At 48.1% G+C, this 144179-nt stretch overlaps 1 protein-coding gene across 1 annotated transcript; it reads left to right on the top strand.

Annotated features, from left to right (window-relative positions):
• The first annotated feature begins 36306 nt into the window (after positions 1-36306).
• On the top strand, positions 36307-115981 carry LOC144753633 (uncharacterized). Its single transcript, XM_078641261.1, has 2 exons — positions 36307-36354; positions 112818-115981. Exon 2 carries the CDS (start codon positions 113685-113687, stop codon positions 115119-115121), a length of 1437 nt encoding a protein of 478 aa, XP_078497387.1. The 5' UTR covers positions 36307-36354; positions 112818-113684; the 3' UTR covers positions 115122-115981.
• The last annotated feature ends 28198 nt before the right edge of the window (positions 115982-144179 follow it).

Genomic DNA, 144179 nt, shown 5'->3' with positions numbered 1-144179 from the left:
GATATAGGTCTGGAGTCCTTTGATGTCCGGACCCTCTCGCCTGGGGGTCAGAGGGGCCGGGATGATGGTGTCCAGACACCCAGCAGGGGGTGGGGCCAGCGTTCAGGGAGGCCGGAGGCCGGAGGCCGGAGGCCGATCGAAACCAGGCATCCGGGGACGGTTGGAGAGCCATCGAAACTCCCCTCTCCTTGTCTCTGGTTGAGTGGCCACTCTACCACCCGGAGGGTTCTTGGTGCCTCGATGGCGGGCTCGCTGGGGCCGTGGCCGCGGCTGGTCCGGGACCACGTGTCTGTGATGTGATGGGCCCAAGATGGCGTCGGGCCTGGAATGAGGGTCCGGGGTGGGCACCGGACCGGTAATGCTGGGGCAGCCCGAGTGTGCCGTGTCAGTGGTTGTGGGCCGCCGGGTGGCGGATCTGGTGGTTTGGAGGGCGTGCAGAGGTGTGCCTGAGGCCGACCCGGGCTGGATGGAGGGCCGATGTCGTCCGGGGCCCGCCATGCGGGAGGGGTAGGACCACGCCACCAGGCCGGGTCCAACACACGTCCCCTCCAGCTGAAGGCAGGGGAGAGTCACCCATCTTCTTGGGGATTCTCCTCGCCAAGGCGGAAGAATCTGGAGAGGCCGTCAGCGTTGGCGTGGTCGTTGCCAGGGCGATGCTCCACGGTGAAGTTCATCCCTTGGAGGGAGATGGACCAACGTAGCAACTTCGGGTTCTCGCCCCGCATCTGCATCAACCACCGCAGGGGCCGGTGGTCGGTCTGTACTCGGAAGTGGGTGCCGAAGAGGTAGGGCCGGAGCTTCTTTAGGGCCCATACGACGGCGAATGCTTCCCTCTCGATGGTGCTCCATCGTTGTTCTCGGGCCAGCAGGCGACGGCTGATGAAGGCCACAGGAAGGTCAACTCCGTCAGAGTTCATTTGGGACAGCACGGCCCCAATGCCGTGTTCCGAGGCGTCAGTTTGGACGATGAACTCTCGGCTGTAGTCGGGGGCTAGGAGCACCGGAGCGGTGCACATGGCAGTCTTTAGTGTCTCAAAGGCTACTTGGCACTCGGGGGTCCAGTGCACCTTCGGGGGTAGTCTCTTGGAGGTTAGTTCTGTGAGGGGCCCCACAATGCTCCCATAGTCCTTTATGAACCGCCGATAGTATCCAGTGAGCCCCAGGAAGGCTCGGACGGCGGTCTGGGTGACGGGGGGGCTCCCAGGCCTGGATGGCGTCGATCTTGGGTTGAAGGGGAGCCACTTGGCCGCTCCCCACTTGGTGTCCCAGATAGGTCACGGACACTTGACCGATCTGGCACTTGCTGGCTTTTATTGTTAGTCCGGCCCGTTGGAGGGCCGTCAGGACCTTCCAGAGGTGGGTCAGGTGCTCGTCCCAACAGAGGCTGTACACCGCAATATCGTCCAGATAGGCGGCACTGAACTCTTCCAGCCCTGCCAGCACCCGATTCACTAGTCTCTGGAAGGTGGCCGGAGCATTCTTCATGCCGAAGGGCATCACTTTGAAGTGGAAGTGGCCATCGGGGGTCGAGAAAGCGGATCGTTCTTGTGCCCCTGGCGTGAGGCCGATTTGCCAGTATCCGGCCGTGAGGTCGAAGGTGCTGAGGTACCTGGCGGCTCCCAGGCGATCGATCAGTTCATCCGCTCGGGGAATCGGATGGGCGTCGGTCCTGGTGACGGCATTCAGTCCCCGGTAGTCGACACAGAACCGCAGCTCCGGGGGCACCCCGGGGGCGGCGGCCTTAGGGACCAGGACGACGGGACTGGCCCATGGACTGTCTGAGGGCTCGACTACCCCTAGGGCTAGCATCTTGGAAACTTCGGCTTGGATGCAGGCCCGGACTCGGTCGGGGACTCGGTAGGCTCGGTGCCGCACGGGCGGACTGTCCCCGGTGTCGACGTCGTGAACACACCACTGGGTGACTCCGGGGGTGAGGGAAAATAAGTTCGCAAATTGACCCAGCAGTTTCTGGCAGTCCTGGCGCTGTTTGGGTGTCAGCGCGGGAGAGAGGGAGACTCCCTCGACGGAGCCATCTTTCTCGGAGGTGCTCAGGAGGTCTGGTAGAGGCTCGGAGTCGTCCTCTGCTCCATCATCGGTAGCCAACAACAGGCTCAGTTCGGTGCGGACAAAGTGGGGCTTGAGCCGGTTGGCGTGTAGGACCCGGAGGGGGTTCCGGGGGGACTCCATGTCCACTAGGTAGGTGACGGGGCTCTTGCGCTCCACCACGTTGAAGGGCCCCGTCCATTTGTCCTGGAGGGCACCGGGGTCGACCGGGGACATGACCCAGACCTGCTGGCCCGGCTCGAATTCAATGGACGAGGCATTTTCATCATACCAGCGCTTCATCTCCTCTTGACTGGCCTTCAGGTTGGTTTCGGCCAGTTCCCGGAACTTCCGAGTCTGGTTGCGGAGAGTCAAGAGGTATCGGAAAACATCGGGCGGAGTATCGGAGGCGGCCAGCTCCCAGCCTTCCTTGACCAGGCTGAGGGGGCCTCGCACCGGGTGTCCATATAATAGTTCAAAGGGGCTGAACCCCAGATACTTCTGGGGTACCTCCCGGTAGGCGAACAGGAGGCATGGCAGCAGAACGTCCCATTTGCGCCGGAGGGGCTCTTCTAGGCCCTTGATCATTCCTTTCAGGGTCGCTCCACTAGTCCATTCCCTTGAGGGTGATACGGGGTGGTGAACTTATACGCGACCCCGCACTGTTGCCACAGGGACCGCATATATTTCGATATAAAGTTTGTGCCCCGATCACTGACGACCTCTCGGGGGAAGCTGACTCTGGAGAAGATCCCTATTAGCGCCCGACCCACTACGGGGGCTGTGATAGTCCGGAGGGGGATAGCTTCTGGGTAGCGGGTGGCATGGTCCACCAGGACGAGGATGAAGCGGTGCCCCTGAGAGGTTGGAGGATCCAGGGGCCCCACGATGTCGATCACTACTCGCTCAAAGGGAGTGGTCACCACGGGAAACGGTTGGAGTGGGGCCTTGATTTTCCCCCCACTCTTTCCGCTGGCTTAGCAGGTCGGACAGGTTCGGCAGTGGTTGTACACATCGCGGCGCATCTTCGGCCAATAAAAGTGGGTCACCAGGCGGCTGTAGGTTTTGTCCTGCCCCAGGTGCCCGGCGAGGGGCACATCATGTGCCAGGTTTAAGAGAAAGTCTCTGAAGTGGAGGGGGACGACTAGCACTCGGCTGGCCCCCAGCTCGGCGATCTTTTGTTCACTGTACAGGAGGTCCTGGTCCCAATAGATCCAGTGGGACCCCGAGGAGTCTCCTGTGGCTTGCGTGGCGGCTTGTTGTCGGAGTCCCTCAAGGGAAGGACATGTCTTTTGTTCCCGACGGAACTGCTCGCGGGAGGGGCCCCCTTCTTGGCGCCACTGGGCTAGTTCGGGAAGGGGCCCGAGCTCGGGAAGTTCTTCATGGCTGGGGCCCTGCGGCCCCAGTTCGGGTTCGGCCGTGGCAGTGGCGGGTGGCGGAGGTGCCGGCCATTCAGGTTCTTCGGGCAGATTGTCTTCGGTTGGGACGGCGTCCCGGGTGGACATGGATCGGGTCGTTACGCAAACCCATTCAGGAAGGCCTAGCATCCCCAGATGCTCTCTTCGCTCGATCTGTGCCCAAGGGGAACTTTCCAGGTCGTTCCCTAGGAGGCAGTCCACCGGGGCATCGTCTCGGACGGTGACTTTCAGCATGCCGGACACTCCTCCCCACTCGAAGGGGATGCGAGCCATCTGGCACAGGCTCTCGGAATTGTCCGCTGACCGGACAGGGCACAGAACGTGGGGCAAGATTTGTTCTGGGGTCACCAGATGGCAGCGGACGGCGGTTATGCTGGCCCCTGTGTCACGGAGAGCCTCGGCCCGGCGTCCGTTGATGGTGACCCACTGGCGGTACTTCTGGGTGTTGATCGGAATCTGGTCTCGGGGGATCATGTCTTTGTCGCCCAGGGAGGCGAGGCACATGGCCGCGGACTCCCATTCTTCTGGTTCCATAGGGATCTCTTCTTCTTCATCCTTTTCTTCGCTCAGAGCAGCTGCAGTGATTTGTCGACCGGGGGGCCCGGTGGTGCCGGGCCGCTGGTTCATGGGGCAGAGAGGATCATTGGCATAGTGACCCAGCCGCTGGCATCTGTGGCACGTAACGTTGGGGCGTGGCCCCGGTCGGGCTGGATGGGCCCCCCTCGGGCTGGAGGCTGGTGTAGAGGAGGCGGGCGAAGACCCCGGCGGGAGGTCTCGGCCTCGGCTGATGCCAGACCCGCCGCCTCGCGGCCGGTGGTTCCCCGGGGACCCTCGTCCGTATTCTCCTGTGGTGTTCCGGTGGACGCGATTGCTCGCCCACCGATCTTCTTCGACCGCTAGCTTTCGCGGCTCGGTCAACTTGCTGTCGAGGAGGTGCTGTCGTAGTTCAATGAAGCAGTTGTTGGAGAGGTGCTCCCATAACATAAGGTCGACCAACTGCTGGTAGGTAGTGACCTGACTGCCTTTGACCCACCCCTCGAAGGCTCTGCTAAAAAAGTTCACATATTCTACCCAAGTGGTACCGGGGATTTTTTTACAGTCTCGGAACCTCTGCCGGTACATTTCGGGGGTGAGACCGTAGCGCGTGAGTAGGGCCGTTTTCATGTGTTCATAGGAGGTCATTTCGGTGTCAGGGAGTTCCAGCAGGGGCGTCCCTTCCTTCGTTGACGAACTTTCCCCACAGGCCGGCGCCCCAATCCTTCAGGGGCACCCGATGGGCGGTCATGGCCACCTCGTAGGCTTTGAACCATTGCTGGATATCATCGTTCTTGTAGTATTCTTTGACTACATCTTTCGGTAGGTGAACCTTGGTGTCCACGGGAGGGGCCGAGATCTTGGCCCCGGCCGCGCTATCTTCGTTGATCTTGGCCTTGATTTCTAGTTCTCTCAGGCCTCGTTCGTGTTCATATGCTAGTCGTTTTTCTTCAAGGTCACGTTGTCTCCGTTTCTCTTCTAGATCCCCCTCCAGCCGTAGTTGCTCGAGGGCTATCTTTTTCTCCGCTAGCTGGAGTTCTCCGTCTAGCCGGAGTCGTGCAAGCTCCAATTCGTGTAGCCGGTTGCGCTCTCGTTCTCGAGCGTCTTCATAGATGAGGTCCGCGTTTAGTGTTGCGGTTCTTTCCCCCGTCGGGGGTGCGCTGGTTTCCTGTTGCCCGTTCGGGCCATTCTCCTCTTGGGGTGGTCTGTCTCGGGTTTCCACCCAGGCTTGTAGGGCCGATTTGAAGTCCTCTTTTGTGCTCAGGCCAGTGGTAGCGATACCCATGTCTTTACAGAATTGTTTTAGTTCTTTGTGGCTGTATTCTTCTATCTTCTCTTTCTGGAATTCGGCAGGTAGGTTGGTTCCTTGGGTCGTCATGGTCTCTGTGTGTTTTTCCGTCATAGCGGGTAGATCACTCTCTGTACGATTTTGCGTTGGCTCGGATCGCAGCGCCTGCCACCAATGTTAGAAAGGCGAACCCGGGGGAGGCAGAAGGTGTCTGACTGACCACCCCTAGGTCTACCCCTCCTTCAGAGAAGGGACCGAGCGATGTCGAGAGGCCTCCGACGGGAGGGCCCTCTCCTAGAATCGTACAGCAGAGTAACCACACCACTACAAACATACACCACACGTAGATAGAGTTTTCAATCTTTATCTGGCAATAAGTATTGTTTCAATATATACAGCAGATCCCGAGATCTGGAAAGTCTCGTGGCAAGGGGCAAGGTAGCGGGACAGTCTTATAGATGGTCGGTTGCAAGGAGACTCTACGCACAGCTCTCAATCCTCGAGCTGGGGGGTTCCGGAAGGTTGGGCCGCGGCAGCGCCAGCAGGCTCCAAGATGGTTCAGCGAGTGTGGACCGCGGCAGCGCCGGCAGGTTCCAAGATGGTTCAGCGAGTGTGGACCGCGGCAGCGCCAGCAGGTTCCAAGATGATTCAGCGAGTGTGGACCGCGGCAGCGCCAGCAGGTTCCAAGATGGTTCAGCGAGTGTGGACCGCGGCAGCGCCAGCAGGTTCCGAGATGGTTCAGCGAGTGTGGACCGCGGCGGCGGCAGCAGGTTCCGAGATGGTTCAGCGAGTGTGGAGCGCCGCAGCGCCAGCAGGCCCCAAGGTGGTTACAGCGAAGATGGACCGCGGCAGCGCCAGCAGGTCCCAAGGTAGTTACAGCGAAGATGGACCGCGGCAGCGCCAGCAGGTTCCAGGTAGAGCAGCAAGGGGAGTTCGTCTCAGGGTCAGCCGCGACAGCGTCAGCAGGGCTTCTCGACTCCGGGATACAACTGCCGTCCTACTCCGGGGCTGGCCCAGATATAGGTCTGGAGTCCTTTGATGTCCGGACCCTCTCGCCTGGGGGTCAGAGGGGCCGGGATGATGGTGTCCAGACACCCAGCAGGGGGTGGGGCCAGCGTTCAGGGAGGCCGGAGGCCGTTCGAAACCAGGCATCCGGGGACGGTTGGAGAGCCATCGAAACTCCCCTCTCCTTGTCTCTGGTTGAGTGGCCACTCTACCACCCGGAGGGTTCTTGGTGCCTCGATGGAGGGCTCGCTGGGGCCGTGGCCGCGGATGGTCCGGGACCACGTGTCTGTGACGTGATGGGCCCAAGATGGCGTCGGGCCTGGAATGAGGGTCCGGGGTGGGCACCGGACTGGTAATGCTGGGGCGGCCCGAGTGTGCCGTGTCAGTGGTTGTGGGCCGACGGGTGGTGGATCTGGTGGTTTGGAGGGCATGCAGAGGTGTGCCCGAGGCCGACCCGGGCTGGATGGAGGGCCGATGTCGTCCGGGGCCCGCCATGCGGGAGGGGTAGGACCACGCCACGAGGCCGGGTCCAACACTACCTGTTTGCTGAGAAGATACATACACGCCCTGATGGATTCTGTTAAACAATTAGCACCCAAGCTGCCTGAGGAGGAGCATGATTGTTTTATGGAGGTTCTGTTGGATGCACATGCTGTAGCTCGCCAGGTTATACAGTCTGGTCTTCATACAGGTGGCCAGGGTTATGAGCTCCTCCATCATTACCAGGAGATAGGCTTGGCTTAGATCCTCCGGGTTTTCTCCAGATTTGCAGGCTACCCTTCTAGATCTGCCGTTTTATGGATCGAAGCTTTTCGGGGAGAAGGCTGATTCTGCACTTCAGAGATTCAAGTATAGCAAGGCCACAGCAATGTCCTCAGGGTTGCAAACTCAGTCAAGGAAGTCTGGATATAGGAGGTATCGAGGATTTGGAAGGTCTTCCTTTCATAGTCTTCGACAGCTTCAGCAACAGCAGCAGCAAAACCCACTTTACAAATCCTACAGAGGGAGAAAGAGGGATTGCCAATGTGGATCGGCCAGTCAACTCTCCTCCTCCTCCTCCTCCTCCTCCCACTCCTCCTCTACCTCCCCTACTCCCCCTGGTAATGAAGGAAAGCAGCCCTAGATCCCCCATCCTGGAACATGTGGGTCCTGTGGGTGGTCAGCTGTCCCACTTTCTACAGGATTAGAAATCGGTCACTTCGGACTTTGGGTTTTGAATCTTGTAGAGAATGGGTACGCCCTTCTCTTTTTGGAATTCCCTCCTCCTTGCCAAGGTTTCTGTTCGGAAGAGCATTTGCTTCTTCTCCAGAAGGAGGTTATTGCCTTATTGCAAAAAGGTGCAATAGAGGTGGTCACGGAGCAGGAAAGGGGTCAGGGATGCTACTCCCGGTATTTCCTGACTCCCAAAAGGGATGGCAGGTTACATCCGATTCTGGACCTCAGGGTCTTTCATTTTTACCTCAAACAGGAGGAATTCAAGATGCTGACCCTTGCACAGGTTCTTCTTGTGCTGCAGCAAGAGGACTGGATGGTGTCGATCGATTTGCATGATGCGTATTTTCACATCCCTATCCTCAAGTCTCACAGGAAGTATATCCATTTCACGGTAGGGTCCCAGCACTACCAGTTTACGGTCCTCCCGTTTGGACTTACATCCGCACCTTGAGTCTTCACAAAGGTGATGGCAGTGGTAGCAGCTCATCTCAGGAGGTCGGGGATTCTAGTTTTCCCCTATCTGCATGACTGGCTGCTCAAAGTGGAGTCGCCGGAGATGGTGCTTCATCATCTGCGAGTAAAAGCTCTGCTGTTGTTCAACTTGGGCTTTACAATAAATGTGCCCAAATCTCACCTGGTGCCCTCTCAGCGCAACCTGTTCATAGGGGCGGTACTGGATACTACTGTGTGTCTGCTTTTCCACCTCCACAAAGAATTCTTGACATTCAGGAGATGATTCCTTTGTTTCACGATGGAGCATTTTTTCCGGTCCTCAAGGTCGTGCGCCTGCTTGGTCTGTTCGTTTCCTGCATACTGTTTGCCAGTCATGCACACTGGCACATGAGGGCACTCCAGTGGTGCCTCCGCAGGCAGTGGTATCAACACAACAGAGATCTCAGGGAGTTAGTTAGAATCTTCAGAGATGTTACAGCGGATCTGACTTGGTGGAGTGTCTAGGGCAACCTGTCTCAAGGAAAGCCCTTCTAGCCGCCTCCACCGGTGGCCACTGTGATCACGGATGCCTCCACTCTAGGGTGGGGTGCTCATCTGGGGGATCTGGAGGTCAAAGGTCTTTGGTCTCCAGAGGAAAGGTTGCTTCACATCAACCTTCTGGAATTGCGGGTGATACATTTTGCATTTTCGGTTTTCCTTCCTTCCCTTCGTGGTCAGTCGGTTCAGGTCCTGACGGACAACACTACCGCGATGTGGTATATCAACAAACAGGGAGGTGTAGGGTCGTACTGTCTCTGTCGAGAGGCTCTGCGACATCTGGTCCTGGGCTCAGAACCATTTGATTTGTGTGTTTGCAAATCATCTAGCCGGTGTGCTGAATGTTCGTGCGGACAGTCTGTCGGCATTACTCGGCCGATCACAAGTGGAGGCTTCATCTGGAGGTGGTCCATCACATCTTCGAGATGTGGGGATCCCCTCAGTTGGACCTGTTTGCCACACACGAGAACGCGCACTGCCAGTTGTTCTGCAGTCTCCAGTTTCCGATGCTGGGGGCATTTGGGGACACGTTTCAGCTGGTTTGGAGTTCACAGCTCCTTTACGCATTTCCTCCCATACCCTTGATTCTTCGGGTTCTGAGGAAGATTTACAAAGACCGAGCCCACGTTATATTGATCGCTCCAGATTGGCCAAGAAGGGTGTGGTACACAGATCTACTTCACCTCTCATCGTACCCTCCACTCCGTCTCCCTCTCAGGGCAGACCTCCTCTTGCAGTCGCTTGGGCAGGTTCTACACCCCCACCTCCAGAGCTTGCACCTTCATGCCTGGAGATTGAATGGGGAAACCTGAGGTCCTTCTCTCTCCCGCCAGGTGTGGTGGATGTTATTTTATCGTCCAGGTGACACTCCACCAAGTCTATTTACTCCTCCACATGATCTAGAATTTGTCAAACGGTGTGGAGAGAGGTCCATTGATCCTTTAAAGGCCCACTTCTCAGATGTTCTTTAGTTTTCTGTTTTCTTGGTTCAGCAGGGTTGTGCTGTGGCCACTATGAAGGGCTATTTGTTGGCTTTATCAGAGTTTCTTGGTTTGCCTGATCAGCCGTCTTTGTTTAAATCTCCCATTGTTTTGAGATTTATTAAGGGCCTTACCAATAGATTTTCGCCTTCCCCCTTTGTTATGCCTCAATGGGATTTAAAGCTTGTTTTAACTTTCTTAATAGGTTCCCCGTTTGAACCCTTACATAGCTATTACCTCAGCCAGGAGGGCAAGTGAGCTTAAGGCTCTCAGTTTTTGACCATTCATGCTGAAAGTATGGTCCTCAGGACCAGGGCTGCTTTTCTGCCTAATGTGGTTACTCCCTTCCATCTAGGGCAGCCCATTACTCTTCCTGTGCTCTATCTTCCCCCTCAGCCTTCCAAGGAGGAGGAGAGACTTCATTGTCTGGATCCTAAAAGAGGTTTAGCTTTTATTTGGATAGGACTAAAGACTTGCGATTGGACGATCAGCTCTTTGTGGGCTACGTTGGACGCATGAAGGGCAAGGCTGTGCACAAGCGCACTCTTTCCAGATGGATCATCTTGTGCATCAAGATCTGGTATGCCCTGGCTGGTAAGGAACTGCCTGAAGGTATTAGAGCTCATTTCACCAGAGCCAAGTCATCCATCTCTGCTTTGACTAGAGGTGTGCATGTATCAATAAGGACTAGCTAGTTTAGAAGGATATAGGAGACTCAGGTAGGTACGTCAAAAGGCAACAAGGAATAAGGACAAACACTGTTTTCCTCATAAAGCCCTCACCCACCGACCTAGTCGGTGGCATGCTTCATCAAGACGTACATGGTAGAGTCATTTCAGTATGGTATATTGTTGTACCACAAAATGCCGGCTTATAAGGTGGTGTGCGACCTATAATCGACTATGGTGAGCTCATGGCATGTGCATGAAGCTGGTGAGGGTTTTAGCGAAACCGATAGTATTTGGTGGTGAGCTAAAGAGCGTATTTACAAGGTGAGGTACAGGTAAGTGTAATACTGGGTCCTCACTCTGTTTTATCTTGTAAACAAGCTTCAAGGGTCGCCTGGCAGAGAAAGAGACCCTGTTGGGATAAAAAGTTGTTCAACATATGTCCAACCTGTAGGGAAAAGGTGGTTGCTTACCCTGTCTGTAGCTGTAGTGGTTCTAATTTACTCACGAGTATTTCGGTCTGGTTCCTCCTTGGACCTATTCGTCCTTCCGCGGCGCCCGTTATGAGGGAAATGGGGCGTCCGGTCTCTTATTTGTACTTCCTATTTGGTTGATTTCACCTGTGTGTGGTAAAAAGAGAGGGAGGGGTGCGCGCTGATTGCCATGTCATTGTTGGTCTGAGCGCCCATGCGCTATGGAGTAGTGCGCGGTATTGCGCATGCGCGGGTGGTCAGCGCATGCGTATTGGTGCTAGTTCAGGGACTGATTGAGTGAGCATGCGCGGGTGTGTCGCGCATGCGCAGTGATGTCGACTGAAGTCTAAGTATTGGCTGGAGTGAGGGCGGGCCACTCGAAATTTGCGTGGTGCCAATCAATTGTTGTGAGGTGATGATGGATTATCAGCATGACGTGGCCTAAAACTGTGATAGTGATAGCCAAGAGAAGTGATTTGCTTACGGTGGTAACTACTCATAAGTGCACCGAAGTGCATGGGGGACGCAATAGGGGATGCACCCAGAAAGGTGCTCCCATAAGGGGAGAGAGAGGAGCAAGGACAGCGGCGCTCATGCAGAGATACCCTGGCACAGATATCGCTTTATTGAGGGATGTTATACACAGCTTGTGGGGGTTACACAGTTAAAGAATTCCATGGTATGGCATCGTTGAGGCCATAGGTATGTGTGGATAAGCGATATATCCACCGTTGTTCCTTTTGAAGGAGAAGTTTTTCATTTGTGGTGTTGTCAAATTTTTCGATGACAGTCCAGGAGAAGTCATTGGGGGTGTGGTTGTGAGTTAGAAAGTGATCTGTGAGCTTGCTAATGTTTTTGCCACATCTTATCGTGCTCCTGTGTTCCGTCATTCTTGTCCGGACTTTCCGGGTGGTCATGCCAATGTATCTTAGGCCGCATCGGCAGGTTATCAAATACACCAAGTTTGTGGAGTTGCAGTTTGTGAACTGCCGTTGTGTCCAGACCTTGCCAGGTTCTAGGTTCAAGGTTTTGGAAGGTGATGTCAGGTGGCACACGCTACAGTTATTGCAGGGTTGGTGGCCAGTGACTCTAGGCAGGCCCCATGCGTTTACTATGGTGTTGTCACTGCTACTTTTGTTTGGCCGAGGTCTGGTTTTTACTAGTTGGTCTCTGAGGTTGGTAGCTCTTTTGTAGGCAAAACGTGGTTTATCCCACTTCCTAGTGCCAGAGTTGCTAATCTTCCAGTTTCGTTGTATGATGTTGGCTACCTGGTTGGACGCCGTGTTGTAGGTAGTCACACAGGTCAGGGTGGGTTCTTCCTGTTGTTTCTCAAAGGTTTCCAAGAGTGCCTCTCTGTTCTGATTCCTTGCTCTTTTGCAAGTTTTGTTTATTATCCTTGACGGATAGCCACGTTCCTTGAGTTTGTTAGGTCATTGGCTTGCAACTTGTAATCCTGGATGTTGCTGCAATTACGTCTAATGCGTAAGAATTGCCCGTAAGGTAAATTCTCCCTTAGGTGTCTGGGAAGGAAGCTGTCAAACCTTAGTAGGGAGTTCCTTGCTGTGGGTTTGTAGAAGGTCGTCGTGATGAGACCTCCATTCTGCGATTTGATGTTCAAGTCAAGGAAGGCTAGTTCAGTGGAACTGCTGGTGCTTGTAAAGCGTAAGAAGGAGTCTTGATGGTTGATCCAGAGCATGAAGTTATCCAGTTGTTCTTGGTTGCCTTCCCATATCAGGAGGATGTCATCAATGTAGCGACGCCACATTTTTATGTTGGCTGAGAACGGATTGGTGGGTTGTTGTATGTAGGTGTGCTCAAAGTTTGCCACGTACAGCCCTGCCACGCTGGGGGCAAAAACGCTGCCCATGGAAGTTCCATTGGTCTGCAGGTAGTAGGTTCCTTCGTATTCGAAGTAGTTCTCTTTGAGGGCCAAGGTTGCGCAGTCCAAAATAAAACTGCGGGGGGTGTTGTATTCCCAGGAGCTTGCCATGAGGACATCATGCAGTACCTTGAGTGTAGCGTCCTGTGGCAGGCTGGTGTAAAGGCTCTCTATGTCTAATCCTACTAGTAATTCAGAGGTAGGGTTAAAGTTGATGTCTTGGATTACACTTAGGAGGTGTTTGGTGTCCTTGATATAGGAAGGAGTTTTTTTAACCAAAGGGTTGAGAAAGAAGTCACAAAAACGTGACAGGGGTTCAAGTAGTGACTTAATTCCAGACACGATGGGTCTACCAGGTGGTGGGGTGATGCCCTTGTGTACTTTGGGGACTATATAGAAATACGGGGTTTTTGTATCTCTGGGGCATAGGTAGTCCGCCTCTTGTTTGGAGATCTTTTCGTTGTCTTTGGCATTTTTGACCAGTAGGTTGATGGTGTTTTGTAGTTGTTCAGTTGGGTCCCTGTTGAGGCGTTTGTAATTCCTGGTGTCACCAAGGAGTCTCTTGCATTCCTGGTCATAGTCAGTTTTATTCATGAGGACTATGCCCCCTCCTTTGTCCGCAGGTTTGATGACAAGGGTTGGGTCATTTTGCAGACGTTGAATGGTGCTCCTGTCTTTGTTGGAAAGGTTTTTGAATGTCTCTTTGTGTTGGAGTTGTTCCACTTCTGTGTATATTGCCTGTTCGAATGTCAGGATTTCTACCGGAATACTTCCCGGTGGAGGGGCAAAGGTGGATTTTAGTCTAAGGCCTGATTCATTAGGGGCATCTTCCCTATCGTTGTTGGTATTGTCTTTTTTCTCAAAAAATGCTTTTAATTTGAGTTTCCTAAAAAACTCAGCGAGTTAAACAAGTAGTTTGAAGGTGTCCAGTCTGGTAGTGGGGACAAATGAGAGGTCTTTGTTAAGCACTTCTGTTTCCTCCGTGGTTAGTTGTGTATGAGACAGGTTGAATACAAGTGGGCATGGAGATCTTATTTGCTTGTTCCCGGTTGTTCCCTTGTTTTGTTTCTGGTGTTGGACCTCATTGGTTCCTCTTCCGGTGCCCATTGGACATGCCCCGGGTTCCGCCTCTTCCCCCGTCCTCTTCTGCCCTGGGATAAAAAAGGGTATCGTTGATTCTGATTTCCCTGAAAGAAGGGCATGTTTCCTGGGGGGTACATTTGGGGGTAACCAAAGAATGGGGGTGGTGGGTGGCCGAAGTGGGGCGGTGGTGGACCAAAGTTATAATTTTGGGGACCTTGCCATGGTTGTTGCCATTGTTGTCCTCGTCGGCCTCTGCCTCTGGATTGATTCGATCCTGAGCTGGAGTTGCTTGAGGTGCTGGAAATGGAGCTATTGTCATGGTTCTCTGAGGATTTGTTGGGAGGGGTGTAGTCATCATCAGAGTACGGATAGGTCTTGGAGTAGCTGAACCTTTTCAGATCCTTTTCAAATTTTTTGATTTTTGTCTGGGATAAGTAGTCTTTGTATTCTGCTATTTCGCGATTCTGATCTTCAAGTTTTTTCTTAAAGCCTGTCAAAGTGGTTTTGAAATGTGTCTCTGTCGCTTGGATCTCTATCATGATGGCATCTGATAGGCGTTTGGCTGTTTTTATGATGAGAACTAACCAGTCCCTGGTGCAGTGCCAGGCGATCTGGGTCCAGTCTTTACGAAAGGCTGCGTCATCTAGGAAAATTCTGGGGGCGTTTGTGACCAAAAGGCCAGTGGGGGCTGTGTTGGTGCGTAGATATTGTGCCAGTATAACACCATGCAGAACAGTCCGAATCCTGTTCCTCTTCTTCTCCGTCAGTGAGTCCCAGTCGGTTGATTGAGCTACAGTGGTGGAGATGTTGAAGTCTGCCATGAGTGAGGGGTCAGATAGTATTTCGCTGACCTCCTCTGCAGTGAAGGTGAGGCCAAAATTTTCGGCCATGTTTGAGGGTAGGTAGGGCTCTCGCAGCTGCGCGCTGCTCAGTGATGCTTAGATCAATAAGAGAGAGAGGACTAGATAGGCTAGGCCGTATCCCCTGGATTATATATGCATGTATCAATAAGGACTAGCTAGTTTAGAAGGATATAGGAGACTCAGGTAGGTACGTCAAAAGGCAACAAGGAATAAGGAAAAACACTGTTTTCCTCATAAAGCCCTCACCCACCGACCTAGTCGGTGGCATGCTTCATCATCGGGCCCACCACAGTGGCACCGAATGTGCCCCGGTTGTGCTTCAACGCCAGGAGACTGCGGAGCTGGTATGTTGCTGAGTGTGCGGTGAAAAGAGTGAGAGAGGTGAGGTTTTTAAAAGCTATGCAGGAGGTCCCAGCACCCGAGGGTTGCTTATCTTTAATGAACTGGGCCTCTGCTAGCGGATAAAAAGGCAAGAAGACGTATTGGAGTGCTTGTTATGACCTCCAGCGTCTAGTGCGCTCTACATGTTTCAGCCAGTGCCTTGTTAATTTAAGCTGGCTTTCCTCAGGACCATTTGATATGTGAAAAAGTGCAAAATAAACTTAATTTTAAGTGGTTGTTTGGTCTTTTGGCTATGTGTGGCACTCGCTAAGGCGCTACAGCTGTTAGAGGGGATTCCCTCAAGCTTGACTACATATAACACATAGGACAAAGACAAGACGTACATGGTAGAGTCATTTCAGTATGGTATATTGTTGTACCACAAAATGCCGGCTTATAAGGTGGTGTGCGACCTATAATCGGCTATGGTGAGCTCATGGCACGTGCATGAAGCTGGTGAGGGTTTTAGCGAAACCGATAGTGTTTGGTGGTGAGCTAAAGAGCGTATTTACAAGGTGAGGTACAGGTAAGTGTAATACTGGGTCCTCACTCTGTTTTATCTTGTAAACAAGCTTCAAGGGTCGCCTGGCAGAGAAAGAGACCCTGTTGGGATAAAAAGTTGTTCAACATATGTCCAACCTGTAGGGAAAAAGGTGGTTGCTTACCCTGTCTGTAGCTGTAGTGGTTCTAATTTACTCACGAGTATTTCGGTCTGGTTCCTCCTTGGACCTATTCGTCCTTCCGCGGCGCCCGTTATGAGGGAAATGGGGCGTCCGATCTCTTATTTGTACTTCCTATTTGGTTGATTTCACCTGTGTGTGGTAAAAAGAGAGGGAGGGGTGCGCGCTGATCGCCATGTCATTGTTGGTCTGAGCGCCCATGCGCTATGGAGTAGTGCGCGGTATTGCGCATGCGCGGGTGGTCAGCGCATGCTTATTGGTGCTAGTTCAGGGACTGATTGAGTGAGCATGCGCGGGTGTGTCGCGCATGCGCAGTGATGTCGACTGAAGTCTAAGTATTGGCTGGAGTGAGGGCGGGCCACTCGAAATTTGCGTGGTGCCAATCAATTGTTGTGAGGTGATGATGGATTATCAGCATGACGTGGCCTAAAACTGTGATAGTGATAGCCATGAGAAATGATTTGCTTATGGTGGTAACTACTCATAAGTGCACCGAAGTGCATGGGGGACGCAATAGGGGATGCACCCAGAAAGGTGCTCCCATAAGGGGAGAGAGAGGAGCAAGGACAGCGGCGCTCATGCAGAGATACCCTGGCACAGATATCGCTTTATTGAGGGATGTTATACACAGCTTGTGGGGGTTACACAGTTAAAGAATTCCATGGTATGGCATCGTTGAGGCCATGGGTATGTGTGGATAAGCGATATATCCACCGTTGTTCCTTTTGAAGGAGAAGTTTTTCATTTGTGGTGTTGTCAAATTTTTCGATGACAGTCCAGAAGAAGTCATTGGGGGTGTGGTTGTGAGTTAGAAAGTGATCTGTGAGCTTGCTAATGTTTTTGCCACATCTTATCGTGCTCCTGTGTTCCGTCATTCTTGTCCGGACTTTCCGGGTGGTCATGCCAATGTATCTTAGGCCGCATCGGCATGTTATCAAATACACCAAGTTTGTGGAGTTGCAGTTTGTGAACTGCCGTTGTGTCCAGACCTTGCCAGGTTCTAGGTTCAAGGTTTTGGAAGGTGATGTCAGGTGGCACACGCTACAGTTATTGCAGGGTTGGTGGCCAGTGACTCTAGGCAGGCCCCATGCGTTTACTATGGTGTTGTCACTGCTACTTTTGTTTGGCAGAGGTCTGGTTTTTACTAGTTGGTCTCTGAGGTTGGTAGCTCTTTTGTAGGCAAAACGTGGTTTATCCCACTTCCTAGTGCCAGAGTTGCTAATCTTCCAGTTTCGTTGTATGATGTTGGCTACCTGGTTGGACGCCGTGTTGTAGGTAGTCACACAGGTCAGGGTGGGTTCTTCCTGTTGTTTCTCAAAGGTTTCCAAGAGTGCCTCTCTGTTCTGATTCCTTGCTCTTTTGCAAGTTTTGTTTATTATCCTTGACGGATAGCCACGTTCCTTGAGTTTTGTCTGTTAGGTCATTGGCTTGCAACTTGTAATCCTGGATGTTGCTGCAATTACGTCTAATGCGTAAGAATTGCCCGTAAGGTAAATTCTCCCTTAGGTGTCTGGGATGGAAGCTGTCAAACCTTAGTAGGGAGTTCCTTGCTGTGGGTTTGTAGAAGGTCGTCGTGATGAGACCTCCATTCTGCGATTTGATGTTCAAGTCAAGGAAGGCTAGTTCAGTGGAACTGCTGGTGCTTGTAAAGCGTAAGAAGGAGTCTTGATGGTTGATCCAGAGCATGAAGTTATCCAGTTGTTCTTGGTTGCCTTCCCATATAAGGAGGATGTCATCAATGTAGCGACGCCACATTTTTATGTTGGCTGAGAACGGATTGGTGGGTTGTTGTATGTAGGTGTGCTCAAAGTTTGCCACGTACAGCCCTGCCACGCTGGGGGCAAAAACGCTGCCCATGGAAGTTCCATTGGTCTGCAGGTAGTAGGTTCCTTCGTATTCGAAGTAGTTCTCTTTGAGGGCCAAGGTTGCGCAGTCCAAAATAAAACTGCGGGGGGTGTTGTATTCCCAGGAGCTTGCCATGAGGACATCATGCAGTACCTTGAGTGTAGCGTCCTGTGGCAGGCTGGTGTAAAGGCTCTCTATGTCTAATCCTACTAGTAATTCAGAGGTAGGGTTAAAGTTGATGTCTTGGATTACACTTAGGAGGTGTTTGGTGTCCTTGATATAGGAAGGAGTTTTTTTAACCAAAGGGTTGATAAAGAAGTCACAAAAAGGTGACAGGGGTTCAAGTAGTGACTTAATTCCAGACACAATGGGTCTACCAGGTGGTGGGGTGATGCCCTTGTGTACTTTGGGGACTATATAGAAATACGGGGTTTTTGTATCTCTGGGGCATAGGTAGTCCGCCTCTTGTTTGGAGATCTTTTCGTTGTCTTTGGCATTTTTGACCAGTAGGTTGATGGTGTTTTGTAGTTGTTCAGTTGGGTCCCTGTTGAGGCGTTTGTAATTCCTGGTGTCACCAAGGAGTCTCTTGCATTCCTGGTCATAGTCAGTTTTATTCATGAGGACTATGCCCCCTCCTTTGTCCGCAGGTTTGATGACAAGGGTTGGGTCATTTTGCAGACGTTGAATGGTGCTCCTGTCTTTGTTGGAAAGGTTGTTGAATGTCTCTTTGTGTTGGAGTTGTTCCACTTCTGTGTATATTGCCTGTTCGAATGTCAGGATTTCTACCGGAATACTTCCCGGTGGAGGGGCAAAGGTGGATTTTAGTCTAAGGCCTGATTCATTAGGGGCGTCTTCCCTATCGTTGTTGGTATTGTCTTTTTTCTCAAAAAATGCTTTTAATTTGAGTTTCCTAAAAAACTCAGCAAGTTCAACAAGTAGTTTGAAGGTGTCCAGTCTGGTAGTGGGGACAAATGAGAGGCCTTTGTTAAGCACTTCTGTTTCCTCCGTGGTTAGTTGTGTATGAGACAGGTTGAATACAAGTGGGCATGGAGATCTTATTTGCTTGTTCCCGGTTGTTCCCTTGTTTTGTTTCTGGTGTTGGAGCTCACTGGTTCCTCTTCCGGTGCCCATTGGACATGCCCCGGGTTCCGCCTCTTCCCCCGTCCTCTTCTGCCCTGGGATAAAAAAGGGTATTGTTGATTCTGATTTACCTGAAAGAAGGGCATGTTTCCTGGGGGGTACATTTGGGGGTAACCAAAGAATGGGGGTGGTGGGTGGCCGAAGTGGGGCGGTGGTGGACCAAAGTTATAATTTTGGGGACCTTGCCATGGTTGTTGCCATTGTTGTCCTCGTCGGCCTCTGCCTCTGGATTGATTCGATCCTGAGCTGGAGTTGCTTGAGGTGCTGGAAATGGAGCTATTGTCATGGTTCTCTGAGGATTTGTTGGGAGGGGTGTAGTCATCATCAGAGTACGGATAGGTCTTGGAGTAGCTGAACCTTTTCAGATCCTTTTCAAATTTTTTGATTTTTGTTTGGGATAAGTAGTCTTTGTATTCTGCTATTTCGCGATTCTGATCTTCAAGTTTTTTCTTAAAGCCTGTCAAAGTGGTTTTGAAATGTGTCTCTGTCGCTTGGATCTCTCTCATGATGGCATCTGATAGGCGTTTGGCTGTTTTTATGATGAGGACTAACCAGTCCCTGGTGCAGTGCCAGGCGATCTGGGCCCAGTCTTTACGAAATGCTGCGTCATCTAGGAAAATTCTGGGGGCGTTTGTGACCAAAAGGCCAGTGGGGGCTGTGTTGGTGCGTAGATATTGTGCCAGTATAACACCATGCAGAACAGTCCGAATCCTGTTCCTCTTCTTCTCCGTCAGTGAGTCCCAGTCGGTTGATTGAGCTACAGTGGTGGAGATGTTGAAGTCTGCCATGAGTGAGGGGTCAGATAGTATTTCGCTGACCTCCTCTGCAGTGAAGGTGAGGCCAAAATTTTCGGCCATGTTTGAGGGTAGGTAGGGCTCTCGCAGCTGCGCGCTGCTCAGTGATGCTTAGATCAATAAGAGAGAGAGGACTAGATAGGCTAGGCCGTATCCCCTGGATTATATATGCATGTATCAATAAGGACTAGCTAGTTTAGAAGGATATAGGAGACTCAGGTAGGTACGTCAAAAGGCAACAAGGAATAAGGAAAAACACTGTTTTCCTCATAAAGCCCTCACCCACCGACCTAGTCGGTGGCATGCTTCATCATCGGGCCCACCACAGTGGCACCGAATGTGCCCCGGTTGTGCTTCAACGCCAGGAGACTGCGGAGCTGGTATGTTGCTGAGTGTGCGGTGAAAAGAGTGAGAGAGGTGAGGTTTTTAAAAGCTATGCAGGAGGTCCCAGCACCCGAGGGTTGCTTATCTTTAATGAACTGGGCCTCTGCTAGCGGATAAAAAGGCAAGAAGACGTATTGGAGTGCTTGTTATGACCTCCAGCGTCTAGTGCGGTCTACATGTTTCAGCCAGTGCCTTGTTAATTTAAGCTGGCTTTCCTCAGGACCATTTGATATGTGAAAAAGTGCAAAATAAACTTAATTTTAAGTGGTTGTTTGGTCTTTTGGCTATGTGTGGCGCTCGCTAAGGCGCTATAGCTGTTAGAGGGGATTCCCTCAAGCTTGACTACATATAACACATAGGACAAAGACAAGACGTACATGGTAGAGTCATTTCAGTATGGTATATTGTTGTACCACAAAATGCCGGCTTATAAGGTGGTGTGCGACCTATAATCGGCTATGGTGAGCTCATGGCACGTGCATGAAGCTGGTGAGGGTTTTAGCGAAACCGATAGTGTTTGGTGGTGAGCTAAAGAGCGTATTTACAAGGTGAGGTACAGGTAAGTGTAATACTGGGTCCTCACTCTGTTTTATCTTGTAAACAAGCTTCAAGGGTCGCCTGGCAGAGAAAGAGACCCTGTTGGGATAAAAAGTTGTTCAACATATGTCCAACCTGTAGGGAAAAAAGGTGGTTGCTTACCCTGTCTGTAGCTGTAGTGGTTCTAATTTACTCACGAGTATTTCGGTCTGGTTCCTCCTTGGACCTATTCGTCCTTCCGCGGCGCCCGTTATGAGGGAAATGGGGCGTCCGATCTCTTATTTGTACTTCCTATTTGGTTGATTTCACCTGTGTGTGGTAAAAAGAGAGGGAGGGGTGCGCGCTGATCGCCATGTCATTGTTGGTCTGAGCGCCCATGCGCTATGGAGTAGTGCGCGGTATTGCGCATGCGCGGGTGGTCAGCGCATGCGTATTGGTGCTAGTTCAGGGACTGATTGAGTGAGCATGCGCGGGTGTGTCGCCCATGCGCAGTGATGTCGACTGAAGTCTAAGTATTGGCTGGAGTGAGGGCGGGCCACTCGAAATTTGTGTGGTGCCAATCAATTGTTGTGAGGTGATGATGGATTATCAGCATGACGTGGCCTAAAACTGTGATAGTGATAGCCATGAGAAGTGATTTGCTTACGGTGGTAACTACTCATAAGTGCACCGAAGTGCATGGGGGACGCAATAGGGGATGCACCCAGAAAGGTGCTCCCATAAGGGGAGAGAGAGGAGCAAGGACAGCGGCGCTCATGCAGAGATACCCTGGCACAGATTTCGCTTTATTGAGGGATTTTATACACAGCTTGTGGGGGTTACACAGTTAAGGAATTCCATGGTATGGCATCGTTGAGGCCATGGGTATGTGTGGATAAGCGATATATCCACCGTTGTTCCTTTTGAAGGAGAAGTTTTTCATTTGTGGTGTTGTCAAATTTTTCGATGACAGTCCAGGAGAAGTCATTGGGGGTGTGGTTGTGAGTTAGAAAGTGATCTGTGAGCTTGCTAATGTTTTTGCCACATCTTATCGTGCTCCTGTGTTCCGTCATTCTTGTCCGGACTTTCCGGGTGGTCATGCCACTAGTAAAAACCAGACCTCGGCCAAAGAAAAGTAGCAGTGACAACACCATAGTAAACGCATGGGGCCTGCCTAGAGTCACTGGCCACCAACCCTGCAATAACTGTAGCGTGTGCCACCTGACATCACCTTCCAAAACCTTGAACCTAGAACCTGGCAAGGTCTGGACACAACGGCAGTTCACAAACTGCAACTCCACAAACTTGGTGTATTTGATAACCTGCCGATGCGGCCTAAGATACATTGGCATGACCACCCTCATAACGGGCACCGCGGAAAGACGAATAGGTCCAAGGAGGAACCAGACCGAAATACTCCGAACCACTACAGCTACAGACAGGGTAAGCAACCACCTTTTTCCCTACAGGTTGGACATATGTTGAACAACTTTTTATCCCAACAGGGTCTCTTTCTCTGCCAGGCGACCCTTGAAGCTTGTTTACAAGATAAAACAGAGTGAGGACCCAGTATTACACTTACCTGTACCTCACCTTGTAAATATGCTCTTTAGCTCACCACCAAACACTATCGGTTTCGCTAAAACCCTCACCAGCTTCATGCACGTGCCATGAGCTCACCATAGCCGATTATAGGTCGCACACCACCTTATAAGCCGGCATTTTGTGGTACAACAATATACCATACTGAAATGACTCTACCATGTACGTCTTGTCTTTGTCCTATGTGTTATATGTAGTCAAGCTTGAGGGAATCCCCTCTAACAGCTATAGCGCCTTAGCGAGCGTCACACATAGCCAAAAGACCAAACAACCACTTAAAATTAAGTTTATTTTGCACTTTTTCACATATCAAATGGTCCTGAGGAAAGCCAGCTTAAATTAACAAGGCACTGGCTGAAACATGTAGACCGCACTAGATGCTGGAGGTCATAACAAGCACTCCAATACGTCTTCTTGCCTTTTTATCCGCTAGCAGAGGCCCAGTTCATTAAAGATAAGCAACCCTCGGGTGCTGGGACCTCCTGCATCGCTTTTAAAAACCTCACCTCTCTCACTATTTTCACCGCACACTCAGCAACATACCAGCTCCGCAGTCTCCTGGCGTTGAAGCACACCCGGGGCACATTCGGTGCCACTGTGGTGGGCCCGATGATAAAGCATGCCACCGACTAGGTCGGTGGGTGAGGGCTTTATGAGGAAAACAGTGTTTTTCCTTATTCCTTGTTGCCTTTTGACGTACCTACCTGAGTCTCCTATATCCTTCTAAACTAGCTAGTCCTTATTGATACATGCATATATAATCCAGGGGATTCGGCCTAGCTTATCTAGTCCTCTCTCTCTTATTGATCTAAGCTTGACTAGAGGTGTACCTGTAGTGGACATTTGTAAGGCTGCAACTTGGGCCTCCCTCCACACTTTCGCAAAGCATTATTGCATGGATTCCGAAATGAGGAGGGATGGCCATTTTGCGTGCTCTGTCCTGCAGGACTTTGTGGTATAGAAGGGTGGACACCGTCCTCCGGGAGTGGGACTGCTGTGGCATTCTTTTCAAAAGGTGAGGAATCCACAGGCAGATGTATCCATCAGAAGAACAAGTTACTTACCTTCGGTAACGCTTTTTCTGGTGGATACAGTATGTGCCTGTGGATTCCTCACTGACCCACCCTCCTCCCCGATGTCCACCCTTACATACTTTAAACGGGCACTGTTTAACATGTTTCTTGTGCATTGTCTCTTCTATCTGTCTTTGTGTGGTTTATAAGAAATGCTTTTATTCTTTGGCTTTCCATTTAATTTTACACTGTGTGTATTTGAATGGATGTTGTGTACTATGTATACTTTGAATCTGTTGTCGGTCCACCTGTTCAGCTCGGGTGGAACTGACGTCCTCACGCTGACCAGTCTCTCTTATGGCTCCGGAAATGTCATACGGAGTCGTGAGCGAAGCCATGGCATTGTGACCACCCCGTCGGCGTGGAGAGCTAGGAAAAAGTTACTGTGGAATGTTGGCACAGGGGATATTGAAAAGGTGAGGAATCCACAGGCAGATACTGTATCCACCAGAAAAAGCGTTACCGAAAGGAAGTAACTTGTTCTTTAAAATCCCAATCATCAGAATATGTACTTGGGTTGATGATATTTAAAGAAATTCTGAACACACTTGGTATTTTTTAAAGTTCAGTGAGACCAAATACAACCTATGAAACTCTATCCCAAACTATTCCATCAGGAAATGGAACTGTTGCAATGTTCACATAGGACTGGCCTCTTTGCTCACAATGAGATGACGTATGAGGCTTCAGTACCAAGTTTACTTTTGATACTGCGGAGCACTCTTGGAGATAGTGTTCATTCACGATAAAGGAAAAGACAATCGCTAAACCTATCCAGAAAAGTAGGAACTGTATACCAGTGAATATCCAGTGCTGTGCTCATGGTGAAACTAGATATATTTTTTCAGAAAAATGTAGAAATCACTATGTTATTTTTTGCGGGAAACTGGAGCTGGCTGTGTATCAGGTTCACTTGGATCCAGAGAAAATGTGTTGAAATCAATGAATTTGCCAGATGCAGTTTGATCTATCTTTGGTAGCTCAGCAGGTTTTGATGAACTGGCAGATGTCTCCTGGAGAGGCATATTGATGTAGATGTAGGTGGTAGGCCGAATTGAAATTTGTGTTTCACTTGAATTTTGTTGCTGTTTATTTTCAATGGGAACTAATTCCATTTCATTATTGGAAACTCCATTGCTTTGAATTGGAGTTTCTTTGAATGTAATAAGTCTTTCTGTCTGAAATTCCTGTATGATAGCGAGAGGAGAGCGGCGTATACCCAGGAGCCCACTTGGCCTGCGATTCAGGATCGGCCGCATAGTGTGGTTTGATCAGATCAATTCAGACAAATCTCTTTTCTTTTTTATATACACATCTCCCCGAGCACTCAAATATATATTCTAAATGTTTTATCTATAATCTCCAAGATTAAAAAAAGTCAATTGACACAGTCACAGAAATCAATAGTCCATATAATGATCCAATATCCCAGATCTTTGTCGTCACGGTTGATTTAATTTCTAATGCAGCCTTTATCTTCAAAAATTAGCATCCATATACAATAGCCATCCAAATACAGCATCCAACACGTGTTTCGTCGTGCCTAGTAGAGGACAGTGACTTCCTCAGGGCAGAAAAAATCGCCTGTTCACTATTCCCTAAAACCACTTCAATAGTTCAGCAATATTGTGTCTGTTCCAAAGATTTCACCTCACTATCCACCGCCGGGATCTCCCTCATTCAGAGTCAGTATGTATATCCAATATCACTTGCCATTCCCCATATTTTCAAATATCTTGAGCGAAAGTCTTCAATAATATACAGCTCAAGCAGCAACAATTATCTTAGGATACGATCCTGTTTATCACGGGTCTGGAATATCTACAGAGCCACTTGGTAGCCGGCGTCCTACCTCTTTTCTTTTTGCCGGCAAAGGGCAGAAGAAGTACTGTTTTTGTTCCTTCAACAGCCAGGACAGGTACAGGCTTTTCTGTACGATGGCACAAATTCTTTCTTGTCCACAGTTTTTTCTCTGACCAGAACCCGACTTTTGGGATCCAGGCAGGTCTTGCCTTTGCTGATTTCACTTTCCCAGTAGCGGTGCGTTTTACATGCACATTGCTTTGTAGTGCCCGGAATTCATTAGGATCCTGTAAAACAGCCAGACGTTAATGGATATCAAAAGGTATTTCATCCGCCACTGTACTTTCCTAATCGAGATCAGGTACGTACATTCTTGTTCCAAATGAGACTTCATAAGGGACGATACCTCCTAGGGAACTTCTTGGCATATTATTTAGTGCCCTCCGCACACCCATATAGGTGATTGACCCAGCTACCACCTGAACCTAATACCCTTGCTGGTAAAGATTGCTTTAAGTCCCGGTTTTTCCACTCCACAACCAAATTTACCTCGGTATGGTACGGAGAGGAGTACTGCAATGCAATACCCAAACTTCTCATAGCTTCCTTGTAAGCCCTAGAGCTAAACGCGGGACCACGGTCAGAATGTAACGTGCCAACTGCGTATGTCCCTATGAAGACTCGCAAATCTTTTATAATAGTTCAAGCATGCACTGAGGCCAAACCAACAGGAATCTAGAGCATGAATAAACTGCCACCAAGACATACTTATAAGCCCTATTGGATTGTAGGGGGCCACAGTGGTCCAAAAAGACACATGCAAGAGGTCTGTCTGATAGTAATGGTGTTTGTGGTGGGTGTGCTATGGTCGAACCCTTCAACTGCTGACAGATGTCGTACTTAAGTACAAACGCTTTTGTCCGTTTGGTCAGACCTGGCCACCGAAAGCGTTATTTCAGCAATGAAGATTCTCAGTAACCACTGCATGCGCAGAACCCAGACCCTAGTGTGCAGCTAGAATTATACCGAACCTCCGATCCATGTTTGGTATTACTCTATCCCCCACTCCTGGAATTTGAGCATACAGAATATTTTTCGCATCTAACTTGTAGGAGTACTTGAGTGGAAAACCTTTCGGTAAGGCTGTGCTGTTTTTGCGTGAAGCAATGACAGCTACCATTGTGCTTCCGTCTATTCACGTGTTAGAAAGAGTGATTTCAGCTACGGCAGCAGTTCGTACTGCCCCTTTTGCGGCTTCATCAGTCAATGATTTCCCTTCAACGTGAACAACATCACTTTGACTCAGCGTATGTATCGTGAGCTTTCTGCAAGACTTTTTTCAACTCTGCCACTTGTTCCTAAAGCATTTTGTGATTTATTGTGCAACCCTTTGAGTCTTTAAACCCATTCTGACCCAAGTGATGAAGATATTCATTGTAAGACTGGACACAGTCAAATGAATTGCTCACTATAAGTGTGGGGAAATCTCAATCAGTTTGTATTAGTGCCAGTAATAGTGCTTTTAATTCTGCCAGCTGTGCCATGCAATCTCTTAGAGACTGCATCTTCGTACTGCTAGGTGGATCTTGCTGTCCTGCATATGTCCTTTTAGAATCGCACAAGCTGCGCTGTATTGCTGTTTACTTTGTATGGCAGGCTGAGCAGTACCATCAGTGTAAATAACATATTCATACTGATCTAGAGGCATTATTTCATGTGGGAGAGGATATTCTTGTTCGTATTGTAGAAATTAATGATTGCATTTTTAGTGTAGTGTAGAATCATATTTATAGTCTACATCTGTTTCAGTGAGCGAATTAGCCCATTGTATCCATCATGGATGATAAGCTTTAGCATTTGGAATGCTTGCCTTTGTAACAGCCTCTAAGGCCGGTACTGGAGTTACGACAATTATTCGTTTCATCTGAGCCAGTGCTCTTTCTCTCACTACAGCAGTCTGTACTGCTGTCAGAATTTTCTCTGTTGAAGCAAAATGGATTTCAGCGTTTGTGTGATTTGTATGCTATGGGTACTGTTTTGCCTTCATTGAAGGTTAAGTAAGTGTACCGTGATTGACCCGCAATTACACAAATCACCAAATTTGTGGTATTTACACGTGTGTGTGTAGGTGTTTTGAAGCTATCATGTCAGCTTGTAAGGAACAAAGTATATCTGTGTGTTCCTGTGTCCAATGTCTAATTGAAAAATTAGGTCTGATTAAATCGTAGAATGGTTTTACTTTTTCTGCATAATCCAAAATGTATTTTCTGCCAAAATGTAGGAATCCCAATATAGATTGTACATTTTTCAGAATTTTTGGATGTTGGAGCAGCGCGCATTTTTCCAAAAAGTTAGCTGCTAGGCTTTTTCCCTTCTTGATAACTCCTATCCCAAAAATAGGACATTGAGGTGGGCTATTTTTGATTTTTTAAAGTTGAATATGTAGCCCTCAGAGGCGAACCCCTAAATTATGTTGCTCACCCTGATAAAATGATCATTTAAATCATCATCCGTCAGATAAATGTAATCTACATAGGACAATGCCTCCTCATCCAAACTTTGAAGTAACTCAGTTACCCTAGCTGAGAACAACCCAGGGCTATTCTTATACCCTTGAGGCAGTCTACAGAATTGACACTGAAAATTAAGCACTGAGAATGCTGTCAAATATTTGCTTTCAGGTGCTACATTTTGGCAGAAAAATCCATTTGAGATATCTAGTGTTTTGTATTTTTTCTGCACAATTTTATTCATTACTGCGGCACTGTGTGCGTTCTGTACTGAAAATGTCTTTGTGCATGTGTTCTGATGTCTGTAAAACTAGACGATATGAATGACTAGGTTTCATTACGGGAAACAAAGGATTACTTATTGGAGAGGTGCAATTTTCTATTACACCTTGGTATTCAAGTTGATCTAAGATCTCCCTGACTTGTTTTTTCACTTCTTGTTTAATAGGTTAATGTCTCTGTGGAGTTTGAGTAGTTTTTACTGGGATTTCATGGTGAGGTGACTCAATATCCCACCCTACATGGTTGCAATATAATGCAGGAGCAAGTGCCACCGCCCACTCCCGCGCATATGTATGTTTTACGTATATTGGAACGAGGTCGGAAAAAGCCAGTAAGAATAATATTTCTCCCTTTGGGCAATCTGTAACAATTTCAGGCGGCAAATCTTATTCAGCCAAAAGAATTTCATTGCCAAAAGTCAGGTTCTCCCAAAAGAAACCTTTAATTTTTTTGGGTTTGTCCTCCTCCATTTGGAATGTTATTTCCTATAATGGGTGTGCAGCACTTACCCTGGTATCAGGTGTCTCCACGTGATGTTCATTCAATGCTGCTGTCACCAGAAAATCCATCAGGTTCTGGTGAGCTATTGTTACTTCTGCTGCGCTTTCTAGCATTGGCAGAGCCCTTTCCCCATTCAGAAGTTGAGTCCTCAGAATTCTGGGCATGTCTAACTTTAAGACCTGCTACCTTCTTCTTTTTAAATTTAGGTTTTGATTTTTGTTTATCTTCTTTTTTGATATTATAGTCTGAAATACGCTGTGTCTCTATGGACTTTTTCTGTTCTTCTTGTCTGTATTCTGACCGTCCTTCCCTCTCAGTGTTTTTTGATGAATCCTGAAAGGAACGAGAGGAACATGTCTCAGTATCCTGATACCTATCAGGTTTTTTAGATTTATCATGATTCCTAAGGTTGTACCTCCTTTCGGAGGGATCCTGTTGAGGAGACCCACCCCTGGAATGTGATCTATTCCTCTATTCTTTGTTTTTTATTGTTCCAATTCCTTCTTGGAAGAATTAGGTGATTGCTTTGTGTTATCCTTCTCAGAACTACCAATTATTTGAGGTTTTGTTGCCCTAGCTCCCAAACTGTCTCTGCCTAAATTGGCATATGTGTTCTCCATAATTTTAGGTAATTCATACTCCTGTTGTAAAGAAGTGAAATCCCTCAGGCGTTGGCGTATTGCCACTGCTGCTGCCTCCCCTTTTATGTTTGCTAATATTATAGTTGATGTGAGAAGTTAGCCTGGCATATGTTGTCCACTATTCTAGTGGCCACCTTGCACCAGTCTAAACGACCCTTATGATGGTGGTTGTAAAGTCAACCTTATAGATCAGCTATCCTAGTGGTAGCATGGAGCAGCAGTCTTAGGCTAAAACTTCATGTTTTACCATATATAATCCCTTGAATACCAAATGAAAGGACACCACACAAGGTATATATCAAATATATATGTATTTATTACTAACACAACCCCTCTGCACTCTTTATGAGGTCAGAGTTCGAGATACGTTACAAGTTACTCATTAAGCACACTATAAGTTGCACAAATACAATTCTGCCCTAGAGGCCTCACGAACCATATACTAAGTAAGTGGTATAAGAACCACTTCAGGAATAGTGAATAGGTCTAGGGCCTAGGGAATCACTGGGGCTACACTACAGAACCAAAGGTTTGGAAGTAGGAGACCCACGGGAGACGCGTGCAGTGTGGGAACACAGACGCAAGTTACCATTGACTTACAATGGAGAACGAAGAAGTCACAAAGTTACTGATTAAGGACACTTACGGGTGGACTACAGTGAAACCCCTTTAAACTTAGGACACTTGGATAGTCAATACCCACGGGAGCACCGGAGTACTCAAGATACCTCACCCAGGGAAGCCGGGTGCATAGGTCTCTTTTCGTGTCGGGTTTTGTCGATGCTTTCAATGGAGACCTGCAAAAGAAGTGCTGCAGGCGGCCAAAGGAGGAGTTTCCGGGTGGATCCAAGGGTGGATCGAGGAACTGAAGAACCTGAAAGCAGAGTGGACAGAGTCTGGGTCACTAGCCAGTGACCAGGAAGGAACCAGGATGGAACCAGGTGATGTCGCGATGCAAACAGGTAAAGAGGTGAAGCTTGTGTCTGCAGCCACGAGGACCAGGAGGCATTGGCGACAACCAGGATCTGGATTCGAGCTGTCCCACAAAGGATCTGGTTGACTGCAGTGTCGGTATCCGGATTGGACCCAACAAGCCTTGGCAACCGCAACCCACGCAGGAAGTGAAGATTGGCTTCATGTCAGACCAGCAAGGTCTGATAGGCTTCTCCTTTGCAGAGAAGCTGGAACAAGCCTGGAGCAACCAGGAAAGCAAGTTGATTTCAAAGGTTCGCCTTCAGAGGGCTCACTAGCCAACGGGCTACCAACCGGGAAGACGTGTCAAGCTGAAATGCAGGAGCAGGCCCAACGCGGCACTCGTGGAGTGTGGAGGGCTGAGCTTCAGTGCAAATGGCGCTCGGGTTTGGGGCTTCTCGTACCCCAATGCACAACTGCGAGTTACCTCAGGAGTTGATGCAGTTAGCAATTTGCAGGATGTCCAGGGAGTCTGGTCCCATGTCTCTCGTGTCCGCCATGGGTCTCAGCTTTGCTGTGGTTGTGGGTCAGAGTCCAAGAAGTCTAGAAGTCCAGTCCTGAGTAGCTGAGTCTTCGGGTTCCATCAGGAGCATCGACAAAGCAAACTGGCAAGTTACTGGTGGTGCCTGTTTGAACAGGGTGGTCAGTCCTTGACCACAAAGGAGATATCTTCAGTCTTCTAGTTGGTATAGAACATCGAAGGTCCAAAGGTTTCATTTCAGAGTTTCAGTCCAGGATAATCTAATGTCTCTAGACACAGCTCCTATCTTGATACTAATCTAAGGGGCTGGATTACCTGCTAGGTCCCTCCTATCGGTGGACCTTGAGAAGGGGGTGGTTAAACCCCTTTCTTTTTGTCCAGTTTTGTGCCAGAGCAGGGCTGGAGTGCCCCAGCAACTGGTTTGAACTGGGCTATGCATGGAGCACCTTGTGTGCCCCAGGCAGTGTCTCGTTTTGCAGCCCTCCCTGCCCCAATACACTAAAAGCCTGTCTGAGGAGGCAGGAAACCTATTGTCCAGGCCTCCCCTGCTGGAGTTTCATCCAGCAGCAGGAGGTCAGACTCGTGTCTGGTGCAGCAGCATCCACTTTGTGATGCTGAGGCTCTGTTTAACTTTAACCGGGTACAGGAGTAACCAACATGTCTTCTCCCTCTAGAAGGGTGGAATGCTACCCCCGCTGCCAGAATTAGCGGGGGGGGTGGAGAGTAGTATTCCAAAGTGTTAGACACCTTACACGACATGTTTTGATAAAGCCAAACCAAAGTGTTAGCATTAACCGCGAGGATTATAATGCACTTAAGAGTATATGGTATGGCGATATCATAGAACAGCTATAAGGACATGGTTCCGAAAGCTGCAGAGGGGCTCAGCTCATGCTAGGGCACCCTCTCACATAAAACCAATCGCTGACGAAGTTCCCATGCAGCCTACCACCAACTCAGGTACAATATTACTGCTAGCTCCAGAGTATGTCTCAAGAGGCCCCCATGACATTTTAAATCATGGAAACATATTAAGACTCTTTAAATCAATCCTGGATCTGAGCGCCTTGCAGTCCAATGACATAACCACTATTTAATGTATTCCATCATTAGGAACCAAAGGGGGCGAAACAACTCAACTAACGCTTGAGTCCTCAGCAATTCGAGAACTGGTCCAGTCAAAAACTGATCAATTTAAAAACTGGGGCATAATAATGTCAACATTTAGCCCCCCCTGTTATCCATCAATTTTGGAAAATAATCAGACCCAGACTCTTAGTGCTAGTTTGTCTCCCTTCTCTGTATTAAAGTCTGCAAGAAGCCGCTCGCCTACTGTAACCCTGGAGCACATAACAAATCCGCAACACCCCAATAAGGCAGACTGGTCATGGCTCCCAGGGGCCCTAGTAAGAAGCTGGAAAGATTGAAACACCTCCAACTCTGGTATAACAATATGTTCTTGGAACATTATGGGCCTTGGACATATAAATTCAATCAGCAGCCACCCAAGGTTTTTTAAAGGAGCATGATCTTATTCTACAACAGGAAACCTGGGCAGTAACCAATATACCTATCTAAGGCTACCTTGAATTTGCGTCCTTTGCAATAAGACAGCTTAAATTTGGCAGGCCGAGTGGTGGCCTGGCGATTTACATGTCAACCAAACTATCCCAGCGTATTAAGCAGCTAAAATTTGAGGAAGATTGGCTCTCTGGAATAGTCTTGGGAAGTCAACAGATCGATAGCCAGCTGCTTCTTCTTAAAGTTTATATATCTCCATGCACCACTGAGAAAAAATCTAAACTGGATTATCTGACCAACATCGTTTGCAACCTGCTTAGTGAGTATGGTAGTATACAAAGTATAATCACAGGAGATTTTAACACCAACCTTTGCTCTTGACCCGCTTGCAGGCCAGGTCGCCTCCCCTGCCGCCACTCAGCTCCACCTGGTGACGCCTTGCCGCTGCCCTCCAGCCTATTGCCACGTGTTAAGTAGATTGCTTATTGTGCTTGCCTGGTGTTTTCCTGACTTTTGTGTTAACTTGCACAGCTCATACCCCCCTTTTTCCGCCGGTTCACCAACCCCCGCCGGCCTCACCCCCTTTTCTCTTCTGTATCCCTGGTTTGTCCCGCCGCTGCCTCCTGCGGCCACGCCCCCTTGCCGCCCCGCTCCGCTACCGCCTCCCAGCTGCTCCTCCCTCCCCACCATAAATGGCAACCGCCGCCCGGACGCGCGGCAGGCGCGCCAAAGGCAAGCCCATCTGCGCCCGTCCGCGCCCAGTGCCAGAATCCCTGGACCTCGCACACGCGACAACGCCAGACACCGATACGACGCCAACACCCTCCACGCTCTCAACACCGGCTGGGACCACCGCTGCTTCCAAGCTGCCCGGAAACACCCACGGACCCTCCTCCTTCCACACCTGCGACTTCACATGCGACAGAACCACCAAGCCTCCAAGGACCGAACACAACCACCTTCGATGCATACTCCTCAACACCCGCTCCGCAAGCAAACGTGCCGTCGAGCACTGGGACCTGTTCGACACCTCCACCCCAGACGTGGCCTTCCTCACCGAGACCTGGTGGAATGACTCCTCGGCACCAGACATCGCCATAGCCATCCCAGACGGCTACAAGATCTCTTGCAGAGACCGCACCGACGGAATCGGAGGAGGAATAGCCATCGTCCACAAGTCCACCCTCCAGGTCCACACCTGCGCAGAGGAGTCCCTCAACTCCGCCGAACACCTCCACTTCCGGATCCACACCGCTCCCAACTCCACCCTTAGAGGAACACTTGTCTACAGACCTACCTGACCCCGGACCCTGTTCAGAGACTCCATCGCCGACCTCGCCAGCACCCACGCACTCGACTCCATGGACTACATGCTCCTCGGGGACATGAACTTCCACCTCGAAAACAACAAAGATGCCAACTTCGCCACCCTGATCGCCAACCTCGGCCTCCGACAACTCGTCACCGAACCCAACCATGCCGCCGGCCACACAATCGACCCCGTCTTCTCCACAAGCACCCAAGTCGCCTTCAACAACACCACCGAACTCCACTGGACCGACCACTGCTGCATCCACTTCACCTTCAAGAAACCAACCACGCACCACCGCACCCAACAGCTGCCTCGCCGCTGCTGGAGCAAAGTCACAGAGGACCAGCTGACCTCCACCCTCACCCGAGACCCACTCACCGACCCAGATGCCGCCGCCCGTAACCTCAGACAGTGGATCGAAGACTGCGCCAACACTCTCGCCCCGCTAAAGAAACCCTCCATCAATCACCCCAGCAAGAAAGCCGCCTAGTTCACCAAAGAACTCCAGACCTCCAAACACACGTGCCGGAAACTCGAGAAGAAATGGCTCCACGACCGCACTCCAGATAGCCACGCAGCCCACAAGGACGCCATCCGCAGACATCACCACCTAATCAGAACAGCCAAGAGATCTTTCTTCAAAGCCCGCCTGGATAACAATGCACACGACAGCAAAGAGCTTTTCAGCATAGTGAAGGAACTCTCCAGCGCCAGTACCAATGACATCCCGCCCTCACAAGGTCTGTGTGACTCACTGGCCACCTTCTTCCATCGCAAGATCACCGACATCCACGACAGTTTCAACACCCCGTCTGCTCCAACCAGGACAGACCCCACCCGAACACCACCTGCACCAACCAGCTGACCTCCTGGGCCCACGTCAACGACGATGAGACACGCAAGGTAATGAACTCCATACGCTCAGGATCGCCGTCAGACCCCTGCCCGCACCATGTGTTCAACAAAGCACACTCTACCATCGCACCCCAACTACGGAAGGTCATCAGAATCTCCTTCCACACAGCGACATTCCCGGAAAGCTGGAAGCACGCTGAAACCAACGCCCTTCTCAAGAAGCCCAAGGCGGACCCCAAGGACTTCAAGAACTTCCGGCCCATCTCCCTGCTCTCCTTCCCGGCGAAGGTCATCGAGAAAATCGCCAACATACAGCAGACCCGCCACCTCAAGGACAACAACATCCTAGACCCATCGCAGTCCGGTTTCAGGCGAAACCACAGCACCGAGACAGCCCTCATCGCCGCCACAGACGACATCCGGCGTCAACTAGACAACGGCGAAACCTCAGCCCTCATCCTCCTGGACCTGTCAGCGGCCTTCAACACGGTCTGCCACCGCACACTACGAACACGCCTACAAGAAGCCGGAATCCAGGAGAAGGCCCTGGACTGGCCCACGTCCTTCCTCTCCGGCAGAACCAAGAGAGTCCGCCTCCCACCCTTCCGATCCGAAGCCACTGACCTCATCTGCGGCGTACACCAGGGCTCATCCCTCAGCCCGACCCTGTTCAACGTCTACATGGCCCCCCTCGCACAATTGGCCCGCCAGCAGTGGCGGTGCGTCCATTGAGGGCGTTGGGGCGTTGCCCCACTAATGCCAAATGCTATACATGCCAAAGCTTCTTCCTGCATTACACACACTTCACCAGTCCACTCGGAATCGGGCTGGCCAGACGCCTGAGTCAGATTCGCTGAAGGGGGTGGGGCAGCACTGCAGGGTAACTGTGACTGACAGTACAATGGTAGTGCTAGTAGCGCAACAGGCCCGGCCCAGCAGCAATAGTGCGTATGCTTGAGTTTGGGCGGATCAATTTTCCGATCTGCCCGAACATGCGCAGTCCTGTCAAGTATCACGCATCCAGTGTGACACTTACGCATTTCAGTGCGGTGTTCCGCATCACCGCACTGAAATGCATTGTCACGCATTTTGCCGACTGTCCAGCTCGAGCCTCCGCCGGCGCTTGTGAAGGGCTCTGCTGCTCCGAGAGACTTGCTGCCAGTGCCAGCAGCTGCTGGGTTCTAGTTCGTAAATAGTTAATCACCATGCTCTGTTGGCTGAGTGAGAGCGCTATGCTACAACGTAACAATCGTAACAATCGTGCCTGGCTCCAGGCTGCTAATATTCCTGCAGCGCAGCTTAGTTTGACACACACTGCTGCCAATAATTAGGGGGGGGCGGGCCGCCCTCTCAACAGCCGATCCTACTGGCTCACAGCCACATACTCCTCGGGGGTGCCCAGGTGATAGCTATAATCCGGATGTGACCGACCGGAAGTTAGTGAGCACTGATGCAGAAGCGGCGGGGGACTCAAATCTGAGTCAGGGAGTCCTCGCTGTGGCATGCTGCACTGCTCTGTCTTCGTGCGCAGCGTCGCAAATTTCCTGCGTTGCCAGCCAGGCGGGTACTTGCCAAGAGTCAGTGACACCATGATGACCCCGAGTATAAATTTCACCAGCGGCGGTGCGGCAACACAACTGTGGTGCCAGGACACACAGGCACTGAAGTATTGACTCATGGCCGCACGCCCGCAGAGCCAGAAAAGAGGCATTGGTGATCGCGGGCGGCGGCGCAAGCTAAACTGCGGCAAAGCTGGGGGACGAAGAGTGTGGCAGTGCGGAGTGTAGTGCTATAACACACAGGCCGGGCCACTGCAGACAGCTCAGTATGGGGAGGCCGATCGGGAAAGTGCATTGTAGAGTGTGGTAGGAGAGATGACCTCTCTGACCGTCGTGACCGACCGTTTTGCAGCAGCTGTCAGGAGAGGACTCGGACAGGCTGCCTGAATTCTCCGGGCACCGGCAGCAAACCGAAAATGATTGCCTGGGAGGGGGGCGGAAGGCACGAGGCAGCCATGCTCCAGAGTCAATCGCCGAGGCCAGACACACTGTGCTGCGACTTCCTGGATGAAGATCGGATCACCAAGGACCGAGTTAAGTAATTAAAGTAGTTAACACTTGCCACCCCCACTCGAGTCTCTGACAGAGTACTAGATTTTAATGCCCTTCAATTTCTTGTCCCTTGCAGTACGCTTAAGATCTTCCTAGAGTTTCTCCATGCTGAAATTAGTGTATTTTTTGGTGTTTATGTGCTTCCCTCATCTTTATGTTGCTTGCGAGAAAGTGTCACTCATAGTCCCTGAAATGTCACTCATATTTTCACTGAAATTATGCAACTGTCACTCATAGCAATCTCAAACCTTGGCAGCTATGCATGCGCAATAGTAGCCTGCCTGCTGTGCCCTGCTGCACATTAGGAGAGCGAGCACGGGTTTCTACCGGCTGGTGGCCGCAGCCCCCGGTCTCCTATGGGCAGGGACAGTCCCTGCTCATGCCAATACTGGCGCTGCCAGAGCAGCGTCTGGATTGGCTGAGAGGGGTTGCCAGCCACTCCGCAGACGAAGACGTTGAGAAGGCGCCAACAAGGGAGTCGGGGCCCAGGAGTAGAGGCAGCGCGGACCCGGTGAGTTTTCGTGTAATACTATATTTTTACCCCACCCCCGTGTTAACCCCCCGTGACATTCACCCCCCCACACCCCGCGAGTCGCGGCTGCTAACACCCCGAGCTTCGGCGCCTTAACATTAAATGTTTTGTAACAGCTGAGACTGGCATTTTGAAACCACTGCTAATGCGAATGTGCATTTTTTGTAGCTCTTTGTTGAATGAAGTTTGGTGATGCATTTCCTGTATGATGATGGACAGACGTGAAATAAATCACAGCTGAGTCGTCAGTTACCTGGAAATTCATGACCTGTAGTTCAGACTTTGGCATTCCATTCAGCTGTCATATTATGTTACTGCGTCAGTGCGCATTTTTAAAAACATGTTTGCACTGCACGTTCCCTAACGTTCCATCTCACTATGAACCTTTCTTTTTCCAGTTGCCAGCTCTGTTCTGACATGGTTTACTATTATATGCATCACGCAGGCATAAGTTTGGGAACAGTGTGGCTCGCTAAACTCCCGAGGTTTCATTTTATATGACTGCAAAGGTCGTTTGGAAATTTTCAAAAGTATTAAAGATTGCCATTGGCTAAAGGTCAAAATATGGCAAAGCTCCCCGAGGATATTTATGTTGGCTATCCCGATTTATTTTTTATGGATTGGTTATTGTAGCATGTTTATGCAGATTGTGGGGATGCCTAGAAAAAAATATATATCAAAGTTTCAGGCAGCTGCGAGGAGATATCTTTTGATAATTGTGCTTATCGCTTGCCGTACTTTCAAATTTCGTTGGCTGGATCCCTTTGGCGGGAACGCTCTCCTTCTAAACTTGGGGCGTTTCTGTTTTGCATAATTTGCACGTCACTCAGTGCTTTTGAGTGTTCGATTCACTTGAGTGAAAATACCGGATTGTGTCAGAATTTTTTATGATAACTCATGGGAGGTCAGACTCAGCAAACCTGCAGGCAGCAGCGGTGCGTCCATTGGGGCGTAGGGGCGTAGCCCCACTAAGCCTGGTAGATGCACCTGCTGACAACGAGCTCCATTTATTTGACTCCGAGTCCGTCCTAAATATCAAGAATATAAAAGCTTTCAGCGGGGGTTCCGGCCGGGACACACCCGCTGAAATAGGGAGTGCGTAGGGGGTGGGGCCGGGTTGGCTGGCTGGCTGGCATTTAAACTCAGGGCTGTAGTGTTTAAAGAAACGGGAGTTGCGCAGTACGGGCAGAAACTTACCCGAGCATGCGCGTCAGCGTCATGTAGACGCTGAGACAGACAGAAGGGGCCAGGGGGGGGCGCGTTTAGCCAGCCCCGTCGTTTGGAAGGCGAGAGGGCGAGTGCTGTGTGTGCCCCCCTAGCCAATCCTGGCGCTGTATAAGCGCCAGGATTGGCTGGTGAACAGCGCCAAGGACAGGCAATCCATCATTGGATGCCGCGTGGGTGGCTCAGGCAGGCCGCTCAGCATTGACTGTATGCTGGCCAATCACTGTGACTTCGCATATGAAGCCATTCAGTGATTGGCCATGCGCACCGTTAGAAGTTCAAGTTGTTCTGGAATCATCCCTCTCTCTGCTCTGTGACTGTCTGTGAGACGAGAATCACACTCATCCGCCGTCTGAAGAAGAAGGAAGAGATCGTCGATTTTAGTAGGTACTGCCAGGCAGCAACGCCGGTGAATTTGTGCATTTAATTTAAATTAAAGACGCTACACGCTACAGTCTGTTCAAGTCATTTTACTCATTTACTGTAAATGTCACTTGAGTTTTATTTGAACAGAAGACTTAGAGCTGTTGTCATGTCACGTGGTGCCGCCGGGACTCGGGAGGGCTCTCATGCGGTGTTGTGAGAGAGTGCCTGACTACATCGGGAGAGATAAGTTAGTAGTCTGACTGAGTATTGAATTGGTTGAATTAATGTTTGTTTAAATATGGATGGGTCAAAGTGAGATGCAAGCTTCCAAATGTGAATAATGGCAGTACAAGGTCTTTTGAACTTTAGGTGTTGGAAGAGGAGACTGCAAAATGCTTTTCTTTTAACCAGTGCTTTAAATGGGAAAAAAGAAGTGCAGGTACTCATCAAATTGAGCTGGGGGCGTGGCAAGAAGGCGGGGCTAGGAGGCGGGACAATGGGCGGGGCTAATGACACTTTAAAGGGCGCAAGAATTTTTGGGGGAGTGAATAATGACAAATTGCTTCAATTTGTAGTATATTTTTGATACCCTTGCATGTAATAAAGCTACTTTTAACATTCTCTTTCAAATGTTGAATATGAAATTGCCGGTGCACAAATGGCACACGAATCACATTTATTATGCAGAGATTCATCGACAATCACCATTGAGTATCCAACTTAAAAGGAGAGGCGGTGGGCAAAGGTATTAATTTAAAGGGCATACAGATGAAACCGGGGTGGGGTGGGGTGGGGCGTGGAGAAATGGTTGAAGATGCCAATCCCAAGCCAAGAAACCCCATTCCTTGCACTATAGTAAATGGATCCTTACGTAGTAGCAAAGCAAATGGAGGAGGTCTGAGTTAAAGAAAGGGGTTATCCCTCGAGGTATTTTGGTGCTTTCTGAAAGATGTATATTAACCAAGTCAATATTACTAATTTTATCGACCTCAGAAGGATGAAAAGCTGAGTGAACCTCCTATGATTTAAAGCTGAGACCAAGAGGTCAAACACACATTTTTTAAGTGGATGCATTAGGCCACTGAGTAACCACAACACCAACCCCCACCATACTTCTTGAACATCTACCAAGTACCAGCTAAACCTGGGACAGTCCTGCTTTCATTGCTCTGACTTGCTTCTAACAGTGCTGCTCTATTAGCCACAGTTGCCCATTCGGGTGGTGGGGGCGGGTAGTAGAGGAGAATCAGTGTAGCTATGAAGCACATTTAACCTAACTGGTTTGACCCTGACTATCTCTTCCTGCATCAGTGTCTTTCCTGAGTCCCGACACGAGAAACCCCATTGTGAAAAGAGTCAGCTACCTGCACAGCTCAAACAGTGTGAGGAGAGGCAAGAACCTACGGTACATGACTGCCCCACAAAAGAGTTTGCTGTAGGCTAAACATTCCATGTTTAGGGCCACCTGTATCACCATCTTTAGTATGCTTTATCTTTCTGGTTGTGGGCTAACAGAATGGTATACAGCACTGACATTGACGTGCGGCACCAGATCAACAGCAGCACGAGGCTGCACCCTACTCGACTAAGAACTGACATCAAAAAAATGTTAAATAATCATGCAAGCATTTATTTAAAGGTTAAGTGAAGTTAAAGAAAAAGTAACTAGGGTGTCTTGCACATCTTAACTTTACCAACACTCGTTTTTAAACACATCTTGCAGCAAGAGTGTAAACAATATATAAAGTCTCTCCCCAATTGAAAAAGTGTTATTTTATCAAGATGCAGAACTGATTATCCTTATTACATCAGATTATACCAGTGCATCGATAAGCATTTTTTTTGTTTAAAGTCATAGTTTTCAAACGTGAATTTAAAAACATTAATTCTTCCCTCCACCCGGACAACAATGCCAATATTGAACTTATGTTTATCCTCTTGAGCAGCCTGGGTTCCTATTATACATGATCACTATAATTTATCAATCAAACACAGGGGAGGATTTTGTAAAGCGTGTATCCTGAAGTAATATTGCGAGGTTCTCCTATATGTGATAATGAAGTAAAAGAAGGGAAAGAATAAACAATTGCGTAGGATCACACAATTTGTTAAAGTGGGAAAGCCAGGATTAAGCCCAGATTTTCTGATTTCTCGTCAACTGCACAATTTGACACCAGAAAACCTGGGATTAATCCTGGCTTCCCCACTTTACCAAATTGTGTGATCCTAGGCAAACAAAAATGTTGGTGAGAACCCATGATATTCACTAAACCACTTGTTAGGTACAAATCTAAACACCACTTCTGGTGTAAATCTGAGAGTTGTATAAAGGACAACAGCCATAAAAACGGCAATATACTGAAGACCAAAACAGTGTATAGCACTCCAGGGGCCATCAAAAAGGAAAACTCTATGTCTGTGATTTTCTAAAGGCCTGCTAGCCCAGATACCAGTTGCTGCTGCCTGCTAGCCCAGATACCAGTTGCTGCTGCCTGCTAGCCCAGATACTAGCCCAGATACCAGTTTCTGCTGCCCATACATTTTAATTGTACCAACGAACTGGCATAAATAAATGCCAAATACAAAGTATAATTGGGTTGGGGGTCACCCCAAACAAACTCACCTGAATATCCCTCCTTGGAGAGAGGAGCCGGGCCAGCAGCGAGGACCGGAGCGAAACACAGCAGCAGAGGCAGAAACAGCAGGGAAGGAATGTATTAGATTCCTTTGTTTTGTTCCTGCCTCTGCTGGAACGCAGGATTTGATGGGCCCCTTGGAGAGATGTAATGCAGGGCTCCAGTGTTAATCGCTGCAGTTTCCCCTGCATTACACAAGCATGATGTAGTGCTTGTGTTCTGTGTGTCTTTTGCCACGTTCTTACTTGCTCTAAGTTTACGTTTTGCATTTGTTTGTGTCTAGTCCTCTCACACCAGCAGCGATTGGACGAATAAATAAATAAATAGAACATTTTATCACCTAACTATTAAATTGAACAGTGTAATCAGTCCGCTCTAATCTGAAATAAACAATTTTCTGGTAGAAGAGGTGCCCTTTCCCCTCCCTATCAGCATTACTGAATCTGTCAATAGCTGCATGCACTAGGAGATGACCCTTTAAGATCACACCCCAGACGTGATGTCTTGAGTTAAATCCGAGAGCAGGATGTTTAGACCCACCCGACCATCATCCTCCAGCCGAGGCAAGAGTGGGCAGGTGAGAGCGCCATTATCAGCATGTGCAGTGTCAAGTCAAAAACAAAGATTTACGCCCTCTGCCCCCTTTCCGGTGGTGGGTCTGAGAGCAGCCATTCACTCCTCACAATGCTCACACACAATACCCCACAGGCCGACACACGGCCATCCTCAAATAACTTTTAGAAGAAGCAGGTTGGGATGTGTGCCCCCCGTGGCTGACCCCTGCCGCCCCAGCTGGGACCTTTTCAAAATCACATCCAAAGCTGCAGGGCCGCCACCTGCCGAGTAGCAGAACACAGCCCGGCACACAGGGCGCAGCCGAGCCAGCCTGACAATGGGCAGATCTGTGCAGCACAATCGGGCCATCCGATGGGCTTTCCAGCTCTCAGGAGAGGGGGAGCTCTTACTTTAATGTGCTTTGTAATGCAGGGTGTGAAACCGGTGTGAAATGGCCATCGTGTGAGAAAAGGTGACGCATGCTCACTAGACCTAAAACGCCGACCTGCGTGAATGAGTACCGGTACTCTCCTTTTGTAGGGAAAAAGTGCCGGTACTCTTGGAGGGAAAAAAAAGAAGTGCCGGTACTCAGTACCGGTGAGTACCGGCCCATTTAAAGCACTGCTTTTAACCTTTTCAATAATGTTGTGGAAGGAAAACGTTTGCTTTTTGCTAATGAGGACGTTTTCAGTGCGCAGTGGTGATGGGCTTTTGACAGGCCTGTCACCTGCTTGCCAATGAAGTGAAAGGTATGCTTTTATAATTTATCGCTACCGTCGGACACTTTAAGAGAAGCAGGAAAATATTTCCTTTAAAAATAAGTGTTGTCCAGAGTATTCAGCCCATATAGGAAAACGATGGAAAATAAACAAAGGGGTGCTGGCTGAGGGTCTGTACACAAATACCAAGAACCGCTAATGCCTATCCGGCAGTGATGATAGACAATGGGATTTTCTGAAAAATGTTTACATTTTTGGATACCTCGCACAATGAAGTTGATTGCATTGTTAAAATTATATAGTGCCTTAAACACTTGACCACCAGGCCTAATTTGTAACAGGTTCCTGCGTACCCTTTTCATGTCTTTTAAGGCCTGCACCTGTGATGAATTATGCAGCCCCCATAAAACAGTTTGTCCCTTGCTGTGAAATATTCTCCCCACTGCAAAGGCATCCATTGAATGGATTACTACAATGGTGAGACTTCCTTGCCAGAATGAAAACGCAATATACAAGTCACAAAAACATTTGCAGGAGGGGCTCAACCTACTGAGTTACCTGATCAGTACTATAATGCTTTTTGGTCTGTCTGTTAAGTTTCGGTTGGCACCAAATGTGTTGGCATTATCACAGCGTTTCCACTAGACCAAAATTAATCAGATTCATTCGTATATCAGGGGATCTAATTTTAATCATTTGTATCAGAGGGCACTGCCATGGATATTTCATAATATCCATAGAGTGCTAGGCCTTCAACCCATCACTGTTTATCCTTAAACCTCTCATCCATAAAGCATTCAACCTAAAACCCTTTACTCCTTACTTCTGAACTCTTCACCATAACCCCTTCACCCCTCAGCCATAAAACCTTCATTATTCACCCCCTAAAGCCTTCATGAATAAATGCTTCAGACTTCATCCTTAAACTCTTCATCCTCAAACCATTCATTTCTGCACTTGACCCATCCCGGCGTTAACCCATCCTGTTAACCCTGCACTTGACCCATCCCGTTAACCCTTGAATTGTCACCCCTTATTGTTCCCTTATAGAATCACTTACGTTGGATTGAGCACGTTAAAGAAGGCTTCGCTGCCCAGCGCATCTTATTTGGCCCCACCAGGTTTTTACACATTGCATTTTGGGACTTTTAGTTTTACTTTTTCAATTCGTTTTTTTGCTGTTGTTGAAATGTTCCAAAATGCAAAATATGGTTGTCAAATAATCTATAATTCTGTACCCAGAAATAGACAAAGGTGTCAAAAATGGCATATGAATGTTGAAGCTAGGCTATCATTCTGCATTTTTAAAGAGGTGAGCTGAACACTATAGATTGAGACTTTAGTCTGGAATGTTGGATGAGTGGCAGCTCAGCTCTGATGTGCTGACCACTTGGAGATTATAATGAGACTGCTAGCTGTCCGGTCCGCTGGTATACTGGTGCATAGGCTTGGGCGCTTGGAGAGCTTCAAGGCACGTGGAAGAGCGACAACATTTCTGTTCCCCCAGCGTCTCCGCAGAGGAGCCTGTGAGCAGTTTCAGAGCACCTACGTGCAGAGTAATAAAAGAACCAAAGACTTTTATAAATATATATTTTTTAATGAACAGTTAATTACAAAGAGATGATACTTTTCCCCTGCACGTTTTCTCTCTGTGCTGGCTCTACAGAGCTGAGCTGCCTGTCCTGACAACCACAACACTCTCACTTCTTTTACCAGAGATAGGATAGAAAATCGCCTTGACCGTGAAACTAGCGGCTAAAGACCAACAGAGATAGAGGAGGAAAGTTATTTAGACCTCAAACATAGCTGGCAAGTTTTCATTTTGCTTATGCGTGACTTTTCGATGTTTTCAGAACGTGTGACGTTTCAATGCGCCGGTTATGTAGGACACTTTGAGTGGCACTTTATATTGAGGAAAATAGCGTGGTTAAGTTTATATGTAATGATATAAATATCAGAAATTACATTTTCTACCAGTTTTTCTAAGGCAGTTTCTAGGCCACTATAATGGTCTAGATCTAGGAACTCCCTCAGAAAATCTGCTACTCTCCTGATGCGCCTACCTCAGGTAACTAACTATTATGCACCTTTAGTGGCTCGCTGTCTCTGTGTCATGAGTGTCTTGAGCTCCACAGACTTTCAAAGGCGATCCGTGGAAATCAATGGCATTTTGCTTTACCCCTAATATGCGCTGGCCATAGGTCGGATTTAGAGCTGGACCTCAATAGAAATAAAACTCCCACTCCTGGATGAAGTACAGTCTTCTCTTAGCTTCCTTGCCTTCCATACTATGAAGGTGAAAGAAATTAACCACCTACCCCTCCATTCTCCCAGACTGAGCACCTTTCATAGAAACTGGAGGATTCCCCAACACAGCTGAGCTTCAAACCAGGCCCCAGATGTCTTGGCTGAAACCTAGGCATCGTTCTGCAGGGACCAGAGTGGTGCTCATGGCTAAATAAAGCTCTGTAAAAATATATTGACAGCATTGTGTGTGTGAGGACCTATCCACCCCTCTCTTGTTGTTACAGACTATGAAACGTCTGTCTGAAATCTTTGCATCCTTCCTGATCTCCTTCTTTTAAGCCCTCCTTCCAACTGTTGTTTCCCACCTCCCTGTACTCTAGTTCTCCCTTTCTCTCACCCCCTTCTCCTCACTCAATCCATGTTTCCATTCACAAGCCTTTCCACTCTTGTTTTTTTCCTCATTTTCTCACTTTTCCTTCCTTCCTTCCTTTCTACATCTCTCAACTTCTTATGATCTCTTCTCTCTCCTCTGTTTCTCATCTCTTCCCTCTCCTCCCTCTATTCCTCTCTTAGATTATCTTTTTGCCTCTCTCCATCTTTTGTCTTTCACTTATCACATTATACTAATCTCGGCCATCACTAATAAACCCTTCACCCTTAAAACAGCCGACGCCACTTCACCCCCGTCTTCCCTGTGTAGCCACAACCTCCCAACACTGCTTGAAAATACTCACTCTTTTAGTCGTGTTGCAGCTCAAAGAGACAAAGAAACCGTCACTCCCTCACAGTGGGTTCAGTTACAAGACAATCGCTGCATATTCATCAGAGGCTCACTCTCAAGCCCTGCGCACTCGGCACTCCTCCCATGTTGGCTCTTCCTTCGTGTGTTGCTCACCTCCATAACGCTCATCATCCTCGCCCTGGATGATGCTCGCCCCCTCCGCTACCTTTATAGTTCTCCCTTAGGTCTGACCTTCGCCACCCATCCTCCCCCCCCTTTCCTCTCTCTGTGTGAGACTGACCCTTATGGATCTCTGTTCACTTTCCAGCCTGTGGAGCTCACCCTAGCCTCTGGTCTCCTTCCATGTGAAGCTCACTCCTACACTCATGTCCTCCCCCGACTGTAAGTCTCACACTAACCCCTGCCCGAACACCCCCCGCCTCCACCTTGCTGCGCGAGTAGCTTATTCCTTAACCCCTTTACTGTTCACTCAATGGGGAGCTCATCCCTAACCTTTTGTGCCTTCCGTTGCTTTGGGACTCCCCCCTCAAACTTTGTCTCCAGTGCTGCGAAGGCCAATCCCCACTCTGTCTCACAGTGAGGGTCACACTTGCCGTGCCTCTGTACTACATGGCTTGCCCCTTCTACTCTCAATATTGAAGGACTCACCCCGTAGAAGTCCCTCTGCTCTGGAACACCTGTAGTCCACTCCTCTGAAATGCAATTACACGCCCTAGCCCCCTCCCTCCTACTGGTTTTGGCCCCATGCCAAGTCCTGGAGCACCACCAGCCTCCATCTCGCACTGTATACAGGTGTCTTCTTCTGTCGTGGGCGCGCCTCTCCTTTGGCAATCGCCACTTAGTTGAGCTGCACTCTTTATGGTAGTGTGTGCACTTAAATAAGGCTACGCACATCTTTGGACGTTCCACGTTTATGGCTATAGAAGCCCCCCCCGCCCCCACACTCACCAAAAATCAATTTTCTCTCAACGAGTTATTGTCCACCGTTTGTCAACACTGCACCACTTTAGATGCCCAACCACTGTATTCAATAACATTCCATGGTTCACAGCAATGTTAATCTTTTAACACCTTTCGGTGAATGTGAGCTGCAAACGTTTATTTTCTGCATATTGTGCATTAGAGGATGAATTAAGTGGCGCATGTGACAATCCTATTCACATGGGAAACTTGGTAGAATCAGGTCCCCCCCCCCCTGTGGTCCTAATTGTAGCTCTCCGAAGAAGCAATGTTGGCCTTTCCATAGAGGTGTAAGGTTTGTATAGTAGTTGAAGGCTTTTAGCTAGTTTTAAATGTAAAGCGTGGTGCTTCTCCTTGAGGTTAGTCGAGGTCTGTGCGCTGCTGCATGCATTTCCTGGCGTTTGGGAGTTGCGCGCCTCTAGGCGCCTTGGGAAGTTTGCGCCCATGCTTTCTTTTTTTTTTTTTCTCATTTGGGCCCTTTTATAACATAGCTCATAAAAACCAAATATAATAATAAGTCTTCATATTGCTAATTCTGAATCAGTGAATACCTCACACATAGAACAATGGCGTGTGGGTTTTATGAAAATAATGTTATGCAGTGGCTACATTCTGGTTTTGGTCCCCTTAAAACATACAGATCATGATGTATGGTGCAAAATGAAAGATATAAGAAAGAGCATCAAATCATCTGTTACTCGCTCAAATGATGTCCACCGTGTGCTTAAGCCTTAAATGTAAAATATTTTGAGAGAAAACCGATTGTAATTATCTTTCAAGTGCCTGGAGAAAAGTGCCAAAATGGCCGTAGGTGAAAGAAATGCAAAATGCACTTTTCATATTCGATATCTCTACTTGCTTTCTGGGAATGCATTCTAGTTTAATTGTGACTGGTTGGTTTTAATGGTGAGACTAACACTTTAGATAATATGAACAGCAAAATGCATTTCGATCTCTTTGTTAAGGAATGTTAGATGTTCGTTCCCTATTCTGATACAACCCATGCTCATGCTTTGTCATCTAAATCCAGGATTAGAAAAAAAAAACGTAGGGAACTTTCATCTATTGTGTTAGGATGGCATTAACTGAATTTCAGGTGCAATCATATGTGAAATGATTTTGCGAAGAGTGCATAAGTGATGTAGAAGAGAGCTGCATCTTCAGTTTTTTTTAAACTGCGCTCTCTCTGGTCCACATGTAATTTATGGCACAAATTTAATAAGACTTTGTGTCAGCACAAAGGGGCTCATTAGGATGGCGGACGGACTTGCGTCCGTCCGCCACCCTAGAGGAGGAGGGACCGTCCGCAGGGGCAGTGGCGGTCCCTCCGTGCTAATTAGGATGTGACCGCCATTATTTTTATAATTGCGACGGGTGCTGCTTGAAGCAGCACCCGCCGCAATGTTAAAAAAGTAAGTTGTGCATTTGCATGCACAAAGCGGCAGGCACCTCGCGGTGCCTGCCGCTTTGTGCAGGCAAATGCAGGGGGGTACCCTAGGTACCCCCCATGTGCACCCCCCACCCCCCTTCACCCCTGGGGGCCCGCAACGGGCCCCCAAACACAAATCCGTATGCTTTTACACGGCGGAAATGCCGCCGTGTAAAGGCATCTTTCGCTGTCATCCTAATATGGCTGGCGGTGTCTGATAGACACCGCCAGCCATGTTAATGCTTTTCCGCCGCGGGCGCAATCCGCCCGCGGCGGAAAGGCGGCGGACAGATAGGAAGACCCACCAGCCATCCTAATATGGCGGTGGGTCTTGCAGGGCTCCCCGGCGGATTTCCTGCATCCTCCGGGCCGGCGGTGGCTTCCGCCGGCCCGGTGGATGCGGGAAATCCGCCATCATAATCGGCCCCAAAGTGTTGAAATTCAGAGCATGGTATTTACTATCCAGGGCGGAAGGTGTTTTGTGTTGGTAAGGTGCCCTTTCTTCAGTGTGAAAACCGATGTGCTGTGCCTTGTGCTGCTTTGCACTAAGTGAGAAATAATCTATCTTGCAACCCTAAAGTGGCATTAATGGGTAAGAAAGAAATATCAAAAATAAAGTCAATGTTTAACACTTCGAAATGTATGTTTCTTCAAGTAACCAGCTGCTGTCCATTCAACAGGGACGCATGACCTGATCTTTGTGGTGAGGTATTTCGTCCTAATGGTTCTTCCGTGCTCCAAGAGAGGAAGACCAAAGGGGTGAAAGAACGCGAGAAAGGGAGAGAGTAGGAGGAAATATGACAGATTCTGCGTGGTAATTTTCCAGACAAAAAAAATATAAGGAGCGAGCTGTATTTGAAATGTGCACGATGTTATATTAATATGGTGTTTTTATGAGGCACACGAACCCCAGTTTCTAGCGCGTTATTGTTGCTTCCATGGCTTTAAGTGGAATGAAAAAACAGGAGGTCTTTCAAAGGGGCGTGGTCTGTGTAATTAATGGTGGACTTTTAGACACCTAAGCTAAAAACCTGTGCTTAGAATAGTGTAATAGACTGGTATTTTGCTGATTCTGTCATTGCATCCAGATATATAATTCAGCATGTAACACTATACCTACAACAAGCCAGGACCATTGGCTTTGTCAATACTTGTTAGTTGCATGAGCTAAATAAGCAACAACTATGGTTTTGTTGTATATAATATTGAAAAGACTTCACTTCTGAAATGATGAGACTATGAAAGGCGAGGTGCTTCGAAGTTACATCAAAGGCAGGAAAGGGTGGTGCTGCAGAGTTTTTTCTTTTCACCTGGAGGGTGAGAGCAAAAATGGGGAGCCGTATAGTGGCCCGACTCAGCATCTACTATTTTAGAACTGTCAGTGTGAGAACCGGCAGGACCCTGCCCACTAAAGGCCTGGTTGCTTTGCTGTTTGCAGGCCCAATGATGAAACCTTGGCAGTGGCACACTTGGAAGTCGCCTCTAAGTGTCGGAGAAATTGTATGTGCGTGTGTGTGCCTGAGAACTAGATGGTTACACGACCTAGTGTGTAAGATACCAAGCACATTACAGTTACACAACAACATTACATAAGGTGTAGACGATGCATAGCACTATGGGGCGCGAGGTGCTATGTGGAAGGTATTTTGGCGGTTGTGCACAAATGGCAGGGATGCAGGTGTTTCTGTCCACACCATGACTGGTGTGGGGCGTCATTTTACTCTTAGCCACTAAAATATAGCAGGGAGGTGCAGTATAATGTGTGACTAATGACTAATACACAGCCGAGCTTGTAAGAAACAGGGTGCCCACGATATTAAAGATTGTAAACATTGTGTACTGTGAGAGCTAAGCCGCCCGTTGTGTGACAGGTACACAGCGCAGTTTTGTGATGAATTAACAAGTGTGTCAGTGGGTTACACGGTCTCCATGTGACAAATGTTCCGCTCGCCGAAAAGCAGCCCATAGTGTCGGTGCGTTTGACACTTCACTCCCTGTGCGATTGATATATCCATTCGTAAGTTTGTGACATGCACGGTCTAGGGTAACAGATATTTAGCCCACTGTTTACTGGAGATCAGTGCTTAATGTGAGCCGGTGCTTGCAGGTGGGGGCCCACCAGCACTCATTTTTAGACTCCCGGGACTTATTTTTTTATCATCAATCATTGACCCACGTCAAGAGAAAGAAAGGTAGGAAAGGAGGAGGGAGCGTAACAGAAGAGGGAGAAAGGAGGGGTGAAAAAGAACCTGCAGGGGTGAGATAAAGGGGCAAGTGTGTATGGCGGGGGATGAACTCAGCAAAAGATTGAATTAAGTTTAGCCGTCCTTATACGTTGTAGTTTGATTATTGACAGGTTTATCAGCAAACAAGAAGAGGACCCCAACCTCCTCCTTTGCTGCTCTCTCACCCGACCCCGGCTACAACCCAGCAAACACCAGTGACCAGTCTTGAAGGTAAGCAAACTGATGCTATATATTTTTTTACATGGGAGTTAGGGCTATGTAGTATGTGGTCACTCTCCAGGCCCTCAAGCAGTGTCTCTTTCAGTGCCTCCAGCAACCACTAAGGCACAGAGAGGCAAGAGGCAGTACGGCTGTATTTTAGCAGTCATTTTGTGGGAAGGGGAGCTGTTGGAGATGTATTTGTATTTGTACTGAAATTTCATATTATTGCACTGCACCTTATACGTTGTACTTTGATTATTGACAGGTTTATCAGCAAACAAGAAGAGGACCCCAACCTCCTCCTTTGCTGCTCTCTCACCCGACCCCGGCTACAACCCAGCAAACACCAGTGACCAGTCTTGAAGGTAAGCAAACTGATGCTATATATTTTTTTACATGGGAGTTAGGGCTATGTAGTATGTGGTCACTCTCCAGGCCCTCAAGCAGTGTCTCTTTCAGTGCCTCCAGCAACCACTAAGGCACAGAGAGGCAAGAGGCAGTACGGCTGTATTTTAGCAGTCATTTTGTGGGAAGGGGAGCTGTTGGAGATGTATTTGTACTGAAATTTCATATTATTGCACTGCACCTTATACGTTGTACTTTGATTATTGACAGGTTTATCAGCAAACAAGAAGAGGACCCCAACCTCCTCCTTTGCTGCTCTCTCACCCGACCCCGGCTACAACCCAGCAAACACCAGTGACCAGTCTTGAAGGTAAGCAAACTGATGCTATATATTTTTTTACATGGGAGTTAGGGCTATGTAGTATGTGGTCACTCTCCAGGCCCTCAAGCAGTGTCTCTTTCAGTGCCTCCAGCAAGGATGTATGACGGTACGACGCGGGCTATTACCACGCGTACCGTTACAACGCGTGTTTTACAACGCAAGTCGTTACCACGACTTGCGCTGTAGGGTGCAGACTTAGAAATAGTTTAATTTACTATTCCAACACCAGTCCCCGTGGATAGTAGGGAAGGTGTTGGAATAGTAAATTAACTATTCCTTGTCCTTGAGCGCCCTCCAGCGCAAGTCGTGGTTACGACTTGCGTTGTAAGAGACGCGTCGTAATTGTAGCGCGGGGTAACATCCGCGTCGTAAAGGATGTCCCCCCTCCAGCAACCACTAAGGCACAGAGAGGCAGGAGGCAGTACGGCTGTATTTTAGCAGTCATTTTGTGGGAAGGGGAGCTGTTGGAGATGTATTTGTACTGAAATTTCATATTATTGCACTGCACCTTATACGTTGTACTTTGATTATTGACAGGTTTATCAGCAAACAAGAAGAGGACCCCAACCTCCTCCTTTGCTGCTCTCTCACCCGACCCCGGCTACAACCCAGCAAACACCAGTGACCAGTCTTGAAGGTAAGCAAACTGATGCTATATATTTTTTTACATGGGAGTTAGGGCTATGTAGTATGTGGTCACTCTCCAGGCCCTCAAGCAGTGTCTCTTTCAGTGCCTCCAGCAACCACTAAGGCACAGAGAGGCAAGAGGCAGTACGGCTGTATTTTAGCAGTCATTTTGTGGGAAGGGGAGCTGTTGGAGATGTATTTGTATTTGTACTGAAATTTCATATTATTGCACTGCAGCTGACAGGTTTCTTTAATATATATATTGGTAAGGCCAGCAACACACCATCATGAATACAGTACAAGAGCTGATTGCAAGGTCATTCCAGTCACGGCCACTTGAACAAAAACTACAGATAAAGCAATTAGGACCTCATCAGCCTGAAATAAACCTACAGCAAACTACCCAGGACAGAGGAAAAATGTCAAAACGAACATTCTCAAATGCCTGGTACAAAAAAGCTGATTGGCTTACAGGGTGCCCTATAAAAAATTCTCTGTTCTGCTTCCCCTGCTTGCTTTTTGGTGGTGACTTTTCTTGGACACGGCAAGGAATGGTAGACCTGAAGCACATCGCTGAAAAAATAAAGAAGCATGCGCTCACAAGAAATCATCTGGAAAACCTGACAAGACTGGGAATGTTGGGGGAAGACGCACCAATTGAGCAGCAGATAAATGATGCATATCGCAAATCCATTCAAAAACACAATGAAGCTGTTGATAGGAACAGACAAAATCTATCCAGGATCATTGATTGCATTCGTTTCTGTGGTGCTTTCGAACTGGCATTGCGAGGCCATGACGAATCAGAAACTTCCTCAAAACCTGGGATCTTCCGAGGCCTAGTGGATTTAATGTCAACCATAGACAAGGATTTGGAAACACATTTAGCACGTGCTACAGTCTTTAAGGGCACCTCTAATACAATACAAAATGAACTCCTTGACTGTATGCTCGAAATTATAAAAAGCCATATTGTGCAAGAGTTGCGAAACACAGACTTTGTGGCTATTCAGGCTGATGACACCAATGATGTGGCCACTAAAACACAGTCCGTGTTAGTGTTTCGGTACCTTGACAGTGACAGAAACATTGTGGAAAGGTTTTTTGGTTTCACACATTTAAAAGACTCTAGTGCAGCAACCATCACTGAAGCTATACTGTGTCAACTGGACTTAATTTTCCCGGACCTGCCTCAAAAACAAAAACTTATCGCACAAAGCTATGATGGTGCGTCCGTAATGAGTGGAAACCTTGGTGGAGTACAGAAACGAACTCGAGATGTGTACCCTAATGCTCATTTTGTGCACTGTTACGCCCACCAACTCAATCTTATTATGCAACAGGCGGTATCAAAGATCAGAGAGACACGAGTTTTCTTTCAGGATATCGGAGGCATAGCAGTATTCTTCACACGTTCCCCCAAAAGAACAGAAGCCCTTCATTAGATTGTGGACAAAAGCGTACCAAGGGGATCCTCAACTCGTTGGAACTTTCACATTCGTACAGTCAACTTAATCTTTGAAGAGAGGGAGGGCCTTGAGAAATGTTTTGTCGCCATATCATCCAGAGAAGACTTTGATCGCACAAGTCAGAATGAAGCCCATGGCTTTCTTAGAACACTACAAGACAAAGAGTTTCAGTTCTTACTGTTTTTATTCCATGACATAATGACTCATGTTGATGGATTATACGATCAGTTACAACGAAAAGACATAGATACTGTCTCTGTGAAAGCCGTTACATCTGCATTTGTACAAAAGATAATGGAAGTGAGAGATCGGGTTGACGATTTGGAGAGCAAACTGCCAGAGCATTCTATTTTTGCAAACCGCAGACAAAACATCACCTCTCTGGTTCGAATTGGAAAAGGAGATATGTGACATTGTAATTGTGCAGGCAAAAGAACGTTTTTCATTCACAAAACATTTGGTGACTGCCACTTTATTGCAAAGTAAAGAGTTTGCACGATATGATGAATCCTTCCCTGAGCGTGCTCTGAATCAGGCTGCGGAAGCATATCCTATGCTCAAAAAAGAGCAGTTGAGAACTGAGTTAACTGTACTCTACGGAATGCCTGTGTACCGGAAGGCCACAAGCGCCTTGAGTTTGCTGAGGTTAATTCATAAACTGCATATGGAAAACTCACTTACAGAGACAGTGACTTTACTCAAAATTGTGATTACGACTCCAATGACAACAGTAGAAGCTGAACGATGTTTTTCAGCCTTAAAGCGTATAAAGACATTCCTCAGAAACACCATGCTAGAGGAAAGACTAAATGCTTTGGCGATGCTGTCTGTAGAGAGCAAGCTAGTCCAAAAGATACCGGACTTCAATATGCAAGTAATTGACAAGTTTGCTACACTGAAAGACAGACGTGCGGATTTCCTTTACAAAAAGTGAATGCTGCTACTTGTTGGTTGAATACAAAAAATTCTGATTGAGGTAAGAAATGCATTGTTATCTCTGTTTTTAAAGGTTTTGTAGTGTTTGTTCTATTTGGAGACTACACAGATTTGCTCACCGTTGTTCACTGGCCGGACCTGTCTCCCGCAGGGTGAACGATTCGTTGCTTGTGTTGCCTATCAAACATTTCCCCTTGGCAAATTGCGAAAACCTTTATACCATTTATGTTTGGGGTACTTGCGTGGACCTATGTGAAGTGTGTAAAAAGCTCAGCTCAACCAGAATCACGGTAACAGCGCATTGCGCTGCCTCTTTTATATTCAGTATATTGTAAGACTGTTTTTCTTCCCCCGCCTTTCCTTGTTTTGTTTCCCTGTTTTCCCCTTGCTTGCCATTCATTACTCTAGAGTCTAATATTCAGTATATTGTAAGACTGTTTTTCTTCCCCCGCCTTTCCTTGTTTTGTTTCCCTGTTTTCCCCTTGCGTGCCATTCGTTACTCTAGAGTCTAATAGAGTCGGAAGGCCGTAGGGGAAAACTGTGGACTTTTCTTCAAGTTCCTGACGCTCCTGCGGAACGAACCTGGCAACCATTACACTGCTGTGTAACTTCTTCTACTCTTAGAGCTGAGATTTCCATGAAAGTCTTATAGTCTGAATTCAGCACCTGAGCATAATAGGACAGAATGTATGAAGCTCTGTGGTAATACTGAATAAGCAGCTACCTATGTTATGCCATCTATTAATGTGATAACTGCACTTTCACAATTGCTTTATTAACCTTCCTGCTTTCTCAAATTTGCTTGAAAATGCACGATTTTTCTCCTTTTTTTCAAAATTTTCTTGGGGGGGTTACCCCCCCAAGCCCCCCTTTTGGGTTTCGGGCGCGCTCGCGCGCTACGGTGCTGTATGCAAATTAGTTTGCGCCCACCACTTTAACATCTCACCCACCGCCCCTGCCTGCAGGTTGTGTTTTAAAGACATGTTTTTCTTATGCTAAGTGGTTCGCGGCTGCCCTTCTGGAACCGCCTTCAAATTCCACTTAATGCCCCACACTGTCTACTAGAGTAGGCAGCTGTATTTGTCCGTGGCGTGTGGACTCGAGACGATCATTTTTTCCCTCACTTGAATTCCCCGGGAATGTTCTGCTGTTGTTTTTCCTCAAGAACACGACGTTGGTTTGGTTCCATGCTCCTAAATGACTAAAGCTGAGACGTAAATTTCAGGTCAGGGAAAGCTGACGCTTTCATTGCAGATCCATCCATTGTATCAGGCGGCATCTGAGTGTGTCCTTTTCAGTTTGAAAGAGACAGGCAGCACGTTCAAAACTCAAAATATAAATGCTTTAATATGGCATGAAAAAAGAAAGGAGGAAATATTTTATGGGACGAGGATTCACTTGGGTGATGCCGGTACCAGCAAGATGAGATCTTTAAAGTGGAATTGTATAAATGTGTTTATTTCAGTGCAAAGGGCAGTTAATTAGTCTGTGCCAGCCTGGGTTAAAGATCTTTAAAAAATGCATGTCCACTCTTAAATAGTGTCCTATCTTCTTTTTTTCTGTCATTCTTTTCTTCTTTTCACTCTCACGCACTCCCACGTTTTCAGGACAGAGAGCACTGTGCACAAGAGAGAAGGAAGAGGGGTACTGAGGGAAGAGAGCCCTGTGCACAGGAGGGGTGGATAAGGGGTACTGAGGGAAGAGAGCCCTGTGCACAGGAGGGGTGGATGAGGGGTACTGTGAAGAGAGCCCTCTGCACAGGAGGGGTGTATGAGGGGTACTGAGGGCAGAGAGCCCTGTGCACATGAGAGAGGGAAGAGGGGTTCTGAGCGCAGATGATCAGAGTGGTGTTCTTATCCTTACATCAGTCGCTGCGCTTCAGCGGGATCTCTCTCACTTCATTTATTGATGTATTTAATTGAATTGTTGTGTGCTGACTTTTGGCTAGTGGCCACTTTATAATGCTGTTTTGGATATTGAGTCTAGGTGTATTTCATGTGTAACCAAAACCCCTACATACGTACAGGATGAGCAAAATCTGACTGGCTCAGGTCACTTGTTCTTTACTCAGTTCACAGAGCTCCTCTGCGGCACTTTAACATTTTTCAGGGACTTTTTCTTTGCATGGGATGGGAGGCATTCTGTGAGCTTTGTAGAGGGCTAGAAAAGCCTCAGTGAAGAGGCAGGTTTTAATTTTTTCCTTTGGCACTGCCAGGTGGGAAGGATCCCGAGTTCTGGGCAGAAAGCATTCCAGTGCTGTTCTTCGCACCTTCAGGTTTGCTTGGAAATGCACCATTTGCCCAGTCTTTTTTAAAACAATTTTCAGGGGGAGACCCCCCAACCTCTCTTAGGTGGTTCACGCTTGCTCACTCGCCGCAGTGAAGTACGACAATTGTTTTACGCCTCACCACTTTCAAAAGTCACCAGCCGCCACTGCCTGCCAACACGACCTGAACATCATCTCCTACGCCGACGACACCCAGCTCATCCTCTCCCTCACCAAGGACCCTCACACGCCAAAACCAACCCCCACAAGGGAATGAAGGCCGTCACCGAGTGGATGAGGAACAGCCGCCTGAAACTAAACTCGGACAAGATGGAAGTCCTCATCCTCGGCTCCATCCCCTCAGCCTGGGACGACTCTTGGTGGCCGACCACACTGGGAACAGCACCGACACCCACAAACCACGCACGCAACCTAGGATTCATCCTCGACTCCTCCCTCTCCATGGCGAAGCAGGTCAACGCCGTCTCCTCCTCCTGCTACAACACCCTCCGCATGCTTCGCAGGATCTACAAGTGGATCCCGACCAAAACCAGAACGGTGACCCATGCCCTCCTCAGCAGCAGATTGGACTACGGCAACGCACTCTACGCAGGAATCCTGACCAAACAACTACAAGGACTGCAACGCATCCAGAACGCCCCTGCCCGCCTGATCCTCAACATCCCTCGATGCAGCCGCATCACCTCCCACCTAAGAGACCTGCTCTGGCTCCCCGTTGACAAGAGGATCACCTTCAAGCTCCTCACCCACGCACACAAAGCACTCCACAACACTGGACCAGCCTACCTGAAAAACAGACTCAACTTCTACACCCCTGCCCACCAACTACGCTCCACCAGCCTCGCACTCGCATCCAACGGACAACCTCCAGCGGCAGATCCTTCTCCTTCCTTCCCGCCAAGACCTGAAACACCCTCCCCACCCACCTGTGACAGACCCAGGACTTGCTCACCTTCAGGAAGCTCCTCAAGACCTGGCTCTTCGAGCAGTAGCAGCACCCCCTCCCCTCAGCGCATTGAGGCCCTCACCGGTAAGTAGCGCGCTTTACAAATTCAGTGATTGATTGATTGATTTACTGCAACCTCTTTGAGGATCTAGAGATTGCTCCCTTAACCGTTCCACCACATCTTGCCACACAGTCAATTCCCATAGGAAACAGACCATCTAAATTGGGGGAGTACACAGTTACTCAGCTAAGCAGTGTAGGTTACACCGTACTGAACAGTCATTTCCATACCGATACTCCACCAGCTTGGACACAATCCAATGGCCGAACCTTTTCCTTTCTGGACTTTTCCCTAGGGAACATGGAAATTCTCCCTTTGATTGAGAGTTATTACATTGCACCACAAGGTGAGAGTGACCATCGTCCTCAAATAATAACAATTCTCGTTAATACCCTGCGTCACCAGGAGCCCGCCTACACCCACGCAGGTTGCCACACGGAGAACTTATAACAAATGAAATGGTCAGACGACGACGCCGCACCCTTCTTGATGGAAAAATGCAGAGCATTGTTAATCCAACTACCAGATATTGATTCCTCTGCTATTAGCTGCTGTGCTAGCTTTATCAATCAACTACTCGAAGCAGTTCCACTCAAAAGGAGTACTGGGCAGTATGTATTTCGACCTCATATTTCACTAGCATTAAAAAAATTAAAGTTATGCAGAATTCAAGACCTTCGGCAATCAAGGAAGAGCCCAGATAATAAAATCAAATTTAACAACTACAAGCAAGTTGAGATTTCAAGTCTGCAGTAAGCAGGGAAAAACAAGAGGTCTCGGATCATTTTTGGCTGAAGCTCCTCTATGAAAGTAAGAAATCAAATTCAAAGCAATTCTGGTCTCTGGTAAATAGGGGTCAGCGGGGCGGAAGTGGCTATGGCAGTGCAAATATAAGTGCTGATAAATGGACCCAGTTTTTATCATCTCATTTCAAGATTATTAACAATGAAGTGAATTGCCCCAAACCCCAAGTATAAACAACGCATAGATATTATCGTCGGAGGCTACGATTTCAACACGGCCGGGCCTCATCTCCTCATCTATTAGTACATTTGAAGAACCCGTAAATGTGGCTTGTGGGAATAACATCAATTCATTTCCAGAGACAACAGCGACACAACAAGAATTAAAATATAAGATTCTACGCTCAATAAAGAAAGCTAGGGCCGATGGTGCACCCGGGCCAAACGGTCTTCCCCAGGCTATGTTTAAATCGGAAGCCGAATTCTGGTCAGTCCATCTGACCCCCGTGTTTTTCTACTGTAGGTTAAACAACATAGTTTGCGAGTCCTGGAGAGGGGCCATCATTCTTCCCATTTATAAGAGCCGGAAGAGAAACGATTCCGGTAATTATCGAATGATAGCACTCCTAGACTTTGAGTCTAAATACTATGCCAGAATTTTAATGGAAGATTTGCTGACCTGGGCCAACGAAACGAAGCGCCTCACGTTCAACCAGATGGGTTTTGTGGCTAATTCCTTTACAACAACCAATCTACTAACCCTATCCGTTTTGATAGAGAAAGCAACAGTTCAACAAGCTCAACTGCACTGTTGCTTCGTAGATTTAGAAGCGGCCTTGGACTGAGTGCCCCGGGGCCTACTGTGGCAAAAATTAAAAGCCTGGGGCTTACCCCGGTCTTTGCTACTTGCAATAGTCCAACTCCATTCTGAAACATGGATAAGAATCAAGCTGGGTGAAGGCTCTCACGTTTCTAGGAAGATCGAGACCAAAAGCGGAGTAAAACAAGGCTGCTACTGGCCCCACTCCTTTTTAACTTGTTCATATTGGATCTCTTGCCAATTCTTGACAGTGTTAATTGCCATCCCCCCAATTAGACGGTGTACCTATCAGTAACCTCTTATACGCCAATGATCTGGTGCTGCTTAGCCACATGAAAGTTGACCTACAGAGGCTACTTGATGAACTGCTTCCTTATACTACAAGCAACCTCCTAGAGTTGAATCTATCGAAAACAAAAACAATTACCTTTGGGAAGCTAAAGAAGATGCGTGGACGGTAGCACTTTAATAACGCAAAAATAGATTCAACACCTCATTACAAATATTTAGGAATAATTCTTGACACTAGAAACTCATTTGTCAAGCAGAAAGAAGTACTGAGGACCAAAGCCCTGGCATTAGAGGTCGCTGCTACAAAACTGTCCAAAAAGCTACTTGGTCCTAGTTTAATCCCAATGTTGAAAGTGTTGAAAGTGATGAAGGCGAAGATAACCAACTCATTGACATACAGCCACGAGATCATGAAGGGTACCACAAACACTCTTTTAAATAAACTAATAATCAAAATTTGTAAACGTGCGTTTCACCGGCCAAAGTCAGCATCGCCAGCACAAGTTCGCCTCAAATCCGGTCCATTTGACCATCACAGCATAGAGGCTGGAGCATTCATAAAGTATTGTAATAGACTGCGTCACGCCCAAGAGTGAATTGAACCTCCCCCGCAGCGGGCTCTTCCTGTTTAATGCTGGATCCTACCATACCGTGGTTGTCACTTCAGTAACCTGATCTGCGTGGTAGAGTTGGTGCGGCCGATGGTAGTACTGCTCGCTGGTTACCACCATCAAGAGGGTCATAGAGCATTCCCCCTACGGCTTGTGCCGAGCGATCGTCTGGCTCAGAGTAGGAAGAGCATATTGGGAGGGGTGCACTGAGGGTACAAAAGATGGGTGCCACGCTCACTGAGTAATTGGGGACACGGGCAGACTTGCAGGGGAACGTACCTGGTCACGCTCTACTCGGGGTGACTCACTCGGCATGCCCTGTCTTCGCTTATAAAATGCAAGCATGGCGTTCATTGTGATACCTCCCCCTGGGGGTGCACTTCGCAGCGTGTTGCCTGGGCCTCATTTGTGGTATAGGGCAGGTTGGGGGCCATATGGTCGGGTGCAGGTAGAAATACTTTAAACTGTTAGGGAGGGGAATCCGAGTGACAGGCGGGTAAAACTGTCCCAGCAAGTGCAAGTTATACATTCCCCGACTCGCCGACAGTTTGGAGTTGGTTTGAGGACAGTTCATTGTGGGAAAAGACCTCAAGCTGGTTTATGCACCACTTTCCTTCTTATTCGTCATTCAGTAGTTTAACTACTCACAAAGTCGTTCTCCTTCCACAAGGGTTGAGCACAGCATTTTCGCCTCAAGCTATGTAGACCACTGGGTGGCACTGCAGCACCGTATTACCATTGCTAAGCCTGAAAGAATATGAAATGCCAGGAATATTAATTGTTTTGAATGACCTTTTGGGTGGGTGCCATACGGTTTTACTAGGATCTTGCCAGAGGAGAACAGAATAGACCGGTGCCATATTGGTTTTGTTGTGTGGCGTTTTAGGCTCCGAGTGAATTTTCCCGATTCATGCCCTTATATAGGTACTATTCACATTGCCCTAATATAGGCATAGAAATCAATCCCTTATTTAGACATAGCCCATGCGACCAAATAAAGGCATGGCTACTTCCACCCGTACCAAACGTCACAACGATTTCTTGGAAAATCGGCTTAAGCAGTCAGGGACCTTGCCTTGCTTGAATATTGATTTGTCCAACAAGTCATGTACTTTACAAAGAGCTACTATTCCCTAGGGGTTCTTTCCTGACGTTATTATGCCCGACTTTATGTCAAACTAGACACCTTCAAGGTATAAATATGCCTTCAGTTGCTCTAGCAAGACACAGGGTTTCGGAGCAGTTCGACTATCTACTTGCCCGACGCAGCTTGCTACAGCAAGTGCCGAAGGAAGCCGACCCTCCAGCTGACGCACTGATCAAGAGGCTGCATTTCTCTTGGCGAGAATCCAGCTCCAGTGTTTCCAAGCTCCCCTTGCGGGGTGTTGGGAAATCTAGTCCCGAGACAGAGATACCAGACCTCCTTCATTCTAAACTAAGGTGTGAAACTGATTAGAACCTAGAGAAATCTTGGACAGATTCTTGGCAAAGAAAACTAAACCTATGCTACACAATACTTACTTCTTCCCGCGTACTAGATTTAGGTTAGGTACATTGGGGTAGCCATATTTTAGAAGTACCAGTTGAGAATTTTTAGCCATTGTTTTTATGTATGTATTTATATATGGTTTAGAAACCATACAATGCTCTTACAGTATTATTTTATAATATTGTTCTCGCTGTACGCATTATACTTAGCAGTCTGCATTACGATTGTAGCGGTTCACTTTACTTGCATGAGAAAGAAGACTGTTCAATAAAACCTTTTTATTGAAAATGCCCGTCTCTCTATTTCTCTGCACCTCTGTAGAAACGAAGCATGCACAAGTGACTGAGTGAAATACTTATCTATTGTTTCCACAACTCTAGAGATATATTTCTTATTCTTGGGAAACAAAGTTGTCATGTTTATGCGGTTGTCAGAAACTAATCCCTTCGTGTGAATTCGAGGAAGTTTCTAGGGCCCTCAGAGCTAGCTGGCACTCACTATTAAGTTTAATATATTCGATAGAGACCTAGTGGCCTCAGTCCTACGTCTAATCTATAGGATATATTATTCCAATGGGCAGAGCCTATTGGGACTATAGGAACTACACTACATGGCACCCAACGTTTGGTAAGGCACTAATTTAACGCTAGATACTAAAGTAACTCAGTCGTGCTTTTCTCAGAGACCCCTTTTTCTCGTAAAATACTCCAATAGATGCCTGGAGTGGGTAAAAGGATAAAATATCTGCCATAACTGAATAGGACGAAAATCCTATGTATTAGTTTTGGTTTGTTCAACGTTGAAGGATACAGTGTTCCAAAATATTGTGCACCTTATCTTTGTTTCCTTGAAACTTGCTCTGCAACTTTCATTAAACAATGTCGAATAACGGCAAAAGCACCGAGAACGGTGGAGCCACAGGCAATAATACAGTTAAGACTGAGACACTTGGGGTACAGTCTTTGCTGCAATCTACACCAAAACACATGGTGTTTCATCTATGTCAGTAATACCAGACGTCCTGAAACAGATTCAAAATTAATACGGGACAGAACCTGCTTTAAATCTAGGTATGAAGTTACTGAAAGATTTCAAACAGGTCTCAACAATAATATTAGCTAATATTAAAGGTGAAGCAGCATCCCTGGCGATCCGCCAAAAGTTAAGAGAATTCGATGTAACTGAGCAACCTCAGGAACTAGCTAGAATAATAGAAAAATCCTATGAAGAACTAGGTAGAGACAGTTAGGGTGGTAAACCAGTGAAACCCCAACTGACTGAAAGTCCTGAAAAAGTTTTTATTAAAAACACTCTCACTCTTCCTAAAAAGAAGTGTGAAAACACTAAACAAACTTCTAAAGAGAAGCGTTCTCAATCCTGAGGCAGGTCTCCTCAAAAGGAGCCCTCTGAAAGGAGGTATAACCACAGGAACAGGGATAATTTGAGAAAACCTGATAGATATCAATATACTGATACACGTTCCTCTCGTACCTTTCAGACTTCATCACAGAAATCCAAAAGATGAGGACGATTAGAACACAAGGAAGAACGCATGATGTCCAAAGACGATCAGCACGTTACAAAAAATAAGAAAACCCAATTCACCAAAAAGAAGGTAGCAGGCCTAACAATTAGACATGCCGTGGATCTTAAGGACACAACTCAAGAACGGGGAGTGGGCTCAGACAATGTTGGACAGTGCAGCAGAAGTAACCGTAGCTCGCAAGATCTTGAAGGATCATCTGGAGACAGTGGACCCGAATGAATACATCTGGGTTGAAACTGCGGATGCCAGGGTTAGTGTCCCACACAAGTTATATGAAGTAACACTCCGGATGGAGGGGGATATAACTAGAAAAATAAGAGCACTCTTTTGGGAGAAGCTCTCTAAGGGTTATGACATTATTCTAGCTGAACAAGACTGGCCACCTGAATTTGTCAGGGAGTGCTCACATGGCGAAGACATCATTATGCCAGCCTTCTCCAATCATATTCCAATTCATAAAAACTATACTTATGCCAGGAAATGGGCAGTAGCCCAGGCTCCTGAATTGTATAGAAATCATGTAGGATGGAATGAGGATTCTCCTCAACATAAAATCCAGTTAAAAACTCAACCAACTGCACAGAGGCAGTACCCAGTTAAGCAAGAAGCTAAAAAAAACAGGTCAGGGAGATCTTAGATCAACTTGAATACCAAGGGGTGATTGAAACATGCACCTCGTCCATGAACAATCCTTTGTTTCCTGTCTCCAAACCAGACAATACATATCGTCTAGTTTTGGATTACAAACATTTATATTTATTTATTTATTAAAAGTTTTGTATAGCGCTAGCTGGACCCAAGGGTATCAGAGCGCTTTACAGCAGGTACAGCAATGTGCCTTAGCGGCGAAGGAGGACTCCACACCTGGACAGCTTGAGGGCATTGTACAAAACATAGTCATACAGAATCTTAGGGACTCAAGGGGTGAGGGGTACTTTGATCATCCTCATTCAGTTCAGGAGGACTCAAGGAAGAGGGCTTTGAGTAAAGTCTTGAATTTCGGGAAATGGGAGGTCATTCTGATGTGGGGAGGGATGTTGTTCCAGATCCGGGGTGCATTGCCCGGAAAGGATTTATTTATAGTTTTGCATTTCCGCGATTTCAAGGGAATGAGAAGAAGCGTGTTGGAGCTTCTGAGGTTTCTGGACTGGCTAGCCCTTTTGAGTTTCGCGGCCAGGTATTCTGGTTTGCTTGTGTGAAGGGCTTTGTGCATGAGACATGGTCTTCGGAAGTTGGCTCGTTGTTCAATGGGGAGCCATTTCAGATCCTTGAGCACAGGAGAAATGTGATCGAATTTCTTGGTTCCTGTGACCATTCTAGCCGCAGCATTGAGGGTGGTTATTCATGGGTCTAGGTGTGATTTAGCTGATCCGGTCAGGGCTGCAATTCCGTAGTCAATTTTGGAAAGCACCAGTGCTTGAGTGGCCTTTTGTAGGTCCTTTGGGGGCAGGAAGGGTTTTATTTTGTAGAGAAGTTTCAGATTGAGGAAGGCGCTTTTGGGGGAGCTCGCGATGTGTTTTTTCATGTCTAGTTTGGGGTCTAGGGTGATACCTAGGGACTTGACCGAATCTTTCGGTTTGAGGGTGCCATTGAGGGCGTCGATGGCTTTGAGCCATTCTTCAATTTGGGGGTTTTCGTTTCTGTTGGAGATGATTAGAACTTCAGTTTTTTCTTGATTCAGCTTCAAATGGTTCTGTGTGAGCCATTGTTGAACATCTTTGAGCGTGTCATTAAGTTTGAGAATGTTGTCCATAGAGGTGGTTTCCAGATAGAGCTGCGTGTCATCGGCGTAGAGGTGGAAGGGGATGTTTGAATTCCTGAGTATTGTGGTGAGGGGTTCCATGTAGATATTGAAGAGTTGGGGGAGAGTACTGATCCTTGTGGGACTCCTCTACAGACTGGTAGGGGGTCGGATTCAAAGTTTTTGATTTTTACTCTTTGCGAGCGATTGTGTAGAAAGGAGGAAAACCAGTTAAGTACCGTCATTTCCAGACCTGCTCTTTCTTGGAGGACTTTTAGGAGCAATGTGTGGTCAACAGTATCAAACGCGGCCGATAGGTCAAGGAGAATGAGAAGGCAGCATTGGTCTGAGTCAAGTGATTTGTGTAGATCGTCTATGACGTTTAGGATGGCAGTTTCCGTGCTGCATCCCTTTCTAAAATCCGATTGGTGGGGGTCAAGGAGCTTGATGTTCTCTAAGTGTTGGGTTAACTGTGGGAGAACGCATTTTTCCAGTGTTTTGGATAAGAGAGGAAGGTTTGATACGGGTCTAAAGTTGTTCATGTCTTCCGAGTCCAACCCTGGTTTTTTTAGCAACGGCGTGACTTGGCCGACCTTGAGGCAGTCAGGGATATTTCCGAAGCTCAGCGAGTTGTTGATGATTTTGCACCAAATTGGGGCTAGGGAGTGTTTTAGGATTTGGGTCAGATTAGTAGGAAGCTGATCCAAGGAGTGGGATGATGGTTTTGCGTTTGCGATCAGGGTGACGATCTCTGCTTCCCGAATCGGCGTGAAGACGGACCATTGAGTGGGTGGGATTGATAAGGTGTTATCAGTCAGTGATGGGGTCTTGGTCTCCCTGAGAAAGGAGGGGTTTGAAATGAGGGAGAGGTCGATCTTGGTGATTTTATCGTTAAAAAAGCTGGCAAAGTTGTCGCATTGTTGATCAATCTGTGTATGTGCCACTGTATGGTTTCTTGTTTCTAATAAAGGTTTAAAAAAAATCTATTCCAATAAAAAAAAAAAAGTTGTCGCATTGTTCTTTGGAGGACACTGAGTCGGATGTGATAGGTTTGGATGTTTGGCTTCTGATGATGTTGAAGAGCTCTTTGGGGCGGTTTTTAGCATTATCTAGTGCGAAGCAGAAGAAAGAAGATTTTTTGTCCTTGATAAGTTTGTTGTAGTTTCTGCGAGCTGTCTTGAGTTGTTCGCGGTGATGGGTGGAGGGATTGATCCTCCAGATTCTTTCAAGGGATCTGAGAAGTCTTCTTTCATCATTGATGTCAGAGGTGAACCAGGATCTCGATGGAATGTTTCTGTCTTTTTTTAGTTTCAAGGGCGCCAGGCGGTCAAGGGTGGCCTTCAGATTGGAGTGGTAGAGGGAGGTGAGGTCTGAGGTTGAGAGGTGCTCCGTTGTGTTCGGGAGAAGAGAGCTTAATTCTTCTTCTAGAATGTTCTGTGGGACTTGGGCAATATTCCTGATCCATTTGGAAGGAGCTTGAATTATGTGTCGAGTTGGCGCTGGTTGGTTGATATGGAACAGAATTAAGTGGTGGTCTGACCAGTCCACTGGAATGATATAGTCAATTGTGATTGTGTGTTTGTCCGCAATGATTGCGTCAAGTATCGCTCCTCTGCAGTGTATTTCTTCAGAGCAGTGTTGTGTGAGATTGTTTCCTACCAGAAGGCTGTTAAGGGATTGGATGAGCGGGTTGTCTGTTTCGTTCCATCTAATGTTGAGATCGCCCAGGATTATGTTGTTGGTGTTGTTGAGTGCGCATTGGGTGATTAGGTCAGAGAGTTGCAGACCAAATTCCTTAGAATTGCCAGGTGGGTGGTAGAGGAGATGGCAAAGTATTGAGCTCTTTGCGCAGGGTTTGATGTTGATAGAGAGGCATTCAAAGGAGCTATACAAGCATGATGAGCTTTCCGTGATAGCGAGGTTAGTCTTGTGGATGATAGCTACACCTCCGCCTCTCTGCTTGAGGCGGTCTTTTTGAGTGATTGAAAATCCTGGTGGGACCAGCATGTCCATGATGGGGGCTGACAGGGAGTTGAGCCAGGTTTCTGTGATAAAGGCTACATCAATATCATGAGAGAAGATAGCTTCTGCTAATTCTGTTGCGTGTTTGGAGGCAGATCTGCTATTGATGAGCAAGCATCTGATGCGGGGTTCTTCATCGGGCAACGACTTGCTGGGTTGGGCCCTGGTTAGAGAGGTTAGGTATGTCGGGGTCTGGGGAATTTAGAGGGGGGGTGATCCCTGCCCATTCCTGTAATTACTTGAATAGAGGACTTGGGTGAGGAGATCAGCCTGGGGACCTGAGTAAGGGTGGGTGGAGTCCCTCTCTGTGAATGCTGTGAGGTACTCTGGTCGGGGGTCGCGGGGTGGTCGTAGGATGAGGCGAGTGTGATCACTTCCTGGGGGTAGAGGGAGGGTTTCACTCTTCTCGGTCTGTCTGTTCGCTTCTCTGCCTCTGGTATGGTTGCGTGTGGGAGCGATCTGGTGGGGGCGAGGGTCGGGCTGGGAGGAGGCGAATTGGGCGATTTGGGCAATCTGGGGAGGGCGGGGGTAGGGGGGTGAGCAAGTTGGGAGGGCAAATCGATTCTGGCTAGGGAGGAAAGGGTATCGTTCATGCCTCAGACCAGCGTTTCGAGCTGGGCTTCCAGAAGGGTGAGGCGGTACGATATATTATTAGTGTCGGTAGTAGTGGGCGCGCATGTAGCGATATCACTGGTATGAGGCGGCGAGCGTGGGGGAAATGACTCTGAGGTTTCGGTATGAGCTGCCCGGGAGCTGTCACCATGCGATTGGTTAATGGAGTAGGTGGTGGGAGGGAGGATGTGGGTTGTCTTAGGGGTGGAGTGTGCCGACTCATCCTGTGGGCTATATGTGGGTGAACCATGGGTGAAGATATTTCTGGGGGGGTTGGAGGGGGGAGGAGGAGAACTGTCTGGTTGGGTGGTAGGCTGCACTGTGAGTGGTTGGGCATGGGGGCCAGGAAGCCATTGTGGATGGGAATGAGAGTGGGGCTCTTCCCTGGTGATCTGACTATCATAGTTAGGGGTGTGTGGTATAGTGGCTGTGGGAGGACTGCCAAGGGGGAGTGGAAAGGGATCTACTCTAGAGTGATGATGAGCTTGGTGGTGGGGTAGAATTGGATGGTGGTGGGAGTAGTCTCTGGTATGGTGGTGGGTTGCGCGGTCGGGGTGAATGTGGGCATGTTCAGCTGACTTATTGGGAGGAGAAGGGAGTTGGGCTCTACTGTTGTGTGTTGAGTCTGAGTGGAGGGAGGGAAGATTTGGACGGCGGTAGGCATCTTCAGACCGGAGGACATTTGGTGTTGGTTGGCATTAGTAGGCGGGGGGGTTGGGGGGTGGGGGTGTTCGAGCTGGGTCCTGTGACTTGTTAGGGGTTGGAGTTTAGCCGGACGAGCTTTCCCTGCTTGTGGTGGGGTGAGAGAGGGGGTCTTCTTTAGCGTGAGGAAAAGGGAGTCAAAGAACTCAAAGTTCTCATTTTTTGCCTGTATCAGGATGGTGCCGTTGTCAAAAATGGTTATGGAAATGGAGCTGGTGAGGGACTGGTGTTTTAGAAGGGAGATGGTAAGTTTGCGGCTGAGTGCTGTGAAGGTGGTTTTGGCGACTAGGAGGTGGGCATTAAGGCTGTTGATCCAGTGTTTCGGTCTGACTGTGTAAAAGGTGAAGTCCATTTTAAGCTGCCCTCTAGCTGGGCAGTGGTACGTGTCTACGATAAGAGTTTCTGGGAATTGTCTGATAGTTTTGAGTTTCAGGAGTTTTTTTGGTTTGATAGAGAGTGTACGGGGGAAAGAAATAGCGAAAGTGTTTTGACCGTGGGGAGTTAGGAAGTTCGAGGTTAGGCTAGGGTTTTCGACCGGATGTATGGCTGGGGGCATCTTGGTTAGGTTGAGGAAGGAGGTGGTACTGTCTAAAGTGAGGGGGGTATTGAGGGCTTCAGTTAAGAGTGCAGTCAGTTAGTTCGGACCATCCGGGGTGGGTACCGCCAGCCGGTGGGAGTGGAGATCTAATAGAGGAGGGGGGAGGAGGAGCTGTGTTCTCTAACTGGGAGAAGAGCTGTTAGTTATCTGGGAAACAATATGCCCGGAGCCCGCACAGCTGTGAGGACTGGAATATCAGTAGAGAGCTTGGGCTGCCCTAGAGGGATAATGTGGGTAGTGGGCTCTGCGGCGGGGTGCGGGGGGGGGTTGTGCTGCAGTCTTCTGAACTAATGCTCAGATTGGTGGCACTCTAGCCTGGGGTTGAGAAGTTTTGGTTAGCATATACAGGGGGTAGGTAGACTAATCCTCTCCTGTTACAATCCTCTTCTGCATCTATGTAGGGGGAGAAAGTCAAATTGTCTCCTGCTGTTTAGGAGGTCTGGAGTGAGGGCGTCTTTAGTTGCTACTAACAGTCGTAGTTGGTGGCCATTTTGGGGTCAGGCAGCCCTGGACACAGATCGGTGAAGGGGTAAGGCCACCCCTGGGGCATTCATGGTCCTGTCCCCTTCTTTCGCCCACTATGGGTGTTATGATCCAATCGGCAAGTTGTTTGAGTTATTTAGTTGCTCTGAGCACTTTACAGCACCGAGATTGCTGGGACTGGTGTGGGGTGGCGGCCATCTTGAGGACAGGCGTCCCGAGTGAAGTGGAGCATGACGGTGGACAGGAGCTTCTCTCGTTGGAACTCTTATTATTCTGGGGAGAAAGACCATTTAGGGTCGTTCTCCTCTTCTTGGCATGTCGACGATCTGATGGCTGCCTTGGAAAACTGATTTTCGCAGCTTATTGAGTCGCGCAGTATTCCTGGGGCCGGTCCGGGGCCTCACACGTTAGAGGTAAGTGAGGTGGCGCCTATCTTGATTCATGGGTTAACGGGGAGGGAGAGATGTGCTCTCCGGTGCGGGTGGGGAACCAGCCATCGGTCAGATAGCCTATGCAGACTAGGTTAACACCGAGATTGTGGGGACTCCTGTGTCGGCAACGTGCTGGTGATTGCCGTTGCTAATTACCGCTAGATGTGCCGGTCCGAAAAAGGGGGCTCGGTGGGTAACTCCGTGTCGGGAATTCGCCTCCTACCTTTCTCTGGGCTGCGGGGGAGGTAGGAGCGCTCCGGTTACTGCAAAGCCCGCTCTCAGTCAGCTCTCCGGGGTGGTCCGTTGTTTTGTCGTGTCTACGGGGACTCCCGTGTCCACTTCTTCCTGGTTGTCCCCTGTGTCGACCTCCGCTAGTTGAGCTGGTCCGAGGAGGGAGTCCGGGGGGGTCGCTCTGGGTCGGGATTTACACTTTTGGTGATCCCTCGTCCCAGGAGCTCATCCCATCAGCTCTCTCCTGTCGGCCATCTTAGCAGCTCTCATTTTAACTCATTTTAACATTTAAACTCCTGTTGCAAAACTTTTGCAGTACAAAATGCACACAGTGCAGCATTAATGAATAACATTGTGCGTAAAAAATATAAAACTACATTAGGTATTTCAAATGGTTTCTTCTGTCAAAACACTGTACCCGAAAATAGGTATTTGACCGCTTCCTCAATCATGGGGACACAGGGTCAATTCTGTTGTCTCCCCCAGGGATTCAAGAATAGTCCAGGGTTATTTTCAGCCAGAGTAACAGAGTTACTACAAACATATGATGATGAAGCATTATCATATGTCGATGACAGCTATTTAACAGACGATGCCTTGGACAGGCACTTGAACAGGGTGAACACCATAATATTGGGCTTCGTGTTGGAGAGGTACAAATTGAATTTAAAAAAATCACGAATTGCCCACCTCAACGTCCTGTTTTTAGGATATGAATTATCAAGTGAAGGCAAAAGCCTGGCTGCAAACTTTCTAGAGAAATGTGCGCTGCTCCAACCTCCAAAAACGCTGAAAAACTTAGTCAATTCTAGGTTTCCTTAATTTCGGAAGAACTTACATTCTAAATTACGCAGAAAGGGTTAAACCTCTATACGAATTAATCAAACCCGATTTCAAAACAGTTAATTGGACTGAAAAACACAGAAATTTTACATTCAGTGCAAACAGAAATGTTAGCAACAACACATTTACAAACACGCGTAAATGTACGTACATTCCAGGAAGATGTGGATTCATGTACTTAACCTTTAATGAAGGAGAAAAAGTACCTATTGCTTATAAATCGCACTTGCACACACAAGGAGAGTTTAAATTCACTTCTACAGAAAAAATTCTGACAGCGGTTCACACTGCAGTAGCAAAAGAGAGAGCCCTCGCACAGGGTAAACTCATAATGGTCGTTACCCCTATACCTGCCTTAGAGGCAGTGACAAAAGGGAGCATTCCGAATGCAAAGGCTTTACATCCAAGATGGATACAATGGGTTAATTCTCTTGCTGCAACAGACGTTGAATACGTTTTTGAGCCCTATTTGAAAACACAAGAATTTCTACAATACGAACAAGAATGTCCTCTGCCCACTGAGATTCTGCCTCTAGAACAGTACGGATGTATAATTTATACAGACGGATCAGCACATCCCGCAATTGGTGGTAAACAAACTTATAGTGCTGCGTGCGCGATCGTTAAAGGACGCTGGCGCGATGGTAAATTTCGACCTATGGTCACTAAAACGCAATCTCCAGGAGATTGTACAGCTCAGCGAGCTGAACCACAAGCATTCAAGATGGCGCTTGAAAATACTGATCGCAAATTCCCCACACTCATAGTGCGTGATTCCTATTATTGCATTCACTCTTATAATGAATACTTGCAAAACTGGATTGAAAACGGTTTCAAAGATGCAAAAGGTGGCACAATCAAGCATAAGTTTCTTTGGGAACAAGTAGTTCAGAACTACAAAAAGCTCACGTGATCCATACACTGAGTCATCAATGTGATGGCATTCACGTTGCAGGGAATTCATGGCTGATGAAGCCGCGAAGGCAGCTGTGCAAACGGCTTCCGTAGCTGCAATCACTCGTTCAAATAAGAAAATAAATGGTGAAATAATGCTAGCTGTCAATGCCACAAGCAAAGGCAGAGGTGCAGCGTTACCTCTAAACTACCCACTCGAATAATCATACATAATTGATGCCAACTCCGTTCCTTTTGCTCGAATCCCTGGAGTGGGGGATAGGGTAATTCCAAACAGGAAACGTAGAGTAGCTTTGATACACAAAGCACATTTGGGAGAGGGTCTGATGCATCAGCGGATCTCTAAATCTATACTAGAATTAAAAGAGAGTATTGGTGGCCAGGGATGAATAGTCACATATACACATTTGCAATTAATTACCATGACTGCAACAGAGATCGCAGCATAGAACGCCGCCAGATACCTGAATACAGTTTAGCCAGCCCGGTACAGACACCATTGTTAGACAGCATTAGACTGTCTACACCCAGACGTCCCTATGGACAAATGCGTTCCCACGAATATTAAGACGAGATTCATTTGGATGTGGCCCCAGCGCTCGGCTGACGCCCAAACAGTTATGAAAGATTTGCGAGTCTTTATCGGCACATACACGGTCTGCACGCTGCATTTTGACCAGGGTCCTGCGTTTAGCTCAAAAGCTTACAAAGAGGCCATGGCCAATCTGGGCGTTGCATTGCGGTATTCTAGTCCATTCCATCCTGAGGGAAATTCGGTTGTGGAGAGAAAAAACCGGGACATAAAGCAATCTATAACAGCTAGTACTAGGCTCTGGTGACGGGTGAGTCAAACATCTAATAAGTGTCCAACGTAGTCTTAACAATCTGCCAAGAAGTTCTCTAGGGGGAATCACTCCATATGAAATCCTGATTGTCCAGGACCTTGATTATCACACTTCAGTGGTAGAACAACAACCTTTTGATATCAAAGACCGTTTGGCTGTTTTGCAGGACTTAAATGAAACAAGAAAAAATCAAGAGTCCTCAGACCTCGGTCCAAGGATCTCACTGTCCTCATCAGCCTCCCAGCAGCTCAGCAGTGCTCTGCTCCACCTCGCGCCCAGCCAGCCCTACTGCGCAGGGTTCAAGCCTGCCTGCCCTCTGTTCTTGCTACTTGCTTCTGGTCTGGTTTATTCTTCTTTTATTCTAACCCCCCTTTCTGCCACTGTACTTTTCTTTTTCTCTCTAGTTTCCCTTCTACTCCCCCTCATATTTTCCCGCCGTTTCCACCGCTTCCCTTGACCTTGCCAGGTAGGTCGCTACCCCCCCACTGCAGCTCCACCAGTGCCTGTGCCCTGCACCCTGCACCCTTGGTTGGTTTCCTGCCTATCCCTGGGCGTTTTCCCGCACCCCAGTGCCCACTGCTCTCTTTTCCTGCTGCTGCTGGCCCTGCGGCCCGCCCCCCCGTGCCCATTCGCTAGCCCCTCCCACCAACCCTTTCCACCTCCCAGCTGCTCCTCCCTCCCAGCTCCCCTTAGATGGCGGCAGCTGCGCAGCCACGCCTCTGGCGCACCGATGCCTGGACCGCGCCCAGCACCAGAACCACTGGACCCCACGAACGCCACGACACCAGACTCCACTACGACACCAGCAGCCTCTACGCACTCAACGCCGGCCGAACCCACACCTGTTTCCAGGTCACCCCGAAACTGACCCACGGACCCTTCTCCTGCCGCACCTGCAGCTTCACCTGCGACAGAACCACCAAACCCGCAAGGACCGGACCCAACCACCTCTGCTGCATACTCCTCAACACCTGCTCCGCACGCAAAACACGCGTCGAGCTCTGGGATCTGCTCAACACCTCCGCCCCAGACGTGGCCTTCCTGACCGAGACCTGGTGGAACGACTCCTGGGCGCCCGATATCACCATAGCCATCCCGGACGACTACAAGATCACCCACAGGGATCGCGCCAACGGAGCCAGAGGGGGAATAGCCATCGTCCACAAGTCCACCCTCAAGGTCGCCACCCACGCAGACGACACCCTCAAAACCGCCGAACACCTGCACTTCCGGATCCACACCGACCCCAACACCACCCTCAGAGGAACACTCATTTACAGACCCCCCGGACTACGGACTCAGTTCAGCGACTCCATCGCCGACCTCGCAAGCACCCACGCACTCGCCTCCACAGACTACATCCTCCTCTGGGACCTGAACTTCCACCTCGAGAACAACAACGATGCCAACTCCGCCACCCTGATCGACAACCTCGGCAACCTCAGCCTCAAACAACTCGTCACCGCACCCACCCATGCCGCCGATCACACGCTGGACCCCGTCTTTTCCTCAGGCACCCACGTCGCCTTCAACCACACCACCGAACTCCACTGGACCGACCACCGCTGCATTCATTTCACCTTCAAGAAACCAACCACGCACCACCGCACCCAACAGCTGCCTCGCCGCTGCTGGAGAAAAGTCACCGAAGACCGCCTGATCATCACCCTCGCCCAGAACCCACCCGCCGACCCCACCAACCCAGACGCCGCAGCCCGCAACCTCAGATAGTGGATCGACGACTGCGCCAACACCCTCGCCCTGCTGAAGAAACCCTCCAACAGCCACGCCAGCAAGAGAGCCACTGGGTTTACCGCCGAGCTCCAGACCTCCAAACGCGCATGCCGGAAACTGGAGAAAATATTGCTCCACGAACGCACACCGTACAACTGCACAGCCCACAAGGACGCCACCCGCAGACATCACCACCTCATCCGATTAGCCAAGAGATCCTCCTTCAAAGACCGCTTGGACAACAACGCACACGACAGCAAAGAGCTCTTTAGCATTGTAAAGGAACTCTCCAATCCCAGCGCCAACGCCAACAACATCCCGCCCTTACAAGAACTGTGCGACTCACTAGCCACCTTCTTCCACCGCAAGATCGCTGACATCCATGACAGCTTTAACACCACAACTGCCCGGACCACGCCAGACTCCACCTCCCCTGTGAAAACCACCAGCGCCATCCGACTGACCTCCTGGTCCAACGTCAACGACGACGAAACACACAAGATCATGAACTCCCTCCAGTCAGGATCTCCGTCAGACCCGTGCCCACACCACGTATTCAACAAAGCAGACGCAGCCATCGCACCCCAACTATGGAAGGTCATCCACATCTCCTTCGAAACTGCAACATTCCAGGAAAGCTGGAAACACGCTGAAATCAACGCCCTCCTCAAGAAGTCCATGGTGGACCCCAAGGACCTCAAGAACTTCCGGCCCATCTCCCTGCTCCCGTTCCCGGCAAAGGTCATCGAGAAAATCGTCAACAGGCAATTGGCCACCTGGAAGACAACAACATCTTGCACCCATCCCAGTCCGGATTCAGACGAAACCACATCACCGAGACAGCCTTCATTGCCGCAGACAACATCAGGCGCCAACTAGACAATGGCGAAACATCAGCTCTCATCCCCCTGGACCTGTCGGCCGCCTTCGACTCGGTCTGCCATCGCACTCTAAAGACACGCCTCCTAGAAGCCGGAATCCAAGAGAAGGCCCTTGACTGGACCACGTCCTTCCTCTCCAGCAGAACCCAGAGCGTCCGCCTCCCACCCTTCCGATCAGAAGCCACCGACATCATATGCTGCGTACCCCAGGGCTCATCCCTCAGCCCGACGCTGTTCAACATCTACATGGCCCCCCTCGCACAAGTCACGACCTCAACATCATCTCTTACGTCGACGACACCCAGCTCATCCTCTCCCTCACCAAGGCCCACTCACAGCCAAAACCAACCGCTAAGAGGGAATGAAGGCCGTCGCCGACTGGATGAGGAGCAACCGTCTGAAGCTGAACTCTGACAAGACGGAGGTACTCATCCTCGGACCCACCCCCTCAGCCTGGGACGACTCCTGGTGGCCGACCACACTGGGGACAGCACCCACACCTACCGACCATGCACGCAACCTAGGATTCATCCTCGACTCCTCCCTCTCCATGGCTAAGCAGGTCAACGCCGTCTCCTCCTCCTGCTACAACACCCTCCGCATGCTCCGCAGGATCTACAAGTGGATCCCGACCGAAACAAGAAGAATGGTGACACAGGCCCTCATCAGCAACAGACTGGACTACGGCAACACACTCTATGCAGGACTCCCAGCCAAACACCTACGACGAGTACAACGCATCCAAAACGCCTCCGCCAGACTGATCGTCCATGTCCCCTGCCGCAGCCACATCACCCCCCATCTGAGAGACCTACACTGGCTCCCCGTCGACAAGAGGATCACCTTCAAGCTCCTCACCCATGCACACAAAGCACTCCACAACCCCGGACCAGCCTACCTTAACAGCAGACTCAGCTTCTACACCCCCACCCGCCAGCTCCGCTCCACCAGCCTCGCCCTCGCCGCTGTCCCCCACATCCAACTAACGACCTCCGGCGGCATATCCTTCTCCTACCTCGCCGTCAAGACCTGGAACACCCTCTCTAACCACATACGGCAGACCCAAGACCTACTCGGGGCACCCCCCCCTCAGCGCCTTGAGACCCCTCAAGGGTAAGTAGCGGGCTTTACAAGTACAAGATTGAAAGTAACACATTGCAGAAGCCAACGACCACTGAAGAAAAACCATTCATCCCAGCAAGACCTGCCTGGATTCCAAAGATTGGGGATCTAGTCAGAGAAAAGAACGCAGACAAGAAGGAATTTGGCCTACTTACAGACAACCAGTACCTGTGCTAGCAATCCACGGATCGAGAACAGTGTTACTGCCACCCCTTGCTGGAAGAAAGGAGAACAGGTTCGTATCCATCGACCTAGTAAAACCACATCATGTGGCCGATCATAAGTAGTAGGCCAAGTGGACTCCAAAGGTGTAGCAGACGCCCAAGTCTGGCAACAATCCAAGAGGTTCAAACTGAGAGACTGATAACATTTGAAGACTCTGCAGTACAGAATAAAGGACTATGTAACAAAGCCATGGAACTTGTACCTCTTGAGACCCAAAAAACTGTTTGTCAAGAAACGTCTGTCTACAATGATATAACATCCGAGTATACTGATATGACAAGTGATCAAGTGGTTCCAGCGATTTCATCGAATCCTGAAGCAATCCCTACAATTGACAGAACTGCCTCTGGCTATTTCATTTACTTTGATATGTTTTCCGAGGATCTCAGGATCTCAGCGAACCAGAAACGATGCCAGCTAAAACAACTTTTAAAGAACAAGCAACGGAACTCTTTCACTAACTGGAAAAAAACATATCTGGTTTCACCATGGGTTGAAATATGGATTGTCTTAGGTGTACTTTTTCTTCTACTTTGGTTGACTCTGGTATTTACCTTGGGAATGCTGGTCAAAGGAAAATATAGTACAAAGGACACAGTAAGAAGGAACATCAACTTACTCCTCAAGCCACACAAATCATCCCATCGTGAACAAAGAGACTTGTCAGCAGTGAACATCACAGCCGTTCCTATACCAGGTGGTATAGCTTAGGACAGAACTGAATATGACATTCTTGATCCGGCAGAGCTGTTGAAGATTCCACATCAATTCAAGGTTTCCCTGAGTGACTTTGTTTCACCCAGCACCTTTTCTGATGATTGGGACTTTGAGACTGTTAATAATATGATGGCAGACTTAGAAATGTCTGCAAAATGTACAAATCATGAATACTTAGAAGGTTCATTAGATTATGAACAAATGTATTGTTATAATCACTATGGTCATCATTTCTTGCATAAATCTGCAAATCCTAGAAATTTATTAATTTATAACCAATGGGAACATTGTCCAACGACTCCGAAGGGTAGCTCAAAAACCTTTTATGACAAATTTACATACTTTTCAGGTTTTAATGTTTCAAATCCAAAAACATTTTACTTTACAAATGTTAATAGAACAGGAATGAAAAGTATGTTGATGAATACAAAGCAAATGTATTCTACGGCCTTTTATGTTCAGCTGTCTTCGTTAGGTTTCGACTTTTGGAAAGATAACAATGAGACAAAAACTATCCGGGGCACGAAAGACTGGCAGGTACAGGGATTAGAAGCCTTATTTAGAGCCTGCATTATCCCAGAACAAATCATGTTTTTGAAGGACACTGTTCAACAGACATCTTGTCTTGGATTAGCTAAGACAAACCGTCCATACCTACACCTACACCAGATAGTAATAACACTACTGAAGGGGTGGTTGACGTAAAAACTATTTTTCTTAACAACACAACAGAACAGATCCTGATTGGAAAAAATGGTTAATCTGGCCCACAGACACAAACAACTGTCAAGATAGCTTCCTGAATAAAACACAAGGGTTCACATTCACTAGGCCAGATCCAAGATATGCCCAGAGACAACATCCAGGGATAGTAACATCATACAGTGTGGGAAAACTGTGCCTTGAGTGGTTACACAAGTCCACTCTGAAGGAAGTGAAACAACACTTATCTTTACTTAAAGATGGCGCTGACCTGAGGGACTTCTTACAAGGACCGAAAAAATCGCGTCATAAACGTTTTATTAACGCCGGTATCTATGCTCTTTATAATCAAGCGTGGAAAACAACGCAAGCAGAGACTGCAGAACGAATACAAGAAATTGATTGTATTAATTTAGAGGAATCTCTCTCTGTAGTTGACAATGGGTTAACGAATCTGTCATCCAGAATATATTCTTTGGACAACATAGTATCCTCTGCCATAGACATAATGGAACAGGACTTGGTCATGTTACAACATGGTCAGTCACAATTGCGTTCTATAATGCTTTTGGGCTGGACATTACAAAACCTTTGTTCCGGCTATGTGCCTTGGCGTCTAATCAACACCACGTCATTGTTTGTCTGAATTTAACCTTACAGATAAACAAATCACTTTGGCACAGAGGGGAGCAGACTATATGGTGCTGAGCATTGAAAAACTGGAAAGATTACCATTAACTGTTTCTTAGAAACCAGCAATAGAATGGGTAATACACGGTACAATCACTCTGCCTGTTACAATTTTCCATTTTCAGTATTGTTTAAAACATATACTAGCAGGCGTATATGAAAGGTGGGGTAAAGAATACATCAAGACATCCTGGGATTTACCTTACACACACAAATGTTTGAGTGGGGGTAAAGAAGTGTTTCTTAGTGGTACAAATTGCGAAAATGCACTAAGCGGTTCACTCTTATGTCAGGGTATTAATTTACACGGGACCTGTGATAGTTCCTCGAACAACTTATCCTGCCACCTGCAAGGTTCTTCAGCTGCAGTGATAGATCCAATTATTAGGCAGCTTTCTAATGGAAGTTACGTTATGTTGAATGATCACAGCTGTTGTGGCATGTTGCCAGGAAACCCTATCTCGTAACTTTGTCAGCCAGGGTCACTTGCTGTATGCAAGTATTATTTCCTAAAACTAAGTTAGACGGGGAGTCGCCATTATGGCCTTCACTGAACATCTCTTCTATACGAATTGATACTTTAAGCAGACTGAAAGCCATTCTTTTACAAACAAAACTGTGCCACTGACCTCAGCTAAAGACACGTATGATCTGCAGGTTGCAATAACTTCTGCAGAGATACATGCCCTTTTATCGACAAACTGCCCTATACATTTCTCAGAAATGTTAGGTCGTATCTTAAACATGTCTGATACGAGTGGTATTGTACATGTATTTAAGACGATTTCTTCAGGACTGTTAGCACACTTTGAAGCAGTCCTAGGCATATTTTCAAACTTCATGCACTCTGTGTTTGGAGGCCTGCTTCTCGTACTCGGACTGGTAGCAGGGATACTATTTTTGCACCTTCTGCTTCAATATGGCAAGCCAAGTCACCATCGACACCCAGATCACCTTGGAGAACACCCTCATGGCAATGAAGTGTCGTGAGCGCATGATACAAATATTGGGCTTGACTCGTTTAAGAGATTTGAGTACCACGTGGTTTCTATCATTCCGACCAATCTGGCAAGATTGCATCTTACCTGTTCTACAATGCCTGATATGTGGAGAAGAATGCGGGCTAGACATCTGTCTGACACTCCCATCAGTCCTGCCAACGGAAGTTGATGCTTTGCTTGAACCGGTAACGGCTCATGCACTGTGTTGTCCCCAGCGGCTACCAATCCTGATGACAGCATTCGTTGAGATCTCACAGACGCAAACTGCAGACGGTGAGATACGTGGAGCTACAGGCACACAGGTATCATCTACTTCGAACATTGCTAATGCGGCTGACACTGACGGTGATGCTTCTCATCTATGTGCCATTGATCTGCTTAACGAGGTAGTCCAATGTTCACCTACTGTAGTAGACAAATTCTTTACGGGCTTAGAAGATTTGATGTTTTCTCCAAACAATGACACTGACTTTTGAAGTTAGCACACAGTGTTCTGTGAGACTCTGATTTCGACCTTCACTTTTCAAAAACAAACTTCTAACTTTGGAACTCTATCTTTCTATGATTTGACTTTTTTCCAAAATTAAACTTTTTTTTGCACAAATAAATCTGCTTATAGTAGAACTATTCCTAGAGAACAAGACTTCTTTGAATACTTCCGAGAGACAATATTACAATCCAGCTCCAGTGTTTCCAAGCTCCCCTTGCGGGGTGTTGGGTAATCGAGTCCCGAGACAGAGATACCAGACCTCCTTCATTCTAAACTAATATATGGAACTGATTAGAACCTAGATAAATCTTGAACAGATTCTTGGCAAAGAAAACTAAACCTATGCTACACAATACTTACTTCTTCCCGCGTATTAGACTTAGGTTAGGTACATTGGGGTAGCCATATTTTAGAAGCACCAGTTGAGGATTTTTAGCAATTGTTTTTATGTATGTATTTATATATGGTTTAGAAACCATACAATGCTCTTACAGTATTATTTTATAATATTGTTCTCGCTGTACGCATTATACTTTGCAGTCTGCATTACGATTGTAGCAGTTCACTTCACTTGCATGAGAAAGAAGACTGTTCAATAAAACCTTTTTATTGAAAATGCCCGTCTCTCTATTTCTCTGCACGTCTGTAGAAACCAAGCATGCACGAGTTACTGAGTGAAATGCTTATCTATTGTTTCCACGACTCTAGAGGTATATTTCTTATTCTTGGGAAACAAAGTTGTCATGTTTATGCGGTTGTCAGAAACTAATCCCTTCTTGTGAATTCGAGAAAGTTTCAAGTGACATCTGAGCTAGCTTAAGTTTAATTTATTTGATGGATACCTAGTTGACCTCAGTCCTACGTCTAATCTATAGGATATATTATTCCAATGCGCAGAGCCTATTGGGAATATAGGAACTACACTACAGTTTCAAACAGTGCATTCCGGGTGGGGATCTTGGGTAAAACTTAGCAGGTGGTCCACTGTTCATGGACAACATTATACACGGGTTAGTTTGCTTAAATATTGCAGAGGGAGATGTGTGCTCTGTAAGCATAGTTCTGCTATATGTCAGTCAGGCAGAGGAAACCAAATTTTACTTATAATGGAATTCATCTATCTTTTGTGTTATCTTTCTTGCACTGAAAGGAACGTGTGATATTTTTTTTAAAACTTGTGCGCTAATAATGTTCTTTTAAAAACTTACTTGTCCTTGCTTCTTGTTTGCTCTAGACCTCTGGTCCGCCGCGGCAAAGTGCCGATTGAGCGGAGGGTCGCTTCCCGAGCAACACCACTTCCGGCCTCCTCCCTCACTTCCGGGGGTTAGCGCTCCTCCCTTTCCCCCCTGTGGGCCATTTAACATGGAGCATAGAAGGATGCACAGCGGACGTGCGCAGCGGGCGCGGCGCGCCAAAGGCAAGCCCGTCTACGCCCGTCTGCGCCCGTCCGCGCCAGGCTGGGACCAGGGGCCAGTAATAATGCCCATCTTATTACCTACACCTCGTCAGATCTTTACAATATGCAACTTGAGGGATCTATGAATTTTCAGGCCAGGCGAGCAGCACTTAACTCTGGTATCTATATTTCTAGCCCTACTTGCCCTGGCCAACACACGCGACCACCATCTGTTACGTTCCCTGAGACCCCCCATCGCCCCCTAGACCGACATCTTCGGTCTTAGCCCCATTGGCCGTCACTTATCTAAACACACGATCGATGGTGAAACATCAACTGGATGTTTTCCAATTACTTGACGCCAATACCATTGACATCCTTCTTCTGTCAGAAACTTGGTTATCGGATGACTCTGCACCCAATATCTTAGCTGCTATTCCTACTGGATATTATATACTTCAATCCAATCGAACCCAGGGTAAAATTGGCGGAGGAGTGGCAGCTATCATCCATCAAAAGCATAATTTTACCATCTTAGAAAGGGTCAGCCTTCCCCGTGTTGATAGCCTTATTTTGAAATTTACCTCTCCTAAGTTTTCTTTTATTCTTACTCTTTTCTATCGACCCCCTGATCATATGCCGCTATTTCCTCAGCTTTTTGGAGAACTGATTTCTCAACTCGTTATCAATCATGCCAGATTCATCGTCATTGGCGATTTCAACTATTGGCCTTTAGATCCAGGTGAAAGTAACCTGTCGGTTGAATTCTCGGATCTTGTGACTGGCTTGAATCTCTCCCAACACATTAATAAAGCTACCCATATCAAGGGGCACATTCTGGACCAACTCTGGACTGCTAACACTGCAATCACCCCCCACCATCTCCCCCTTTCCTTGGTCTCACCATTCCTTGATCACCTTTATTATTACTCAGACCCCTTATGTTCCTCCGATCCCTATTAGTAACCTTTTAGTCCGAAATTGGAATCGGGCGTACCAGAACGAATTTCATAGTCTTCTGATTTCTACTGCTCCTAAGGAACTGGCTTCCATCCCCGACCAAGCATTAAGTATAGCGAGCTGGCTGGAGTCAGCAAGTGACAAAGTCGCTCCCTTGAAAAAAATTAAAACCAAGCGACCTCATGATGCTCAGCTTTGGTTTTCGGATGAACTGAAGAAGGAAAAACTGGCCCTTCGGCAGGCTGAGCGCCGCTGGCGGCGTCAATACTCCTCCAAGGAGAAAACTATTTATATCACTCTGTTAAAACATTATAAAAATTCTATTTTACAAACAAAAACTACATATTTCTCTCAAAAAATCATTAATTCTTCGTCCAAATCCAAAGATATCTTTTCTATCGTTAACGAGCTCACTCAACTAGACAGGGTGCTGGTCAAACCGGTCCCCTCCCAGACTTTGTGCAACTCGTTGAACGCTTTTTTCATTGATAAAATCATCACTATTAAAAACAATATTCTCCCTTCTATTCCATCCTCGGTCCCCATAACCATCTGTAAAAATCCACTGGTATTAGATCATATTCCTCTGATCTCTAGGGCAGAATTCTTGACCCTTTTGAACAGAGTAAGTTCAGGCTCCCCATATGATTGCTGTCCTCCCCAGATTTTAAAAGAAGCCTTCCGGACCTGTCCCGATCCCCCACTTTCATTTCTTAACAACTCTCTGATTACTGGTATTGTCCCTGATACCTTTAAATGTGCCGCAGTGGTACCCATCCTAAAAAAAAAACAATGCCGATCCCCTGGTGTTGAGCAATTTTCGCCCTATCTCCTTGCTCCCATTCCTTAGCAAAATCTTGGAGGCTCACGTGACTAACTGTCTCAGTTCATTTATTGAGTCTTCTGAATTTTTGGACCCCCAGCAGGCGGGTTTCAGGCCGGCGCACTCCACTGAGGCTGTCATTGTGGCTGTGATGGACGAGCTCAGGAGGGGAGTCGATAATAACATCACCCAGGCGCTTGTGCTTCTAGATTTATCGGCTGCTTTTGACACGGTCGATCATGATCTTCTGATCGACCGTGTCAACGGCGCCGGTATCCGGGGTGTGGCTCTGGAATGGATTAGATCCTTCTTATCTCACCGCTCCCAAGCCGTTCATCTATCCAACTTCTCAGCCACTCCTAGGAAACTAACCTGTGGAGTCCCACAGGGGTCTGCCTTATCGCCACTCCTTTTTAACTTGTACATGCAACCCCTGATTCGATCCCTACGTATTAGCTCAGCCTCTATCCTCAATTATGCTGATGATATTCAAATGGTTTTTAATCTTGATTCCTCTCCCACATCCATCGCTGACTTTCAGTCTATTATGACTCTTATTGGCGATTGGATGCGCCAAAGCCAATTGAAACTTAACCCCGACAAAACGGAGCTTTTTCTAACCGGAGGGTCTCTTAATCCATGGAACCCCAATTTCTGGCCACCCTCCTGGGACTCTGCTCCCTCCCCTGCCGACTCTGTGAAGAGTCTAGGGGTTATCATCAGTAAGGATCTCTCCTTAAAACCTCAGATCAATGCAGTCACCTCATCGTGTTTCTATCACCTTCGGAGAATCCGGAAAATCTGCAGGTTCCTGACCAATGAGGCCCTAATTTTAGTCATTTTGGCATTAGTCACCTCCCGCCTCGACTATGCCAACGCTCTTTACGCCGGCATTCCAGCCTACCAGATTCGCCAACTACAACTGGTTCAGAATCAAGCGGCGAGACTCATTTTTCATCAACCTAAACACCATCATGTCTCCCCCTTGCTGAAGAGGCTCCATTGGCTTCCGGTGGCACAACGCTGTACTTTCAAACTTGGCTGCACCACCTTTAAGTCAATAATGGGCCATGGCCCTGCGTTTATTGCATCTAGGAATCACCGTTCTGTTCCATCCCATAACCTCCGCTCCTTACATCATAACCTTCTTTCTGTTCCCTCCTTTAAACGGAAAAAACATGGTGGCCTTAGGTTTTCATTTCTGGCACCTAAACTATGGAATTCTTTTCCACACGAACTCAGATCTACCTCCAGCTACTCATCCTTTAGGAAAATGCTAAAAACTCACTTGTTCCGTCAAGCCTATGATTAACACCTGCACTCTGCCTCTCACTCTTGCATACCCGTTCCGTTTAGGGCCATGAAATCGCTTGGTGTCCGTGCACTTTATAAATATTTTTTACATTACATTACATCTTGGGCCCAGTATGGGAGCTAGCGGGGTCAATGCAAGGGATATGCGGGGACCGATGGGGTGGAGGTTCCTTGAAGCGGCACTCACGTCTTCCGCACTTCATGACACCCACGCGCGTGTCAACAGAAGAACGTGCCTGGTGTTTTCCAGTGTTGTTGTTGATTGTACATGTGAGCAGCTTTTCTATTTATGCACCAGAGGTTTAATGCTTACAAATGTGAACTGTTACCAGACTGCCCCGTGTTGCAGCCAACACAAATAGCTTCACTAGTCTAATATGTTTATTAAAGCACTGTGACTACCAATCTTTATTTCTGAGCATCTACTGACATCTGCTAGTAGTTGTTTAACATAACCAGTCTGGTTACCTTGATTCAAGATAAATAGGGCAATACATATTATGCATGGGCATGGCTAACATTTGTTTGCTTCCAGGGGCTAAGTCTTGCAAGCACCGTTCAACGCCCGAAAGGTTTTGGCGACGCACGTGCATGCTCAAGTACTGGGTCCGTGAGGCAATAAAGACAACGCGGAAGTGTTCAATGGTCAGGAACACAGGGCTCGGCCCGGAGCGCATTAAAAACATTCCTTTCTAATTTCAGGACGAAGACTCAATCGCTATTGACGCTAGGACGCAGGAGGTCCTCCAAATAAAGTGATGAACAGCTGGGATTCGGAACAGGTATGGGTCAAGGGTCGGCAGGCGGGAGGGGGAGCAAGAGACATAGCATCTGGCACACACAAGGGGTACCAGGAGCATAATGAGGGCGTGCACTGATGGGTCACGAACCTCACGCGATGGTTTCAGCTAATGTTTGTTTTCTCATCCTAGCCCCCCTCCATCCTCGCACGCAGAGGACTAGCCGCACTGATTCTTGCGCACGTTGCGCCCCAGGTCCACTTACGCTACCACACAATAAGTAAGTATAGGGGTAGGGTGGGGTCACGGAGCTTCTGCAGCAACAGGAGACTTAGAGGTCCTCCCTAGGCAACGCTGTGAATCCCTGTTGCTAATCCAAATTTTTTTCTCCTCCGGTTGGTTGTCCGTGTGACGGCAGAGGTCAGCATGGACAGCCAGTGCCCCCCCTTTTCCTGGAGACGTCCCAGGTGGAGGACTCAATGCCGGGCACTTCACAAGATGCGCAATGGGCACATTTTCTTGAGATGGCCAAGGTTAAAGGCCTGGCGTGGGCTAGCAGCATTATGAATGCTCCCGAGCAGGAGGACTCTGGGATCGTCGGCGATTCACCCCCTTCAGAACAGCAGCCCAGCGCTGAGGCGGGCCCCTCTAGACCTAAGCGGGTCCGCAAGCCCACGATCAGGGATTTCCCAGCAGAGCCGCCTCTGTAACCTAGAAGCAGAACCGTTCAGACCCCCAAGGAGGTCACTACACCGTTGGTTGCTCCCCCGCCCAAGGGGTACGCTACTAGGGATGATCTTGCTAAACTCATGGACACTATGAACAGTTTTATGTCACGGTTACAAGCAGGTACCGTTGGCCAAAGCCGCGCGCATTCGTGCAACAGCACAAGGGTAAGGGATGGGGCCACTTTAGCAGCGGCAAGTGTATGGTCAGCAAGTGGGGGTGATCCAGTGGGGCAGTTGAGGGCCAATGCGGCTGGGGGCATACCGGCAACCCCTACCTCTGGGGGGCAAATCACTATGCCAGCACCCGTCTCGCTCCTCCCCCAATCATCAGGTTACACCCCCGTGAACAACAGTACCAGGGCCGCATCGGTAATGTCTCCTATCACACCCTCTTCCACTCCCGCCATGTTTCAACAAGCCACCAGTACCCCTCTGCTGTCTGGGCAATGCTCACTGGCCTGGAAGGTGCCCCAAGCAGCCAAAGAAGGAATTTGGAGGTGGGATTTTATTGACATTTTTACCCTGCTCATGTTGGGCCAAGAGCCCCTGGACGCCAGGAAGATAGGGGCGAAGGACGATGATAAAAAAGTAAAATACCAGAGGGCGTGGCTAGCAGCCGACGATGGCGGCCGCAGCGTAGAGAGGCTCCCGAGTAACGGCGGCTTCCCACGACTATCCGTCACATTAATCCTGAATTTTATAGTGCTGGCGGGAGAGGATCGGACCCGGAGTCCGTGCGGCACCCAACGCTGCAAAATTGGAATCGGTGGCAGCCTGGACGAGCTTCAGCACACGGAGCGGAGACCGGAGGTGCAGAGGGCCTACTGCCAGCCTGGAAGCAGCGGGGTTGCGGAGAGAGGGTGGCCGGCCGGAAGTTACCCTGAAGCGGCGGGGGAGCGACAGGAAGTGTCGGTTACCGGACGCGTAGTCCGAGAGACCCGCAATCGTGCCTCCAACAGTCCCGAAGTAAGTGCAGCCCCCCGCGACGCCTGGAACAGCCATACAACTCCATTTGCTCTGATCGGGGGCGCATTCTGGACTTCTGGCAACGGCAGTGACGCCGCCATTCATTCGCGCCTTGCACAAGCGGCACCCCGGCACCTGACAGAGGCTCTCCCCACAGGACTACACTTGCCTCAGTTCACCGGAGTACTACGTGGGGGGCCGGCGGATCCCTGAAGGTCCCATTCATTACCGTGTTCGGCCCTCTGCGCGCGATCCGCGGGGGAGGCGCCGGAAGGAGTAGTGGAACTCCCGGCGGCTAGCGCACAGAGTGGGGTGCTTTGCTCGGGCGCCAGTTATACCCACGGCACGCCACCAGACTTTTTGGAAGCCTCAACAAGGATTTGGGGATCGAGCGACCGCCTTGCTCCTAGTCCACAGAGGGTAGCACTGCACAGATTGGCATAGCCCTTGCCGACACTCTGCAAAACTTAACCGAGGTGCCCCCTAACTGCTATACGCCTGAGGGGAGGACTCTTCACCCCCTCACTGTGAACTTAACGCTGCGCCCACGACAGGAGTGTTTTGCTGGTGCGGCCGTGGACGGCGCGAACGCTGACATATCGTGGATCTCGGCGCCGCCAACGCCACACATCACCATGTCAAACAGGGGCCCCAAAAATACCTCCACCCAAGCCAAACTGGATAAATTCGCGTATGAGAGGCAAACGCCGCCCCAAGAACAACGCAAGAACGCAGGGAAAGCGGCGGACACGGATGGGGCTAAGAAGGCCACGCTTGAAGATGTCCTGGCGGCATTGGCCCAGGTGCAGACGACGGTCGGGGCAACCGCCACTGAAGTCACCCTGATACGGGCGGACCTCCAAAAAATGAACGAGAGGGTCAAGCAAGTAGAGGTCGTCACCAAATCTTTGGTAGAGGACGTGTCTGAACTGCAAACGGCGATGGAGCGACTTCAAGCCGACAACAAAATACTAAGGGACAAACTGGATGACCAGGAAGGTCGCTCCAGACGCAACAACGTCCGAATTTTAGGCGTGCCGGAATCCGAAGATACGGGGGCGATGGACCTCTACGTGGAGGGCTTGATAAAAACCCGACTTCAACCTAAGGGACTCTCAAACTTCTTTTCGGTGGAAAGGGCCCACCGCATTCCGGGGGGAAAACCGAAGACAGGAGGCCCACCGCGGCCGATACTAGCACGACTATTTAACTTCAGGGACCGAGATGCCATTCTACAGGCCGCAAGGGTGGCACCTGCCATTCAAATCCAAAACTCGAGACTTGCATTTTTCCCTGACTACACGGCTGAGGTATCTAGGAAAAGAAAAACGTTCCTGGAAGTTAAAAGAACGTTGAGGGAGAAAGAATTACCATACTCGATGATCTTCCCAGCACGTTTAAGAGTTGTTGCGGACAAAAAGGTGTGGTTTTTTGACTCCCCCGAGGCTGCCCGGGACTGGCTGGAAGGTTGGCACACGGTGGGCCGGCAACGCAAGAACCACAGACCGGATCACGAACGCAGAGACGACAGCAGACATGGTTCGCAAACATCTGGTCGAGGTGGGGGGGCAGAGGACTCTCCCTCCCGCGGAACAAGAGGGGCAGACGGAGAGGGGTGACCCTCCCCCCGGGATCTACGCTGACCACAACTGCTGACCATCGACTTCACGTTTCAGTTGCTGCACGAAGACACTGGCATGACCTCCCCTGAGGCACGCAGGGATGCCGCCTGCTCGGGGAGACACTCTCCCCCCTACACGCAAGTACTCTGGTTGTGGGATGGGTTAAGCACTCTGCTCAGTTGGGGAGGCGGGCAGTTGAAAGTCCGTTAGGCAGGGATGCAGGGAGGGGGGGGAAGGGAGACGGGTTGTTTTTTTACGGTTACGAAATTGTTTGTTAGGAACACATATGTACGGCCGAGTACTACACCATACCACTCAAGGGACGTATCGAACCGCTTGACCCAGTTAGGCACGAGAAGGGGGGGGAGGAATTGCTTTGTACTATTCCTGCTGGGCCTGTACTCATATAGGCATGAACGATGTTTCCACTGTTATGGGACTCAATACACGCAGACAGGGGCCCCCGTGACATCTTTAGGCTCTTCACTGTGCGGTGGCGCAACTACCGGACCACTGGTACCTCCTGTGTGCTCCATCTCATACCTCATAATCCCCAATGGCTAACAATATAGCACCATTAGGGGGAACGGAATCCACCGATACACAATGCCCAACTCTGTCCTTGATGTCATGGAATGTACGGGGTTTGGGGGACAAGGTTAAACGGGGGTTGGTATTGGCTGCTATTAAGCGACTACGACCTACCGTGGCCCTGCTGCAGGAAACTCACCTGGTAGGGAGGGCTAGAAAAGCTCTGGATAGACGGGGTTACAAAATGTGGGCTCATTCTGACTTCACGTCCGGTTCCAGAGGGTCCGGCATTCTAATAAAAAAGAACTCACGATTCATGCCTCTATCGTCTCAAACAGATGACCAAGGCTGCTTCGCGGCCGTACATGGGCAATGGGAGGGGTCACTTTTCAATCTTGTGTCAGTATATATTCCGCCGGCATTGCATTCGGTACACCTCCCGAGACTAGGGGACTTCCTTCTGACTCTCCCGGAGGGTGAGATTATCCTGGGGGGAGACTTCAACGCAGTCATGGACACGCAACTAGATAAGCACCCCACACCGGCCCTGGCAGGGGGGGACACGTACCTGCGGCGGTTTGCAACGGCCATGGGAATGACTGACGTCTGGAGACACTTGCACCCGGGCGCAAAACAATACACCTTTCTCTCCGCAGTGCATGGAAGCCTATCCCGCATCGACTACTTTTTGTCGATGGGTGATGGCCTTCACCACGTAGACAACCTAGTGATACACCCTCGGGGTGTTTCAGACCATTCACCCCTCACACTGAACCTCACCATGCAAACGAGAACACGCAAACGCATCTACCCCATTCATGCATCCTACTTTAAAGTTCCGCAGGTCCGCAAGGCCCTTAAACGTGCCACGAAACATTACTTTCTTGAAAATGTACACTCAGTACGCTCCTCAGCGACACTCTGGGAAGCCTATAAGGCGGTCCTGAGAGGGCAAGCAATTAACACTATAACCGGGTACAAGAGGCAGCAATCCCAGGCATTGGCCGCTTTAGAGGTGGCATTGAGGGAACGGACCACGGCTCATGAGCTACACCCCTCTCCCTCCACCCTACACGCACTCACTCTCCAACAGCAGTTGTATAATGATCACCTACGCGTGGTTGTTAAAGGATACATAACAGATACTCAAAATAGAATTTATGATGTGGGGGACAAAGCAGGGAAAATGCTAGCATGGCTGGATAAGCGTGAGAACAATTCCAGGGGGATACAGCGGCTCAAAGACATGCATGGGGTGCCACATTCAGATCCTAGGCGCATCACAGAGATACTGGCGGCCCATTTCCAACAAGTGTACGCCCCGGAACGGATAGTCACATCTGAAACCGCAAGAGCTCTCTTAGCTCCGATTGAGGTCCAAACACTGTCACCAGAGGCATCGAGTGACTTAGAGGCAGATATCACTGTGGAGGAAATCCAACTGGCCATTCGGGCACTGAGCCCAGGCAAGGCGATGGGGCCGAATGGATTACCCATAGAATGGTACCAGGCAATGCCGGAGACCCTCAGTGTACATTTGTTGGGGATGTTCAGAGACAGTCTCGAGAAGGGCTCCCTTCCGCTGGACCAGCGAGTGGCGACTATTGTAACAATCCCCAAGCCGGGTAAGCCGCCGGAGGAATGTTCCTCCTATCGACCCATTTCCCTACTAAACGCGGAAGTGAAAATCCTGGCTAAACTCCTAGCACAAAGGATTCTGCCCCATCTGTCATCGATCATACATCCGGATCAGTCCGGATTTATGCCGCACAGAAACACGGCGTTGAACCTGCGGCGACTACATGGGGTACTGGCTAGAACGGACACCATTAAATCGCCAGCAGTGATTCTAACGCTTGACGCCAAAATGGCATTTGACCTGGTGGAGTGGGAATACTTGTTCGAGACGCTGACACATATGGGATTTGGCCCTCGCTTTCTTGCATGGGTCAAGCTGCTATACACGGACCCAATGGCTCACGTGGTAGCTAATGGCCATATTTCGCATGCATTCCCGTTGGGAAGGGGCACGCGGCAGGGGTGCCCTCTGTCGCCCTTGTTGTTTGCCATCTCTCTGGAACCCCTTGCAACCCTCATACGAGCTTCACCCCTCGTTAAAGGCATAACATGGCCTGGGGGTTGGGAAGATCGGCTGTCCTTATACGCCGATGATATGTTAGTATACCTAACCGACCCCGATGAAGGCATACCAGCGTTGTTGCGCATCTGCGACACACACGGCAGTGTCTCAGGCTATACACTAAACTGGGCCAAGTCTGAAGTGTACGTTCTGCAAGGTCCAGCCCCGAATCTTGACAATGCGTGCCCACTGAAGTTGGCGGGAACGTCCTTTAAATACCTAGGAATACATGTCACTAGGGACCCGGCAGAATTCATGGATGAGAACCTGAATTCACACCTGGGCCGGCTTCAACGAGATGTAGAATTTTGGTCGGGCCTGCCGTTAACGCTCTTGGGCAGGGCGGCACTTTACAAGATGATGGCATTACCGCGGTTTTTATATGTCCTTGAGAACTCACCATATCCTGTGCCACCTAAGTTCTTCCAGAAAGTGGCGGCTCTGGTCTCCAACCTTCTATGGGGTAACCTCCCGGCACGAGTGGCACAGTCCAAGCTACACAGAGACTGGTATAGCGGGGGTCTCGCACTACCAAATCTGAAATTGTACTACTGGGCTGCACACCTCAAGCCAATTAATCAGTGGATCCACGCGCCGCATACTGACCCGGCATTCCATTCGGACAGGACACAACTGGGCATAAATAGTTTGTTAGGTCCATTGTACGATCGCCGCAAGATGCGGGCACTACTAGGCCCCACGAAACTAACAGTTCAAATATGGCACACGGCAACGGAGGCCCTGGGTTGGAAGGGGAAGATAACCAAGATGACTCCACTGTGGGACTCTCGGGCATTGGGCAATCTCAGAAACACCAAGGGGTTCGCACAATGGGACACGATTGGCATCACCACAGTAGGGGATCTGTGGGAGAGGGAGGAGGTAATTCCCTTTGCCCGACTAAAAGAGCTATATGATTTCGGTGACAGGGAACTTTACAGATACATTCAAATCCGCCATGCACTGCTCACAGTCCTGCCACCCGGCACACCACTACCGGAGTCTTCTCCTCTGGAAGACCGCCTCCTCACTGAGTACATGCTAGAGAAAGCGACGTCCCTCACATATCGTAAATTGCTTAATAATACCCCAGATCCGACACTCCACCTGAAGGAGAAATGGGAGGGGGACATTCACGATATGGATGAACACGACTGGAATGCGGCACTTGGATCACCTAGGGAAGTGGGCATCTCTGCACGCATGAGACTAATACAATTTAAGATCCTCCACAGGGTTTACTACACAAGGACGGTGCTGCACCGCATACAGCGTGCGCCCCATCCTTACTGTTTGCGCGGATGCGGAGAGGAGGGCACATTCTTCCACACCATATGGGACTGTCCCAAAATCCAGGAGTACTGGAGACAAATACTCTGCACACTCTCACAAACACTAGACCAATCCCTACTGCCTGACCCGAGGAGGTGCTTACTGAATATATGGGAACCTACTGACCTGTCCAGGTATGAACGACTTTGGGTCACAGCGGGGGTCATGGTGGCGAAACGCGACATAGCACAGCGGTGGGGGGCAGCAGACCTGCCGACTAGGTCCCAGTGGTGCCAGACCATGGACAGAGTAATGTTGACAGAGAGAGCAATATATTCCAGCCGAGCCTGCCCGGGGAAATGGAACAAGATTTGGTTAAAGTGGAATGTATTTAGAGGGGATATTTGTGAGCCCTTGCCCGAGGATGACCAGGAAGATTCCGACGACGGAAGTGATGAGGGTTGAGAATAGTGGGGGTGGAGGGCTAGAGACACGTGAAGGTTTCCTGCAGGGTATACCATGATGGGTCAGGCAATGAGGGAGAATGTATTGAATACTGGACACATTTAGGCACTAGGAAATGTGGTTCGACTTACTGTCCTCCAAAACGACGCTTCTAGCTTGAACTGTATTGTTTTGTGGCAGAACGTACTGTCATTCCTAACAGGTTAATGTTACTAGTTTGTTGTTTTACAAACAGAAAAAGCGAAAAATACCATCAAAACCGCATTTTCCGAATGTTTTATTTGCTAGTACTGCACTTTTCTTACACAGCATGTTTCGGTAAACACTATTATGATTTTTGCTTAAATACTCGTTCTGCTGTTGTATGCTGTGAGTAACGATCTTACAATGGCGGCCGGCCCGCAGGGTTGTAGGCATTCCGCTGTGTAATATGCAAAGTGCAATAAAGGTTTTGGAAAAAAAAAAAAAAAAAAGTAAAATACCAGCCTTGGCCAGAGAAGAACATAGCTAACTGGCTTGAGGCTTTCTCCATCCTAGCTTCAGTGACGATGGAGAAATTTCCAGAACAGGGCCCTGGGCTGGTACAGTATTCTAGGACAATACACAATGAGGCTATGAAGTGGGGGGAAATGGTTGGCTGAATCATGATAGGGAGTTCAGGAGGAAGATGTCCCAGTGCCCGGAGATAGGTTGGGACCAAAAAGAGGTCCAGCTTTGGATGGACCATATGGGTGCCCAGGCACAGCAGAGCACAGGCCACCAGGTAAATTTACAAGGAGGACAAGCTCCACCCAGGAGGTCCTTTCAAGCGGGCACAAGGGGCAAACAGGCATTTCGCGGGGCACGCCAGGGGGGAGACAAAGGTGAGGTTTCAAGAGGTCACCACCAGGTAAACGTCGACTTTTTAACAATGGTTCCTGCTCCTGGGGTAAAACGTGCAAGTTCCTGCACGCATGTAACACATGCGGGCCCCACCCAGCGGTTTCTTGCCACACTAAGCAGGACAAACAGCCAGCCGGCAAAGGCGGGCAACCAAATTGAGCCTGAAAGATCTCCAGTATCCCTAGCCCCCCTCCTCACCCATCGCCCGCCCTGGCGCACCATCTGGTCCATGCGATCGACTCAGACCCTTCAAGGAGCCTTTTAGCCAAAGCTAGTCCACCAACACCCGGGCACACCACCTTAGGCTTTACCCCTGTCAGCCTCGCCAACATCACACCTCTCCTCAGACAGTATCCTAACGAACCAGGTAGCCGCATGCTGCTGTTGGGATTTAACAAAGGCTTTAAGATCCCCTACGTGGGCCCCCTGGGCAGCAGAGAAGCCAACAACCTTAGATCAGCGAGAGAACAACCAGAGGTAGTGTGGGCCAAGGTAGAGAAGCAGAGGTCCTTGGATAGGGTTGCGGGTCCTTTCTTGCAACCCCCGCTGGACAACTTTGTGGTCTCGCCCCTGGGGGTGGTGCCTAAGAAGGAACCAGGGGCGTTTAGATTAATTCGCCACCTCTCATACCCAGAAGGGGCATCAGTTAACCATGGGCTGGAGGAGGGCACCTGCTCAGTGTCTTATTGTACTCTGGACGTAGCATTGTACCTAGTCAGGAGGGCTGGACTACGTCTCCCAGCAGCCCTACTGGGGTTCCGTGTCATCTGCAAGCGCCAGGAGGCGCATATAAACAACGTTGCCACTGTTGTAAGTGGGTTGCTCCTGTTTGCCTGCTCGTGTTGAAATTGCCGCCAGTGCTGCCGCCTGTGTTCCCGGAGACCTTTAGAGACCTTTGGAGCTCTTCTTAACCCGCCCGCCAGTCTCCCGCTGCCCAGCCGCTTTCTTGTCAACTAAAGCGGGAGCCGCCAAGTGGAGACCGGCGAGGGGCTGGACTACGTCTCCCAGCAGCCCTACTGGGGTTCCGTGTCATCTGCAAGCGCCAGGAGGCGCATATAAACAACGTTGCCACTCCCTCGCGGGACGCGAGCGGGACGCCCGGAGCGAAGCCCGGGCAAAGGGCGGGCCCTCTGTGGCCCTCAGTGGCTGAAGTAGGCTGGGCTGGGCCCACTGATTAACATTTGTAGTATATTAATTTTGTTTTTTCAAGTTTTATAGACATTGCCATATACCGCAATACATGCAATACTATTGATGCGCTTCATTCGCTTCCCTTTTTAATTTATTTTTTATTCACTGTGTATACTTGAAATTGTTTCCTGGCATTGCGTATTGTTTCACTTTTCTTGCGACATAACTTGAAATATGACCGCAAAAAAACTTCGTTCAGGGAGATTGTTGGGGGGAAGATCTTCTGCAAAGACTAAATCCAACCCGCTCCGAAACAAGAATACCTCAACTCTTCAATTGAAGGGCCAAAGTCAGATATTTCAGTTATGGGAGAAAACGGTGGATAAGGCGCCCCTGGAAAAGACTGCTCCTAACAAGGGCGCTGGTTCTACTCCTCTGCATATCTTCGCACATGATCAGGCACATAGGGAGATAGAATTGGGAAATTTAAATCCAAGTTTACATTCTAGTTTGGATCCTCGTCCCTCTCTCCCTATATTTTCTGAGAATGACAAGAATTTAGCCTCTAACCTAGATGAATCTTACCAAACTAAACAACCACTAATATCTGAAAACTTTATTTCTAATGTTTCATTAGGTCATCCCAAGCTGAGGGAGATTATTAACGGTGATTCCCAACCCTTGGATATTGACCTAGAGTTATGTGAACGCTATTTACTAGATGAGTCTAGGAAATTATTAGATGTTAAAAAGACCCCAATGGGTGCTACTCCCTCTGGTTTACATCTTTATAGTAGCACTCCATCCCTCAAATCCCAAGATTTATCCTTTCAGACTAACATGTCAAAGAGCCCGATGCTCAATATAACAGGGATTGAGGCTATTATTGATCCTAACTCAAAGTCTTCTGAGAAACCTATATCAGAATGTCTGATCTCTTTGGAACATTTGCTTTCTTCTATTTTAACGCTGTTGAGTAAATTTGTGGGCAATACAGATTGTGTTTTGGAATCCGTGACTCAAATCTTAAAGGTTTTACTGTCAAAATCCCCAGAAAAGAGTTGCGGTATGAATCCCCGTACTATATTACTTCCTGAAAAAATACCGGTTAATGTTCCTTGTTCGCCTGGGAATATCCCAGTTGCTCCTGTTACGAAGGAATTATGCCCAGTTTTTAAAACATCTGCTTATAATTGTATAATACAATCGGAACCAGGTATTGTTTCAGAGGAAAAAAGTGTTGTATTGTCAGATGCCAATGTAGAAAAGGTACCATTCCCCATCTTTGGTCCAGAATTTAAGGGGATGGAGGCTGAGGAGAAAGTGGGAAAACAAAGAAAGAGTAAAGGAAAAAAGAATAAGCCTCTCCGCAGATTTAAAAAGAGAAGACAGAGACAAATTTTATTTGAAAATTCTCATATTTGTCATAACTCTTCTTCTACTAAAGCTGAGATCGACAATGGCAACTCAAGGCATAACTCAAATATTTCATTACTTAATACTGTGGTGGTTCCTGCCATAATTGATGAAATTACTACCAGTTGCTCTAATCCAACTTTAGGAGAATTGGACGCAGAAAAGGAAAGGCCTTTTGTCCACTTTCCTGTAGTTGAAATAAGAAAATCTGTCCCTGCGGTATTATCTACTCTTAACCCTATTGCCCCTCCTTTCCACACATCGGCAGAAGGGGTAATTCCTGCTCGAAATTTTCCTATTAATAGGATGGAAACGCATACAGACTCATTGATTTTGGATTTTCTTCCTCTTTTTGATTCCGATTTGGTATTGAATAGATCTTTATTGTTGAAATTTTGTAAGGACATAGAGGGCCTGAAACTACTTCAATCAAAAGATATCGACTTAGTAACGATACTAGGAACAGGGTCCATGTCTTTCATTAGGGTTAGGTTCTATTCTAATTTTATAGTGAATCTTATTCTAAATCAAGCAGAAATTTTCCAGAGTCAGGGGATCGATGTGGTACCTTTTTCAGCTACATGTGTTAATAACTACTATGAGAACGGCTATCAACGGGTTCTGGGTCAAGCCGGCTCCTCTCAGCCCTTCGAGGACTTAAAGATTTGTGTTTCAAAAACGAAAAGGCTAGTTACACATGTTTTCCCCACACCAAGGATAATTAACAGGGGTGAAATTGAGAATGAACAGCAATGGAATTGGTTACCTAGTGCTTTATCGACCAAGGTCTCAGACAACCCAAAATTGTTTTCTCACCTTTAGCAGCTCCTTTACTATTATTTCCTGGAATGCCGCAGGCATTAATAACAATCCTGAAAAATTATTGTTCCTCTCTTCCCTGAATGCCAGTATAATCTGCATCCAGGAAACATGGTGTGTTGACAAATTGAATATCGGGAAAGATTATTTTATATTGGAGGCAGCAGCTACCCCTTCTAGTAGGGGACACGCAAAAGGGGGAATTGCGTGCCTACTAACTAATAGAATAAAGTGGAATTTTTCCCACTACGTAGATTCAAGTAATCTTTTCCAGGTAGTGACTCTTCTCAACTTAGATAATATGGGAGAAAGCAATCCCTTGGTAATAATAAATGCTTATATACCGCCTGACGATCATTTTAACGTTTTATTAAAACAAGTTTTTGCTTTTATTAAACAAACTAAGGAGACAGTCCCTTCCCCTAATTTTCTGTTAGTAGGTGATTTAAACTGCAAAGTGTCTAATCTTAGCTTGGAGCTTTTCAGAAATAAAGCAAAAGAGGAGGCTCTGTTGATTCCTCAAGCTCTTTTCCCAGGAAATATAAAAACAAATAAACGGGGTAAACTACTACTAGAAGAATTGTACATTACGGAGGGGATTATAGTTAACGGTAGGCTCCCATCCGATGTCCCCGCAAATTACACACATAGTTCAGTCCATAGTAAATCAATCCTGGACTATGTAATTGTTGATCACTGTATTTTTTCTTTCCTAAGGGATTTAGTAGTGGTAGAATCATCGCTCAGTGATCACAAGGTTATTATGTTAACTCTTTCAGTGGATCCCCCTAATTCTGACCTTTGGTCGCTTAATGGTGACATGGTCACCTTCCAAAAAACTGGAAGATGTTACTGGGATAGTAAAGCCATGAGGGGTTTGGAACCTATTCTTGAAAAAACTTTAAACAACCTAGATAATTGGCAGGGGTCTGAACTGTCTTCCTTTGAGGCCCTTAAGAAGGAGATTATCTCTGTCGTAAAAAAATCTAACATAACCAGAAGAAAAATCTCCCTCCCTAAAGCAGTTATTACCCTTAATAAGGAGATAAATAAGTTGGTGAGGGAGCAATATATAAGTGGATCAGCAGAGAGATCTCAGAAAATATCTCTCCTCAAAAGAAGGAGCAATAGGGTAAGGAAATAAAAGAAAAAAGAAAAAGAGGATTCCCTATGGATCGGTTTGCGGGAGGCTGCTGTCCATGGGAAATCTAGACAGTTCTGGACTCTTATTGGGGAGGGCTGTGGCGCAAGAGTGCGCCCCCTTCCAATTCCTATCTCGGAGCAAACTTGGGTAGATTACATTTCAAGTTTGTATGCCATGAATGACCTACGAGTGGAACTTAGGGAAATAGGTGAAGATATTTTCTCTTCAATTGAGTTCTCCTCAATTGAGTCCCCCTCTGACTTGTCTATAGAACTGGCTATCAGGGATATGCGTCCATCTGGAGCTATGGGACCGGATGAACTCCCGATATTAGTCCTGAAACAAGATCCAATATCCTGGAGCAAAATGTTATTCCCTTTATTCAGGATCTGCTATATTAAAAAAACTATCCCATTGTCCTGGAAGGGGAGCATTTTGGTGCCCATGTTTAAAAAGGGCGATAGAAACCTCCCAAACAATTATCGTCAAATAGCTCTTTTAGACGCCATTGGGAAGGTTTTTTCTAAATGTTTATTGTCCTTAATTAATGATTGGGTGGTTTTAAACCAAATCCTGCCTTTGGAACAAGCTGGCTTTCGTAAGGGGCATGGAACCCTGGATAACCTTTCCGCGCTCCAGATTATTACTGATAAATATATAAGGGTACGCGGCGGTAGAGTGTATGCGGCCTTTATAGACTTCTCCACAGCATTCGACAAGGTTGATTGTCCTCTGCTGTGGAGAAAGCTATCCGCCTTGGGTATGCCCCCCAATTGTTAGATATGATCCAGGTGCTACATACAGATACATGGTGTCAGGTTCTGCAAGGAGGTGATAGGGGTTTGTCTAAGATTATTCCTTCAATTAATGGCCTTAAGCAAGGCTGCCTCCTTGCTCCACTGCTTTTTTCACTATATATAGCAGATCTACCCGCCTCACTCTCTTCGTGTGATGGTATAGCCCCAGTCCTGGCCGGAAAGCAGATTTCATGCTTATTATATGCGGATGATATTTTAATAATGGATCTTATACCTAAAGGTCTTGCTAAACGCCTCCATGCTCTTCATCTGTATGCAAAAACCCACTGCCTAAAAATTAATGCATCAAAGAGCAAAATTATGTGTATTTCAGGCCGGAAAAAACATAAGTTTGAGAGCTTTGTCTGGTCTGTGGGATGTGATAAACTCGAGGTGGTAAAAAGTTATGTCTTCTTAGGAAAAATAATCTCAGACACCTTGAGTGATAAATCCCATATCGATAACAATGCACGGAAAGCCTTATCCCAAGGGAGAAGCTTGAGTGCATTGTACTCGGCAATGGGAAGAAGGCATTTCTCCTATTTATTGGAGGTCTTTAGGGCAAAAATTCCTTCTACCCTCTTGTATGGTCTCGAACTGGTCGACCTAAAGTATTGGGACTTTTTAAATGGGGTTGAAGGAAAATTGCTAAGAAGCGTAACCTCCATTAATTCCGCCTGCTCAGTGGCGGCTTACAGACTTGAGTTTGCCCTGCGTAGTAGCTGGGTGCAGGGCCTGGCAGCTGTAGTACGCTGGGTGGCAAGCATAGCCAGAGGAGAAGAGGGGACTATGAGATCCCTCTTAAAGGCGGAACTACTAGGAGGTTTAAGAGATCAGTTTCTAATTGTAAAGAACTTTAGGAAGGCTGTATCACTTCTACAGTTGGAAGAGAGCAGCCTCTTTTCCTTATCCGCAAGCCAGTTAAAGTTAGTCTTGAAAGAGGCTTCCTGGGATCTTACCTATAGATTGGACAGCGCCTCAATCCTTGCTAAAAAAGGTGTTAATTCCCTCACTGACTCATATGCAAGAAAATTTGTGCAACCTTATGTTACTTGGAATCTGCCCCATGGTGTCCGGAGATTCTGGTTACTATTGAGACAGGACTTGTTACCTTTAAATAATCTTCTTTTCAAATGGTATGGAGTCCCTGCAATTTGTGACTTTTGTCAATTGTCTACTCAAGATCGAATGCACGTTCTCTTCACATGTTCAGTGTTGCGCCCATTTCGTCGTAAATGGTTAAGACAAATATGCTTGCAAATGGGTATCTTAAATGTTAACTCTTTTATGTCTGCCTTATATAATCCCCCAAATGAGAGATTCTGTTTTAACATTTTTAATTTTTTCAAATGTTTTTTAGATATTTATTGAAGGATTGCCTATGATGTATGTATCTATGAATTGTGTTACATTGCGGTGATTATTGTAATTTGTCTTTTGCAATGATTGGATTTTTGTTTTGTATCGTATGTCTCTTTTATGTGGACCTCCGCGGAGTTCCAAAACATAATAAAGATTATCAGTATCAGTAGTCAGGAGGGCGCGCAGAGGGGCTTGGTTAGCCAAGTGCAGGAATCGCCACTTAGCAGCGGCATACTGTCCCCTTCCCCCACAGGGGCTATTCCAAGCACAAAGCACTGTGCACCGAATACCAAGGCCTCGGAAATCCTAGCGCCTGTTTGGTAGCACTGCCTTGATAGGTTTCAGTTTCCATACCCCGCCCACTTTCTAATTATGCCTATAAGTTAGCAGAGTGTGTCTAACAATTGATATATTCACTAATGCATTTTCGTTTATATTCTAACGTTAGTTGCTCATTTATGCGTGAGACATTATTACAGAGTGTTCTTAGCTTAGCCTGTGTGCCACCATTTTGAAGCATTCCCCTTTTCGTGCGAGTTGCACTTGCTCATTCCCCCTCCCGTAGGAATAGGAATATTCCACATGTCAGCAGTTTTGCCTCTCGGCCCACTGTTACTGAAACTACCAGCGAAACCCCTCATCACTCTGTTCTCATGTGCTGGAGATGCTCAAGCCTGGCTCCGTGTCCTTGGAGGTTGATAAGAGAATATTGCAATCCCAGGTGCAGATGCCTACTGTATGAGACCATTGTTCACCATCTCAGGGGTTCAGTACTTTTCCACAAATGGGCGTGCCTTACTCTGCTTTTTCGCATTATAATGTGTTACTGTAATGATGTGAGTCAGTCCTTCTCGGCGCACTCTTAGGGGTGAGGTCGAACAGGGCCCTCTCATATGGGAGCTTGTGGCCTAATAAACTATTTGTTTTATTCTTCTCCACTGTCCGGCTGACTTATTATTGGGTAACAATAGGTGAGTGCCGTAAGTAATCTCGGGTGGATTTGAGCCACGCTTATCAGATGGCGCCCGAACATGGACTCCGTGATTAGGACCTTTCTCACCCATAAGGGGGTAGCAGAAGGCCGGGGACCCTCTGGTCGGCACGGTGGGCCCGGGTACCCACTTGATGCCGAGCTTGGTTCTCGCAGCGCTGCCCCGCCCTGCTGATCGGAAGTGGTCCCGGTCCATGATCCTACGCCGGAGTCCAGAAGGCGGAACTTTGGAACTGACCGTGTTGGTCCAGGCAGCCGGAGGTGGAGAATGGTAGAAGTTGGTACCGCGCATAGAAGGTGAGTGGTCCGACTGTTGCTTGGAGAAGCCGGAGTGCTCCGAGGGACCGGTGCGTCTCTGGTGATTGGAGGAGCCGGCGTGCTCCTGGGGCTAGTGTGCTCCGGGGAACTCAGAGTGCAAGTGGCGCTCTGACAGACTTGGCGGAGATTGGGTGAACGTTGTTTTGTGGTCATCCGACTGGATAATACTGTAGTCGGCGGGTGGCTTGCCGCGGAGGGACCTCGGGGCTCACCCGAACCCCTAGGGTGGTGGTTCGCGGAGATGAGAACTGAGTCCCGCGTGGTGTAGCGCATGCCGATCTGTAGTGTTGCCCAGGAGACGGATGTGTTCCCCAGTCTCGGAATAGCGGGTGTGCCCTGTTCGGTCTGCGGTAGGATCCAGGTTCCCCAGGACTTGGTCGACGGGCCTTGTCCCATTTTGTAACACGTGTTTTGGTACGGATTTGAGGTAGTGTATACTGAAGTTGTGAGTGTGATCTACCGGTAAGTGAGCAAGTGTGCAAGTGTGAGTTTATCTGCTAGTGTGTGATTGTGTGAGAGCAGGATGCCGTGTTTCAGTAAATTACGGTGTTTAGGGTGCTGTGGTGATGTCTCAGACGTTAGATTGGCTGAGAGCCAACCTGCCCTGGTGGAGGGCTCTCCGAATTTCGACATGTACGTTAAGCATGGCTTACCCCCGATTTTGTTTTCTACTTTGTGGCATAAATACACCAAAGATAATGTGGATTTACAGTGGCCTTTGCTTGGCTCTTTTGATGGAGCAAAGTTAGATTATTTACAAGATAGATTTCATTACAAGACCGGAGGCTACCATTATGCATATAACTTTTAATGCAACTCCAAACAGCCGCATATGTCACAAAGCAATAGTTCCAATGGAACATTCCTAACAAAACAATTCTAGTAAGCACTAGGCAATCAGCCTCTTTTAAATGCGGCTCCAAGCAGATAAGTCATGCTTTCTCTTACTCTCTTCTGACATTGTTTCTTATGTTTTTTATCACTACTTTTAACATGTATGTATTTACTATTTATGTATTTACTTTTAACATGTATTTACTATTTACTTTTAACATGTATTTACTCTTAACAGGTAGGTATTTACCCTAATACTGTTACCTTCTCCTAATGTTAGTTGGTAAAATTGTAATGTTTACTTAAATTGCTTACTGTCCTTCACTCGGCACAGATTGTATGTTCGATTCTTTGCGGATGTGGCAGAAGGAGGTACGAGAACGGCAAATGAGGGAAGAGAAGGTGACTCAAAAGAGAGCGGCACAGACGATGGCGCAGAAAGCCAGGGAACACACTAAGAAAGAGAATGAGCAGCGAATTGAACGCGCAGATAGACGTTTTAGGCTATTGGATAATAAGAGCTATGTAGTGAGAGAAGATGACCAAGATGAGATGGAGGACATTTTGAACACCCGACCCCCTCCCCCATATGCCCCGCAGTCCTTGCACCCCGTGTTGGTGGATTCCACCTCCTCGGCGGCGGTTTCAGTTCCCCAAATGGGTGCCCCTCCCTTGTCCGGTGCACCTGCTTCCTCTGTGGCTGAACAAACTTCCCCCTCTGTCACTGCACCCCTGCTCTCTTTCTCCACGGCAAGCCCAATTGTGCCTGCTGTGCTCTCCCCGGTGTTCTCTACTGGTTCCGCTATTCCCGCTGTTTCAGCCAGTACTACCCCTCAGAGCGCGCTGCTGACTCCCACTAGAGGAGCGGGAGGCGGACTATTTACTCAGGTACGGAAGTTACTTACACGTTCTGCTGTTGGGTTGGATGAGAAGACAATGGTAGCCAATCAAGCTTGTCAATGGGCCAGAAATAACATTTATTCATTTGGAAGACATTTGGTCTACCATGAAAGACTATGAGCCTTTGATGCAGCAACATGCTTTGTGGCATATGTCGACGACATTGATAGTGTTGTGGGAACAGGGATATGGTGGGGAGGCACCAGCGATTCTCCGAGATATCAAGAATAATGCCTATAGGGCCAACACTGGAATAAAGGATGTGTTCCGTAGTCTGAGGTTCTTGTTAGAATATAGAAATGAGTTGCCAGAAGCGGGAGAACCCCATTATCCTGGGGTACACCCGATGCGTGAAGTGCATCCTATATTTCACCCTGAGGTACCCGAGATAATAGACCCTACAACACAGGTTGTGACCCGAGCTCGTATCGACGCTCATTTCCAGGAACAGTGGGTGTATACGCCCTGGAAAAGGAGCGAGGTATTAGCCTTGAAGGCTCAGTTGCCTGACTCTAGAAAGAATCCGACAGCTTATTATCGGACTGCTCCCCTGCCTTCCGCGGGAGCCTCAGCTTTGACAAACCCATTTTTTAAAACTTTACTTCATTTCCCTGCTTGCCGCCTTCAGCGGCCCCTCCCCCGGCCACGCCCACTCTTATCAGCCACGCCCACTTGGGGCTTTAAAAGGAGCTGAACACTAGCTCAGTGCATCGGACTGCTCCCCTGCCTTCCGCGGGAGCCTCAGCTTTGACAAACCCATTTTTTAAAACTTTACTTCATTTCCCTGCTTGCCGCCTTCAGCGGCCCCTCCCCCGGCCACGCCCACTCTTATCGGCCACGCCCACTTGGGGCTTTAAAAGGAGCTGAACACTAGCTCAGTGCATCGGACTGCTCCCCTGCCTTCCGCGGGAGCCACAGCTTTAGACAATCCATTTTTTAAAAACTTTATTTCATTTATACAGCGCTCGCTCGCGCTTGATTTTAAATTTACCTACCTGCCTCCTGGGACTCTCCCTTGCCTCTGTCATCGCCGCGCAGCCCAAGGTGACGCTGCAGCGGCCATCGAAATCCCTGCTTGCCGCCTTCAGCGGCCGCTCCCCCGGCCACGCCCACTCTTATCGGCCACGCCCACTTGGGGCTTTAAAAGGAGCTGAATACTAGCTCAGTGCATCGGACTGCTCCCCTGCCTTCCGGGGGAGCCTCAGCTTTGACAAACCCATTTTTTAAAACTTTACTTCATTTCCCTGCTTGCCGCCTTCAGCGGCCCCTCCCCCGGCCACGCCCACTCTTATCGGCCACGCCCACTTGGGGCTTTAAAAGGAGCTGAACACTAGCTCAGTGCATCGGACTGCTCCCCTGCCTTCCGCGGGAGCCACAGCTTTAGACAATCCATTTTTTTAAAACTTTATTTCATTTATACAGCGCTCGCTCGCGCTTGATTTTAAATTTACCTACCTGCCTCCTGGGACTCTCCCTTGCCTCTGTCATCGCCGCGCAGCCCAAGGTGACGCTGCAGCGGCCATCGAAATCCCTGCTTGCCGCCTTCAGCGGCCGCTCCCCCGGCCACGCCCACTCTTATCGGCCACGCCCACTTGGGGCTTTAAAAGGAGCTGAATACTAGCTCAGTGCATCGGACTGCTACCCTGCCTTCCGCGGGAGCCTCAGCTTTGACAAACCCATTTTTTAAAACTTTACTTCATTTCCCTGCTTGCCGCCTTCAGCGGCCCCTCCCCCGGCCACGCCCACTCTTATCGGCCACGCCCACTTGGGGCTTTAAAAGGAGCTGAACACTAGCTCAGTGCATCGGACTGCTCCCCTGCCTTCCGCGGGAGCCACAGCTTTAGACAACCCATTTTTTAAAAACTTTATTTCATTTATACAGCGCTCGCTCGCGCTTGATTTTAAATTTACCTACCTGCCTCCTGGGACTCTCCCTTGCCTCTGTCATCGCCGCGCAGCCCAAGGTGATGCTGCAGCGGCCATCGAAATCCCTGCTTGCCGCCTTCAGCGGCCGCTCCCCCGGCCACGCCCACTCTTATCGGCCACGCCCACTTGGGGCTTTAAAAGGAGCTGAATACTAGCTCAGTGCATCGGACTGCTCCCCTGCCTTCCGCGGGAGCCTCAGCTTTGACAAACCCATTTTTTAAAACTTTACTTCATTTCCCTGCTTGCCGCCTTCAGCGGCCCCTCCCCCGGCCACGCCCACTCTTATCGGCCACGCCCACTTGGGGCTTTAAAAGGAGCTGAACACTAGCTCAGTGCATCGGACTGCTCCCCTGCCTTCCGCGGGAGCCACAGCTTTAGACAATCCATTTTTTTAAAACTTTATTTCATTTGTACAGCGCTCGCTCGCGCTTGATTTTAAATTTACCTACCTGCCTCCTGGGACTCTCCCTTGCCTCTGTCATCGCCGCGCAGCCCAAGGTGACGCTGCAGCGGCCATCGAAATCCCTGCTTGCCGCCTTCAGCGGCCGCTCCCCCGGCCACGCCCACTCTTATCGGCCACGCCCACAAACTACCCTACAAAGCATGTGCTTGCACCGTACGCGCAGCGGACGGGCGCAGCGGGCGCGCCGTTTGCGCGCCGAAGGCGCGCCTAAGGCAAGCCCGTCTGCGCCCGTCCGCGCCCAGACGGGCCCTGGGCCCCGAGATGCTGCCCTTTTTATATCATACTCACCTGCTGCACTTACAACTCTGCAGCAGCCTTCTTGCGCTCTCCCATCTACAATTTGGGACCGCCTGGCATCTCTCGGCATCGCGGCCGACGTGCCCTTTCCTAGACTCTCCCATGCACCTGAGTCGCTTTCTGCACCGTCGGAAACTCGCATCCGCATACTATATCTTAATACTCGGTCTCTTCCCCAACACCACACCGATATTTTTCTCCTGCTAACCGCGGAAGACCCAGACATCTTGCTGCTCACTGAGACCTGGCTGACTGATCTTTCCCTCCCTGACATCCTGGCTGCTCTACCCCCCAACTACTACTTGCTGAACGCCAACCGGCCTCACGGCCGCCGTGGCGGCGGGGTTGCAGCAATCATCCGTAAAGACTTACCTCTCATTAAGTCTTCATCTTTATGTCTTCCTGACGTCGAAAATCTGGTAATCAGTTTGCCAACCGAAGCTGGGGCCTTGATCCTCATTGTTTTATATCGCCCCCCTACCCCCATGCCTCTGTTCCCTACCACTCTTTGTGAACAGCTCACTGCCCTAATGACTTCCTCAGCCCGTGTTGCCATATATGGCGACTTTAATTACTGGTTCAACCACGCTGATGCTGGCCCCCATGCTACCGAACTGTTTGAGGCACTTTCCAGCCTCAACCTGACACAGCATGTCACTTCTCCCACTCACACTGGGGGTAACATCTTAGATCACATTTGGACTCAGGGCATATCGCTCCTTGGTCCGATTATCTCGCCCTGTGTCTGGTCAGATCATTCACTGATTGAGTCATCTATTCTTATAAAGGGCCTGGTCAGGCCCACCCTCCAGCATGGAGGGTCCGCTCGGAACTGGAAGACTTTCGATTCACTTGCCTTCTTCTCTTTACTCGCCAAAACTTCGCCTCCACTTCTTGAGTCCTCAGATGTCAACATTATGGATGCCAATATTTCACACTGGCTAACGACGGCTAGCGACGCATGTGCACCTCTAACCCGCTTTTCTCTCTCCCATCCTAATAAGTCCCACAAATGGTACAACTCCATTTTAAAACAACAACATCTGGAGCTGCGCCGATTGGAGCGTAGATGGCGGCGCCATTACCTTGGCCCCGACAGGGAAGCATACGTGTCTGCGCGCAAAGCCTATAAAGTCGCAATCACCACTACCAAAACCACTTTTATCTCCAATAGAATTTTAACAGCTCCCAACAGATCTAAGGAGATTTTCAAAGTCCTTGGCGAACTGACATCGGACGCCAGGACACTCCCGAATCCGCCGTCTTCCTTAGAATCTTGTACTGCTTTAAACTCCTTTTTTATCGATAAAATTACTACCATCAAGAATTCCATTCCTCACTCACATTTTTCTGTTACAACAGCTCCACTTCCTGTCAACACATTTACTCTCTCTCAGTTCCCCGCGCTCGACCCGGAATCTCTTGTCAAACTGTCCACTCGCGTGAAATCTGGATCCCCTAAGGACTGTTGCCCTCCCTTTGTGCTTCGCGATATTTGTCACACCCTCCCCCACTGTATCCTCCCTTTACTTAATTCTTCCCTTAACTCAGGCATAGTCCCCAGCTCATTTAAAGAGGCCGTATTGGTGCCTCTCTTGAAAAAGCCAGGTGCCGATCCAGCTGCCCTGGCTAACTATCACCCTATTTCCCTCCTGCCCTTTCTATCTAAAATCCTCGAGGCTCATGTCACGTCCTGCCTCTCACACTTTATTGAGGAGTCCAACTTCCTGGCGCCCAACCAGGCCGGGTTCAGACCAGCCCATTCCACCGAGGCTGTGATCCTCGCTGTGCTGGACAATCTTAGACGCAATGAGGACAGAGGACTACCCCAGGCATTAGTCCTACTCGATCTATCGGCGGCATTCGACACGGTGGACCATAACATCTTAATCCACCGTGTCGAATCCGCCGGAGTCTGTGGGGTTGCCCTGTCCTGGATTAAATCCTTTCTGGAGGAGAGGTCCCAGGCAGTTAGCATGGATCCTTTTCGCGCCACCAGCGTCTCTTCATCCTGTGGAGTTCCTCAGGGATCTTCTCTGTCTCCCCTCCTCTTTAATTTATACCTCCAACCCCTCCTTCACTCCTTAGGTAAGTGGGATATCACCGTGTTCAATTACGCGGATGATTTACAAATTATTTTTCCCCTCACTTCTCCTGACGCTGTCATCAACTTCCAGACTGCCATGACACACATCCAGCACTGGATGAACCAAAACCAACTCAAGCTCAATCCGGGCAAGACTGAGCTCCTTCTCCCAGGGAGAAGTGCCCCTTTCTGGGGCCCTCAGTACTGGCCGACTGAGCTCGGAACACCTCCCTCTCCTGCCGGATGTGTTAAAAGCCTCGGAGTCTTGATTGACTCCGGGCTCACCCTCAAGGCACAGGTGAGCGCAGTAACATCTTCCTGCATGTTCCAGCTCTACAGGATACGGAAAGTCGCTCACCTTCTATCGCCCGAAGCCTTGCTGCAGGTTCTAATAGCCCAGGTGATGTCCCGGTTGGACTTCTCGAATTCAATCTACTACGGTCTCCCTAAATCTCAGCTGTCTAGGTTGCAGATCGTCCAAAACCAGGCTGCTCGGCTGGTCTTTAAAATTCCCAAATGGCAGTCGGCCCAACCTCTACTACGCCGCCTTCACTGGTTACCAGTGAACGAAAGAATCACTTTCAAGGTTCACTGTCTGGTTTTCAAAGCCCTCACAGGTCCCGCCCCTGCGTTTCTCAAGTCCCTAATCTCCTCCTACTGCCCCCCTCGTACCTTGAGGTCCACCCACCTCCAGCTCCTTGTCGTCCCCCGTTTCAAACTCTCTAGATCGGGTGGCCGCAGCTTCTCTTGTCTAGCCCCCAAGCTGTGGAACTCCCTCCCCCTCCCCCTCAAGTCATCTTGTTCCCTTCTTTCCTTCAGGAAATCCCTAAAAACACTACTTTTTCCGCACTAATTTTCTTTTTCCCTCCCCTGTCTCTCCCCCTCCCTTCTTAATCCGATTAGCGCCAGGAAACCTATGGTGACAGTGCGCTCAAGAAATTTGTTATAACATAACATAACATATTATAAAGAATTGACAGAGGCTGCTTCCTCGACGGTCATGACTTTAGCAGATATCGAATTGTTTTTCGGATTATTGGTCCCCGTGGATGTGTGGAGACAGGTGAAGGGTTCAGATCATGTAGAAGAGCTGGGTGGTACTTGGGAAGCGTTCAAAGATTGGGATAAGGAGCAAAAGCCAGGAGAGAAACCGAAGGCTGAGATACTAGCGCTGCCAGGGCGAATAATAAAGTATATGCACTCACTCATCCCACCTAAAAAGGTAGATTGGGATAAGTTGACGGCCTGCAGACAGAAGAAGGATGAGGCAGTTTCAGATTTCTTCACCCGTTTTGAGGAAACGTTCATGGATTTTAGCGGGCAGGATATATCTCAAGATGGCGGGTTGCGTCTTTTTGTTAACAGATTCGTAACGAATCTGTTGCCAGAAATATCAACCCGATTGCAAGCCTCAGAGAGTACATGGACGACATCCACTCCCTCTGGGATTTTGAGTATGGCCCAGTATTATGAGCATAGGGAAAATGAAAATAAGGACAGGCAAGAAAAGAAGGCGAAGGATTTGAAGACGAAGGTGTTATTGCAGCAAGTGGCGAAGGGACGGGGACGTGGAGCCCCGCCCATGGCGGCTGGTCGAGGAGGAGGTAGTTACGGAAGGGGAGAGAAAAGAGAGCGTTTGGGCCAGAACCAGTGTGCCAACTGCAAACAGGAGGGGCACTGGTGGAAAGACTGTCCACTGCTCCGGTCCACTGCCGGACAGGGCAGGGGACGGGGACGGGGAGACGCGAATAAGGATGGTAGACAGTCTGAAGAAGGCAGGAGACCGGGAGGGAATTACTTTGACGGGGGAAGAGACAGGCAACACTTTCAAAAGGAGGGTGACGATTGCAGAGATCGGCAGTACTATAACGATGCATACGCTATGGATGACTTGACAGGATTTTCTTATAACTAGGACAGCGTAGGGCAGAGCGAGGGACCTGTTTCTGTGGATGTTGATCAACATGGGCCTTATGTAACGGCAGACTTGTCGGGATCCCCTCAGATATTTTTAGTGGATACAGGTGCTACGAAAAGTTCTGTGGCACGTTCCCAGGTCCCAGGGGCGGCTCTGTCTGGCAAGATTAATATTTCCGTGGGATTCTCCGGTACCCCAGTGGTTAGCCCCATCTCTAAGCCTCTTGTACTTACGATTGGCCCTTTCACTGTTGACTCTCCTTTTCTTTTAACATCGAATTGTGGTGAGAATTTACTGGGTTTGGATTTGTTGAAAAGATTGAATGCTACAATTTACTGTTCTCCAGACGGTGTGTACCTCACGTTGGGTCCTTCTGTCGCGCGTGCGCAGCAGTGTTTCTCGAAAGATGAGCCCCTCCCGGTTGAGTTGGAGGGTGTTCCTGTAAGTCTGTGGGCCAGCAGCGATACTGATGTGGGAAAAATGGACATTGACCCAGTGTCCATAAAAGTTAAGGTGGGAGCAAAGTTGCCTCGGATACCCCAGTATAAAATATCTAGGGATGGGGAGAGGGCTCTGCTGCAAATAATACAGGACTTGATCCGGTCTGGGGTAGTAGAAGAAACAGATTCTAACAGTTGCAATAGCCCCATCCTTCCGATACTTAAGAGACCCTCAGGTGATGCAGGCGAGGGTACACCTGATGTCTATCGTTTTGTGATTGATTTACGCCACATTAACAAGGTGGTTGAGCCTCAGTATCCGGTGGTCTATGATATCACCACTATTTTGACCATGATACCTTCCACAGCTAAGTATTTTTCTGTACTGGACCTTAAGAATGCTTTCTTTAGTATCCCTGTGCATCCAGATAGCCGTTATCTCTTCGGATTCTCATTGGCTGGCCGCAGCTTTAGATTTTGTAGAATTCCCCAAGGTTATACGGAAAGTCCCAGTATTTATAGTCAAGCTCTGAAAGCACAGTTGGATGATTTGGAACTCCCACAGGGGAATGTCTTGTTGCAATATGTGGATGATATTCTCATTGCCTCAGACACAAAGGAAGGATGCTGTGAGTCTACTGTTAAATTGTTGCACCATTTGGCCTGTAAGGGACACAAGGTGTCTCTTCCTAAATTCCAATACTGTCGACAGGAGGTTACCTACCTCGGTCATCTCCTATCGAATGAGGGGAGAAGGCTGACGCCGGAGCGTATCAAGGCGATAACTAACATGGCTGTACCTAACACGCAGCGAGAGGTGCGTGCATTTTTGGGCATAACATCGTACTGTCGCCAGTTGCTACCTAATTATGCTTTACTAACAAAACCCCTTCTGTATTTGACTACTAAAGAAGTGCGTGAACCCCTACCATGGACTCCAGCATGTCAGGAAGCGTTTGAGTCATTAAAAACTGCTTTATGTTCTGCACCCGTCCCGGGGACACCCGATTACCGGAAGCCCTTTGTACTCTACGTGAACGAGGCGGAAGGTTGCGCGCTGTCTGTCCTAACTCAGAGTTTTGGTGGGAAACAGAGACCTTGTACTTACTTCTCTGCTATGCTTGACAACGTGGCAAGAGCATTGCCGAGCTGTCTAAGGGCTACAGCGGCTGCTGCGGTCTCGATAAGACAACCGGCAGGGCTCGTACTGGGCTCACCCCTCACAGTAATGGTACCACATGCCGTGGACATTTTGCTAAACAGGACACAGACGCAGCATTTAACTAGTGCTCGTCTAACGGGTTATGAGATGACATTATTTGCACCACATGTAACGATAAAAAGATGTGCCACCCTGAACCCAGCCACGCTATTAGCCCTCCCTTCAGATGAGAAAGACGATGAAGTCCATGATTGCTTGTTTCGGACAGAGGAGGAAACAAAAGGAAGAGTAGATTTGACAGATAAGACCCTCGATGATTCTGATGGGGAGCTGTATGTTGATGGGTCCTGTTTTAAATTAGCAGATGGTACAACAACGGCAGCATACGCAGTTACGACTTTAAAAACAGTGGTGGAGACTTCTAGAGTCCCGTACAATTCAGCTCAAGCTGCAGAGATAATAGCATTGATGCGAGCGTGTGAATTAAGTGAAGGATTGGATGTGAACATTTACACGGACAGCCAATACGCCTTTGGCGTGGCTCATAGTTATGGGAGACTGTGGGCGGAGAGGGGATTTTTGACATCACATGGACAGAAAATTCAAAATGGCCCATTGATATTACGACTGTTGACAGCTCTGACACTTCCCAAACGATTAGCTGTGATCAAGTGTAGTGCGCACAAGGCAGTAGTGGATGATGTAGGAAGAGGAAATGCATTTGCAGACCAAACAGCTAAAGAAACTGCTAGGACAAAACTTCCACAAATGTTTGTGGCAGGACCAGCTAGGTGGGTACCAGATCTTAACATGTTTGCAGACACTGTACAGAGTGTGCGGAACATACAAGAGAAAGCGACTGAGGCGGAGTTGAAACAATGGAAGGATGGAGGGGGGCGGTTGGACTCGGATGAATGTTGGACGGATGTGTCAGACAAAAGACGATGGTTGCTCCTGAATGCATACGTCCTTCCAGTAGTGACGATGGCTCATGGACCAGCTCACATAAGTGCCAAGGGAATATGTAAATTATTAGATCCGGTGTGGAATAATAAAAACATTTCCAAGGTAGCGACACATTTGGTACAGCAGTGCATGGTTTGCTTAAGACATAATCCTGGGAAGGGAACACCCGTCCCTGTAGGCAGTTTTGCACCTCCATCCTACCCCTTTGAAGTGATACAGATGGATTACATTGAAATGGAAAGGGTGAATAACCTTAAATACGTCCTTGTGGTGGTATGCTCATTCAGTAGGCGGGTGGAGGCTTTTCCAACAAAGGACTGTACAGCCATATCGACAGCTAAGATGCTGATCAAGGAGTATTTTAGTAGGTATGGTTTACCCAGGGTGATCTGGAGCGATAACGGCACGTCCTTCAATGCTGAACTGATGAAACAGATCTGTAAGGGATTACAAATCTCTCAAAAATTCCACGCAGCCCATCATCCACAGGCGGCGGGTTTGGTTGAAAGATTTAACGGTACATTGAAGCTCAAAATGGCCAAGATACAGGAGAGTACAGGGCTGCGTTGGCCAGACGCGCTTCCCCTTGCCTTGCTTTCCACAAGAGTAACAGTGAATTCTAAGACAGGAGTTTCCCCCATGAAGTTATATTTGGCAGGCCCGTCAATGTGTGGGGTGTTCCTAGACCCAAATGTTTCTCAGAGATTGAATATCCTTTGTTGACAGATTATCTGTACGCTTTGACTAAAGATCTTCGTTCTATTCATCAGCAGGTAGCAGACACACTGAAGCCATTGCCTGAGGGGCCTAGTCACAACATCCACCCAGGGGACTGGGTCGTGGTGAAGAATAACCAGCGGAAGTCCTGTTTGGAGCCTAGGTGGTCCGAGCCGAAGTTGGTGCTCCTCACCACCCGCACCGCACTTCGAGTGGAGGGTCGGAAGGCGTGGACGCATGCCTCTCACGTGAAGAAGGTACCCCCTTCCTCTACCCTATGATGCGTGGGTACGAGGTGGCGTTGCAGATCACGAGACCGAAAGCGTTCCTCGATATCTTCCCTTCTCTGATGCTTTACTGACGGAGGAGGAACACAACGAGAACGCGCGGAGGCCAGCCCTGAGTACAAGTAGCGAGGCTTCTTTTGGTCCCAGTGTACAAACAACAGAAGCCGCCTCTTTTGAAAGTGATTCCTAATTTTGTTCACAGATCCTGAAGTGCGAGGGAGCACTCGCTATAACTTGCGGCCCAGGAAAGAGAGGCGAAAGAACTGAGCACTGGAAGAAGGGCTAAGGTAGGGGTTAGGAGTGGACTATATTGAACAGGTTAGTCTAGCGATAGGGATGGACTGCTGAAAGAGCCCTGGTGCACTATTGAGACACTGCTGAACGGGATGCTAGAGTTGTGTGTGGGCCCAGGTTCAGTGCTCCTGAGTTGCTGCAGTTGTGCGACTCCGTCGAGGGATTAGGGTTTGCGAGACTGAAAGCCTGCCTATGAGGCTTTAACGGACATAGGGAGAAGAGCCCTTTTGAAGGGTGAAGCACCCCTCTGGCCGGTTTTGGAGTGTCTGGAACATTTTAGAAGTACCCCCTTAGTGTTTGGAACTTTTAGGACATCCCTTGGTTCGTTCAGTAGGTGAAATGTATACCTTTGGCCGCCCCATCCCCGAGGAGGAACAGCCTTTCGCTGCTCCTCGCAGACCAGAACCATATTCACAGTGGTATGCCCTACCACGAAAAGGCAAAATAGTGGTTATTGTGGTGTTCATTATTATATTCTTGATAATACTTGGAATACTGTTCTTTCTAGATGAAGCTTACCCTGTCTACAAACTGGTTCCTACTCCCTCTCCCTTACCAGAGCATAATATGATTACTGTTGATTATGGTGAACACGGCATGAGGAAGGGCTACCGTGATAATGTCTTCATAAAAACTTTACATCATGCTCATGCTGTGTATAATGTGACAGATTGCTGGGTCTGGGGGTTGCTTCCTTCTGCTGCATATAAGAAGGACAGGTTACTGGCACTTCAATTGACTCCTGTGAATAGCTGTGTGGGCTGGTATACTCTGATTGGGATGGTAAAGTTCTTTCAGCAGCCTGATTCTCTGACTCCCCGGCTCCCTGACACTAGGTCGACACTGACAATGCGAGTACGCTCATTGCCACCTTCATCCCTTGGACGGTTATTTACTGACGGACGTTTTGACCAAACATTCTTAGAGACATGCTGTAAGAAGGTAGAACGATTTGGGATGCCTAACGACACTGACAAAGTGAGGGAAAGCTTCTTGCAGTTGAACTCTTCTCTATCATACAGACACCCTCCTGCAGCAAACAGTAGTGGTCACTCTTTGGTACCCTTAGCGACGGTGGGGCCTTCACCTTACTTTTGTATCCAGGGTAGAGGTCCGATTAAAGTGGGTGACAGCCTTTGCAATGTGACTGCCTCGATTCGCCTGCCCCTCAGTCCTTCAATGGTTACTCCCCCAAATATCTATTTTGTATGTGGAAATAATGGGTATTTGTGGTTGCCTGAGGGTTGGGGTGGAACATGTTACTTGGCGTACTTACTTCCACCTGTTTATGTGGCACCTTCAGATTATCATAAAACTCACCGGAGATTTGCCATCATGCAAGGACTGCGCAAAAGGAGGGACCTCCAGGTGGAGGACGTCGATCGGACTGACACTTCTGGGCAGCAATTCACAGATTTCTCGAAGGGTTTGTTACCATTCTGGGGTCCTATCTTTAACAGTAGAGCCATTAGACGTCTGTCGAGGGTGATGGAAAAGGTGGTGACTACGGAGGCTGACATTGCAGCCAATATGTCTCTTGAGATGCAGGCTATGAGGTTATTTACGATCCAGAACAGGATGGTGCTTGACGTCATCCTTGCAGATAGGGGTGGAGCTTGTCGCGTCATCGGGACTTCTTGCTGTGTGTATATCCCTGACTCCGCCCCGACAGTTAATTTAGCTGTACAGAAACTCCATAGGTTGGCAGCCGAACTCCATCAGGACACCGGTACCTGGTCCTTGCAGACATGGTTGTGGGGTATTTTCTCCTCCTGATGTTGGAAAATACTGATGGGTTTAGTGGGAGTAGTTGGTGTCCTTCTGACATGTTGCCTTTGTGTGTATTGCCTTCCTCCATGCTGCTCTATGTGTGCCAGTAACATACGAGTTTCTAAAAGACGGACAAAACAATTCCCTGTTTCCAACGATCTTGAACTTTATGATCCCCGCTGGCTGATGCTTATCGATGATGATGTTCTTGATTAGCATGCTATACTGGCCCTTAGACTCGATGTAAAGATTCTCCTTTTGGCTAATAAAGGTATCATTTATGTTAGCCACACTTGCTAAAAGGAGGGTCTGATAGGTTTCAGTTTCCATACCCCGCCCACTTTCTAATTATGCCTATAAGTTAGCAGAGTGTGTCTAACAATTGATATATTCACTAATGCATTTTCGTTTATATTCTAACGTTAGTTGCTCATTTATGCGTGAGACATTATTACAGAGTGTTCTTAGCTTAGCCTGTGTGCCACCATTTTGAAGCATTCCCCTTTTCGTGCGAGTTGCACGTGCTCATTCCCCCTCCCGTAGGAATAGGAATATTCCACATGTTTGCAGTTTTGCCTCTCGGCCCACTGTGACTGAAACTACCAGCGAAACCCCTTATCACTCTGTTCTCATGTGCTGGAGATGCTCAAGCCTGGCTCCGTGTCCTTGGAGGTTGATAAGAGAATGTTGCAATCCCAGGTGCAGATGCCTACTGTATGAGACCATTGTTCACCATCTCAGGGGTTCACTACTTTTCCACAAATGGGCGTGCCTTACTCTGCTTTTTCGCATTATAATGTGTTACTGTAATGATGTGAGTCAGTCCTTCTCGGCGCACTCTTAGGGGTGAGGTCGAACAGGGCCCTCTCATATGGGAGCTTGTGGCCTAATAAACTATTTGTTTTATTCTTCTCCACTGTCCGGCTGACTTATTATTGGGTAACAATAGGTGAGTGCCGTAAGTCACTCGGGTGGATTTGAGCCACGCTTATCAGCCTGTCAGATCTCACTGCAAGGCTATAATGCCCAGCATTAGGCACCAGGCCACAAATGAGGTTGGGGAGAACCAGGGTGGCCATTCCCCCCCAGGCCGGGTCAGGGAGAGGAAAGAGACAAAAGACATGTCCCACAGCTCTGCACAGTGCCACTCCTCATTAATTGCAACTGACTCGGATTCAAATGATACAGCATCTCCAAGCAGTTAAAGCCATTACATTCTCTCAACTCAGCCAAAAATGTGCATGAAATTCAGCTCTCTTAAAGACGCAGGCTCCATTCTTTTTTCAAGCAATTCCATCCTCAAGGGCCTGCAAACCCCTCTTCTACCTTTACAACCACAGCTCTTATCACTCCTTCCACTGCCGCAGGAATAGGCCTGTCCTTGCACCGAAGAACCGGCTAGCCCACTTCCACTATCACACAGCAGCTCACTGGAAAATTCACTTGTCTTGACATCAAGCACAACTGCTCTAGTCTCATGCTGCCAATCTTGTTCCAAACAGCCTGGGACCTCAATCACAATGATGGAAACAGTGAATCAAAATCTGCTTCCAACTGGGCAACTAGGGTAACCATGAACCTTGCCACTGATCATTCAAAATTCAGCACCACATCAAGACCAAAATAAGCTCCAAGCCATAACTCTCCCAACAATGGACCCAGCGTTTGATCTGGCTTCACCATCGGTGTAGTGAATGAGCCACTTTAGTGGTCTGATGTCCTGTGATGACCCTCCATCACCACCATTGTGTACTGACTTTAGTGTGCTATGTTACCTTAGCCTTAATATAGGATGGTCTTGCATATGCCTATTTCTCTTCTGTTCTATACTCTTGCTGTCTTTCAGTAGAATAATCTTGCCAAACAATAGAAGGTATGGGATGTTGAGGTGCAGTGTTGTTGGTGATGGTGCACACATGTGCTCCATAGTGGATACTGAGGGATTAAGTGCATAGTTTTATTTGAGTCAGGTGAATTATGACTTTAGCCTATTGGCTTTGACGTGGTCTAATATTATTCTGTTTTTCAAGTTTGAATCTATTAGTTTAGCTGCTTCAGTTGTAAGGTTTCCTGGACTGACAATTTATAATGTTAGGGCTATTAGTAGACTGGCTTGTCTTATGATTAAGTCTGTTAACCACACCTTGATAGCTTTATCTGATTTCCTGCTTGATATGAGTGGTGTTAGACAAGCTATTTTGCAGCATGGGGTTGTTATTGATTTCCTGCTATTGAAATGTTGCTTTGGTCTTTTTAATCATTCTAAATCTATCTAGTCTCATACTACTGCTATGCATGATTGTCATCTGCAGTTCAATAGATCCTTGATAAAGAACTGTGGGATTAGTTCCTTGGGTGGTTACCTGATGCTTTGTTTTATCTTGGGTGGTGTATCTTTTAGTCATCTGTTTTTAGTTGCATTATGCTGTTGTATTCAATGTGTGCCTTGTCTTTTACATTCTGTCAGTTATGTTTCTTATTATTTCAGTAATCGTTTGCATATTGTTTGAAGCTTCGATGGTGTTGGACAATGGTCATGGGTAGAATGTAGTGACAGAGGTATTTTCAAATGATTGGGTCGGTTATGACCGTTGCCCACCACCATCTCAGCATATTTTAGCCTAATATAGTGATATTAAGGCCTGTTTCTGACTTTACCTTGTTTTATGGCAGTGCTGAATATTGCCTTTGACATGCTTTCATGTTATCTTGCTTTGCAATTCATATCATCACGTAGACATAGTGATGTGTATACCTCAAGCGGCTTGCCTATTGGCTTTGGCATGATCTTATGCCTTCTTGCATACTAATTTTGGCTCTTTGCAGGAGTAGAGGCCTATGCTTGAGCAACTCCATATTCTAAACTGCAGCCATCTTCTGAGCCTCTTTAGGTGAGAGGTTATATTTTTGTTTCCATGTGTTGTTCACCAGCAGTGAACCAGAGAGGACCGGTTCTTATCAGAGGAATGTGCTCACTCGATGCCGGAGTTATAGCAAAATGCTTGGCCAGCTGCTTGTTGTGCTCTCTTGGTATGAGGTGGTACAGGAATCCAGTGAGAACTGTAGGCGGAGTTTGCTAGAAACTTCGATGGAGAGCTGCATTCTATATTAGAAAAAGGGGGTCCGAGAGAGGGTGAGATGCTGGTTTGGTGGTTTTGGCAGTCTGGTAATACATCACGGTGCAGTTGTGTTTGTGGAACAGAGAGTCCTGACCCAACCAGAGAGGGAGAGAGAGACGGACCCTTCTTCGAATGCAAGATGCCTAAGATTATGGTGAGGTGTTCCATGTATATCTAACTATATCTAACTATGTCTTTTATTTTCAGGCTCTATGTATGTGTCGGTGATTGCTACAAATGTTTACTGTGATGTTTAGTTATTTCTTTCTCTTGACATCCTATTATCTTGAAATAAAGAAACCTTAGAGCATATAATTTGTCTTTATTCCTTGTGAGGGAAGGTCGTGCCCCTTTTTTACCATGTACTTACAGAGGGATGGGCGATTCCACTCTAATGGGTAATTGTTGATACGGGAGGGAAATCGGCTCCCATCAGGGATGTCTAAATTCTAATTATTCTATCCAATACATTGCTAGGAGGAGCATGCGCTGTGTACCCTCTCGGATGGGGAGGTGTTGTGATTTGCTGCGTACCCTCTCAGATGGGGAGGTGTTGTGACTTGTTGTTATTTGCAAGCTCCTCGGCAATGGTCTTATATGTTGTTAGCGTTTATTCCTTTCTTGGGTAAGTATTGTGAAATGTGGTGTCTTTCTGGATCCTGAGAAAGGATGTGGTAAGTAATGGCCTGGTGACTAACAGAAGCACCAAAATATACAGAAAAGCAGGTCATTACAATTGACCACAGAGGGGGGGACAGGTACAACCTGGGTGCTCTCCACGCTCAACTCCAACTCTGAAAACAGCCGGCCCAGGAGGTTCTACAGACGAAGGACTGGGCTATAACCAACCTCACACAGACACTTTTACAGGAACAAAAGGCATCATAAAAAGCACACAGAAAATGCAGTCAGAGATGGGTCAAGAGGCCGGCTCCACTCTGCCGCAAAACGAGAACAGCATCATAGGACGTAAATGCTGTGAGAGGAATACACAGAACTATCAGGCAAAATACAGACCCAACGCTAGCCCCATCTCACCATCGATCAGCAGTAGCACCATCGGTAACAGCACTGCGGCCTCCTAACACAATTGTATCAAACCTTGCAACAGCCTGGCCGACAGCCCACCCAGGCAAGCCGCATGGAGGGAAAAGGTTAGGAGTGCCAGCCGATCTAACTCCTCATGAGGAAGGGAGGGCAATCCTCTCCTACCTGAATACACAAGAATGGGAAGACATGCTAGCTGCATACTCGCCAGATCAGCAACATAGGGCACCTCCAACCAAGGAGAACAAAGCGCATTCATACCACTGCAGCCAAACGACTAGGGAGGCGATGGAGGATGAGCCCAAGGGGGATATAACCTCTAAAGAACAAGCCGGCAGCACCTGGGTCTCCCTCCTAAACACCATGCAACTGGCTGTTAAGAAGCTCCAATACCAGTCTGACAAGATGGATATTCAGCTCACCCACTTAAACACACTGGCACTGTTTACTGCAGGCATTGATGAGAAACTGGAGGATATCAATGGTTTTATAAAGAGAGCTCAATCTATGGTCCAAACCAACTGTGGCTGCAGCATCATAGTTGACAAAATATCCACTCTTCCATCAATGCTATGTAGCAAGTTAAAGAACATAAGGAGCATAGCTACAGCTCCCACAAGTGCACCGCCAACAGGAAGTAACATAGCCACTGGGGCGATCCAGGGGCAGAAAACAACTTGAACAACCTGGAGTGGTGCCAACACAGCCAGCAGACTGCCTCAGACACCAAGGAAACCGCCTGCACCACATAATTGCTTTGAGCATCGCCCAAGGTGCCTCAGGAAGACGTTCATGCCCAAAGCAAAGCCGCAAGCAGAAAAGGAAAGGGCATGATCAGAAAACTTTACCAGACCCCACACAACTTTTCCCCATCTTTTATGGGCAACACACAAAAGCACACACTCAACCATGGGTTCTAAGCACCAAAAACAGGGACCTGCCGACTACCGACAACCACCTTGATAAAAAACATGACCAAGGAGTCTCCCTTCCCTCACAAAACACCGGACAATCACGGACCGAAAATAAGGATGAAGACGGAGCACCGATATCAAGTAAGAAGGCATCATGTGTGAAGGCTTCGCACAGCAGCTGCCATCATCTGCCCCATGGTCAAGATCTCAGCCTAGAGCCCCCCGCTACTCTCATCACCCGAGAGCAGACTCAGTCGTCAGCAGCAACAGAGAGACACATACCAGCGCCAGCAGCCATAAAGGGCATGGAGACAAACAAGGCTTCAAGTAATGGGCCTGAAAATGATTACTCGGGCAACAAAACCGGGCCACAAAGAGATACCGTGCACACCACTGGAAATTCGGCTCCACTCATCAATGAATGCCAGAGGGGTTTGTCAACGAACCATCCCAACCAACACAACCACAGAGCATGATGCAGCAGGAAACGAACACTACATTCTTTAAGCCCATGTATATTTCTAAAGGGCATCAGGATACTCAGAACAGAGGGAACATTCTGAGGCTGCTGCAAGCAATCCCAACCCTTGCTAACCTAACCTCAACTGTTTTACTTTCAATAGAGTTCATTCGCCCGCAAACCCCTCGATGCCTGAGAACACCAACGCCACATGGACAACCTCTACAGTCGCCCAGAGAGTACTAGCAGAATATCATACTTTTAATGCTTGGGAAATTGACATCGCCCCTCACCAAAACCCAGGATACCCGTCACCTCTACTTGCATCTATACCAAGGATCACACCTACAAATCAATAAGGGTACACTAAATCAGTGCTTAGAGGGGCCTTGGGACAGTCATCCCAATGCAGCACCAATGCTATGGCAGATCCACAAAATAGACCCTGAGCAGCACAAACACCCCAAAATAGACAGCCAGGCCTTGGACTAATCACTAGAACCATAACCACCATTTCAGAAACTCAATGACGGAGCATAGAGAATGGGGGTGTCACAAGACTGAAGAACTTCACACTCCGCTTATGCTCTTGGAATGGTAACGACCTCCTAGCCAAAATCCCGGACCCAGAATTCCTACTGTATCTAAATATATTTGATATAATCATGTTGCAGGAAACATGGCTTGCTGACCCACACTACTTACAAGGCTTCATGTGCTTTACCACACTAGCCATAAAGTGCGGCCAATTTGGCCACCAATCGGGTGGACTGGCAACCTATGTTTCCATGACTAACAGAACATCGGCAACGCCAGTTGGCTCTTCTTCGGTTTGCACCATAGCAGTCAAGATCATCATCTCCCAGTGGGGAGGGCAAGATGAGTTGGTATTAGTCAACACATATATTCATCCAAAACATAATGTCAGGGACTCAGAAAAGCTGATAGGCCAAGTAACTAGTTTCATAACTGAGATGTAAACCCCAAATTTCATTCTTTCTGGGGACTTAAATCAGTACTTATTTGGCTCGACCACAAGCAAAGAGGCCAGCACCCAAACCTCACTCTGTAACATACCAATTCAATGCGCACCGCTACATAGAAGTATGAATCGTATGAACAAACGCCTCTGGGAAGACCTAGAGCATCTCAACCTTAAGGCTCTTAATGGAAGATTCCCAGGAGACTTCCCCCCAAGCCATCACATTACTCTTCTTCAACTTTCTCCATATTAGACTATACGTTTGTGAGCTTAAAACTGTTCCCATGCATCCATGGATTTAGAATGGGGGACAAAGGAGACAGTGATCATCGACCACAAGAAACTCTGTTAATTACAACTGCACCCTTTTCCAGTCACAGAGAAGTGAGCCTAGGCACTAATTATACCTCAAACCTTTGCGGTGTCAAAGGTGGTGTCTCTAGCTACAGCAGCAATAGACCTCTTCCAGTCACAAACAACAAAGACAAAGAACCACTTAACCAATTGGGAACACTTTACTGCTACACTCGTTAATCTCTATGCCTTGCCATCAAAAAAACATAATCGCCAGGCATTCAGTCAGGGAAACAAGATCCCGAAAGCTGAAAGGGTCCAACTAAAACTCATCAAAAAATCTGAAAACAGTACTTTGAGATCTCTGAGAAGACAGTCAGGGGTCTCCAGTCTCCGACTCCTCCTGCAACAACAACAAAACTCACTTAAAAAACTGAAATGGGCAATTAACAAAGAGCAATTAGAAGGATCTTGAGCAAGGCTCCTGTACAATATAAACCACAATGACAGTGCCTGCTTTTGGAAATTGGTGAATGCCATAATTTACCCTCATCACAAGGGCATCTCGTCACACATTTCAGAAAAAACAAGGGTAATATTTTTAACTAAGTATTTCAATTATCGAATTGGTGGTGACCAAACAATTAATCTAAATAGCCTGTCATCAAGGGATCATCAAGGTGCAGAACTAATGGAGGCACCTGGGTCACTCACGCCTGCTACCGATCACACATCTGAGCACGAGGCCTGTGCCTTGATGACTCTCTCGATAAAGAAGCAGATTGCCAAAGGGAGAAGAGAAGGAGCGCCGGGCCCAAATGGAGTTCCACCGTCACTGTTCAAACAGAAGGCGGTTGATTGTGCAACTCTCTTCCAACCTCTCTTCTCTGAAGTCAGATTATTAAACAGAGTACCCGAGTCATGGAAGGGCTTGACGATTCTACTGATCCAAAAGAGTGGTGACAAGGCCTTGCCGGACAATTACCGCCTAGTGGCATTGATTGACAATGTGGCAAAACACTTTGGGGGGACCGTACTAGAGGACCTGGAAGCCTGGTCAGACACAAACAAGATAATATCCTTAAAACAGACTGGTTTCTGCAAAACATCAGGCACAACAACGAATATCCTCGAAATTTCATTACTAATCGACGCAGCCATAACTGCCAACCACCCGTTACATTTATGCTTCATCGACTTCAGTGCCGCCTTTGATAATGTTGAGAGGGAAAGATTGGGGGGAAGTTGGCAAGCTGGGGAATCCCATAGAATTCCCTAAATATCTTGGCACTCCTCCACACAGACACCTAGACCAGTTGAAACTGGGCGGGGGCTCTCACCTCTCTAGAAGAGTACCCACAACCAAAGGCCTGTATCAGGGTTGCGTGCTCGCACCCACCCTTTTCAACTTATTCATGGCAGATCTGCCACAAGCACTCAGCGTCTGCAACTCGCATGCACCAAGGCAATACACTGACCAAGCTTATGTATGCCGATTACGTAGTCCTGCTCAGTCACATCCAGGTAGGTCTGCAACACCTTCTCGACGAACTGCAGTATTACGCCATAGAGAACGACCTAATATTTTACTTCAGGAAAACAAGGACCATGACAATCAGCAACAAAAGTAGTTGGCAGAGTTGATGGCACCTGGGCGGAACACAAACAGAGCCAACCGCTGACAATAAGTACCTAGGTGTAATAATTGATAAAGAAGGGCCGTTTGCACCCCAGAAAGAAGGAGACAGAGGGAAAGAGGTAGTTATAACAATAACAATGAAAACTCTTGCTTCAAAACTGATGGGGCACACACTAAGCCTCCTCCTAAAAGTAGCACAGGCTAAACTATTGCGCACGATAACCTATGGCAGCGAAGTATTGCGGGCCGCAATGCCAAACTACTGGACAGCACCCTGGTCAAAGAATATAGACCTACATTTGGCCTCCAAAAATACACCTCACCAGCCCAAATAAGTCTGGAGTTTGGGTTATCAAAACGATCTCTGTCCAGCCATGGCGCTTACATCATCTGCTGGAACAAGATCAGGCCCTCCTCGCCGAATACTTTAAACTAACTTTTATGGCTAGAACTCCAGCAGAGGGATATCTTCCCTGCAAGAAGCTATTTGCATGAATCTCTGGAAACCGTTGGGCTCCCCGACCTTTGGAATACACAGCTCCCTCACTCAACTTTAAACAAGCATTTACAATGCAATGGTCTCGGCATTATTAAAGGTAGAGCTATTGTCATTGCTCATGAAATTTGTTTTCATTTTTTTAAAAAAACATAAATAAATGGTATTGTCATTTACAATGGCAATAGGTGAGCATTAGATAGTAGAGAGTATTCGCAGACACAGAGCCACGCGCACACACACAGCCACGCGCGCACACACACACACAGACAGAGCCACTTACACACACACAGGCAGATACACGTACACACACACAGACAGAGCTATGTATACCCTCACACACAAACAGACAGAGCCACGCACACACACAGACAGAGCCACGCACACACACTAAAGTTGAGGTGGTGCTTTGATGTTGAGGTGGTGTTGAGTGATGCTATTGTAGTCCATAGTGAGGCTGTGGTGGTAGTGAGGCATGGTGAGGTGGTGGTGTTGTGGTTGGCGCTGAATTCTGTTTAACTGGTGTTTTGAGGAGATGCTTGCTTGATTCTGGAGGTGATGTTGCGCTGTCGGGTATAGAGATTGTATAAATTACACAATGCATTTACAAGCCTCATTAATGAACTCCGCACACTAATTACTATCACCGGCTCCAAAAGCCCCCACCCCCCTTCCAGCCTCCGGGACAGGCAGCAGCCTGGTCTCCTAACAAATCCAATGAAAGATTCAACAGAATGATAATTCCTCCACATTCCCCCTCAAGCAAAGTTATGAATTTCTACCAGCTGACCTAACCCCTCGTGTGCGGGGGCACATCAGAGGAACCTTTAGATGCAAGGACAGAAGGCACAATCAGCAACTCCTACTTGGGGGAGTTGATGGGGGTGTCAGGGGCAAAATAGGGCAGGGGGGATAGGATGAGGAATGAGGAAAGAAGGAAGGAAACAGACAGAACAGGGGGGTACCAACAAGCCCACCCAGCACCGAAGCCGCCACCTCCCCCGCTCTTGCATTTTCAACCTGTGTTGTTTCAACATTTATTTACAGGGCTCGTGAGACTCGTTAATAACATTGCTGTGGGTTCAAAGGGTTGTCTTATTATGGCAAACACGGTCTCTCCCTGCATAATCGCCGTACTTCCGGGCAGGCGATGACGTAGTACAGGCCATTGTGATTCATCTGCGAACCTAGCAACTCGCCTGACTGCAGGAGCAGGCCCCCAGACGATGCTGTTCTGTGCAAGCTCCCGCTCAACCAGAATCTTTGAAGGCCCAGAACCACAGACCCCGCAGTCTGCCCCTGCCGGCGACCAGTGGCTGAGCTCATGGCAGACTCGCCCAGCTCTACTGTGACAAAAAGAAGGAATGCTCGATCGCCCTGTAAATTGTACGTGTGGTGGTTTCATAAGGGTTTGGGAGAAGGTAAGGAAAGGTGCGTATTGTTTCGAGAGTCACTTGTGATTAGAGAGGGGTGATTTAGCATAACATAATGGTTTTTAGTTTGTGTTGGGGTTTAGGATAGGATATAATGAAAAGGAGGATTTTTTTGTTCGAGCGTGCGCCAAATAATGACTTATTGGGTTCTCCTTAAAAGAAATGTCTGAACACAAATTCTCTGGCTATGCTCCCAAAACCATTGTCTTATTCGCTGGCGAGTGGCCTCTTTCTCCTGGTCTTGGTCCAGGCTTTGATTGTCCTAGTCTGGCAGAGGCTCAATGTACCAGAAGCCGCTGTGTTATACATAGAAATCCATTTTGCAGGTTTTGACAGGTACAACATTGTGGAGTGATCAAAGATTTAAATATTTATTTAATAGCCCAAATGTGCATTGAAGATTGAGCAATTCTTTTAGACAGACCGCTTGTAGTAAAGTAGCTTTGTAGGGCGGGCGGCGAGGCAGTTGCCATCTCTCAGTGCGTGATCAGTGTCTCATGTTAAAGTAACACCACATGCAGTGATACTTTGCTAAATGTCTCTGTTTCACTACAGGCACAAGTGTTGATTGGTGCCTTGTAACAACTCCAGTGGTGTTGTCCGTTCTAGTTACTGTGTTTGTAGAGTAATTGTATATGTTTGCTTTAGATTGCACTACCTACAGAGTGACACCATGTACTACATAAGTCTGATCTGCATTCAAGTGTTAAGAAGGAGGCTTCGTTTTTTTGCTTGCTGGGTGCTTTGTGTTTCCTGTTTAGATATTTGTAGACAATCAAATATGCATGTATGATTGGACAATATACCAAGCATCCATGTGCTGTCTGTGATATCGTGAATGCAGCTGTTGCAAGGGTCATGGTCACGTAAAAAACCTGTGTACTGTGCAGACACGTGGGTAAAGGAGAAGCATGTGTCAAAGGTCATATGCACATTCATACGCTGTTATCCACATGATTCGACAGGCCTCCTTCCCGTCCATATCATCTATGCCTTTCTCAAGGGATTCACTAAACTGTGTTTTTGCTTTGTTTTAGGTATATTTAGAGAGTTTGGAGGAGCACGGTGCGTGCACAATATTGTGAAATACCCGCAGTGCAGAGAGCAGGCACTGACGATCATACAGCAGCTCGTGCTGTCCCTAAATGGGGAGGACGACATGGGCACTCTTCTGGGACGACCAGTGTCTGAGCTCATGGCAGACTCGCCCAGCTCTATTGTTGTTGTGGAATTGGGTACTTATCCAGCTTGTTGGTTTGTATAGGAGGAGCTTCTTTTTGTTTCATTTTGACAGATTTGACAGATTTTTCAGTGGGAGTGTGGTCTCCACGGTTGTGCACTGTGTCTGCTCACTTTCCCAGTCTCCGCGACTCCCACTCAAGAGTTACTCTGCGCTCGATGTAGGGCACCCGAGCACTTCCTCTGGCACCCCTTGCTACAAACACTGTCAGTGTCAGGAGTGTTAATGCCGGCCCCAGGGAGAGGCCAGGGCAGGCAGGCCTCTGTGGCCCCTGGGGGGCAGGTGCAAGGGCTGTGCCCCTCCAGAGGAGAGACGTCCAGGAGAGACCTTAAAAAGAGACCGCCAGGAGCACAGGTGGAGAGACCGAGGGGACAGGGAGAGAAGAGAGGAGGGGAGGGGTGTGCGGTGAGAGGGGGGAGCGCGGATAACTCAGGAGAAAGAGGATATACAGAGTGAGGGGCAGAGAGAAGAAGAGCACGGAACACGGATGAAAGAAAGGGGAGAAAGAAAGCAGTGAGACGGAAAAGAGTGAGGCAGGGAAGAGGAGGAGAAACTGGGAATCGAGAGAGAAAGAAGAGATGGCGAGGCAGAGAGAAAGATGAGAAATAGAGGGGAGAAGGAAAATCAAATGGAAGAGAGACTGCAGCAAAAAAGTCAGGAAAGAAGAGAGGGGGTGGAGCTATGAAGGATGTGGCACCCGGGAGGGATATAAGTTCATGTATTCAATAAAAAACGAGTGAGGGAAGGGGCGACTGAAGCAAGGAGCCACCCACACAGAGTCATTCACAAAGTATTGGAAAGTACCTACCAAAGCAACGTGGACAGTGAAGTGCTGAACAATAGCGGCTGTGAAGACTGCTGAAGGAACACCAATCGGCTTCCAAAGCACCCGAATCAGTGATTCAGCTGGATCGGCGGCCGCGATATGCAGACTTAAGGTATAAGGCCGCATGAAAAGACGAGCACTGCGCTGGGACAGCGGTCCGTATCCGAATGCGAGGGCGGTGAGGACCGAGGAGCATACACCCGATGCTTTGTGGTATGGGGGCGCTGAGACTGCGGCCTGAATCCAGAGGAGGGGGGCGGCAGAGTCTGTGGGCCATACACCCAGTGTATCTGCAGTGCAGTTAACAGGACTGAACAAGCATCGCGCCTTGGCGATAACTTTTCTGGATCCCCAGGAAGTGATTGGCTGCTGGAGCACCTATAAGGCAACAGATGCAGCGTACTGCATTGGCACACACATTTGGGGCATCAGACTAAGGCCTGGAGAGGAAGGGAAATGAAACGAAACAGGCATACTGGGGCCGGCCACGCTCAGACTGACTGAGGGTGAAGGTGTGCAGCGGCCGAGAGCGCGGACGGCCCACAGAACAGCAAAAAACAAGAAGAAAAAAATGCCGCCCGTCAGCTTCCGATTTTTTTTCGGATTCGGGGGCGTGGTTTTGCTGTTTTGAGTGACGGACAACGTCACTGTCTAAAGAACAGCAAAACTTACGCCCCCAAATCCGAAAAAGACGGAGCCTATTCGGAGGGACGGCTCTCTCCTCTAATGGCTGGCCTCCATTTAGGAAGCCAGCCAATAGGAGAGAGCCAAAAGCAGAGGCGGGACTAATAGTCCCACTAAGTAACATAAAATCTCGGACTTCCGGTTCTGCCTTCGGCAGACCGGATATTACCGAGACCTAAAAAACTGGTTTAGAAGTCTGTAAAACGACTCTCACTGATAGAAGACAAGGCTACTTTTTCAGCCAGATCACACGCATGGTTACCCTCAACACGTACAAAAAGCTTGAACCTCAAAAATACTTTAACCAGGGCTTCCCAAAAACAATAAAAATTAAATTCCATAGATATAAACTGGGCCTCCTCCCATGCACTCTGAACCTCCCACCTTGACTGAGGGCGCTGACCCAAACTGCTTGCAATCTGTGCCACTCGGTAACAGCCGACATTCTGACTTAATAAATACCTGCAAGGACCCACTGCATGAAAGGAAAGAGCTGTTAAAGGCACCCTTCAAACAGGGAGGAATTCGTTCAAGGAGGCAAGTGGTACTGACATGTTTCGATCGGGGGATACACAATTGAACTGCCGAGTGGCAAAATAGCTCATGCTGGTCGAACAAAAAAATGCCACAAGCTCCCGACTATAGAAACGGTGAGGCTATCAGCTGAAGGTGCTCCTGGAAGCTCACCACCCTGTATGCACAGGCAAATAACTTGTCATAAGGCCCTCTTGCCAAGACCCTTACTTTTAAACGAAACTGTCACGTCTGCAATGGCATCAAAGCAAGAACTGTCCTGAGTGTCCCTACAGCACATCGTGTCAGGGACGCAAACCTCCGAGACCTTCTACCTTTCTTCCCCTCTTTTTGCTCTTCTTTCTCTGCTCCTACTCTCTAGTTTCCTGAACTGTGAGCACATGGCAAATGATCCAGTCTAGGGCGGAAGGGTCTGATAAAAATTCAAATGTATATGCCCTTTCAAAACCACCTTGCTGTAATGATAAAATGTGCTACAATATGCTATATCCCGGCAGCCCTACGCTTGTCAGGGTTTACTTTCAAAGTAAGAATCAGCTGCATTGCACTTTACCGGGGATTTAAGCTGACCATGAAGAAACTGTCCTATTATCTGACAAAGCTGCTATTTCGTATTATTCCCGCAATGCAAACCACAGTCCGCTCAAGGATGCATACATTTTTACTTACTTGCCACTTGTTAGACACTTTTACAAGAATATGTAGGTGTGGCACTGCACTTCATGGTGTGTATTAATGGTTTTTAACGATGTGTACCAATGGTTTTACTGACTGTTTTAACGTATTGCAATGGTTTTAGTACCTGTGCAAAAAGTGTAAGTGGTGTAAATCCCTAGCATATGGTACTAAGGTACCTAGGGCTTAGGTACACCAGGGATCTCCCATGGGCTGCCACATGTATTGTGCCACCCATGGGAATCCACTTAAATCTGTGACTATAGGCCTGCTGTTGCAGCCTGTGTGAGTTTGTGCTTGTACCTCTTACGATTGTTCCTTATATCTGGGGTCACTACACTTAAAACCTATAAGTCAACCCTATGGCAGGATCTTCAGTCCTGAGGGGCAGGGTACTTGGTTATAAGGATGAGGATGCCCCTGCATGAGCAGGACACCCCTAGAAATCCCAGTGTAGATTCTCCAGACTTTGCAAGTGCAGTCAGCCACTTTAATACATATAGTGGACATCAGTCATTACAAGTTGTGTAACTATATAGTAGCTGCACCGAACCCGGTCATGTTTGGTATAAAAAATGTAATTATAAGCCAACACCGATCCCAGTGTTGGAAGTATGATCCCATGTACTGGGGGGCTCCCTTGGGGTAACCCCCTTCTACTACTGGTAACAGCCGTTCAGGGTCTGCCAGCAAGCTAGTGCGCTGCCAACTGCAGACATGATTCTGCCCTCCTGTTGCTGAGCCAAGCTTGAGCAGTGGAAAGCAGAACAATTGGTTTCCTGTTGCAGGTAGGTGTGACCCCCTCCTAGACAGGACTTAGTATATTGGGCTGGGTTGGAGGCACTTGCCAGTGCCACCAGACTGTTTTGAAGGGCACATTTGGTGCGCTGCTTGCATGCTCCAGTTTGAACCAGTTCAGAGAGCCCTTGGCTCCCGCACTGGTGTGAAACTGGACAAAGGACATGGGAGCATCTTCCCCTCTGGTCAGCACCTCCTCTGGGGAGGGACCCCATAGTCATTCCAACCCTTTCCCTTGGGTACTTCAGGGCTTACCTGTGGGTGGGTCTTCAGATTCATTGTGAGACAAGACTCAAGCCTGAAACCACGTCACTCTTTGGCCTTCTGGACATTTGGACTTCGCCTGGAACCGAGATTGCATCAAGGAAGACTTGTGCAGCCCCTGGTCTTGCTGTTCTGCAAGTCTTCTTCATCGTCTGTGTCTGTGCTTCTTCCAGGATCTTCACCAGACCTGTGGGCATTAAGGACACCTAAAGTAATCTCCCTTGGAGTGAAGGAGTCACTCCCCTGCATCTGCAGGCACTGCAACAAAGCTGACCGGTCTGCTGCTCCAGACGTCCTACAGACTTCGAAAGGCTTAGCCACACATGTGGTGGTTCCACAACTCCCTGGAGGCCTGACCTGTCCTCTCTGCAATTTTAAGGCCAGTATCCCTCCTCTGAACCGTTGGAACGGAATCCCTGTGCACCATGTTGACTTGCCATTGCCAAGTCTTGTTGGCTCTGCACTCCAGAAATTGTCGGCCTACAAGAAGCTCCAGCATCTTTCCCTGCCAAGTGCAGCATCCTCACTGCATCCTCTGCACCGTGGGTCTTCCTTCTTGGTGAGCTGCTTGCGGTCCTCTTGCAACTGCAAGGGACCTTTGGCATGTGGGTCCTCCTGAGGGTCTTCTCCTGGTTCAGTGGACTCCCCTGCTACTTGAAGTCTGCTCTCCCTCTCCTGCTTGTGGTGAGTCCTCTGGACCTTGCTGGTACCAACGTTGCTCCTTTGTTCGTTCTCCACGCCAGTTGCAGCATCCAAGGTTTGATGGTGCTCCCGCCGGACACCGACCCCCTGGTTCTCGACTTCGGACGTGGGGCAGCTTGTGTACGGCTCCTGGGCTTCCTCAGTGTTGCCTGGTCCTCACAGCTGCAGCGACAAGGTCACAGTCAACACTTCTGAGCCATCTGAGATCTGTGGGCATTGCTTTTCCATGCCTCCTGGTCACCTCCAGTGGCATAGACTCTCTCCCCTCTGCTTAATTTTTCTCCTCTTCAAGAATCCACCCTGGATTCCACCGACTCTTGCACAGTCTTCTGCAGCGGGTTCTTCCTCTAAGTCCTCCATTGTGGCCTATGGCGGTTTCCGACGTCACTTCACACATATGCACCCGGCTTACCTGGTGTAGGTATCCTGGTTTCTGGGGTATCTACGGGTGGGGTGACTCTCCAACCTTCTTCTTCTTCATGGTCCACTGTGAAGGGTCATTCTTGTTAAAAACGTCAACCATGACTTTCCCCTTTACTTCTATTGGACACGAGGCTGTGTTTCCACTCTACACACAGCCTCTGTGGGGTTCCTGGATACTTACCATGGGTGATTCCTTGTGTCCCTGGCTCCTCTGAGTCTTCAGGTCCAAGTCCCGCCCTCCTTTGAGGTTCACATCCCACTTTCTTAGTATATGGTTGGTCTCCCCCTTTGGACCACTGTATTTTGTGCTGACTTACCTGATTTCAATTGAAGTATAGTGTATTTGTATTGATATCTCTGGGTAGGATATATACCTAGGTGTTTGGTGAGTGTTGTGTAATAAATAGACATATTTTTATATATACACTGTGTGTTTTTTTCCGTTTAACTTACCCTGCATGATTAAGCTGGTAAAACAAGATGCTTAGCACTCATTCAAGACACGCCTGAAGGCTGATCTTCACAGATACCACTTTGACAGCTTTCTATGGTTATCAAAGACCACTAAAATAACCATAAGGGTTGCCTGGATTAGTGAAAGGTGCATCACTTAAATAGGTGTGCACCATGTAGTAGTCCAGCCTCCTACAGATCTACATTATGTGTAATGGGAATCTTTGATTGAACCAGTACTGAGTGTGCTTTTGGAACATCTAAGAAATCGTTCTATGGTGGGGGAAGTATTGCAGAATCCTGGTTTACATATGTGTTTGTGACTTAAAGAATATAGTAAAATATAAAAAAAAGTGATGAATGGAATGCTTGAATTAATATCAGCCACTGGTAATTACTCGGACTCCTGCCCAATCCATATTTATTTTGCACACCATGTTACCTCAGTTTGAACTCCACTATATTTAAATTATTGACCCTGCTCCACCTGGAACAGTGCAGCATGAACTGCAAACTAGGTCCTCCTGAACACAAGCAACCCAGAACCACTTTTGCTCTGGTTATGGGCTCATTAGCCGGGTACAGCTTGGTTCCAGTGACAGTGTTCATGGGACCCACATCTGGCCAAGCCCGTCCCCCGTTGGGCAACACACTAAAGTATACAAAAAAGTGATAGGTGGAATCTTGAATTACTCTCAGCTACTGGTAATTACTCAAACCGCATCCTAATCCATTGGTATGTTGCACAAGTTTTGACCAAGCTATATGCAAATCAGTCGTGACTGATTAAATCGGTAAAGTCCAGCCTGAACTCCAAAGCCAGGTCCTCCCTGAACTGGAACACAAGCAAACTGGGGCCAGTTTCGTCCTAGTTATGGGATCATCCGACAGGTAAAGCTTGTTTCCAGTGCCAGGGACCCATGTCTGGGCATACCTGTCCTACTTAATTTGACACCCTAAAGTATACAAAAAAGTGATGGATGGAATGCTTCAATTAATTTCAGTCACTGGTAATTACTCAGGGTCATGCCGCAATCCATTGTTGTTTTGCACACTATATCATATCAGTTTGGACCCAGCTAGTGCTTAATTTGAGCCTTTGGTTTCCGGTTAATCATCTTATAGCTCAAACTCGATCCAATTGGAGAGTTTATCAAGAGCACCAGTTAAGGACACACTCCTTTTTTGTAGGCACAGGCGATTAAGTAATTTGCTCAGAATGTTGAGCAGACACCAAAGCTCGCACCGTGTTCCCCAGCTCTGAAGTCGGCAGCTCTGACCATTACTCCACATCCTCTCCCCATTCATGGTTAGTAGTTGGTTCTGTTTTAGGCAGCCCTAGCAGGAGAAATGGACTGGTGCAAGCTGCCTCCTTGGCGAGAGCCCCGGCACTTATTGTTTAACCAAATTAACCACTGGACTCAGCTATATGCAAATCAGTCTTTATGTGGCTTAAAGTATGGCATATTGATACTAAAGGTGATGAGAAGTTGTATTTGCCTTAGAATAGTATGTTTGATGTGAAGAAACGTGAGTGTTTGAGGCGTGTCATGGTTGATATAAGACCATGATCGAGATCTGCATAATTTGAGACATTGAATGAATGGGATTATGTGGCAAATGAGAAGAGACATCAGCACATTTTAAATTGTCAAGTTGTTAAGGCCACGAATAATTGGTTGAAAGAGAGATTGTGTTTATTGAAAAGAAATGACGTGAAAACATTTTAGAAACGTTGAATGAAAAACAAAAATAGAGAGATGAGGAGAAGAGTGATTTTGAGGAAGATGGTGAATTTATAAATGATTTGATGATGAAGACGAGACCACTTCATTATAATGAGGCTCTTACATAAGCACAATAAGCTTGAAAGAGATAGTCTAGTAAAAGGTATTCTGAATCAATCTTGGAAGCTGCAGAGTTGGGATGCAAAAGCTGTGACAACGCATTAAAACTCAAAGGATTTAGACCAATTTGTCGATTCTGGCATTCATATGGATAAAATTATAAAATGTAACAAAGAAGCATTAATGTTTTTGAATTTGGAAGCAGAGAAGCGTGCTACTTATGCAAATTAAAAAAATCAGAGCAAAGCAAAGCAGAAGAATACTCGTGGAACAATAAGAATTTTCCAAAGCTTAGAGAGGAACGCGAAAAGTGGTATGTGGAGGTAAGAATAATTGAGACTATTTCAAAGGGGCTTTGGGAAGATGTGGATACATTGTTTTCAATTATTGTGCCTAAAGATTTTTGGATTGAGGGCAAGACAATATTACAGTGACTCAATAAAGAACCACAAAGAAAAGGCCCGATTGCCATGCAAAAGTATTCTCAGGTTAACGAACATTGAAAGGAAAGGTTCCACAGAAACAGGTGAGTTGGTCACAAATCATGAGCGACACAAAATTCAGATGAGTCAGTTCATGATTATTGTGATGAGTTGATGCAGATTTACAGGCAGCACATTTTTTTCCTCATTGTGCAATAAACAGGTAAGGATACAATAAGAGCAGCCAGGGGGCCGCCTTCTAACGGTACCAGCCTGGACCTACTCCAAAACATACACCAGAAGGGAGAGGATAGGGGGGTGTCCTAACCAATGGGCCCCCTCTCATCCCATCCCTCTCATCCCGGGTAAGGGGGCTGCATTTCTGGAGCCACCAGCGCAGTTCCCACTCATGCAGGTTATTGCTGTTATGCTTAATCATTGGACTTTGATTTGCCTTCTATACTTTCTGTACCTCGGTCTCGTGAATTATAGTATTGCTCCCAAATATCCCAAAATCCTGTTCTCTTACTCTGCCTCCCACTCCGATCCAGTTTATTAAACCTTTGGACCGATGCTAACCACTCGCCTTGTGTTGGCGGGATATGGAGTATCCATTTAATACAGATCTCTCTTCTAGCCAGTAGAATTAGTACAAAAAGCAGATTATTCAGTTTTTAACCCCAAACATAACTAAATCTGTGCTTACCGCTATATATTGATCCAACACTTCCGAGAGAATCTTACTCACATCGATCAAAATCCCTGGAGCTGGTTGCACTGCCGGAACATATGGATATCATTTGCCATCTCTTTTCCGCATTTGGGGCAACATTTCACCTTTTGTTTATTCAGTTTTGTCAGCTTCTTGGGCGTCCAGTACGTTCTGTGCATTGTGAATAAATGATTTTTTCTGAGAGGTGCAGATTTAACAATATGCCAACATATAGACACTGAAACGTGCCATAATTTTTGTGTATCCAGCGTCGCCAGGTCCTTCCCCCCCCCCCAAATCTCCATGGGTAAGGTAAAATTCTCCTCTCCTGCTGAGATGAACGTCCAATACCAACTCGATACTTCTTTCTTTTTTACAACAATCCCTTGTATTTTCCTCTCAATATCACTGTTTTTTGACCCATCCTTCTCTATGGGCCTTGCACAGCCTGCTAGTTGGTAGTAATTGAATTTAGAGAGTGCGCCTTTAGTCAATATTGACAATTGGTTCCATCCTATTAATGTATTTTCTTTTATAAACTGACCCCATTTCATCATCTCCTCATCTCTCTGAGCCTGTCTTTCAAGCAATCCAGAGTGCCTGGGGAGGACCAGCTTGGGGCATAATCGCTATAATATGAGATTTTCAAAGATCTTCCAATTTGGTACCATAATCTACATGCTGACGATAGCACCTTTAGTTTCACCTTTTCAAAAAACTTTGGATGCCCAAATTTATATTTTAAAAAACTGCCTTCCAATTGTGTCATAGCTTGCAAACATATGGGGTAAGTTTGATGGTCTTTAAGTAATGTTCTTATGTTCTTAAATTGAAAAGATCTGTAGTACTGATAGAAATCTGGGCTGGCAATCACTCCCTGCTCCTTTTTCCTTTGTAGCTTTTTCCAAGCTATTCTAACCCACACTGAGGCCCATATGAAGCTACTCCGATCTCCTTGTAGTTTGTTAAACCATTCTCTCCTGAATTCCAGTGGTATGGTACGGAACATATATGTTCATTTTGGGTGCATTGCCATCTTCAAGTTATTGAAACGGCCCATGAATGATATAAAGAGACTCTCCCACACTTTCAAGAGCTTTCTAGTTTCTGATACTACTTTGTTGAAATTCAGGTGGGCAGTTTTGCCTATGTCTTTCACTATTTGTATACCCAGATATTGTATCCGCTCTTTTACTAAAGGATTATTGCTTTGAGAGTTCCACCCAATAATTTCAGTTTTTTGCTGATTTATTTGATACCCCGAGACATTTCCAAACTGGTCCAAGGTCTCTAATATTATTGGGAGTGAGCCTGCCAAGTGATCAATGAAGACCATTAGGTCATCCGCATAGAGGGCAACTTTATTCTCTCGTCCCTCAAACTTAAAAGGAGTTATCATATGTTTAGATCTGAAAGCATTGGCCAATGGTTCAATATATAGATTGAAGAGTAGTGGGGAGAATAGGCATCCTTGCTGAGTACCCCTTCTGAAATCAGGAGCATGTCACATTTGCAGTAGAGCATGGCATTGGACAAGGAACTGTACATTTAATGTGACTAGACTTCAAAGTGCGTCTCAAATGGTCAATCAATCAATGTAAACTTTATTTGATTTTTCTCAAGAAAATCATAAAAGTACACCTGTAAATAAATATTTTATAAAATAAGGTCTAAAAGCACATGTTGAACACATCAACGAGACGTGCAGCTTAAAGGGCAATGAGCATTCCATAAAGCAAATCTATAAACACATGATTAGGATACAGCCACAGAAAGAGGGACAGCATATCATCCACGAAACCTGTTCATGTCATACTTTCTGATGAAAACACTGTGTAGGTCTCACCTGATTACAATTCATAGTAAGTAGGAGGGGGCGTATATATTTATGATGTAATTTACAATTCAATTCAAAATGCTTTATTCGAGTATTACTCATAAAAGCAGACATACAAACACATAATAAAATGCTATTAAATTACAAAGATCGAATATGACATAAGCACATTGAACATAAAAGAAAAATACAATTACATTTCAGCATGCTTAGTACAATCACAGGTGCAAAGTTCATTTGATAAAAATCAGGTTAAAATACAATCCAATATCACTGTTAAAAGTCAGTAAAATTTTAAAATTATTCATCCGAAAAGACACCTCACGTGGGACGGAACAGAGAATAGATAATCTAGCAGTCTCTGTTCAACTAAGCAGAGAGTAGTTACCCTACTAGCAATCTCTGCCTAATTACCCACGCCCACCCCAAATACTTTGCAGTCGCTATTATAATCCAGGTTAGGGAGGTAGATTTTACAATACGCAAGGCTACCATACTACTTTTAGTACCCAGATTTCTACACATAGGTGCCAACCAAACACGTCTAGGAGCGGAATATACATGACAGGAGAACAAAAAATGACCTAGCGTTTCCTTTCCTTCCCCACATACTGGGCAAGTAGCTGGACCTCCATCTCTCCACTTTGATGTTAAGTTGCGTAGAGGTAGAGAACCAGCCCTCATTTGGAAAAACAGTTTCCTATCCATGGGTTTCGATATATAATCCCAGTACATTTCATACGTAGGAAACAGCTTAACCTCAAGGAAAGCAGTAGTCATAGACCCGTTGTTAGTACTAAGCAAACTACTGTTTTCAACCCGTTCCCAGAAAAGATTTTTTATAAATAACTTAGATGGGAAGGATGACCCGGCTGGATCGGACCACAGTTCATTTAGTCCTAGTTCACATAATGCTATTTTTAGTGATTTAAACCATCTAATTTTGTTAAATCGGTCCGCTTTGATAACATCCGCAAACCCTTCTGCATAATGTGACAATTCAGGGGTGGTCCAGATTCTACGCCAATATAATATTGGCCGAAGTTTTCACATTGCCGAGATTTCTTTGCTGCCAAGGTCATATCTAAGAGGCAAAAGGGGACTGCTCTGTGGGGTGCCTGTAAGTTTCCGTAAGAAGTTATTCTCCGATGTCTGTAACTCCTAGAGGTTTTCTTGTCCCCACAACTCAGCCCCATACAATGCTGACCCTATTGCCTTAGCCTCGTATATGATCAAGGGAGGTTTGATCGGTTTGGTCAATGATTTACTGTGCTCCTTAACGATGGTACCAGCCAATTGCTTATGTCTTAATACTGCAATGTTTAAATGTTGGTTCCATCTATTGTCATTAGAAATGTGAATCCCCAGGTAAGTAAAAGAATTTACTACTTCAAGGTAACGCCCACTCATGGATATCTTGGATTTAAAATTTCTATAAGAATTAAAAACCATGAGTTTTGTTTTAGCAGCGTTTACCTCCAAGCCGTGGTCACTACAAAACTTGTCAAAAATTACCAGTGCCTTTTGCAGACCGCTAGGGGATTTTGATAAAATTAAGGTGTCGTCGGAGAACATTAAGATAGGAACTTTTACACCTGCGAGAGAGGGAGCATCCACAGCCTGAGATTGCATGCGGGAAACAATGCCGTTAATAAAAAGGGTAAACAATGTTGGTGCCATTGAACAACCCTGTCGAACCCCACGCTCAACAGGAAAGTCGACAGTGTCATTTCCATAGCCACCCCATTGGATTTTAGCGTAAGTACCCTCATGGAGTCTCATGATCAAGGTCAACAGGGTCATTGGGACCCCCAGAGCTGCCAGCACCTCCCACAATTTTGCCCTAGGCACCAGGTCGAATGCAGCCCGTAGGTCAACGAATGCTGCGTAAAGACTACCTCCACCCAGTACCACAGTCCTCCACTGGATCAATTGAAAACGGAAGACCTGGTCCACAGTGCTGGTTGCTCTACGAAACCCAGCCTGAAAAGGAGATAGAACATTCTGGTCCTCTGCCCAATCAAGCAAATTGTTAATAATTACACGCCCCACAACCTTTTGAACAGTGTCAATTAAGCTGATAGGGCGGTAATTACAAGGTTGGGCACGATCTCCCTTTTTATATACCGGAATAATGACAGCACCCCGCCAGGATCCCGGGATTTCAGCACCCCTGGCAATGTGATTTAGTAATAAGCAGATGTATTTGCTCCACCTATCGGTGTCATTTAAGAAAACATCCGCAGGGACTCCGTCAATGCCCGGTGCTCGGCCACTGTGAACGGATTTCAGGGCAAACAGTACTTCACTCTGAGCAAAGATGTCGTCATCTGCGAACAGATAAGTAGGGCAGGAACTATTACCGATTTGGTCCCTGGAAGAGTACTGTTCACTAAAAAATTTGACCCATGCATCATGAGAAACATTGTTATTGGAAGCTTCTGGAGACCTTTCGTAACCCCATTTGACAATATGCCAAAATAGTCTTGAGTTTTTGCGATCACTTGCACATTTCAGCTTCTGCCAGTGGGCTTCATCCCATTCTCTTTTTGCCCTAGCAATACAATTTTTATAATGCTTCCTAGCAGATCGAATCTCACCCAGGTTGTTGCTCTTAATGGCAACTCCTAGGTTGGATCTTGCCACCCTACAGTCATGATTATACCACTTTGCAGCTCTATATGGACAGACCCTCTTGTTATGTACAGGTTTTAAGAAATAACTTTTAACTTCATTAAAGAGAGCCGTGTGTGCTTTAGTTATGTCTTCATATCCCTGTGAGGTCCCAACTACGCTCTCCAGGGCCGCAATGGCCCTGTCTGTCGCTGCTCCTATTTTTTCGAGGACCTGCTGGTCTGTCCTGACACCTGACCACCTTAACCTGCGCATATCATTAGTTGGAACGATCGTCGGGAGCAAAAGTTGGTCACAAGGGGTCGGTGCTATTACTTTATGTTTAAAGTATTTTTATTAGAGAGGTACAGTGGTAGAGGTAGACAATCATACAAAGGGTCAGTGCTCGTGCCAGAGGCATCTCTGGAATGCAGTTCAAATGTCCCGGCCTCTGGGGCCGTCCAGCACCCGACCCAACATTATGCAACATGCAGGAAACAAAGGCCTAAAAGCCATACCCAAACCAATCCACCCCCCCATTAACCAACAAACCCACCCCCCACAGTCCCTCCCCCCACTCCGTCCGGCGTCATGTAAAACCAAAGCCTTGGTGTAGACTCTAGCACTCACCCACTCCTCAGCACCACCCGCTAGCACTACCCTTCAACCCACGCCAACAGTTCTTCACAACGGTGGTGTAAGCCTCATGAGCCTCAGGTATCTAGGGCATGTTATTTCCTTGAATTCCGTGGACAGTAGTGCATGAAAAGGCTGCCACAACTCCTCAAAGCCATCCACCTCCCCAGCTAACGTGAGAGAGAGCTTTTCCATCCCCAGAACATGCCACAGCCTATGTAGCCACCCTGTCAAGGAAGGAACAATGGGTGTGCGCCAGTGTATTAAAATGTTCTGAACTGCTGAACCCAACATTATCGCTATCTGCCTCCCCCGTCGGGATTTTAAAGGATACATTAATCTGTTAGGGAGGCCTAGCAGGGTATAAGCAGGAAATCTGGGCAGTTCAATCCCAAAGCACACATCAATCTCATCAAGGATCTCTGACCAGTATGCCTGTATAATTGGACAGTCCCACAGGATATGAGTTAGAGTGCCTTTCTGCCCACAGTCGCGCCAGCACCTATCATCAATCAGCCGGTTCATCTCGTGCAACCTCTCCGGAGTGCGGTACCAATAAGTAGAGACCTTGGTAAACGTTTCCGTGAGGCCCACATGGTAAGCTGAGTGCCGCGCTCGGTATGATATGTGTTCCCATTCCTTATGACTAAGAGTCCTCCCCAATTCCCTGTGCCACCTTTCCCTCCCGGGGAAATGGAAATGTGAAGGCGGACGCTGCAGCATCTTATATAGATCGGAGATCAGTTTCGTGTCTGAGGTGCGTGTCACTAACCATTTTTCATACGGCAACAGTTCCCTGTCCGCCGATCCCCTAACCTGCGGGTGAAGGGCCCAGTGCCGAACCTGCCAGTATCTCATGCGGTCCGTTTCGTCCAACTGGAATTCGTCTTTCAAGCTTTGGAAGGGGACAATCCCGTCAGTCGTGTACATGTGGTATAGTGCCTTACAACCCTTCTCCCTCCAGCGCGAAAAGCCCCCAGGTTCTGTCCCCGGCGTGAAGTCGGGATTGTTCACTATAGGTGTGAAAGGGGAGGGGAAAGTGGTGAAGTCAAAGAGACGATTGGTGGCGTCCCACACCCTTAACGGGACCCGTGTGATGAAAGAGGCATAGAGATTCGGGGGACGGTGCGATCGGCGGAGAAATGGTACGTCTTGCAGCGGGCGCCCGGCTACAGCCTGATCCTGAAAAAGCCAATGCTTGTCGGATTCCAACCTGCTCCACTCCACCAGGTATCTCAATTGAGACGCCTGGAAGTATTTGCGCAAGTCCGGGACCCCCAATCCGCCCGATTCCGGAGCCAGAGTAGTAAGTACGCGGCGCATTCGGGGGGCGCGGCCCTGCCACACAAATCGGGACACTTCTGTCTGCATCCGTTGAAGCCACCCCTTGGGGGGCTGTAAGGGCAGAGCGCGAAACAGGTATAAAATTTGTGGTAAGACCGTCATCTTGACAGCTGCCACTCGCCCCAGCCAAGAAATGGTCCCCTTGTTCCACCTCCCCATTTCTTCCTTGACTTTCGTATACATCGCCTCGTAGTTGATGGTGATCGTCGCTTGCAACGTGGGGGCCAGCGCGATCCCCAAGTATTGCACCTGGTCCCGCGACCAACGGAGGGGGAAAAGCCCCTGCAGCTCGCGCTTAGTCGCGGGTCGAAGGGAGACATCTAATGCAGTGGATTTCGCAACATTCATCTTAAAGCCCGCCACTCTCTCAAAAGCTTCGAGTTCGGTCATGCTAGCTGGTAATGACCGCCCTGGGTTCTCTAGCGCGAAAATCACATCGTCGGCATAAAGGCTGATCGCGTGGGAGTAACCCCCCATCCTAATGCCCGTCACATCCGGATTCTGTCGCACTCTCTGAGCGAAGGGCTCCATATAGAGCGCGAAGAGGAGAGGGGATAGAGGGCACCCTTGTCTCGTACCTCGCGCAATGTCGAAGCGCCCCGAACTGCAGCCATTCACCCGCACCACCGCGGACGGGAACTTATAACAATTAAACACCATGTTACGAAACTTCTCCCCCATCCCTAACCGTGCCATCACAGCCTCAAGGTAGGGCCAGTGTACACGGTCAAATGCTTTCTCGGCATCGACCGAAAGCAACATCCTCTCCCCCGGAATACGCGTAGCTTTTTCCAAAACGTGCACCAGTCTCTTCGTGTTGTCAACTGTCTGCCTGCCTGGCACGAAGCCAGCCTGGTCCGGTTCAATCAAGCCAGGGAGGTATCGCGCAAGCCGCGCTGCTAAGATCCCCGTATAAAGTTTCAAATCTATATTCAAAAGAGAGATCGGCCTATACGAGCCGCATTGGGTCCTATCCTTCCCTGGCTTGGGTATCACCGACACTGTTGCCTGCAAGAGATCTGGCGGAATAGCCCCTGGGTCCGAGAAGGAGTTATACAGCTTAGTTAAAATAGGGGCGAGCAGCGAGCAAAACGTTTTATAGAAAAGGGCCGTGTACCCATCCGGGCCCGGGGCCTTTCCATGTTTAAGCTTGGAAATTGCCGCAATCACTTCTTCAATCCGTATCTCCCTTTCCAAATAGACAGCTTGGTCCGGGGTCAAGGACGGAAGGGGCACCGAATCCAAGTAAGCCTCTGGCTCCGCAATCCGAGTGTCATCTGCAGTGTATAGGTCAGCGTAAAACCGACGGAAGACGTCTGCCACGGCAGCGTCATCTGCGAGCAGCTCCCCGGTCGTATCCCGTAGCTCCTTCACCCTACGGCATTGGTGTACCGCTCTAAGTTTAGCCGCCAGTAAACGGCCACACCGGTCCCCCCCCGTGTAATAGGCGTGTTTCGTTCTCAACGCAGCGTACTCCGCTCTATCTAAATCCAAAGAGGACAAGAGTTTCCTGGCGGCTTTGAGCTGCCTCCAAATTCTCGGAGCCCCAGTCCGGCGGTGAACCTGTTCCAGTTCCCGTACCTTCTGGGTGAGCTCGTCCCGTTTTAGCGCTCTATCCTTATTGTCCGCAGCCGAAACTGCAATGAATTCTCCCCGCAGCACCGCCTTAAGGGCTCCCCACTGAGTTGAGAGTGAGGTATCCGAGTTAGAGTTATGCAGCTGAAAGTCTTGAACTGAGCCTGCGATCCGCTGCACCACCGTTTTCCTGTGAAGGAGTGTGTCCCGCAACCGCCAAACCCCGCGCTTCGCAGTATCCAATCGGAGCTGGAAAGTCCCCGAGACCGGCGCGTGGTCGGAGAGACTGATAACCCCTATTTCCGAGGCCGTGGCCATGGCGCGGACAGGCCCCGTAACCAGCAAGTGGTCCAATCTGGCGTATGTCTTGTGTGCATGCGAGTAGTAAGAAAAATCTCTGTCCGCCGGGTGTAGGCCCCGCCAGAGATCGTGCATGTCCAAATCTACCAGCTGGGCCTTAAGCGCCGGAGACAACTCACCAGCCTGGGGACGCCGCTGCGCAGATCTGTCCGCGGAGGAATCAAAGACCATGTTAATGTCCCCTCCCAGAATGACATTCCTGTCTGGAGAAGCGGTAATGTCATCAAGGGCGGTGCGCATGAACCTGTCTTGCTGTTCGTTCGGGCCGTAAATTGTCCCCACCGTGAACAAGTGGGACCCCAATTTGAGGCGATAGGCCAGAAGTCGACCCTTCTGTTCCACGAGTTTATGCAACACCTCCCCCCGGAAGGACTTGGAGAACAGGATAGCTACCCCGGCCGTTTTAGTCGTGTTGGAAGAAAAGAATTGCGTGGGGAAGTGTCGGGACCTTAATCTGTGACAGTCCGCAGCCAGTAAGTGGGTCTCCTGAAGCAGACATATGTCCGCTTGAGAGCCTTCAAGCAGCGATAGGATCGCTCTTCGCTTCGTAGGATTATTCAACCCCTTAACATTAAGGGTTACCACCTTCAGCGTCGCCATGAGATGTCTGAGCCCTCCCCTTTGCGCAATGTATCGACTGCTTGGAACCGAGAGAGTGTAAGTAATGGCGCACATGAGTCAGAACAGGTATGTGTGTATGCCCCTAGAGCGCCGGACAGAGTGGCCCCAAGCCCC

Source organism: Lissotriton helveticus, chromosome 5_1 (assembly GCF_964261635.1).
Source record: "Lissotriton helveticus chromosome 5_1, aLisHel1.1, whole genome shotgun sequence".
In the NCBI taxonomy this organism is placed as follows: domain Eukaryota; kingdom Metazoa; phylum Chordata; class Amphibia; order Caudata; family Salamandridae; genus Lissotriton; species Lissotriton helveticus.
Note: the sequence above shows the minus strand (reverse complement) of the source record. Positions and strands in the feature narration are given on the sequence as shown.

Excerpts from the sequence above, each read along its gene's own strand:
- LOC144753633 (XM_078641261.1), top strand. The coding sequence starts at position 113,685 with ATGTATACCTTTGGCCGCCCCATCCCCGAGGAGGAACAGCCTTTCGCT.